Genomic DNA, 144,179 nt, shown 5'->3' with positions numbered 1-144,179 from the left:
TTCCATCTTCTGAAGACAGGAATAGGGCATTGACCGGGGGATAGATCCCAAAAGAGGTGATGCTCAAACTAAATCGCAAAGGAGCCAAGAAGCCACGCCAGGCGGAGCAATAGCTCACACCAAAGCAAAACACAGAGCGTGGCATATTCCAGGAATTACCAGGATCTGACTAGCGCAGAGGCTTAGGGTACTAGAGAGAGGAGAGGGGTGGGGTCCAAGAAGCAGTGCAATAATGACTCCCAGGACAGGAGACAGACCAGGCTCAAGGCAGGAGCAGGAGGAGAGAAGGGTGAATAGGTCATTTAAGGTCCTAAAGGCTGGAGCACAGCAAACAGACTTGTCATAAACAGGTTCCTGCTAGTCCTCCAGAACTGTGTTTGCTAAGCATTTTTGCACACTTGAAAGCAATCTGGGTACACTTAGGCCTTCTGACTATAGTTGGTATTACCTGGAATTATTATTAATTAAGGCAGAGACTCGCGTATATGAAAGGAGTGTGGAAATCTGCAGGGTTCATTTTTGTATTTGTCAACTTTTATTTGAAAACAGCAGGTGAAATTCTGATTTGAGCAATGTTTAGCCTCAAACTATCATGCAGATTGTTTTGGTATCTATGTAATTGCAAAAGGCTGCTTTGGTCGAAGCTCCTGAACACTTTTTATTGCTAATTTTGGCAATAAACCTGTTAATTAGTTAATTGTAAAACATTAGTGAATCAAGCAAAAAGAATCCATCTGTTTATAAAATTTCAAAGACCTCTTCTGGGCATAACATTTAAAAACAAGAGCTGGCTTGCACTCTCTTGCCTACCAACTACAAACCATCTCTTTGGAATATTGGTTCAGCCTCCACTTAGGACTAAGAGGTGATATTTGAATGCAATCATTTGCCATATCTGAAGGCGATTTTGTAGGCACATGGTGTTGCATACAAAGTTTTCCAGAAAGTGAAAAATTAGTGAGGGATATACAACATTTTCATCTATATATCCCAAGCTGAACCTAGAAATAATTAGCCAGGCAGGAAAAGAACCAGAAGGACATTCCACACAGAGCCGCACACTTACAAAAGCCAAGTCAGAAAAGCAACAACAACAACAGAGAACGCAAAAATTCCTAACAAAGAAAATCTGTAGTATACATAGGAAAAGTACAACAGAGAAGACCAGTGAGTGGGACAGGGACCAGACTATAAATGACTTAAATTTCCGTAAAGAAGAAACTTCCTGCAACTTTACCAACAAAGTTAGGGGAATCCATTGAAAATCTTCCATCTAGTGAGTGTGATGAAAAATTTGTTCTTAGGAAACTTTGCTAATCTTCCTTCTGGAAAACTGCGAAGAGTCCCAAGGTCTTCCTTGCCCCCGTTCCCGGAGGGAGGTGTAGTGGGAAGCCCAGGAAAACCCTGGGCACCCATGAATGAAGTAGGAGAAAGGGTCACCAACTAAAAGCCAGACTGACTAGCCACGGAGGAAAACCATGTAGTTCACCCTCTCCAGAGCTCTACTTTTCTTTATAAATGGAGAAGTTGTTTGAGGACACATTTAGCGTGGGTTTAAGGGGCTAGGTTGATATGGTTCACTTCACAGTCCCTTCTGTGTATAGCTACGTTATTGTGAGCCATCAGGATGTGGAGATGGCTTTATGGAATTCCTCCCACCCAAAATAACAATTAATCCGATCCCCTGACATGAAGCTGCAGGCCCAGAGGCCTTATGGCAATATAAGCAAAAGCACCCGTAGCTGGAAGTATGGAGGTTTAGGGGAGGAAACAAGGTTATGAGTCTAAGACTACCAGAAGCTAGTCTGTGGCCTAAAATCACATACAGATGATGTAGTTTTGATGGGAACCTATTCATAATGGAAGTTACTATATTTGTTATAATCCAAATTTTTATTATAACTTGCATCTCAATATCAGAATGATTTTCTTTGTTGTTTTTTTTAAATTGTTTGTCTTCATAGATTTTTTTGTATTCCATTAATTATCTGAATTTAATCTTGGATCTTTAATAAATAAAAGTAAAGATAACAAAGTACCCTACATGTATATAGTCATCTAAACCACTTGTTTTCTTTCTTTCAACATCCGAAAACATCTTAAATATCTTTCTAAAATGAGTATAAAGTAGGCTTCTGAAGAAGAGCATCAAAGGACCCCAAACTCTCAAACATTCTCCTTCATTTATGTTTTTCCCTTGCTGCGGACTTTATTCTGTCCTGATAGAACTAGTTATTTTGACATTATGAGGGTCCCAACCACCAATAATTCCCATGCTTATATTTTTGCCTTATCATAGATTACCTAGTTGTAAGTCGGAATTCCATTTATTTCCTTATTTTAAGATCTTCTGGCTTGACATTCCCAACTGGGGCAGGGTGGGGGGAAGTTCTAGTGGGTATCAGTTATTACGTACTCTGATTTATTCATGAAGTCCTCACTTTAATATTCAACAAAACGTGAAGAAGTTAAGTTATCATGATGCAATGAAGTAAAAGGAACACTGAGTTAGAATTCAGGAGGTGAGTACGTCTTGAAGGCTGGGTGGCCTTGAATAATGCATATAATCGTCTTCAGCCCGGTTTCCCCAACTATAAAAACAGGGATGGACCAGCTATCATTTTAGATTTCCTCCAGTTAAAACATTCTGAAATTTGATTTCCCAGGCTGCTTTTGGGATCCTCCATTTGCTTCCAGCCCGGCAAGCAGAGGCCAATGCTATTATAACCTGACAGCTGGAGAGATAGACAAAGAATAAAAGCTTCCCTAAGTGCTCCTGATCCTCCTTTTCTGTAAATAAATGAAAAGACTTCATTTCGCAGAGCAAATCCTGAGTCACAAATGCCATTTTTTTTCTTCATGGGGAAGTAAAAAAAAAAATAGCATTTAAAAATATGCCAGCATGTAACATTTCGTTTGTTTCCATAATGTCTGATTTAAGGATAAAGATCTTTTTTCAACACTGAAAGCAAAACCTCCTAATTCATCTGGCTTACAGGATCATTTACATATCCAATGGAACGTTTATTTTATCTGACCAGAATTGAAGATGATACAACATTCTCAGCTGAGATTAAAAATATATAAGGATGGAATATTGATGGCAATACACAATATAGAGAAGAACGGCCCAGATGATGCACTGTGGATGGTAAGAATGAAACAGTGCCTCGCTAAAGTAAGATGATAACCTCAAAAGATATAGATTAATGATAGTAGTTTCTCAGATTGAAAAAGAAGAGGCAAGGATAAAAGAGGAATAAATTTAAGCATTTCAACAAAGGATGGATAAATTTAAAGGATAATGTTAATTGAATTATGTGTTGTAACCAGATAATACTCTATTATACAGAGATGAAAGCCACAGTCATATCAAACCATCTAGTCACAAGACGCCAACTCGAATCTGCAAGGGTTATTTTTAAAGTGGCAGACTCTAATAGGAGTCTGAATTTCAGGAGTACAATTTTAGTTTAAGCTTCTTAATTTATAATGGTGATTGACTTAGCGTGATTGCTCAGGAACATATTTCCAGATTTATAACAACACCAGGGTAACTGAATGCCTTGTTACTTTTCATCTAGAATTCACGGATTCATTTTATGGCTATTTACTGAGTTCGCCTATGAATTTTCCATAATCCCAAATGGCCCAAAGGGCCCTGTTTTTTCAACCTTCATTCACGCAACTAACCTTTCCTAAGTACTTTCTGTGTAGAAAGCACTGCAGAAGATTCAGAGCCTAAAAGACATTGATATACTTTTTGAGGATAAAAGCTATATCATCTTTACATTTCCATGCCTAGCAAGAGGGGCTGACCTAATTTTTGTACCTGGTAAATATTAAGATGAGCTGAACATTTTAGGGAAGCAGATATACATGAAACTATGAACTAAGAAAACCAAATAATATTTTATGTGCTTAGAATCACAAACTAAGGAAGTTGGAAGAGATCGTATATGTTGTTGGATCTAATGTTTCCTAACTTTGTTTCATGGAATAAAAATAATGGATGTTACTAAAACAAAAAGGGGGTGAGAGAGATTCCTTGGTCGAATAAGTTTGGAAGGCAGCTATGCTCACCACTGAACCACCAGTGCTGCACAGCACAGGTCGAAAAAGTTTGGAAAAAACAGAATCAAGCAAGTTTCTTTATTTCTCAAAGACTTTAACATGCTAAAATTGTGTGTTTCTCTCAAAATCAGATACAGCACATATCATTTTCAACTTTATTCATCCAGGGGGCACTTTTACCAAGCCACATCTTGTGAACCAGTATTCTGACCTGGGAAGGGCTCAACTGGTCCATTTTCCTGGCTTTATCCTTCAATCCCAACCACCTTTCATCTAGCAAAAGAGAACTTTGTAACTCTGCTTAAATAATTCTATGAAGAAGTGATTTATCTTATTTTTTAATTTAAATTCCATTTAATTAACATATACTGTATTATTAATTTCAGAGGTAGATTTCAGTAATTCTTCAGTTGCATACAACATCCAGTGCTCATTACTTCATGTGCCCTTCCAATTGCCCATCACCAGTTACCTCATCCCCCCATCCCCTCCAGCACCCTCAGTTTGTTTCCTAGAGTTGAATCTTTTATGATTTGCCTCCCTTTCTACTTTCATCTTCTTTTATTTTTCCTTCCCTTCCCCTAAGCTCATCTGTTTTTGTTTCTTAAATTTCACATGTGAGTGAAATGATACAGTATTTGTCTTTCTTTGACAGACTTATTTCACTTAGCATAATACTAGTTCCATCCATGTCATTGCAAATGGCAAGATTTCATTCTTTTTAATGTCTGAGTAATATTCCATTGTGTATCTATCTATCTATTTATCTATCTATCTACACACCACCTTTTCTTTATCCATTCATCTGTCAATGGACATCTGAGCTCTTTCCATAGTTTAGTTATTGTGGACTATTTATTTATTTATTTATTTATTTATTTAACCAGGGAAGTCCAGAGGTGTTTATTGAGCATCTTCTAGGGCAGCACTCAACTAAGTGCTGCAAGGGGACATGTGTCCCTTCGAATCACTATATTTGTATCCTTTGGGTTTTTTTTTTCTTTGAAGATTTTATTTATTTATTTATTTAGTTGACACAGAGAGAGAAAGAGAGAGAGAGAGAGACAGCAAAAGAGGGAGAAGCAGGCTTCCTGCTGAGCAGAGAGCCCAAAGCAGGGCTTGATCCCAGGATCCTGGGATCATGACTTGAACTGAAGGCAGAAACTTAACAACTGAGCCACCCAGGTGCCCCTGTTTGTATCCTTTGGATACATATCTAGTAGAGATGTGGGAAAAGGGGAACCCTCTTACACTGTTGGTGGGAACGCAAACTGGTGCAGCCACTCTGGAAAACATTATGGAGGTTCCTCAAAAAGTTAAAATAGAACTATCCAGAACCCAGAAATTGCACTATTAGGTATTTATCCAAAGGATTCATCTCATTTTTTTAAGCAAACTGTTTCTATCATTGAATAACCATTGGAGATTTCTTGAATTTGAGCTGAAATCATCTCACAGTTCACTAAGAATAGGTGTTAGCAAACAATGGTCTGCAGGAAAAAAGCCCCATCACCTATTTTTGCATGGTGCTCAAGCTAAGAATGGTCTTTATATATATTTTTTAAAGACTGTAAAATAAAAAAAAAGAAGAATATGCAACAATAATCATATGTGGCCCACCCAGCATAAAATATTCACAATCTAGACCTTTACAAAAGAGTTTGCAGAACCTGTGCTCTAAAGAAATAGTCTCCAGAGTTTTTGAACATGAAACTCTGGGCTAAGCAACCTCAAAGGTAGTCCCAAAAGATCCCTGCATCTTGTGTTCAAGTCATTGTATAATCTCTTCCTCTTGAACATGGACTAGATTTAGCAACTCACTTCTATGCTATTCGATAACATTCCCTTCCATTCCACTCAATTCCGTTCCATTCTACTTTATTCAACAGACTTGCTTCTATTCTGTTGTTCTGAATAGAATATGGCAAAAATGGGGCGCCTGGGTGGCTCAGTGGGTTAAGCCGCTGCCTTCGGCTCAGGTCATGATCTCAGGGTCCTGGGATCGAGTCCCGCATTGGGCTCTCTGCTCAGCAGGGAGCCTGCTTCCCTCTCTCTCTCTGCCTGCCTCTCTGTCTACTCGTGATCTCTCTCTGTCAAATAAATAAATAAAATCTTTAAAAAAAAAAAAAAAGAATATGGCAAAAATGATGGAATGTCTCTTTTAAGATTAAGTATTAAAAAGACTGGCTTCTGACCTGGATGTTCTCTTGGCCTCTCTCACTCCCCCACTCTGAGGGAAGCCAGCTGCCCTTTTGTGAAATATGGCCATGTTTCTGACCCTTGAAAAGGGCAAGGAAAGCAGAAAGATCTCCAGTCAACAGCTAAGGAGGAACTATGGTTTTCAGTCCAAAAGTCTGCAAGGAACTGGATCTTGCTTACAACAAGATAAGTTAACTTGAAATGGATCCACCTTTAGCTGATCCTTCAAACAGGACTACAGCACTAACCAACAGCTTTATTTCAAGTTCATGACAGAATTCGAGCTAGAGGCAGACAACTAAATTACACCCAGATTCCTGATCCATAAACACTGTAAGATAATAAATGTTTGTTCTTTTAAGACATCATGTTTTGGGGTAATTATTGCCTAGCAAGAGATAACTAACACACATTCCTATTAGTAAATATTTTTAGAGTGTCTAGTCCAGTCCCAAGACATGTATATTTACTTATGAATTATAAACATGCACTCCTACACACTTTTACTTTAATTACTAGAAAAGTTTACATTCTTTAAAAAAAAAGTTTAGGTAAAAATAAATACAGAGGTAAGTTTTAATAACTTTTTATGGGTATGGACTTTACTGGATTGGTTTGTCCATCCCCTGATGTGTTCATGTCACTATGATAGAATAACATATAAGATCAACATAAACACTCCCCAAAGTTGTAAACATAAAATTTTATTTGTATGATCACTATATCCTTTCCAATAGAATCAGATTTTTCTGTCTAAAATATTTTATTTGTTCAGAAGTGTTAGTTCTTCATTCTTGTTAATCACTGGACAACTCATTACAGATGTCACCTTGGAAACCCATACTTAGGTCTGTAGAAAAATTTCAGATGTCTGAGAGGGTTTGTTCCTGTCTTAAGGGTTGCTTGGCCACCGAAGAGCAATGTTAACAGCTGTGGGAGAAGCAATTAGTGTCCATTCTATCCTGATTGACAATTCTGTAAAATGCCCAGTAGCATTTTCTATGGTTTTACAAAATGGCGACCTTCTGTTTCAGAGTGCGGGGTAGCTATTGAGTCCCGGGTATAGTTATCATCATGTGGATGCCCCATGTGGCTTCCAATTAGAGAATTGAGCCTAATTTCACTCCCAACCAGACTGAAATATAAAAGAGACAGATAAGACCTTCATAGTGAAGCATAGACAGAGATTTCAGGCAAGCAGAATACATGAATATCAACTTTTAGGAGCGTTCGATTAAAAATGCAAAGGCAGAGCTCTCTGAGAAACTGGGAGACTCTGGATGAAAGGAGAGAGATTAGGGAGGACGCTGCCATGAATGCACTGTTTTCATACAATGCCCTAATCAGGAGGACAAGTGGCAGTCGTTATGAAGCAGTGAGATTCAGAACAATGCCTTTCCCAAGGAAGTAGTCACTACAAAACAAGGCCTGCAGTAGGACAATACTGACTTATACACGTGAAAAAGAATAATTAGTTTAAGACATAAGGCCTGACATTTACTGAGCTTCCTTAGTCAAAAAACAAAAATACTAGAAACTGGAAAGTAGTGGGTTATTTTTCCCTGGCCTCCGAACTTCCTATTTTTCTCACTATGCATTTCATATTATCCCAATTATCTAAGTTAGTGCATTAATATAGAAATACTATGATCTTCCATTTTCCCTAATTAAGACTATTAGGAAGACATTTTATGCTCTTATTTTTTTAATGAAATTCAATTTAAAGTCACTGTATCAGATCTTATTAGCTGCTACATTGTAAAATATAATATTTCATTGGGGGCAAAATGCCTAAATCAAAAATTAGATCCAAACTTCAAAAATACAAACTATGATAGTAACATAGTCATGGCCCTTTGCATATATTTCATCCTGTATAAAATAAAACTTTCCTTGTGTCAAGTTTTAATCAAGAATGTCCCCAGGAAATACTATGGCATGGAAGATCTAGGAAGAAATTGTACCATTCCATCTTTTTAATAATAGGGTGTCCAAATTAAAGGTTGTGAATATTTTAAGTATGGTCTGAGAGGTGAATAAAGGAGTTGAGCTACCCCATACTGTTAGGGTCTGTGATCAAAGGAGCGAGATTGATACAAAGCAAAGGTCAAGCAAAGCTTTATTTTGCGCCAACATCGAGAATCAAACAGACTGGCCGGGGCTGCCTCTTACAGAAAGAGCGACCCCTCCCAGCCTCACAGACTAACTTTTATAGAGCAAAGGCCATGTGGTTGAGCCTGGCCACATACAGGTGGCCAATGAGATTGTAACACACAGAGAAAGTTGCATAGTCATGCTAGGTCACACACGGGTGGCCAATTGAATTACAATTTACCCTATAGTAGCTATTTGAACTAGCCTATCACCTTGGTCAGAATTGGCACCCAAAAGGCGCCCAAAAGGCGGGGCCCACATTCTTTGGTGATTAGGGAGGTGCTTTACTGATTGGGTGCTTCCACCTGGCCTGACTCGTCCTTGTATTCGGGCTCTGTTATCAGGGACAGGTCGACCATATTTTACTGGTTTCCCGGACTTGCTTCTAAGTAAGTTCCCCTGGGGGGGTGGGGTGGGGAGGCAGGGTCAGTTTAAGTTTTACTGCATAAACAACAAAATCACTGTTTAACTGAGATGGAATCACTCTGGCTAAATAGGCCCTTACAATACCATTTTTTTAAAAAGCAAAGTGGGAAAATTTCATTTGGTTAACACAGCAAGTATACTGAAATATTAAGTGCATGCCTAGCATGAAGCTAGTCACAGTGGGATAGGATAACATCCTAGGAAGATACCTCCTGTGTCCAGCACACAATAGTTGCTCCATACAAGATTTTTGAAAAAATGGATAAAGACCTTCCTCCCTTTTCCAAAGAAACATACCACCTAGTTGGAATTAACAGACATTCCTTCATGTAATCTTCGCCAGATGTCTGTGAGGAAAGAAATATCTTTAAGCTAATTTTTTTAAAGGAAGAGACTGAGGTTCTGCATCTCAAGGTCAGGGACCTAGAAGGTGGTAGAGCAGGAACTTTGACCCTCTCTGCCTGCCTCTGGAGTCCAGGGATTAACATGGACTTGCATCTTCAGCTACTGGTGTATGCTGTTCTAAGAGAAGGACTGCCCTCGGTGATCTCCTGCAAGTCCTTCAGTCCTGGACTCTTTCTCATGTTTTCTTCCCTTGTCTAGTACTCTCCCTTAGAAATGTTATAGAATAACAATTCAGTCTCCTGCGGGAAATCTTCCAGCTGTAATTATTAAAACACAAGTAAACATGTACCTCTGAAGCTGGAGGGAAAACCATATTTCAAGTCAAACCTTGGGAGCTACCTGAAAAGCCACTTGGCATGTACCCAGGGCACAGAACAACCACCACCAGGACAATTGATACTCAGGGATGTTTTCTTTGTCATTGCTGGACAGGAGGGACCTTTCTCAATGATTTTCTGTCACCACGTGGAAGTGATAAGTTCTATGAACAATATAATGGCCAAATAAAGGATTTCTGGATTCTCAATTTTGCTGTGCTCCCAGTACATCTCATAGATATGCTTCGAGGACACATCGATGTTCAAATTTCCACCAGGGCTCAGAATTGTCTATTTCTCTTGGAACATCTCAGCACTGGCAGGGCTCAGCTGAGACAGTTCAAAGCACCTTAGGAAGTTGACAGTCAATAAAATATGGAGCCTTGTTTCTCGCTGATGGGCACAAAAATATTCTCATATAAATTCTGATTTTTTTAAAGCCTTAGTAAATTTGAATAAAAGGAACTTTACATTGGGTAAATATGCCAGAAAATAAAAGGACCCCTGGGATTCTTCAGCTACCAGGAATGAGTGGCCTCACATAGCCACAGTAGCTTCTTGCTTTTTATTTTTATTTTTGTTTTTGCAACATTAACTACTCAAATTATACCTTTCCTTCTTAGCACTTTACCACTCTTGAAGGAGGACAAACCACTCTTGGCCAACAGGTTTCATTCATTCACCCAGAATTGAATCTGACTGAGAATATGGGCAACTCTGATTCCCAAAAAATTAACGGACTGCCAACTATAACAAAGATATGACCTTCTAGAAACACCACAGAATTGGCCATACCCACATTTCTATAATATCTGTTTGTAGCATATTGATAGTCTGTACTGAATTCTTCCAATAACCATAGTGGTTGGAGGTTACAGTTTTGCTCTTCACAGCCTCTGGGATGCATTATCCAATCTCTGGACCTCTGTTTTTCAGACATGTTTGATAGAGGGATATAATGATGACAAGAGTTAAGCAAAAGTTTTAAATCTCAGAAGTTATTTTCTCAATTTACAAAAGGTTTTCAGATGTACAATTTGGTTCTTGTAACAACTTTATTATGAGAAAATGCATTCTTCAATGAGGGAAAAAATCTGGAGACATTCAATGACAAGATTAAGATGAGTAAGGCATTGGAGCTCCTGGGTGGCTTAGTGGATTAAGCATCAGACCCTTTCTTTTGTTTTGTTTTTAAATATTTTATTTACTTACTGGACACAAAGAGTGAGTGTACACAATCAGAAGAAGCACTAGAGAGAGAGAGAGAAAAGCAGTCTCCCTGTTGAGCAGGGAACCCCGTGTGGGGCTCCATCCCAGGACCTGAGCCGAAAGCAGACGCTTAACCAACTGAGCCACCCAGGCATTCAAGCATCAGATTCTTGATTTCAGCTCATGTCATGATCTCAGAGTCATGAGATTGAGGCATGGAGACTGCTTGGGATTCTCTCTCTCCCTCTTTCTTCTGTGGCCCCTCCCTGCTTCCCCCTTGTGCACTCCCTCACTCTCTCTCTATCTCTCTCAAATAAATAAATAAATAAATAAATAAATAAATAAATAAATAAAAGATGACCAAGACATTTAAACAGTGGTGCTGGGAATCTACTTAGGTCTTCTGATTCTTAGACCAATACTGTTTCCACGTCCCTACGACTAAGGTCAGTTGACTCAACGACGTATACCAGGGGTTCTCAAAGTATGGAGCAACAGCAGCAGCATTTGGCAACTCGTGAGACATACAAATTCTCAGGTGCCTCCCCAGACCTGCTGAGTCAGAAACTCTCAGACAGAACCCAGCAATCCAGGTTTTTACAAACTCTCTGGGTGATACTGATGCCCACCAATGTTTGAGAACCACTGGTATACAATTCCTACATATGGTATCATAAAGTCATCCCAGAGACAGCTTTTCTATCAGTAGTCCTTCTAAGACCTTCCAGAAGACTTCAAAGCCATGAGGGAGCATAATGTTTAAAGCTCATCCATATTATGCAGGTGCTATGGCCTTTTCTTGCAGCTTTTCTTCCTGCTATCTCTATCATCTGGGAATAAAGGAAATGGTTTTCATTTTTTGAAGTAAAGATCGTCCAACTATTCAATTTTGTTGCAAAAAAAAACAAAAACAAAAAACAAAACAAACCTTTATTCTATGGAAGTCCTTTCTCAAGGGTCCTCATGTCCTTCTCAGTCTGCCCAGAATAGTGTTTTTATCCAATTCATGCGCAGCCAGAAGGAGTGACTTCTTCTCCCACCACTCACCTACTCCAGGCACACCGTAAACACCTTCTTTTTCAAGGGCTTATTCCACTAGTTGAAATGTGCATGTCTTGGATTTCATCGAGAAAATAGAAGGGAGGTTAGGCTCCCCTGTCATATGCTCCACAGCACTCTCTAGTTCTCCTTTACAGTGCTCATCACATTTCTAATTACTTGCTCAATGTCACTGTCTAATTACTTGTTTCCCACATGTTCTCTATTAAGACTTTTAGAGGCCCTAAGCTCTGACAAGATAATGGTGTCTCCTCCAACACCATATGGATTTTGAAATTAGGAAAAAAATCAAAACTTTCAAATAAGTTGAAGGTGTCCAACAGGTTTTGATATTGCCCATGATGACTATGTCAATGCTTTCCTCCAAATAACATAGACTGAGCATACTTTTTTTTTAAATGGGGAGGTGGGGGCTACTCCTCCTTTGCTGGTACCCTAAGCACAGGGGTCTTCCTGTTGGGTAAGCCAGCCCCATTTCCACATAAATTGTAAGTTTCATGAGGATCAAGCCACATCTGTCTTAGTCACAACATGGTCTCAATGCCTGAGCCAGGTTAGGTTCTTAGGAAATGTTCGATGAAAGAATAGAGTGAGTGAGTGGATGGATGGAGCAAGACGAAGAGAATGAGGTAGAAAAGTTAAAGTGACAGGAAGGAAAGGAGGAGAGAGAATTGGGGGTAGAGATGAGCAGGCAGGGAGCGAAGGCAGAAAGACAGGAGATAAATGCAGTTGGTTACTATCTTCATTTTGTGGTAGTTTAAGAGAGAGAGGTCCTAGTACTAAACTCCCTAGTCTATTGCTAGATCTCAAAGAGTCATCTGTTTCATTACTGTTTAATTCTAGAATAAATGTTGCCATCATCCTTTTATAGAATTATGAACTGTGTCTTTATTTACTTACACGGCACAATTTTCAAATACGTGACAGCCCATTGCTCATGTCTTTGTCATGGAATTAGGGAAATGTAGCATAAGCTTTAAATTTGCAGCTGCTGTCCAATGGATGAGGAGGGCCCACCCTTCAGATAACGCTGTGATGCTTGACGTTAGCTATTCAACAGTTGCAGTCCTTGGGACTTTTGATTTCTGTCACCCTGGAAAATGAACAGCATTTGTGCTGACAGGTTTTCTTTTCCCCAGTTCACCCCTTTCTAATGAATCTATTATAAACCATGTTACGCATTTAAATAAATTTTACACGCCATATCAAAACAGCAATATTAACAGTACTTGTCGCCACAAAATCCCACGCAAATTACAGAGAACTTCCCCATGCAATACATTTAGCCAAAATGGGACTTTCAGATGACAGCAATCTTATAAGGTGTCAACACACAGCAATGATATGCAGACCCTACTTTCTACTTTTTCCTGATGAGAACAAAAGTATGCTTTGGCACAGCATTCAAATTCATCAAATAAGCACCCAAGAACGGATTTATTGCCCGGGCTAAAGTTGAGTAAAGAAGGCCCATATGCTGTGTAAAAAAGCTTCTATATCTTTAGGTCCCCAGATCCTAATGTGACAAGGATATAATTATCCACTAGAGTCATAAAGCCTTTTATAGAGATACTTCCCCCCTTAGCCCTGTTATTTTAATTTGTGCACAGATTTTAGCACAGGCCATTTCCCCCTGCAAGGGCTTTTCACTAATAGAATTATACTGTCTTAGCTCAAAATGGCCTTTGGTTCTTAGTCCACCGGGCTCAAAAGATTATTTTCTTGTGTGGAGAGCTCTCCACACCACCCGGGAGCCCACCATTATCTGCACAGAACACCCCAATCCTCTACATCCTTCAAGAGGCTACACAGCTGGGCCCAGCATGAAAATGACAACCATTCAAAAGCTCCACGAGTTTATTTTCCTCTGGCTGGGCATCTCGGCTTCTGGACTCCCGTCAACACCATCACAACACATGCCTTTCAATAAAAAGTGATCCTAACAGGATTAAATGTAATTTAGAGTCAATAAGGAGAAGTTTGCCATCGGGCAGAATTATAATAGACAGTATGATCAGAAGGTAGAAAATCTGGAAGGTTTTCAGGGTTGCATTCTACTGTAAAAAAAAATGAAACAGAGAAGAGAAAAAAATTTATTCTCAGCCAAATCCTCTTGCTGGTTCCATCTCTCACGCACATCAATTCACAGTCTATTAAGGTAATAAGAACCATGTACTGTAATTTACAGAGAGGAAAAAAGAGAGAGAGATTTCTGGGAGAATGGAAAACATGATGGGATCTCTCCACCAGTTCTTTGTTGGGATGTGCGTGGTAAGTAAAATGCTTTCGGTTCTGTGTGACATGGAGGGCACAAAGGGCACATGGCACCCACAACAGCATTTACTTTGGCTGCAGGACAGTTCCCAAATCGTCACTCTGCAGGCAGCAGCACAGGGAAGGCCCTCACTCTTCTAGAAGGCAGTCCTCTATCTCCTATACAGGGTAGGCCTAGAAAAGTCATGGGAGAAGTGAGCACTGGAATGAACTGTACCCCAGGGAAGAAGGAGCCTCCACTGCAGGAAGGATTAGCTGCTTTCTGGGAGCTGCCAGTGGATGCCCTTTGCTGAACCACTGCTTTAGTACAGAGGGAAGAAATAAGGAAGGAAGATCGGCATGTAGCAAGAATGCATTGCCTGAAATAATTTCCCTGATTTACAGTCTTCACATTACTATTAACAGAAAATAATAGCTACCATTTATAAGACATTGTAATTACCACCTAGTGGAGAAGGCTTTAAGTTATCTTTCCTATATCATCTCACTTAATTTTCACAGCAGCCCTATAAAGGAGCTACTTTTATTCTTTTTTTTTTTAAAGATTTATTTATTTATTTGTGAGAGAGAGAGAGAGCATGCCAGGGGGATGTTGGAGGGGGGTTGACAGAGGGATAGAGAATCCTAAGCAGACTTTCCACTGAGTGAGAAGCCTGACACAGAGCTTGATCCCACCACCCTGAGATCATGACATTAGCTAAAACCACAGTCAGACACTTACCCAACTGCACCACCCAGATGCCCCCAAGCTAGTTTATTTTAGTTCTCATTTCAAAGATGAGGGAAACAAAAAACAGAGATATGAGTGAGTTGCTTGAGGTCCTGCAGTTCACAAATTCTAGAACTGCAATGAATCCTGGGGTTATCTGTCTCAACCCATATGCTTAACCCCCATATCTGTTGACTGAAAATGAGACACTCCCTCCCCCCGCCTTTTTTTTTTTTTTTTAAAGATTTTATTTATTTGACAGAGAGAAAGAAATCACAAATAGGCAGAGAGGCAGGCAGAGAGAGAGAGGGGAAGAAGTAGGCTCCCTGCGGAGCAGAGAGCCCGATGCGGGGCTCAATCCCAGCACCCTGGGATCATGACCTGAGCAAAAGGCAGAGGCTTTAACCCACTGAGCCACCCGGGCGCCCCTCCCCCCGCCTTTTTTTATGCTGAAGTATAGTTGACACACAATGTTCTATTAGTTTCAGGTGTACAACGTAGTGATTCAACAATTCTATATAATATGCTATACTCACCATAATGAGAATAGCTACCATCCGTCACCACACAACATTATTACAATACTATTAACTGTATTTCCAATGTTGTACTTTTCATCCTTGTGACTTACTTATTCTACAACTTTAAGTTTGTACCTCCTAATCTCCTTCAATTATTTGTCCATCCCCCCAATCCCCTTCCTTCTGATAACCACGAGTCTGTTCTCTGTATTTATGATACTGTTTCTAGTTTTTTGTTTGTTCCTTTGTTTTGTTTTTTAGATTCCACATACAAGTAAAACATATGGTATTTGTCTTTCTCTGGCTTGCTGAAATCACTAGGCATACTACCCTCTAGGTCCATCCAGGTTGGCACAAATGGCAGATCATTCTTTTTTTTCAGCTGAGTAATATTCCATTGTATATGTATACCACATCTTCTTTATTCATTCATCTATCAGTGGATAGATTGGGTTGCTTCCATATCTTGGCTATTATAAATAATGCTGCAATAAACATAGGGATGCATATATCTTTTTGAATTAGGCTTTTGACGTCTCATACTGAAATAAAGTTCTCAGATACTTATCTGAGCAGACATGCAGAACTGCCTCTGTGAGAGACAGCAGCAGCAGCTGGATTCTACATATAGCTTTTAATTTACTTTTTGTCGGAAAAGTAAGGAAAGATTCAGCAAAACATGGGAAAGGAGGGGCTCCTGGGTGCCTCAGTGGATTAAAGCCTCTGCCTTTGGCTCAGGTCATGATCCCAGGGTGCTGGGATTGAGCCCTGCATTGGGCTCTCTGCTCAGCAGGGAGCCTGCCTCCCCCCTCTCTCTGCCTGCCTCTCTGCCTACTTGTGATCTCTTTCTGTCAAATAAATAAATAAAATCTTTAAATTGAAAAAAATTTTTTTTATTAAAAAAAAAAAAAACATGGGAAAGGAGTACAAATGGATGACAACTATGTTGAAGCCATAAAGCAGGCCTCTACCCATACACTATACACTAGTATGCAGGGAGTCAGTTAGGGAGGAGAAGGATATTCGTGCTAGCAATCACCAGGTGCAGGAAGGAGGACTGAGGGTTACATTCTTTTATAGCTCTTCCCCTATGCCCTGCCCCAGATGATCATGGGATCCTGTCCATATCAGGCTATTATTTCAATAGCCTGAGACCAGGAACACTGCCGATACTTCAGCTGCTTCCAGGGCTTACAGTACATTTATAAGAATAACACCACAGGTTTTTGTTTTCTTTGGGTAAATACCCACTAGTGGAATTACTGGATCATATTGATGAGGGAACAGAAGGCAAACTGAGGACAAAGCATAAGCCCACACCCTGTAACCTCCCTGGACTCACTCTTGGATGGGACATGGGTGACATTCTTCCAGAGATCTCCCAACTCTCTTAATGTTAATACCTTGCTAGAGAGGAAAATAACCTTAACTTAACAATGGCAAGACCTTTGGTATCTCACAGGTAACTTGTAGGTCAGTCCTCTTTAGCACAGGAGAGTTCTTTTGAAACTTCCCTATCCTTACTTCCCCCAATTTCCAAGTATGTAATCAGCAATCCTCAAGATCCTGGTGCACCAGCTCTTTCTGCCCCTATGCTTTAATAAACCACCATTTTGCACCAAAGATGTCTCAATAATTCTTTTTTTTTTAAGATTTTATTTATTTATTGGACAGAGAGAGACACAGTGAGAGAGGGAACACAAGCAGGGGGAGTGGGAGAGGGAGAAGCAGGGTCCCTGCTGAGCAGGGAGCCCAATGTGGGGTTACATCCCAGGATCCTGAGATCATGACCTGAGCTGAAGGCAGACGCTTAACAAATGAGCCACCCAGGCACCACCGTCTCAAGAATTCTTTCTTGGTCATCAGCTCTGGACCTGACCCCACTCTGATAGCTGTAAGGCAATACCTCACTGTGGTTTTGATTGTAAATGCAGCACCTTTATCATGGAAGAAATTTTATTTTGGTAAGTGCCATTGCTGGGAAGAGTAACCAGTTTCTTAGAAGACAGGATTCAAAAACAACATGGCCTGGATGAGTGCAGAAGCAAAGAAAATGTTTGGTATGGACAACGGTAGTCTTAGGAAAGAAAGAAACTACACATCTATCACTTTGTGAAATGAGTAGGTATGGAAAATCAGCTTAACTTTTAGAGACACGGAGGATTTACACCAAAACATTTTAGTTTGGTTAAATTATGTGTCAGGGTGGCCTATTGAAAATAACCAGGGAACCAGGCCTGATTCTGCTACAAGGGTATCAGGAAAGAATATGAAGTAGCTTTTTGATGTTTGGAAACAGATACATGGGTTGCAATGCTGGCTCCACTGTTTACTAGCTCTGTGGCTTAGACGAGTTATTTAATGTTCTCTCTGCCTCAACTTACTCATCTATAAAACAGGGATATTAGCTATAGAATTTACCTCATATGGCTCTTGTAAGGATTAAGCAAGTCAATCCGTATCTTGGGTTTCCATTGCAAATAAGAATTTGACTACCTAGCATCCACGGATCAACTATTTAATACACATTTATAAATTGCAGAGAATTGCCAGATATCATGCAAGGAACTGGAAATATTAAGATACATAAGACCTCAAGTTGTGGTCACCTGGGTGGCTCAGTCAGTTAAGCGTCTCCCTTCTGCTCGGCGCGTGATCTCAGAGTCGTGGGATCAAGCCCTGTGTCGGGCTCTCCGCTCAGTAGTGAGTCTGCTTCTCCCTCTCCTTCCATGATCTCTCTCACTTTTACTCTCTCAAATAAATAAATAAAATCTTTAGGGAAAAAATTTTTTTTCTAATAATAAAAGAAAACAGAAGCTACCGAAAATTTAAGAGTAAATTATAGAGAAGAAAAAATTAACCATAATAGGACAACCCCGAGAGAGAAAAAAAGGACATATCAGGACATTAACAGTGGTTATAACAGTGGTTATAAAAGCAAGCTGTCATTTATCTTGGTATATGTAGGTTATAATATATTCTTATACCTAATATATTCTCTGAATATATTATTAACTCTTCCATGTACATTTTTCCAGGCTTTTGGGAGAAACAATTTTAGATTTGTTCTAAACTTGGAAGAGTTGCAAAAAGAGTACAGAGTATTTCATACATTCTTCACCCAGCTTTCTCTAACATTAATATCTTACTTGATCATGCTTTATTTATTCACCTAAAGAGTTAACAATGGCAAAGCACCATTAATTAAACTAGAGACTTTATGTGAATTTCCCAGTTTTTCCACTAATCTCTTTTTCTGTTCCAGGATCTGATCCAAGAGACCATGTTGCATTTAAGATCCTGTATACTTTCCTTACATTAATTAAAATTATATATTAACTTTTCATATATGCACTTCCTACCTTAAATATAGCCCTTAACACATCAACTATATTCTGCTACGAGCAGTTTTCTAACTGGTTCCTACACCTTAGTTTTTTTGCCATCTTTCAAAATATTGCTTTTAAGTATTCACCATCCTGCTCAGAAATCTTCATCTTGTTCCAAGAGAAAACCAAGACCAAGAACATCAGACTGTCCACATCCAACCTTCTCACTCCCTTCCCCAAGGTGAACTGGCCTGGGCACGGCCTTCCACACCCAGGGCTTTGTGTTTTCCATTTCCATATTTTAATTTACATTATTTATATCATCATATTGTTTTTAATATTTTTAATGTTTAAAATATTTATTTATTTTTAAGTAATCTATACCCAGCATGAGGCTTGAACTCAGGACCCTGAGATCAAGAGCCACATTCTTTTCCAACTGAGCCAGCCAGGCAACCCTGTTTTTAATATTATATTATTTCCCTTGTCCAAGAAGCCATATTTGCCCACCCTCATTTAGCAGAGAGTTCGTCCTACTCCTACCGTCTAGAAAATTCTCCTAGCATCATCTGTTATCATTTCATGTCTCCATTCTAGTCCTCCAACCCAACCGTGAAAGAAGCACTATCTTGCGTGCAGCTCTGTATCTCTACAGAGATATAGAGATACAACCTATTACACAGTTTAGTTTAATAAATACGTTCTGATTGGGCTGCTAGAAATCTTCAATTCTAATGATTACAAAAATAATGGCAATTTTCTGTTTCTGGCCCAATAGGTAAGGAGCTTGGAAGTTACTGCTCCTCTCCTAACAAGAAAAATGCCAAACAAACTGAAAATTAGCCATTCTTCTTAGATCAGTACAAGAATTGAGGTCACAAGGAAAACCACTGCCACAACAACTGGAGGGAGAGAAAATCGGAGTGACAGTGAATCTCAACTGACCAGAGCAGAAACGTCTGCAGGACACGGAGGTAGAACCAGAGTAAGAAAAACCTAAACTGTAATTGACAAATTGCTGGAGGATCCGTGTGAACGAGTCAGAAAGTGAAAAACAATGGCCCACACTAACTGTGCCCTTACTGTGTTCTGGGAACTGTCTAAGCATGTTACATTTATCAGATTACTTGTGTCTCCCAACAGCTTTAAGAGGAACCCATGTTACAGGTAGAAAAACTGAGGCACAGGGAAGTTCAGTAAGTAATGTCAGAGCCAGGATTTAAATCCAGGTGAACTAGCTCCAGAGCCCACATTGTTAATACCTACACTACATTTGTCTCATACCAGTTACCAATAGCCTCTTGGGCAAGGTCACATAAGCCAGTCATGTGTCAGGTGAGACTCTGGGAAAACCTAAGACAATAGACATTTACTCTCTACAAGAAGCACTCATTAACTCTCACCATTAGGGACCACTCTTTCCAATGACCCTAACCCAGTGCTTCTACAACATCTCCCCATCTCACCGCTGCCACAATTAATAAGGTGTATTCTCACTTCATGAAGGCCACCATAAAGTGTCTCTATGTCAAATTTTCTTCTAATTTCATTCTTTAAGGCTCATCATGCTTTGTGCTAAGTACTATATCCCTCCCAGGACAACTAGAGCCTAAAATATTGTCATCAGTGATGAATATGTGTTCTCCAGGTAAGGTGTATTGCTAGTAATTAAACAGTATTAATTCCATCAGCTTTGATTTATTCTGCTCTCTCAGTAATGAAGCTCAGTATTCTATTTTCTCTCTGCCTAGCACTGAGCAATAGAATTGGTGTTTAAGGATTATCATATAAATCTACTTTTTGGTCAGTCAGTGTTGGGGAATTTTTTCAATATATTACAAATGTATTCATTATTCCCTCGTTCATAAAAATAATTAAAAGCTACGGCCGAACACAAATTCCCAGAGCACAAAAGCCTGACTGGCAGGCCACTGCCAAATACCAAGGTTACCAGCTTCTTAGTTTACGGGTTTCTTAATGAGAACTCGTACCTACTCATTCAGTAAAGGGCTTAGGTGGACATTTCCTGCTGGTGTTCACAGGAGTTATAAAACTAAAACCCTACACATCAAAATGAAAATGTGCTTCTGTTATTTTCTGTATGTTCTTAGCAATTCAGAAATAACTTACCCTAAAATAAAAACTACCCCCCTCCAAAATAAAATCCCAGAATTCTTTAGAAGCTATGCCCAGGATGCTAATAACATGTGTTCACATTCTCTTAAAATAAAACTAAATAAAGAAAGAAAGAATAAAGCAAGGAAGGAAGGTAGAAGGAAATACAAGTAGATCCAGTCCATCATTGTGATAGCCAAGTTTCTCCTTAGATAAAACAGACATAAAACATGTACTTTACAAGCCTCAGATGACCTTCAAGACATCTGAGTACAGTTATCTATGGATTTTTAAGTATAATTAACGACTTCTGTTTTTCCATTTAAAGAATCGGAGTTCTGTTTCCTTGACAGGCAAAAGCCAATCAATCTTGTTTTCAAATGCTAATACAAGCAATTACAAATAACATTAATTAAAATACTACAGGAGCTGTTAGAGCTTGGGTGGTAGAGCTTTTTTTCTTCACTGAAACTCATGAGGATTCTAATTTGCAGGTCGAATTGAAGAAGAACCCTTGGTTTGATCCATTTCTGGGAGGAAGAGCTGGCCCTTGAAACCCAGCTGAGAGCTGCAGAAATCCCCTGGTCTGTGAGGAATCCCGGGCCTGCAGAAGCCACAATGCTTATTGCACACCTGGTAGACCAAATATGACAGATCATTTTATTTACAGCGCGAATATTAATTTTCTGGTTTTGGTAACGAAAATACAGTGTTCATTTGTATTGTTGTAAAACTTGTAAATATGCCCAGTAGGATAAATAATATCCAAACAACATCCTAATTAAAAGGAAAACTCAGTTGTCTTGCAAGATAGTGTACATAAGGAGGGTACATAAATTGTAAGTAAGATACATGGTAAAAATGAAAAAGACAGACTGGATAGGAGAGGAATGAAATAAGATTTGGAAATGTGCTTTTTAAATGAACACAAATTGTGAGATAATGTCTCACTGAACAATAAAAATAACAAAACAGTGGCAAAGATGTAATAGAATTTCCTGTGTACACCATTTTAATCTTAATATAATTTTCCCTAGTGCCTCCACGATTACTGAACTACCAAGACCATTTCTTTCTCACTCTGTCCAAAGGTACCAAGACAGTGTTCTTTGCTGCAAATAATTCCCTGATTATAAACACGAAAATGATCTAGAATTTGACCACAGTGCTTTTTTAAAAATGACATAGTATCTGCTCAGGGCCAAAGGCCTTAGGGAATGGCAAAGTATGGGTAATTTCCTCAGGGAAACAGAATGAGAACACGGAAAAATACTTCCCCACTTCCTCCTGAATAAGGCAACTGTTTGTTGTTGCAACAAACTGTTTGTTGTTGCAGCAAAGGCAACCTTTGCTGTTGTTGTTCTTTTGCTCCTGTATTCAAAAGAAGGAGAAAAGATTTCTACACAGATCTGGACCTACAGAATGTTAGAGCACAGAGCTGATGCCAAAGAAATTCTAGGTTTGGGAAACAAGTACCAACAATATGACCTGAGGAAAATTCACATCAGTGCATCCTCAGTTTCTCAGTCTGCAAAATGGAGGTGATAATATTTATCTCTTAGCTTCACACATGATACACAAATGAATGTTGAGTAAATGCTACTCCAATATGGAGGTAAGGGTCCAAATATGATTGTGAAAGGTTTTCTGGTGTAGACACATTACGTCCAGAGGAAACCCTACATCTATTACTGACCCCAACTGAGGAAGCTCAATAAAATATTCAACTCCAATCCAACCCCATTTACATCTCAGATATGTGCAGACATCTCACACTCATGTAGGTCTTTCAAGTTATGTATATATTTCCCGGGTGTCATCAATGTTGTTATAGATCTTAAACTTTAAAAAAATACCCAAAAGTAGAGACCATGCCCTACTTACTATTTTGCCTTTCATTTGGTGTCACTCTGGAGTAGGAATTCTGTTTTTGCTAAACATCCACTCAAATACTTTTTCTTTCATTCAGAGTCTAATTTGTTTTATTAATATATTATTTTTCAAAAATAATTTATCAGGCAAGAGAAAGATATACTTGCTCATGCATAGAGAAAATATGTGCCAAATACATCAACAAATCCATTTTATTAAATGTGCCATCAATTAATCCCTTTGTTGAATAGAATGCATAACTATATAATGTGACTAACTTTTAATTTTGATTTTTTATACTAGATTAAACAGTAGAAGAATTTTGGGCCACATGAAAATGTATCTACAAAACAAACAAAGCTGACTTAACCAGAAAAGCTAGGCTCATAAACAAGTATTCTTATAATATGTGATCTTGCTATAAGAGCTGCAAATCATGAGCACACTATATTTATGAATTTTGCATTATTTTTTTCTAGAAAAATTCTAAGGATTTAAATTGAAGTTTTCAAGTCTATCTGATTTCTTAATATAAAAATCAATTTCAGTGGTTTTTTATTTATTTTTTTTAAAGCCTCATTGATCCAAATGCAAATAGAGTAAAGGCTATCATTAAATACATCCCCAGGCATTCCGTATTCAGACTTCATAATCACGGATCAGCTGGTAGGAGATGATTACAAAGGCAATTTGAGATTGTCTAAAAGATCACTAAAGTGGACTTCTTTTCCAAAACCAGAGTCCTCTTCTCCAGGAGATGTGGGTCAGCCATCTTTTATGGATGTTCCTCCAGTCCATTGTTTTGGATGATCTTGGCATACTCCTTGGCAGATGTAAGGCGCTTGAGGTCTAGCAGGATCCTCAAAATCAACATGGAAGAGACCAAACTGGCTGCTATACCCTTGGATCCACTCAAAATTATCCAGAAGAGACCATACACAATATATTTTGCAATTGACTTTATCAAGGTGGATAGCTAATTAAAAAGAGAGAGAGAGAGAGAGAGAAAAGGAAAGAAAAAAAAGAGAAAAATTATATCTCTGGGAAGTTTTTTCGTGAACATACAAAATCACTGACAACTAGTGTGGGTATCTTTCTCTTGCAGAGGATCACAGGAAAAAAAAAACTCTCAATGCTCTTTTCCAATTTTCTCTTTTAACCAAGTAGGGTTTCCATTCAAGAAGTTAAATTACATATCATTCTAATTATTTGATTATTCATTCATTTTGATGAATGTTTTATTCATCCATTCATTTACTCAATAAATGTCTTTTTCAATATCTACTACTTTTCATACACAAAGAAACACATACACACACAGAGTTTTTCCCTATTACCTAGAATTATATTCATTAAAGACACTGCTTGGCTCTCACTCTCCACAGATGACGTGATATGCTGTGTGGAAAACGCAAAAGGCTCCACCCAAAAATTGTCGGATCTCATACAGGAATTCAGCAATGTGACAGGATATAAAATCAAAGCACAGAAATCAGTTGCATTACATACACTAACAATGAAACAGAAGAAAGAAAAACTAAGGTATCTATCCCATTTACAATTGCAGCAAAAACCATGAGATACCTAGGAAATAAACCTCACCAAAGAGGAAAAGGATTTGTACTCTGAAAATTATAGAACACTCGTGAAAAAAATTGAGGAAGACACAAAGAGATAGAAAAACACTCCACAGGGGCGCCTGGGTGGCTCAGTGGGTTAAGCCACTGCCTTCGGCTCGGGTCGTGATCTCAGGGTCCTGAGATCGAGTCCCACATCAGGCTCTCTGCGCAGCGGGGAGCCTGCTTCCCTCTCTCTCTCTCTCTCTGCCTGCCTCTCCGTCTACTTGTGATCTCTCTCTGTCAGATAAATAAAATCTTAAAAAAAAAAAAAAAAAGAAAAGAAAAACACTCCACATTCATGGATTGGGAAAACAAATATTGTGAAAATGTTATGTTACCTAGAGCAATCTATATATTCAAAGCAATCCCTCTCAAAATACCATCAACTTTTTTCACAGATCTAGAACAATTAATCCTAAAATTTATATGAAAAGATCCCAAATAGCCAGAGGAATGTTGAAAAAGAAAACCAAAGTTGGTGGCATCACAGTTCTGGCTTCAAGCTATATTACAAAGCTGTAATCATCAAGACAGTATGGTACCAGCACAAAAACAGACACATAGATCAATGGAACAGCCTAGAGAACCTAGAAATGGACACTCAACTCTATAGTCAACTAATCTTTGACAACACAGGAAAGAATATCCAATGGGAAAAAAACAGCCTCTTTAACAAATGGTGTTGGAAAAATTGGACAGCCACATGCAGAAGAATAAAACTGGACCATTTTTTGAACCATACAAAAAAAGACGCTCAAAATAGATGAAAGACCTAAATGTGAGACAGGAATCCATCAAAATCCTAGGGGAGAACATAGACAGCAGCCTCTGTGACCTCAGCTGTAGCACCTTCTTGCTAAACAGGTCTCCAAAGGCAAGGGAGACAAAAGCAATAATGAAGTTTTGGGACTTCATCTAGATAAAAAGCTTTTGCACATCAAAGGAAATAGGCCACAAAACCAAAAGACAACCTACAGAAATGGAGAAGTTATTTGTAAATGTCTTATCAGGCTAGTATCCAAGATCTACAAAGAACTTATCAAACTCCACACCCATAAAACAAATAATCCAGTCAAGAAATGGGCAGAAAACATGAACAGATATTTCTCCAAAGAAGTCATACAAATGGCCAACAGAAGCATATAAAAATGCTCAACATCACTAGGCATCAGGGAAATACAAATCAAAACTACAAAACTATCACACTACACCAGTCAAAATGGCTAAAATTAACAAGACAGGAAACAACAAATGCTGACCAGGATGCAGAGAAAGGGGAACCCTCTTACACTGCTGGTGGTAATGTAAGCTTGTTCAGCCACTCTGGAAAACAGTATGGAGGTTCCTCGAAAAGTGAAAAACAGACTTTCCCCATGACCTGGCAATTGCACTACTGGGTATTTACCCCGAAGATACAGATGTAGTGAAAAGAAGGGGCACATGTACCCCAATATTCATAGCTGCAACGTCCACAATAGCCTAACTATGGAAAGAGCCCAGATGTCCACCAACAGATGAATGGATTTAAAAAAATGGTGTATACACATACACACACACACACACACAATGGAATATTACACAGCCACCAAAAAAATGCAATCTTAACCATTTAATGACATGGATGGAACTAGAGGGTATTACGCTAAGTGAAATAAATCAATGAGGAAAAGACAATTACATGATATCACTCATATGTGGAATTTAAGAAACAAAACAGAAGATCATAGGGGAAGGGAGGGAAAAATAAAATAAGACAAAAACATAGAAGGAGACAAACCATGAGACTCTTAACTATAGAAAACAAACTGAGGGTTGCTAGAGGGGGAGTGGGTAGGGGCTGGGGTAACTGAGTGATGGGCATCAAGGACAGCACATGATGTAATGAGCACTGGGTATTATATGCTACTGATGAATCACTGAACTGTACCTCTGAAATTAGTAATACACTGTAAGTTAAGTAACTGAATTTAAATAAAATAAAAAATTTAAGTAAATAAATAATAAAATATTCTTTAAAAAAAAAAAAAGGAGAGAAGACACTGCTCAACTTCCGAGTGCAACCTCCAGAGAATCCAGAAAGTCCACTAATAAGTTAAAAGAGGTGATAACAATAGGGCTGAGATAGCCCCAGGTATTACCTTGTGTCCCTATGACAAACTGAGACATGTATTATAATTCTGGAAATAGGACCCTAAAGTTAAAAGGATCGACATACAGCTCTGGTTGTACATATATCTTAGACTGAGTAGGCGCAAAAATGTTATGGCATCCCCTCTGCCCAACATCTAAACTCAGAGTGGTGTTTAAACCCTCTAAGAACCCTCTAAGAGCCAAAGCAATGGGTCATCTCTCCCTCACATACACATATGCTCATACACAATATTCTATATAATTTCATTTGTGGATATCCTAAATCCCATCCAGGGACTCCTATAGTAATATGTCAAAATGTGGAGATTTTCTAAGTAGTTTTACACTGATTTCTATCATGGTAGGAAATTTAACTCATTTTTTAGTATTTCAAGCATTTTACTATTACTTTTGCATTAATATTTATTAATTAGTATTTTAATTTAATATTTCAAGTTGGAGGGGAAGAAAGAAAAATCTCTGGGGTTGCATGAATTGTTGCATTGAACATTTCTTTTAAAACCAGAATAAGTAAACTCTATATATGGGATGCAATAAAATCTATTTCCCAATACAGAAATTAAATAAAAAGACAAATTTCCTTTATAAGATAGACATATTCCTAAATAAGTTGGGTGAAAATGAGCCTTCATATGATATACTAAATTTTAAAAGTATTAGGGGTCACTCTCAACCACAATGACTCCTCTAGCATTAGCAAAGCAAGATTCACTCTACCTTTTTCTTTATACATCTGTACTTTTGGGATTTCTTAGAGGAACTATATCTATAAACCATGACACATGTGTACATTCTGAATCATTTTGGAATTTTTTTTATTTATTTATTTATTTATTTATTTATTTATTTATTTATTTATTTTACAACTGATACTCCATAGACAAAAGTTTCCTGAGCAGTTAATTGATGCCTAATTCCTCTACCTTTGCGCATGGAGGCATGCAAAGTGCCTCAAGGCAGGAATTCAGCCAAACCAGATTGGCTCTTTTTAAGTAAAGTATGATTGGAAAATGAAACACATAACATTCAAGCACATCAAGCTTTGTAGGAATTAAAACATGTATAGATATTCCTTCTTCTACTTGTCCACATTGCCATTTGTGTCTCCTCCCCTCTCTGTCAACCACAATGGCAAAATACCAATTCTTAAAAATAATTTTATAACTAATTTAAGTTTGACATGGCATGTATCTAAGAATTAAAATAACCAAAACCAAGTACCAGGTCAGAAAACCACTATCGGGGCGCCTGGGTGGCTCAGTGGGTTAAGCCGCTGCCTTCGGCTCAGGTCATGATCCCAGGTCCTCGGTTCGAGCCCCACATCGGGCTTTCTGCTTGGCGGGGAGCCTGCTTCCTCCTCTCTCTCTGCCTGCCTCTCTGCTTACTTGTGATTTCTCTCTGTCAAATAAATTTTAAAAAAAAAAGAAAAAAAAAAAGAAAACCACTATCTTCTTTGACTGCCTTAGAATTCAGTGTGGAGACATGGGAGAATCTTGCATAGTTCTTTTCCCATTTGCAGAACTACTGCCCAACACAAAAGCCTGCCAGGGAGAAAGCCAGACAGCTTCTGCAAACACACACAGTACCACGGAACACGCACAAAGGATTGATCCATATGCTCAACCAGGGGATAAAAATGATGTGGAGCCTGCTTGCAAGGGAACAAAAGGGAGATGCTGACAAGTTCATTGTTAACTGCCAGGAGTTCAGAGGCAAGTACTAAACTGCCCCAGTGACACTGTGGGTGTCTCTGCGTTTTCATTGCAGGAACATTCAAATAGAGAATTACGTGGTTAGGGCTGAGGAGCTGGTCTGCTGGAATCCTTCTTGTTGTGCTACCACAGGGAAAAATGACAAAACCGTGCTAGAGCCTATATGCCTCTCCTCATCCGATCTCCTCAAGACCAGAAAGAGACCATCATCACATTTCTTGTCAATGTGATTTACGAGGTCCCCCATCTGAGAAGGGAAAAATCACTTCTGCATGTTCACTTTCTTTCTTGAACCAGAGTTGCAGGCAAAGTATACACAGACTGGCAGGGACTATGGGTGGGTACAAAACACACTGGGATAAAAATTACAAACATACAGAGCCAGAGTTTGGTTTGGGACACAAAGTCCAGTGGAAAAAGCCTCACAGTCGGCATGTTGCAGAAAAGATGCAAGGCAAAAATGTCTAAGACTTGCTAATATATTAAAGTCTGTTCTAATTAGAAGAACCCTGTGCCAGAGTTGTTCTACACACACGCGCATGCGCGCGCACACACACACACACACACACACTGCCCAGTTTTAGCCAAACTGAGAAGGTTGAGGAAATAGCCTTTCATCAGACCACCCTCATTTCTGGCAAAACTACAAGGTCATGGGGGTCCCCAAACCATCTTCAGTTTCAATAATTATCTAGAACTCGCAGACCTCTCTGAAACCCACTATACTCACAGTTGTGGCTTATTATGGCGAGGGTTACAAGTTAACATCAGCCAAAGGAAGAGATGCTAGGTCAGAGATGGTGGGGGGTGGGGAGGGGCACTCCAAACATGAAGCTTCCATCATCCCCTCGCCGAGGAGTCCTGGGATGGACATGTGACAATATGCACAGAGCACTGCCAAGCAGAGAAGTTTACCTGAGCTTTAGTGTCCAGAGTTTTTATGGTGACTTCCTTACACTGGCATGATGGATTAATTGGTTGTCCATGTGGATGAACTCAGACTCCAGGTCAAGTGATACCATGTTACCTCAAACCCCACCTTCAATCATATTGTTGGTCTTTCTAATGTTAATAGCCCCCACCCTTAACAAGAACATTCCTTCAGGTATGACATAGATTTTCTCCCCAAAAGCTGAGGACAAAGACCAAGTTGTTATTTGGGCAAAACCCAATTCTTTACTACACACACATACACAGAGATACAGACACATACACAGAGATATACACCTATTTTAGAAGCTCATTATTTCATGATGCTGAGCAGAATCTTCTCATATTATTGCTTTATAAAGTGCCATGTTTTGCCTGTGTTTGTCACATTACAAAAGGCTAAAAATTGGGCACTTGGCTTCAGTGGGATTTATTTCCCAAAAGTTTATAAACAGAGATAGCCTTTGTTTTCAGGATTACCTAGGACTATATAAGACATCCATGACTATGGCAAAATAGTTCAACTATCAAACAAATGACTCATCTACAGACCTAAGCTGCTGTGGTGAGAACCAGTGGAAAGGTTCCAAACGGTGTTCTAGGCAGCAGTCCCACAGTAGAAAAATGACAGAGAGAAAACCCCAGGAAGGAGTGAGAAGAAAAAATAGAAGCACCTAGATTCCTGTGTTCTGGTAATGGCAGATGACATTATTTGAGCAAGCCCTCGTAATGAAAACAAGTAAGCATGATGCATAGAATTTTAAAAGCAGACCTTCAAAACAATGAAAAGCTGACAATTTCATAGGGAATTACCAGGCCAAAGCAGAATGAAGAAATGAAGATTGCTAGGCATGGCAGCTACTTTCACTTCATGGAGTGCTCCCACCTTAGGAAATCCAAATCTTTTCCTATTTCCCGGGGTGTGAGGCTAAGTGTCAAAGCCCAGAGATACATGGCAGGAAATCTGAGACCCCACACAGACAAAACTAAGATCTCCAAAGACTAATCCCTCAGGGGAAGGGTGAGCCAGAAGAAAAGAAGTCACTGAAAGTCTCAAGCCATCTGGTGGTTCAGAAAATGTAAAGTCCAGAAGTTGGATAGAGGTGGTCTGGGATCACCCAGGTGCCTGGAAGACACACATTTAAATACTTTCTGAAAGGAAATACCCATATTCTAAACCTTCAACCATTAGCACAAATATTTTTAAGTATAATCATCAGCTCATTATCCAATATAACCAGAAAGACATGGGAAAACAGTGATAACTGGAAAACCAACAAAATCAACAGACAACAGAAACAGGGATACCTGGGTGGCTCAGTCAGTTAAGAGTCTGACTTCAGCTCAGGTCATGATCTCACTGTCCAAGGAATGAGCCTGATCGGGCTCCACACTCAGTGGGGAGTCTACTTCTCCTTCGTCTTCTCCCTTTGCCTCCCCCACTACCCTACTCTTTCTCTCTCTCTCTCTCTCTCTCTCCTTCTCTCTCTCTCTTTCTCTCAAAAAAATAAATAAATAAATAAATAAAATCTTTAAAAAACAAAACAAAACAAAAATAACCAGAAAGGCATGGGAAAACAATGACAATTAGGAAATCAGCAAAATCAACAGACAACAGAAACAGACCCACAAAGAAATCAGTTATTAGAACTGTCAGACTATAAAATATCCATGTTACTATGTTTATATTGTAGAGATGAAATATCTTCAAGGTTTAGGAACCCATAAAAAATGATGTAGCAAATTTGAGTAAGGAAACTAACACTTGGGTTTGAATCTGAGATGCAGAGGGGGCCTCCAGTTTCTCATGAGTACAATGTAGACACTAATATCTACTCCTAGGGCTGCTATAAAGATTAAATAGCATGGACCCCAGCACAATACCTCGCCCATGTCCTTTTCTTCTCTGGCCAGCCCTTAGGAGAATACAGAACCCAAAGTAAAAATATATTTTGATGTGCCCTCTCTCCACCAATCCAGATACTTTAATGAAGTCAAAACTGGGTTTAAATGAGCATCTGGGATAATGTAAAAGGGGAAAAGGAGGCAGAAGGACAAACTTAAGTCTAAGAAAGTGTAAGGACAAAGGGAGAGGCATAGATCGACTGTATAAATCTGAGAACAGGGCTCCTTACATTAGTTAAGAAACTCCTTTCTTTCTCCAGGGTGACATCCCAAAGTCACTGCCTGGCTTCCTGCTTTCCTGCATCCCAGGAAGCAGTTCAGAGACCCCTACAACCCTGAATTTCAGGTTTCCAAGCTCTTTAACTTTTAAGATGTTAGTTGAACAGGTACATCCTGGGATTTACTTTGTGGGCAGCAAATCTGACCCCAGATATGGAAAACAGTAATAGCATGGTCTGAGTCAAAATCCTTAAGTAGTATGTGGCTAAGTCAAAATTATAACAAGTCCAAAAGGCAGGATGCAAAACAAGCTCAGATTTGAAGTCACTGACATAGAATGGGAACAGATCAAAGACAAAGACAGAAGCTGCAGAGCAGTCTTGAGGAGTGTCTGCAAAGGGTCATGGAGTATTTTCTATTTGCATTAACTTATTGCTGAATATGTAGCACATAGAAGAACTGGGCTGATGAAAAAAACATGGAACCAAAGCAATCATCAGTATAATTACTAATCCAGCAGGGCATTGTTTCTCAGTGTTGACTCTGACCACCTGAACCACTTGGAATTACCTAGGGCGTAGCTAAAAAAAAAAAGTTTGTTAACCCCACAACAGACCTACTAAAATCAGATCTCTTGGGTAGTATTATGAGCTAATTATAGCTCATATAGCCTCAATAAATACAGCTAATTATAGCCCCAACATCCATATTGTTGAAGCCCCAGCCCCTAGTACCTCAGCATATGACCTTATGTGGACATAAAGATTTTAAGAAGGTGATTAAGTTAAATTGGAGAGGGAAACAAACCATGAGAGACAGTGGTCTCTGAGAAACAAAGAGTTTTGGAGGGGAGAGGGTGGGAGATGGGGTGAGCCTGGTGGTGGGTATTAAGAAGGGCACGCACTGCATGGTACACTGGGTGTGGTGCATAAACAATGAATATTGGAACACTGAAAAAATATAAGTAAATAAATAGGTGATTATGTTAAAATGAAGTTGTTAGGATGGGCCCTAATCCAATGGGACTGTTGTCCTTCTAAGAAGAGAGAAGTCACCAGAGGTATGTATGAACAGAGAAAGACCAATGAGGACACAGTGAGAAACTGGTTATCTGAAAGCCAAAAGGAGAAAGCTCAGGAGAAATCAAACTTGCTGACACCTCAATCTTACACTTCCAGCTTCTAGCGACCTGCAAGAAAATAAATCACTGTTGTTTAAGCCACTTGGTTGGTGGCATTTTCTTATGGCAGCTCTTAGCAAACTAGGTTGAGATCTGAGAATTTCTGTTTTTAATAAACAACCTGAGTGATTGTTACACTTTCTCAAACAGTCCAGTTTGAGACTACTAAGCCTAGAATAAGCTCTAATAGTCCACTACAGTTTTTTGAACAGAGGCATCCCTCTCGAGGTTATAAATGTAGATGACTCCCTTAGCCCCTCAACACTCATAGCCGGAGATGCCCTATGCCAAAAGATACCACAAAGTGCAGGCCAGGCCACCCCACCTTTCAGAAATAGGAGACCACAGAGAGATCAAGGTGGGAATTCTGCAAGTTCAAGAGCACCAAATGCCTGGCATCACCACTTAATCAAAGCCTCACTTTACTCCAGTGGATCATGAGACACCTTCCCAATTCACCATGTATAACTGGTTGAATGGTGTCTCCCCGTGAAGATCTATCCATACAAAACCTGTGAATGTGGCCTTATTTGGAAAAAGGGACTTTGTAAATGCAGTTAAAAATGATCTCGAGATGAAAGGGGCGCCTGGCTGCCTCAGTCAGAAAAGCATGCAACTCTTGATCTCCAGGTCATGAGTTGGAGCCCCACATTGAATGTGGAGATTAATTAAATAAATAAAACTTTAAAAAAAAGAAAAGGATCTCATGATGAGATCATCCTAGATAATGTTGAGTCCAAAATGCAATGACCAATGTCCTTAGAAGAGAAGAGGAGGGGAGAAGACACACAGGGAAGAAGGTAATGTGAAGAAACAGACAGAGATTAGAGTGATTAAGTCTGGAAACCAAGGAATGCCAAGACAGCCACCAGAAGTTGGTGGACAAGCATGGCACAGATTCTCTCTCAGAGCCTCCAGAAAGAACCAATCCTACTGGCACCTTAATTTTAGATTTCTGTTCTCCAGGACTGTGAGAGAATAAATGTTGTTTTAAGGCACCACGTTTATAGTAATTTGTTACAGCAGCACCAGATCATGTACCATACTCTTTGTAGAGTAGTTGCCAACGGGGCTCCAAGTCCCAAACCACCCACCTGATCTTGCTGAGAGCTTGTGAGAACCTTTTCTCAAGGCCAAAGAGAGAGAAATCCTTCCCAGGACACAGTTTGAAGCAGATTTTCTGGCAATTGCCCCCCACCAACCTTGCAAATGGGTTTCTCTGAGCTTGGTTGAATTGCACAGAGCCCTATAACTGGAGGACAGCTTTAGCACGATAAGAGTGCCTGCAAGGGAACTGGCTCACTGTCTTTCCCTTTCTTCAGAAAAAAAATAAATAAAATAAGGTAAAACAACATCAGGAAGTTCTAAACATAGAAAATGCACACTAAGCCCCCCACCCTAACTCCAGGTGAGTATCACTGGCTAGACAGCATCTGTGAAAAGGCCCAAATAATCCCAACACAGGAGGTCCCACCTGCACATAGGAACTCCTAGTAACAAAACCTATGACTCTCTGAAAAAAGAACCTGAAAACCAAAGGCTAAGTTTTAAATATTTTATAGGAAAATGCCAATTAACCAGAAATACACTGTAAGGATTTCTTAATTATCTGTATTGTTCCTGTTACTTATATTAGATTTGGGAGAAAAAAGCCCACAAACAGCAAGCAGATGAAAGGTATTAAAAAATATATTTTTATTTAGCTATAAAGCTGATCTGAGGATAGGTATACACTCAGCGTCACCTTCTATAATGTCTCCATCAGTATTACTTTCACAGTTACCTCTGTGAAATAGATAAGTTCTTATGAAACCCAAAGTTCTGAGCAAGTGAAACTCTCTTCTAGGGATGCCTGGTGGCTCAATCAGTTAGGCATCTGCCTTCAGCTCAGGTCATGATCCCAGGGTCCTGGGACTGGAATTGAGCCCTGTGTCTGGCTCCCTGCTCAGTAGGAGCCTGCTTCTCCCTCTGCCCCTCCTCCATTCAGTCTCTCTCAAATAAAATCTTTAAAAAAGAAAAAAAAAAGAAAGAAAGAAACTCTCTTCTACCAGAAAAACTTCCTTCCTTCCCCCTTTCCCTCTTCCCTCCTCCTCTTCTTACTTTCCTTCCAGGACTTTCCCCTTCTGTAAAATGGGGCCAACAGAATCTTTTTATGAGGATTACGGTATTAAATAAATTAATACATATAAACCTGTGAATAATACTAAGTTTATAGTAAACACTCAACACATTCTACTTGTTGGTATGGTATTGTTTCTTCTCTCTGGAAGGGCGATGACTGAAACCTGTTTTATCTCTGCCTCCCATCTGGCTTCAAACAGCTCTCAGAGGGTGTAGAGTCAGCAAAAAATGTTCAGTGCTGAGAACCAGAGAAATCAGGGCATCAAGGGAAAGAGCAGCATCTGGGCCAGGGTTTGTGCTCTGTGGGAAAGGGTCAGTTGTGGGTCACAAAAAATAAATCACTAAAGACAAGGACCTTGGGGGAGGGGGGCAGACTGCCTGGAACACCGGATGCTGCAAAAGCCTCCTGGCCTCAGTGTGCTGGGAGGTGGGGACCACATCACTCAGTGTTTCCAGGATCCTACAACAGCCACCCCACAGTTATTAAATAAATATATATTGTGCTAGCAATTGGGAATATAATGGAGAGCAAAATAAACAACCCCTCTTTTTATAGAGCTTAACAGCGCATGTGGAAGACATATCTTAATCCAATTACCACCCTGTGAGCCTTTAATTACAATCTGTGAAGAGTATTAAGGAAGGAAAGACATGGGAACTGTGAGAAAGAACAACGTATCAGCTCACATTTATTGAGCATTTAGGTACTGATCCCAGCATTTTGTGTACGCTTAACTCATTTCCTCTTTACCATAAACCTATGAGATAGATACTATTATTGTCCCCATTTTACAGATAAGGGAATTGATACACGGAGAGGTGAGGTAAGATTTACAAGATTCATACAGCAAGTAAGGGAGAGAGTTGGGGTTGGAATCCAAGAGAGATAACCACAGAGGCTGCACGCTGAGCCACAATACTCCATTGAGTCCTGACCCCTGTGGTGGGAAGATCTAGCTCAGTCAGCAAGGGTGGGAGAAGAAGGGGAATGGAGCCATCTCCTGGAGCAAACTAGAGCTGAGAGCTCAGCATTCATTGGGGTTATCTACTGCCATCAGCCAGGGTTCTCTCATAACTCTAAGTGACAGAAACTGACCTTGCCTGATGAAGCATAGAAGGGTCAAGTTGGAAAAGCAGACTCAAACAAAGCTTTCAGGACCAGCCAAAAACACAACATAGAACTGGTGGAAGGAAGAAACTTCTTTAACTGCTACTGACGCAATGGGCACTAAGTCCTGCAGTGCATTGCTGCCAAGACCTAACTTCCTGCAAGCAGACCAGCCACTTCTGTACCAGAAGCTGCACCTTATAAACCAGTCATTCTCAAAAGGGGGATACCGATGCTGCTTTGCTCACCAGCACAATAGGTTCTGCCTGCCTCAAGCTGTTCACTTTCATATTATCTTCTCACGTGGATAAGTCTGATGGGCAGAGACTAGATCACATGTGTGTGCCCTGCCCTGACAAAACCTGGAGAATATCATTCTTTACCTGGGCCAGACAAAACTCTCAGATGTAGCCAGGGTGTTCAACAGGTGCTAGGCAGCCAGAAAACATGACAGGTGTCCACTTCACGAGATGAACAAGGACAAGAGAAACCCAAGAAAAATGAACCACGTATGTGTAAGATCAGACATGGGAAAGTTCATAGCATATTTAAAGAACTCCCGGAAGGTGGTTCAATGGATCATAGAGACTTATCAAGAATTCATAGAAATAGAGAGTAGAATGGTGGTTACTAACCAAGGGCTGGGGAGAGATTACTCAAAGGGTACAAACTTTCAGTTATAAGATGAATAATTTGGGAGATCTAATGTACTATGTGGTATTTATAGTTAGACAATTATACTGTATTATGGACTTGAAAGTTGCTAAGAGAGTAGATTTTAAATCGTCTCACCACAAAAAAATAAACAGCTATGTGAGGTGACGGAGGGTGTTAGCTAATGTTACAAGGGGAATCATTTCACAATATATAAATGTATCAAATCAACACACTGTTTACCTTAAACTTACACCATATTATATTTTAATTATATCTCAAAAAAGCTGAAGGGGAAAAAAAATAATGGAGAGAGAGGAGCGAGAGCCATAAGGCAGGGGAAATGTAGTTCCTTATAAAGATTTCAAGGATTTTGATCCTTATCCCAACCACATTAAAAGTCATTGAGGGAGTTTAAGCAAGGAAGTAACTTTAGCTAATTTGCATTTTTAGAAGACTGTGACCTCTGTGGAGAATAAATTTGAGTGTAGCAAGAATGGAATCCAAGAGAGTATTTAGGAGTAATTGCGGTAAAGCATGAGGGAGATGATGGGAGCTTGGTCTGAGGTGGTGTGAGTGAAGACAAGAGAGAATTATATGGATTAAATAGATATTCAGATAAAATCAACTGGATTGAACAATTCACTGGAGCTCAGTGGGGAAGGAGATAAGGTAGCAAAGATAACACGATTTAATGGATATCATTATCACTCTCTGAGTTCAGGTATACTGGGCATAGACAAGTTTTGGAGGAAAGGCAGAGAAGATAATGAATCAAGCTTTGGTTATGATAACTTTAGGTTTCTTTTTTTTTTTTTTTTTTTTAATCTCCAAATGAAAAATTGAAAAAGTCAGAGTAGAGTCTGAAATGGAAATGTGAATTTTGGAGTCATCAAGTAAAAGAGGTAATTGAAATCATGGTTGTCAAACACAATTTAGAAACTAAGAAAACAAGATATTGGCACAAGCCTTATGGTAGTCAAATATTTAAAAATAAGCTGGAAAGGGAAATTGAACAGGAGGACCAGAAATATTCTATATCCTTGACCTGATACAACCATAGATGACACTTTCTGTGGACATAATTTGACCAAAATCAGACAGCTGAAGAGGGAGAATTTGGAAACGAACACTAAGGCAGTCTGACTCCAAAGTCCACAATCCTTCTATCAGAATGGAATGGAAAGATTATAAACCAAGACTGTGGGTGACATGCAAGGGTCACAGCCACAATGGGAACATAACCAGACCATGGAGAGCATAAACTGGATAAGCACCTATAACATCAATACCCTAACAGCAAAAATCTAGTGATTACAGTGTAGGGAAATTTCTCAAGTCCTCTCCACCCCTTTCAAAATCCCCTTCTATTACTACAGGAAAGATTCAGGATCAAAACCAAAAACCTTGTCCCCAGTGAGAAACACTAGTACTCAATTTAGAGGACAGTAATTGGCCCAGGTTTTGCTGGGGGATCAGGTTATGAAGCTATGACCTACACAGGTAGGGGTCTCTCTTTCATGCACTCCTGAAGTTAGAGTGATTAAGATAGCATGGATTCTTTCCCTTTGGAACACACTTTGCCAAAGCACGTACTTTGTTCTCAATCTCTCTTTTTCCTATTTGACAACAGGCCCAGAGCTTCTTGACTTACTTAGACCCAGGACAGAAGCAGGTGGCATTGGTGGGGAAGGATGCACCCTCTCCTGTTACCTGCTGCTCTGGTCCTATTTCCTAGGGTATGATATAGTGGTGCTGGTTTTTATACTATTAGGAGGATAAATTCAGAGATCCTAAGATTATTTTAAGAAAAATTGTGGGTTTTTAGCCTGTTTTAACTCTGGGCTTTAGACTAACCTATACTACCTAGGGAAAAAATAAAATAAAATAAAAAACTACGCCACATGATTCAGCCTCACTCACTAAACTTCTGAAGAGAATGGAGGGCCATGACCCAATTTAGGTCACGGGTCCTCTTGTCAAATATCATATGGTGACTCCAAAATTTATATCTCCAGCTCTTGCATCTCCCTTACCTGCAAAATCTCTATATAATTGACTAATTGACTTCTCCCCTTTCATTCAAAATGACATTTTAACCTTAACATACATATTTGTACATTAATGTTCAAATCATCATTATTCACAATAGCCAAAAGATGGAAATAACCCAAACCTCCATCACTGGATGAATGGTTAAACAAAATGTGCTATACTCCTACAATGGAATATTATTCGGTGTTAAAAAAAAGAATAAAGTTTGATACATTCTACAATATTGATGAACCTTGAAGGCATTACACTAAGTGAAATAAACTAAACATGGAAGACACATATTGTATGATCCCATTTATATGAGGCACGTACAATGTCAAATTCACAGGGACAAAGTAGAATAGTTGTTTCTAGGGATGGAGGGGAGGAGGCAATGGGGACTTATTGTTTAATGGACCCAGTTTTAGTTTGGGAAAGATTAAAAAGTTCTAAAGATCGATTGCAGGTGATGGTTACACAACATGAATGTACTTAGTGCCTCTCACCTATACACCTGAAAATAGTTAAAATGGTATATTTTATTTTTATATGTTTTAATTTTGAAATTTTAAAAACTGATTTTAAATCAATTTAAATAAATACACAATTTAATACATATAAAATAGAAGTCTTGATTTTTAACTCATTCCTCAAAACTGTGCCCTCCCCCCTTCCCAACCAGATTTTCTTTTTTTTTTTTTTTTAACATATAAAGTATTTTTAGCCCCAGGGGTATAGGTCTGTGAATTTCCAGGTTTACACCTCACAGCACTCATCATAGCACATACCTTCCCCAATGTCCATAACCCAACCACCCTTTCCCTACCCCCTTCCCCCCAGCAACCCTCAGTTTGTTTTGTGAGATTAAGAGTCTCATGGTTTGTCTCCCCGCCGATCCCATCTTGTTTCATTTATTCCTATGCTACCCCCCAAATCCCCCATGTTGCCTCTCAACTTCCTCATATCAGGGAGATCATATGATAATTGTCTTTCTCTGATTGACTTATTTCGCTAAGCATAATACCCTCTAGTTCCATCCACATCATTGCAAATGGCAAGATTTCATTTCTTTTGATGGCTGCATAGTGTTCCATTGTGTTTGTGTGTTGGGGGGGAGGTGTGTGTCCATTCATCTGTTGATGGACATCTAGGTTCTTTCCATAGTTTGGCTATTGTGGACATTGCTGCTATAAACATTCGGGTGCACGTGCCCCTTTGGATCCCTACATTTGGATCCTTAGGGTAAATACCCAGTAGTACAATTACTGCCAACCCAGATTTTCTAATCCTAGCAAATGGCACCATCTATCTAATTCTTGACACCAGGCACCTAGAGGTCACCCTTGATTCTCCCTTTGCTGTATGCTGTCCAGCTGCCAATCTCTAACTGACTATGCCTCCATCCACCTCTCTATCCCTCTACACTACCACAGTAGCTTCCTTACCAGTCACCTGCCACAACTCCTACATACAATGTAGCCAGAAAGTGTAAATTTTTAAAAACCAATTTAACTGATGTCCTTCCCTGCTTAACTTCTCCACTCAATGGTTTCCTATCTTACTTAGTGCAAAATTTGACATCTTTATATGATCTTTAAGGCTGTTTATGATCTGGCCTCTGCCTGGCTCCCTTCTGCCTTCTCCTTTCTGTCTTCTACCTCCACTGTCCAGACACACTGGGCTTCTTTCTCCTCTTGAAACTTGCTGAGCTCTTTTCCATTCCATGATCTTTACCCTTACTTTCATTCTGCTTGGATCACTCCTCTAGGTCCTCACTTTATGGCTCTTTATTGCCAATAGGTCTTAATTTAAATTCCTCTCCATAAGCTATCTTGTCTGATGCCCCAACTTAAAGTTTTATTCCCAACCAACCCATTGTCTCTCATATCATCCTGTACTATTTTCTCCGTGTCCCTTACCATTAAGTGAAAATGTCTTATTCATGTATTTACTTATTTTTTATTGTCTATCTTACCCAGAAGACTGAAAATCCCATGAGAAAGGGACATCTGTCTATTACTTTCAATATCCCCAATCCTGAGAAAAGTACTTAGCACATAGTAGATGCTAAATAAACACTTGTTGAAGGAATGAAGGGGGGGACAATAAATGGAAGGAAGAGAGGAAAGAAGGAAGGAATGAATGAACAAATGAACAAATGAAGGGGGGGAAAGGAGTCATCTTAATAGGATCTTAATAAGACTCTGGTCTCACTATTATCATCTGGATATTTGAATCATAGCATCTTCAGGTTGAACAACCAAGATTCAATGGGCATTGATTCTAAATCCACACCTAACATCTGAATCTCTGTTACTACACTGCTGGCTGTCCCTATCCAGCCTTTGCTTCCAGTCCCAAACTGTTGATTCCAAGTCTCCATCCACTCAGACCTGAGATTCCTCATCACTTTCCATTATCCTCTTACTCTCTGACATTCCCCCAAAAGCTTCTCCACTATCTCAGCTGCTGCTACCCACACTTCACCTCTAATTCCTAATATTTCTCAAAGAACTCTTTATTTGGCCCTTAGCTGCATGTCTGGCATAGTCCCCTGGAGTGTTTTCCCTTCTTGAGAACTCTGGAGCTCTCAACCTTCTTGAGCAACGTCACTCCACTCTCCTGGACATAGTAGGAGTTTGAATGATGGCTCTTGGTCCCAGAAATCCCCTAGGGTACCAGAGCGGAGCCCTAGGAGAAAACATCTCCCACCTCATGACCTTATCTGTAGGCCCGAGGCATGTACTTTAGAATAACATAATTTTTCTTTTAGTCCATAAGAATATTGATCTATTGGGGCACCTGGGTGGCTCAGTAGGTTAAAGCCTCTGCCTTTGGCTCCAGTCATGATCCCAGGGTCCTGGGATGGAGCCCCACATTGGGCTCTCTGCTCAGTAGGGAACCTGCTTCCTCCTCTCTCTCTCTCTCTCTGCCTGCCTTTCTGCCTACTTGTGATCTCTATCTGTCAAATAAATAAATAAAATCTTAAAAAAAAGAATATTGATCTATTTGTATATAGAAATAGTCCATCTCTAATAACTATAGCCACCTAAGAATAGCCCTCAAAGAAAGTGACTGGTGCTCCAGATAGAATTATCAGAGTTCCAGTTTTCCATACACAGGTGATAGGCTAAGTTCTAGGTTCTATGGTTTTAAAAGTGAAAAAATAGGGGGAGGAGTCAAGATGGCGGAGAAGTAGCAGGCTGAGACTACTTTGGGTAGCGGGAGATCAGCTAAATAGCTTATCTAAAGATTGCAAACACCTACAAATCCAACGGGAGATTGAAGAGAAGAAGAACAGCAATTCTAGAAACAGAAAATCAACCACTATCTGAAAGGTAGGACTGGCGGAGAAGTGAATCCAAAGTGACTGGAAGATAGACCGCGGGGGGAAGGGCTGGCTCCCGGCGAGCGGCGGAGCAACGGAGCAAAATCAGGACTTTTAAAAGTCTGTTCCGCTGAGGGACATCGCTCCAGAGGCTTAACTGGGGTGAAGCCCAGGCGGGGTCAGCACGGCCTCAGGTCCCGCAGGGTCGCAGAAGGATCGGGGGTGTCTGAGTGTCGCAGAGCTTACCGGTATTAGAACGGGGAAGCCGGCTGCAGAGACAGAGCCGAGGAGTGACTCTCAGCTCGGGGTTGCCTTGAACCGGTCGCAGGCTCGGTCAGCTCAGAGCGCGGCCGGAGGCCAGGGTGATGGGAGTCATTGGGCGCTGTTCTCTGAGGGCGCACTGAGGAGTGGGGCCCCGGGCTATCGGCTCCTCCGGGCCGGAGACCAGGAGGCCGCCATCTTCATTCCCATCTTCCGGAACTCTACGGAAAGCGCTCAGGGAACAAAAGCTCCCGAAAACAAACCCGAGCGGATTACTCAGCTACTCAGTGCGGCCCCGGGTAAGGGCGGTGCAACTCCACCTGGGGCAAAGACGCTTGAGAATCACTACAACAGGCCTCTCCCCAAGAAGATCAACGGGAAACCCAGCCAGGACCAAGTTCACCTACCCAAGAGTGCTGTATCAATACCAAGGAGAGCGGAAGAATTCCAGAGAAGAAGAAAGCAAAGCACGGAACTCATGGCTTTCTCCCCATGATTTTTTAGCCTTGCAGTTAATTTAATTTTTTTTTCTTTTTCATTTTTTTTTCTTTTTCTCTTCTTCTGCTAAATTTTTTTTAACTTTTACCGTTTTCTTTTTTAACGTTTTTTTAAATAGTTTATCTAATATATATATATATTTTCCTCTTTTTATATTTTTTCTTTATCGGCTTTCTTTTTTTAAATAGATTCTTTTTTTTTTTTTCTTTTTGAACCCATTTTTATCCCCTTTCTCCCCCCTCACGATTTGGGATCTCTTCTGATTTGGCTAAAGCATATTTTCCTGGGGTTGTTGCCACCCCTTTTAGTATTTTACTTGCTCCTTCATAAACTCTTATCTGGACAAAATGACAAGGCGGAAAAATTCACAACAAAAAAAAAGAACAAGAGGCAGTACCAAAGGCTAGGGACCTAATCAATACAGACATTGGTAATATGTCAGATCCAGAGTTCAGAATGACGATTCTCAAGGTTCTAGCCGGGCTTGAAAAAGGCATGGAAGATATTAAAGCAACCCTCTCGGGAGATATAAAAGCCCTTTCTGGAGAAATAAAAGAACTAAAATCTAACCAAGTTGAAATCAAAAAAGCTATTAATGAGGTGCAATCAAAAATGGAGGCTCTGACGGCTAGGATAAATGAGGCAGAAGAAAGAATTAGCGATATAGAAGACCAAATGACAGAGAATAAAGAAGCTGAGCAAAAGAGGGACAAACAGCTACTGGACCACGAGGGGAGAATTCAAGAGATAAGTGACACCATAAGACGAAACAACATTAGAATAATTGGGATTCCAGAAGAAGAGGAAACAGAGAGGGGAGCAGAAGGTATATTGGAGAGAATCATTGGAGAGAATTTCCCCAATATGGCAAAGGGAACAAGCATCAAAATTCAAGAGGTTCAGAGAACCCCCCTCAAAATCAATAAGAATAGGTCCACACCCCGTCACCTAATAGTAAAATTTACAAGTCTTAGTGACAAAGAAAAGATCCTGAAAGCAGCCCGGGAAAAGAAGTCTGTAACGTACAATGGTAAAAATATTCGATTGGCAGCAGACTTATCCACAGAGACCTGGCAGGCCAGAAAGAGCTGGCATGATATATTCAGAGTACTAAATGAGAAAAACATGCAGCCAAGAATACTATATCCAGCTAGGCTATCAATGAAAATAGAAGGAGAGATTAAAAGCTTCCAGGACAAACAAAAACTGAAAGAATTTGCAAATACCAAACCAGCTCTACAGGAAATATTGAAAGGGGTCCTCTAAGCAAAGAGAGACCCTCAAAGTAGTAGATCAGAAAGAAACAGAGACAATATACAATAACAGTCACCTTACAGGCAATACAATGGCACTAAATTCATATCTCTCAATACTTACCCTGAATGTTAATGGGCTAAATGCCCCAATCAAAAGACACAGGGTATCAGAATGGATCAAAAAACAAAACCCATCTATATGTTGCCTACAAGAAACTCATCTTAAACCCGAAGACACCTCCAGGTTTAAAGTGAGGGGGTGGAAAAGAATTTACCATGCTAATGGACATCAGAAGAAAGCAGGAGTGGCAATCCTTATATCAGATCAATTAGATTTGAAGCCAAAGACTATAATAAGAGATGAGGAAGGACACTATATCATACTCAAAGGAACTGTCCAACAAGAAGATCTAACAATTTTAAATATCTATGCCCCTAACGTGGGAGCAGCCAACTATATAAACCAATTAATAACAAAATCAAAGAAACACATCGACAAGAATACAATAATAGTAGGGGATTTTAACACTCCCCTCACTGAAATGGACAGATCATCCAAGCAAAAGATCAACAAGGAAATCAAGGCCTTAAATGACACACTGGACCAGATGGACATCACAGATATATTCAGAACATTTCATCCCAAAGCAACAGAATACACATTCTTCTCTAGTGCACATGGAACATTCTCCAGAATAGATCACATTCTTGGTCCTAAATCAAGTCTCAACCAGTATCAAAAGATTGGGATCATTCCCTGCATATTTTCAGACCACAATGCTCTAAAGCTAGAACTCAATAACAAGAGGAAATTTGGAAAGAACACAAATATATGGAGACTAAACAGCATCCTTCTAAAGAATGAATGGGTCAACCAGGAAATTAAAGAAGAATTGAAAAAATTTATGGAAACAAATGATAATGAAAACACAACGGTTCAGAACCTGTGGGACACAACAAAGGCAGTCCTGAGAGGAAAATATATAGCGGTACAAGCCTTTCTCAAGAAACAAGAAAGGTCTCAGGTACACAACCTAACCCTACACCTAAAGGAGCTGGAGAAAGAACAAGAAAGAAACCCTAAACCCAGCAGGAGAAGAGAAATCATAAAGATTAGAGCAGAAATCAATGAAATAGAAACCAAAAAAACAATAGAACAAATCAACGAAACTAGGAGCTGGTTCTTTGAAAGAATTAATAAGATTGATAAACCCCTGGCCAGACTTATCAAAAAGAAAAGAGAAAGGACCCAAATAAATAAAATCATGAATGAAAGAGGAGAGATCACAACCAACACCAAAGAAATACAGACAGTTATAAGAACATACTATGAGCAACTCTACGCCAACAAATTTGACAATCTGGAAGAAATGGATGCATTCCTAGAGACATATAAACTACCACAACTGAACCAGGAAGAAATAGAAAGCCTGAACAGACCCATAAGCAGTAAGGAGATTGAAACAGTCATCAAAAATCTCCAAACAAAAGCCCAGGGCCAGACGGCTTCCTGGGGGAATTCTACCAAACATTTAAAGAAGAACTAATTCCTATTCTCCTGAAACTGTTCCAAAAAATAGAAATAGAAGGAAAACTTCCAAACTCATTTTATGAGGCCAGCATCACCTTGATCCCAAAACCAGACAAGGATCCCAACAAAAAAGAGAACTACAGACCAATATCCTTGATGAACAAAGATGCAAAAATTCTCACCAAAATACTAGCCAATAGGATTCAACAGTACATTAAAAGGATTATTCACCACGACCAAGTGGGATTTATTCCAGGGCTGCAAGGTTGGTTCAACATCCGCAAATCAATCAATGTGATACAACACATTAATAAAAGAAAGAACAAGAACCATATGATACTCTCCATAGATGCTGAAAAAGCATTTGACAAAGTACAGCATCCCTTCCTGATCAAAACTCTTCAAAGTGTAGGGATAGACGGTACATACCTCAATATTATCAAAGCCATCTATGAAAAACCCACCGCAAATATCATTCTCAATGGAGAAAAACTGAAAGCTTTTCCGCTAAGGTCAGGAACATGGCAGGGATGTCCGTTATCACCACTGCTATTCAACATAGTACTAGAAGTCCTAGCCTCAGCAATCAGACAACAAAAGGAAATTAAAGGCATCCAAATCAGCAAAGAAGAAGTCAAACTATCACTCTTCACAGATGATATGATACTATATGTGGAAAACCCAAAAGACTCCACTCCAAAACTGCTAGAACTTGTACAGGAATTCAGTAAAGTGTCAGGATATAAAATCAATGCACAGAAATCAGTTGCATTTCTCTACACCAACAACAAGACAGAAGAAAGAGAAATTAAGGAGTCCATCCCATTTACAATTGCACCCAAAACTATAAGATACCTAGGAATAAACCTAACCAAAGAGACTAAGAATCTATACTCAGAAAACTATAAAGTACTCATGAAAGAAATTGAGGAAGACACAAAGAAATGGAAAAATGTTCCATGCTCCTGGATTGGAAGAATAAATATTGTGAAAATGTCTATGCTACCTAAAGCAATCTACACATTTAATGCAATTCCTATCAAAATACCATCCATTTTTTTCAAAGAAATGGAACAAATAATCCTAAAATTTATATGGAACCAGAAAAGACCTCGAATAGCCAAAGGAATATTGAAAAAGAAAGCCAAAGTTGGTGGCATCACAATTCCGGACTTTAAGCTCTATTACAAAGCTGTCATCATCAAGACAGCATGGTACTGGCACAAAAACAGACACATAGATCAATGGAACAGAATAGAGAGCCCAGAAATAGACCCTCAACTCTATGGTCAAGTAATCTTCGACAAAGCAGGAAAGAATGTCCAATGGAAAAAAGACAGCCTCTTCAATAAATGGTGTTGGGAAAATTGGACAGCCACATGCAGAAAAATGAAATTGGATCATTTCCTTACACCACACACGAAAATAGACTCCAAATGGATGAAGGAACTCAATGTGAGAAAGGAATCCATCAAAATCCTTGAGGAGAACACAGGCAGCAACCTCTTCGACGTCAGCCGCAGCAACATCTTCCTAGGAACATCACCAAAGGCAAGGGAAGCAAGGGCAAAAATGAACTTTTGGGATTTTATCAAGATCAAAATCTTTTGCACAGCAAAGGAAACAGTGAACAAAACCAAAAGACAACTGACAGAATGGGAGAAGATATTTGCAAATGACATATCAGATAAAGGGCTAGTGTCCAAAATCTATAAAGAACTTAGCAAACTCAACACCCAAAGAACAAATAATCCAATCAAGAAATGGGCAGAGGACCTGAACAGACATTTCTGCAAAGAAGACATCCAGATGGCCAACAGACACATGAAAAAGTGCTCCATATCACTTGGCATCAGGGAAATACAAATCAAAACCACCATGAGATATCACCTCACACCAGTCAGAATGGCTAAAATTAACAAGTCAGGAAATGACAGATGCTGGCGAGGATGCGGAGAAAGGGGAACCCTCCTACACTGTTGGTGGGAATGCAAGCTGGTGCAACCACTCTGGAAAACAGCATGGAGGTTCCTCAAAATGTTGAAAATAGAACTACCCTATGACCCTGCAATTGCACTGCTGGGTATTTACCCTAAAGATACAAACGTAGTGATCCGAAGGGGCACATGCACCCGAATGTTTATAGCAGCAATGTCTACAATAGCCAAACTATGGAAAGAACCTAGATGTCCATCAAGAGACGAATGGATAAAGAAGATGTGGTATATATACACAATGGAATACTATGCAGCCATCAAAAGAAATGAAATCTTGCCATTTGCGACGACGTGGATGGAACTAGAGGGTATCATGCTTAGCGAAATAAGTCAATCGGAGAAAGACAACTATCATATGATCTCCCTGATATGAGGGAGAGGAGATGCAACATGGGGGGTTGAGGGGGTAGGAGAAGAGTAAATGAAACAAGATGGGATTGGGAGGGAGACAAACCATAAGTGACTCTTAATCTCACAAAACAAACTGAGGGTTGATGGGGGGAGGGGGTTGGGAGAGGGCGGTGGTGTTATGGATATTGGGGAGGGTATGTGCTATGGTGAGTGCTGTGAAGTGTGTAAACCTGGCGATTCGCAGACCTGTACCACTGGGGATAAAAATATATGTTTATAAAGCTGTAAAAAAAAAAAAAATGAAGAAGAAAAAAGAAAGGATGAATACCCAAGTTTTGTAGCAACATGGACGGGACTGGAAGAGATGATGCTGAGTGAAATAAGTCAAGCAGAGAGAGTCAATTATCATATGGTTTCACTTATTTGTGGAGCATAACAAATAGCATGGAGGACAAGGGGAGATGGAGAGGAGAAGGGAGTTGAGGGAAATTGGAAGGGGAGGTGAACCATGAGAGACTATGGACTCTGAAAAACGATCTGAGAATTTTGAAGGGGTGGGGGGTGGGAGGTTGGGGGCACCAGGTGGTGGGTATTGTAGAGGGCACGGATTGCATGGTGCACTGGGTGTGGTGCAAAAATAATGAATACTGTTATGCTGAAAAAATAAAAAATTAATTAAAAAAATTAAAAAAAAAGAAAGTACCAAAAAAAAAAAAGTGAAAAAATAAGCATTATGGCTGATTAAAAGTAGTATAACTGCCTGTGAGGACACAAATAAATAAATCATGTGTACTTTGCTCTGAAACTGATTTAGGGCTTTAGAACTATAATTTTTTAAACCAAATCTTGAACATATAGACTAATATTAACACCTTCTTCTTAGTTCTTTCTTTAATTCCTCCCTTACAGCCACAAAATATTTTATTAAGCATCTACTAAATGCAAGTTATTGTTTTTGGCAGAATCATTCTCATAGAGGAGAGGAAAATCTGATGTAAAGTTATTGTTTTAGGCAGAGTCATTCTTGTAGAGGAGAGGAAAATCTGATGTAGACCTTACCCTCAAGGTCAAGTAGTCAAGTAGAAGAGAAAAACCCCACATATATTCTCTGATTTGCTTCTCACTCAACATTCTTAACTTCCCTGTTGTAACATCAATAAGACATGGAACTAACTATTTGTTCATTTTCTGTCTTCTACTCCAGACTCTAACCTCCATGAGGGCATTAAGTACATGGATCTTATCCTGGCGAAGGGTAGATGTTTAATAGAATATTGTTTAAATGTATGAATGCTACAAATGAATATAGAATACTGAATATAACGTCACCAGTATAAGAACAGATAAAGGGTAGTTCTCAAGAAGGCGAGATTATTTTCTTGGTCACAGTAACAAAATTCAACTCTAAATTCATCTTATCCAAATAAAAAGAAAGTAAGATCTTCTTCCACTCTGATCAAATCACTACTCATTTTGTACTCTAGAATATTTTTGTGTGATCACAAGGACCATCTCTCATCAGTTACTGGAATTCTTATACATATATAATAAATGTTGAATAAATTATATTAAATGCCCCTCAAAAAAGCCATCTTCAGGGGCGCCTGGGTGGCTCAGTGGTTAAAGCCTCTGCCTTCGGCTCGGGTCATGATCCCAGGGTCCTGGGATCGAGCCTCACGTCGGGCTCTCTGCTCAGCGGGGAGCCTGCCTCCTCCTCCTCTCTCTCTCTGCCTGCCTCTCTGCCTACTTGTGATCTGTCTGTCAAATAAATAAAAATCTTAAAAAAAAAAAAAGCCATCTTCAGAGGAGTCAATGCCACCTTTTGCTAATGACAAAACAAGCGGAAGCAAGCCTTAGCATTATCCTCACCACAACAACACCACAAAAACACTTCAAGTGTTTGCATACAGTGGCCACTAAAATGGCCTAAAGTCAGGAGATACAGGAAAGTGAGTAATAGAGAAGAAAGAACAATGGCATCTCTTTAAAATGCTACTGTGTAAGTGTTCATATTGCTGGCACCAAGTTCAAGCCCAGGTGGGTACACCTCACCCAGACTGCCTGTCCTGGCCTATTGTACAAGTCTTGCTAGTCTGCTTTTTAAGGACAAGGAAGGACATTGCTTGGTGATGTGGCCACAAGCTGTTCAGGGAAGAGTCTTTGCTCAGCACATTTCAGCTACTGAGCGAGGCTGGGCTCATTTCAGGGACCCACATAAAATAAATAATCATGCAAAAGCAGATTCGTTCTGATAGGGCTCTGACAGCTGCTCTGAGAGGTGGATCCTTGCAAGCCCATCTTTCAACAATGAACTGACCCAAAGATCCAGGAAAGCTCCAGACAGGACCATATGGCCTGGAATAAAAACATATTTCAAACTCTGTTTATTATGCATATCTTTCAAAGGTCCACTACTCTGTGATGAAACATTGCACCTGCAAAGCTTTAATAAGCTTCCCAAGCAAGTACAATTATAAAATCGCAGGCACCTGAAGAATTTGTCTTCTCTTACACTTAGCTATGCACTGACCGCTAATGACTGGTCTCATTCTTTTTAATTCTATAGGTTTGCAGTATTTTGTAAGCTGCGATCAATACTTATTCAGAAAATAAAACTCCTTATAGACCTCAGCATGAGGGCCATGAAATATCTCTCCTCCTAAATTTTAGGGACTCCAACATTATTGCATAAAGAACCTTCCAATATGCCTGAAAGGAATAGCAGCAGCTCAATCATGCAGCCCTGCAAAGACAGGAGAGCATTTGACATGAATTTTGGCTGGGCTTTATTCATCAGCAGTGGCAGGGGTAGGAGGGAACATGAACAGTTTCCCCTCATAATTAAGCTCTGTGACTCTACATCCGGTCCAAATATTTGAGATGCACAGTCTGTTCACTATTCACTCAACAAATATTCACTGAGCAGAAATTATGTAGACTCTGTATAGACTCCCCAAGCTAGGTGTGGTGATTCAGCAACAAACAACACATAATTTCTGTCTTCAGGAGTTGATGGTCTCATTGGGAAGACAAACTCAAAACGAACTGATTTGGAAATACAAAAAGACATTAGAGGGACAAAAAAATGGGGTTACTTAACTCCCCTGGAACTTCAGGTACAGCTTTCCAGGGAAATAGGCATTTGAGTCAAAACTTGAAAGGTAATAATTCACTAGCTAGTTAAGTAAGAGAAAGTATGAGCCATATCAGTGTGGGAACTCTAACCACACATCAATTTTAATGGCCTGTCCCAAGGCTACAAGCACTGTGGTACCATTTGGGGCCGTGAGTTCTGTTTCTATCCTTGCCTCTAATCCGCTTAAGCATTAACAAGACATGTGTCTCTGAGATTGTTCGAGTGATCCAATGATGGGTTGAGAACCGAAGATCTTTACAGATCTATTGGCACTAGAATCCTTCTAAGGTTCTCTCCGAACTAAGAGTCTACATAAAATTTGGACCTTTTCTATTTCTCTACCCCGAAACAGTGCACAGTGATATATCTTGGGATTTAGAAGTAGATTTTACACAAGATAGCTTAGCCTAATCATTATGCAGTGTGATGGAGTGGCTGAGTCTTACTGCCAAGATCCTCTTATTCCCCTTAAACCTATGGTCTTGCATCAAAAGAGACTTTGGATCATATAAGAGGATTACATCAGACTCGGCCTTCAGGAATACAGGACCAATAATGATAGATGAAATAAAGACTTTGACTATGAAATTACATGTATACTAGAGACAGATGAAAAAAAGTAACTGCTGCTTCCTAGAGGTGCTGATGATGCCATCAGTAATATGCAAGAAGATGAGTTTTTTGTGTTTGTTTGTTTGTTTTTGACCACAGGTCGTTATTTGACAGCTGCATTGAGATAATAAAAGAGAGAAACAGAAAAGAGACAGTGAGGGAGGGGAGGGGGAATAAAGGAAAGAGGAAGCAAAGAGGGAAAGAGGAGTTCGGAAGAAGTTGGGGCGGGGAGAGGGTAAGGGAGGGAGGAAGGCAGAGAAACATTCACTTACTATAACAATAGTGTCCCTAAACTGTTTTTATCTCCAGGCTCTCAACAATGAATCATGGTATGTAGCCAGGGCATTATCTCTCAAGGCTTTTTAGATTCAAGGAGAGCAACAGAGGAGTACAAAGATGGTACCTGATACTGCCAGGCACACAGAAAAAGGGACAGCTATGATATATTGCTAAACACCATGTTGTTCATAGCAACCCTGCAAGACTGATGTTATTATGTCCATTATATGGATAAAGAAAATAAAGTTCAAAGTTAAATGTGTTCAAGGTGAGCAAGAGAACAGTCGACAGAGAAAGGATGAAGACCCAGCAATCTGCCTCCAAAGTCCATGCTCTTTCCAAGACCCTATTTTGCCCTCTTCCTAAGTCATCTTCCTGAAACCCCTGCACAGGAGGTAGAGATTAGCCATTTTTGTCCCTGTCCTACCTATGCTTTGAAAGACTGTTGATCATAGCCATGTAGGTGGCCATAGCCGATGAAGTGTCAAAGGAATTCTGAACAAGTATCCTGACACTGAGCATGTCACTGACAGGTGCAGGTCCAACGAGTTGTCTCTCTTTATTTGACTTCACTCTGTCATATATCAGTTAGCCTTTTCTGGTTTGAGAATTAAAAAGACAAAAATATTCCTAACAGGTGTCAGAGAAAGGGAGAGAGAGTAGAGAACTGGAAAGTTTTTTTTTTCTATGAACTACAGACAGAAAAAAAACCATCATTCAAAGAGAGAATGGAATCAACAGATTTTTTGGTTTTCCTCTGGCTTATGGTAGAACTCTACCTATGTTCCTTGAACTCCATTATTTTTCTTGATAAATATTGACTTTGTTAGAATTTTAATAAATCTATTTATGAGTCACTTCATTGAGGTTCAGAAAAGCTACAGACCACCTCCCTCACACAATTTTTCATTGACCACCTTGAAGAACAACTTTCTTGAATGAAAGATGGGGTAAATTTACTCCTGCTTTGAAGCTAATGAGACAGTAGTAATTCACATTTACTGCATGTTTACTGGCTACCAAGCACTGTTTTAAGAGCGTTATATGCATATCTCATTTGCCCTTTTCAACAACAGGGTAGATACTCTTATTATACTCATCTTAAAGCAGAGGGAAAATGAGACTTAGGGAGGCTGTGTCATTTGCCCAAGGTCACGCATGTGATAATACATCTCAGGTATGGTCTCCTTTGTAAACTTCTTGTGGAGCAGAGTGGTTTAGTAACTTGGAAATTATTCTGGAAGGATAACTACATCATCTTATTTCTATTGGATTTTTTATAGTTTTATATTGAATATAATATTTAGTCTTTCAGTCACTCAAGTTTTTTTTTCCAAGACACCAAAAATATGGAAATAAGTAGGATGAGATCAAAATCTCAAAGGGTTCCTCTGTCTTATAAAGAAAAAAAGATACATAAAGGAGTAGTTATAAAACAATGCAATCAGAATAAATACTGCATGTCATGGGGCACAGAAGAGAAACTCCTGACTCAGCAAGGGTATTGGGGAAAGGAAACTTCAGACCTTCTTTAGTGTAGATAATGCTAGAACAATCTTAAAGGGCAGATAGAAGATAATGAGGAAGAAAGGGCCAGAAAGTACAAGAAAAAGACAAGGACATGTTCTGAGAACTATATCTAATTTGGTATGACACAAGCATTGATAAAGGCAAAAGGGCAAGGGTAACCCTGAGGAAGTGTGTAAAAAGTGTGTAAAAAGCCATGTCATGGGAGACTTTCCTTGCCATGTGCTAATAAATTGCAATTTGATGCTGAAGGTAATGAGAAACCACTAGGAAGTTTTAAGAAAGGGAATAAGAAGACTGAGTTTGCATTTTAGAACAGTCTTCCAGAAGACTGGAGACTAGAGTCAGGGAGGACAGTTAGGAGGCTTCTAGAGCCTTCTATTCAAGAAAATTGCAGTGGGATAAGGAGGGACCAAATACCAGAGATATTAAGGATCAAATCTTACAGTCAACTAATTGGAAGAGTTTAATATGACTTCCACATTTATAGCTATGTCTACTGTGTTAATAAGAGAGAGAATTCAATAGAAGGATCAGGTTTGGGGCATTAATAAGAATAATGAACAAGGGACTTTACAGTTTACAAATGAAATTGACAGATACGATTTTATTAGTGCTTTAAACATCCCACTGAGGGTTATCCTCATCTCAGATGGGAGCCCTGAGCAGAGAGGCCAAGTGACTTGTTCAAGCTCCTACAAGTAGTAGAGGGAAGAACTAGAACTTAAACCCTTTCTAAATCCCATTTTCTTTCCACTATATAATCCAACACACATAACAATAGTAGCAGAATAGTAATGATGATAGCAAATGTATGCGGAGCCCAGGTTCTATTCCAAGAACTTTATATTTATCAGCCCAGTGATTCCTCACCACAACCATGCTCAGTGGGCACTGTTGTCTCCATTTCACAGCGAAAGCAAATAGGGCACAAGGAGATGATACAGCAGTGAGCTGTATCAGCTGGGTTATACCTACCACCACTTTTCCTGTGTGGCAGATCAAAGTGCCATGGCAAGCAGAACCACAGAGCCATAAGTCAAAAACTTGATCCCATGCATTCTTCATCAGACATCAGGTTTCTTTCTGAGCCTATGGTCTAGGGGAACCCAGACCCAGGACCTCATTGTTTTAACCCATATATGAAAGAGAACCATTTTCTCCCCAATCCCAATTCCGTGAGTTTATAGGCAAGGATATCCAGCACTTCTTAGATGGGCTGCTAGTGTTGTTTTTTTGGAAGCTAGAACCAGTCTCTGTTGATCCAGTTTGAGTTTTCAATAGGGAACCATTTTCCAGCAGCATTAGTGTTCTGGGCTGTGCTGTCCTGGAGCAGGATAAACAACCTTAGGCTTGACTGCCCAATGCATCAGGCTGTGGAAACAGCCCTCTGGAGGACACTACTCACCGAAAGCCCATTAGCCAATTACTCAGAGCCCGTTTAGTAAATGAGCTCTTTCTGTGTACTAATTGGAGCCCTGTAAAAGTAAATTTGCAGTGAGAAGCTAGCTCTCTGTGGCCAGATTCCTCTCTGGTGCACCTCAGAATGAGGGTCCTGGAGAGGCAGAATGGATCAGTGAGTGGTACAGCCATTGGTGGTACAGCTGGTACTTACCAGCTATGTGGACATCAGCAAGTTATTCTGGCCTCAGTTTCCTCATCTGTGAAATGAGGATTATAGAGCCTAGTTCATGGGATTTGGGGGGCTCAGATGAAGTAATACACCCGTGCCCAGCACATAGGAACTATTCAATAAATGTTATCTGGAATTGTTTACTGCCCTTGCTTATTTATGTAGAACAACCCACCTTATTCCAAAGAATGTAATGTAAAAAGCTGAAAGGAATATATATAAATTCACTCAGGTTTGATTATTCAAGTTTTAGTAATATATTTACTCAGGGTATCTATGATGTCTGCTATCCTCCTCATTTGGCAATTAAGACATAATGTATTGTTAGTTTGCATTACTGTGTCACTAAGTGACTTTTCATACACCTAAGCATTAATTACCTCATCAGTTCAATTTCATGCTCCTTGAAGACAGATTCCAGGTACCTACATGCCTCCCAGTACCATCCAAACATTAAGTAGATATTCGTTTATTATTGGTATCCTTGAGTAAATTGTCATTCCTGATGAAAGTCAGCTGGAGTGAATATTGGTGTGTTACTACCTACTACAAATATTTAATTCTTCAAGACTGAAAGTTTCCAATGAATTTAATCTCTATTCATGATTTGGCATCAAATTAGACATACATATAGTCAAACCCATAGGGCAAAATAGTAATAAAATAAGCTAAGGCAAAAACTTACTCTACTCATGAATCATAGTTGTTTAATTTAAGAAGACTTCTTAAAGTTAAAGTAGATGAATACTAAAGCTTTCGTGGTCTTAACTCCCCTGGAGCTGGGTAACAATTAGCCTAAGAAGTAGAATAGACTCTGGAAACTAAATTAAAGTTCTGCCTAAATTAACTGTTACTGTCATTGAAGTTGTGCAAACTCAGTCAAACAATCTTATTGTCTGATAAATGTCAAGACCATTTTAGTATTCGTGAAAATAATGTGCTTGCGTATTATTGAAACTACATTAAGCCAAGAGCCATGGTATAGGTTTGAGTACTTGATGATGATTTATTAGAAATTATAGTTTTCAAGGTAAATATCAGAAATAATAACTTCGTAATGTGGTAAAATCCAACTATATCTAATCTTTTTAAATTTCATCCTTAAAGGTATAAAAATAATATATTAATTTGTTTAAAAGAAAAATAAGAAAAAACGTGTCACATCTTTCATTAAGCATAGGAAACAGCTGAATGGAAAAGTCAGAACCATATACCAGCAGACCTATCATTCAAATAGACTTAGGTAAAGAATTAAGTTACTCTTCAACATCAGGCTTCTACGGAAATAATTTTGTACTTAAAAAAAAAAGGAAAGAAAAGAAAACCCTAGAATAGCTTCCTTTCTTTAGCATGGTCATTTTCCTGATTTCACAAGCAGAAGCAAATACAATGTGACTAGCTAATTCCCAGCTGCATAAAGATTTAAATTCATGTCTGAACACTGGACAATCAAATTATGTAGTACTACAGTAACCAGAAATAAACTCAACACATAAATGCAGTTTATTCAGTATTATTAACACAAATGAAATTTACACCTATAGTCCTATGCATTAAAAGTAACTTTTCCTATATCAAATAGCAATATTTTGCTATGCCAATCAAATTAAACCACCAGAACCATATGGAAAGAAATCAATCCTATAACAAACCTTTGAAAAGTATGGCATTTATCATGTTCAAGACAGGTTAATTCCAGCTCTAAACAAACTTTATTCCAAACAAGGGCTTTTGTTTTTATTCTATTCTTCATTGGAAATGTACTTAACACAAACATTCTGTCAGTCTAACCACAAAATCCTTTTTCTTCCACCCTATGTGAATTAAAAAGAGAGAGGAAAACAGAAACAAAAAACAAATACACACACACACACACACACACACACACACACACACACACACACAATCTTACCAGACCCAGACAAATTTAACCGTATTGATTTTAGGCAAAAGTGGGACTAAAATCCTATACCCAGAATGAGAGGCTAGAAAAATTCTGGTGAGAAATGTTTATAGAAAAAGCTGTGTCCCCTTGTTCCTTGTCAACAGTGCTTTGGAAACTAATTGTAAAATCACCTTAGGAAATGTACTTGACTAGTGGGAGAGAAGCCATCTTTAATGGTTTCAGAAGCCCTAAACTACACAGAGCTCTGCAGATGAAAACTGATAGCCTCAAGTAGGGCCCTAACCTGAACAATAACTGCATCATCCACACTACCTGAATCGTGTTCCTAAATTAGCAGCCTCTGCAGCCTCCATTAGTTCGTATTTGAAAGACATAGTCAAGACCAGTCTTCCAAATCAAGTACCACAATAGCCTCATCTACAAGTTATGAGCAGATGAACAATACAGATGAGGCAAAAGGAACAATGTCTGCTCTAAAGCGCATACAAAGTGGAATGGAAGGAAAAGAAATGCATAGGGTGCACATTTTAGAGCAAAAAGAGACCTTAGCAGTAACCTAGTCTGGTCTTAGAGCTTCCATCACATGGGAGTGTGCGAGTGGAAATGCAGGAGGCAAAAAGATTTCCCTCTGGCAAAGAAGAAATGAACACATGGTGCCAAATGCCTGTGGGGCTTCTCAGGGTTTGTGCAGGTACCTTGTTATTCTCCTCAGCTTTTCAGCTGGAGATGTGAAATTTGCGTTTAGTTAAAACCAGTCCACTGAAACATCAAAGTGAGTTTCTTTGTTTTGCCTTAATTTTACCATATGCATCCTAATGAATTCATCACACATTCACTTATTAAGTCAATAAATATTTACGGAGAGCTACCAAGTATCAGGCATGGCCCTCGCTGCTGGGGTATAGCAATGAACCAAGCTGAGAAAAGTCTCTGGGAGGGGATGATCAATAAACAAGAGCAGACACGTATATATCAGGTATTTGTGAATGATATGAGAAAAGAAATCAGGGTGAGAGTCAAGATTGTCAGAAGATGCTATTTTATGTAGAATGGTCAAGGCAGGCCTCACTGATAAAGTGTCACTCGAGACAAGATTTACAAGAGAAAGGGAACAAATCTTGAAAATATACAAGCTAAGCATTCCAGGCAGGGGAAGCAGCAGGTAAAACCATTTTTGACATGTGCAGGGAACAACAAGGAGGCCAGGCTGGATCTGAATGAGAGAAGAGAGTAGTAGAGCAGGAGTAAGTGGGATGTTTAGAAGAGATCAGGTAGGATCTTCTTGGGCCACAGTAAGGACTGTGCACTGCATGCAGAGTGAGATGGAAAGTCATTAGAATGCTCTGGGCAAAGAAGTGGCATAGTCTGATCTGGCTGATGTGGAAAGAGTGGGGCACCAGGGAGCAAGCAAAGGGTACTTCAGGGAATTGCCATTAATTGGTAGCAGCCACTGCCCAACAGAACTTGTTCCTTTCAAGACCTCAGCTCATCACCTGCTACCACAGCCACTACAAACACCTACACCCAACCCAGTAGATCTAAGCAAAACCAGGAGAGAGGGGTCACCTTATGAGTGTGTAGAGCAGCAAGCATCCTCTCTTCTTAGACCACTCCATCATCTCTTTCTGTAATATTGAAGGGACCCAAATGTCCTCCCCACCTCTGCAAAGTCAGGGACTGTGATCATTTCTTGCCTGAAGTCCTGAGCAATGGGATCCTCAGAGTTCCCAGTGTGGCAGTGGGACGAAGGGCAAGAACAGGATGACCAAGGAATGATAGGCAGTGTTGTGGGGCAGCCTGTATGCATACGGATTTATGGTTTACCAGAGCAAAGATTGAGAAAACCCCTCTTCATGAACAAGTGCCAGAAAACAGAAGGATTTAAGCACTTCCAGAAGGGTCAGTCAATGAAGGAGAGGATCCTAAAGCAAGGGGCCACAGAGTGAGTGGCCTGCCCATGGTGTGGGCTGAAGCTGCCAGGAAGACATTGACACTGAGCCAGGTCTCCTGGACCAGTATACTGGGTAGGGTAGGTATGAAGAGAGCATTCCCATGAGCACCCATAAGAGGTCACTCTTTGGTGCCCTGTCCCACAGAAGGGTGACAACCAGTCGATAAACAAAGGTAGACTAAAGGGCTCCGAGAAATCCTGAAAAGCCCCTTACCGTACTATTGCTTCTTATGTGATAACAGCATTCTAGAGATATCTCACTGAGGAATTCACAAATACAGCTTTCTCTGCCTACAGTTTAAATTGTAAAAACACTCCAGTGAATATCTTCTACATTAAAAAAAAAAAAAAAATGCCAGGGCACCTGGGTGGCTCAATGGGTTAAAGCCTCTGCCTTCGGCTCGGGTCATGATCCCGGGGTCCTGGGATCGAGCCCCGCATCGGGCTCCTGCTCAGCGGGGAGCCTGCTTCCTCCTCTCTCTCTCTGCCTGCCTCTCTGCCTGCTTGTGATCTCTGTCTGTCAAATAAATAAATAAAATCTTTAAAAAAAAATGCCATAGTGAGGGAATGATTAAACAGAGCTTACATTATTCACCTTTTACAGAATTAAATTGAAAACAGTTCAACACAGAAAGTTTGAACAGTTTTCTCACAGAGTCATATTCACTTGTTCTTGGGGGTTCTCCAAATTTTTAAAAAGGCAAAAATAACAGTTTCAAAAATGGACTATTTTTAAAATAATATATGATTAACCTAAGAAATATTCTCATCTATAGGAAAAGCATTGGAATGGTTCTAGGCTGCCTCTTCCTTTTTAACTATGATTTGATGAGTAAGTCACTTCACTTGTAGTGATTATGTCCTCACGGAGGAGCTGCAAGGTAGAAAGTGTTCCTAATCTGCAGCCCTACAGTCCTCTGGGGAGGGGTTCCTCTTAATATCACCTATCATCCTTTTATTACCGCACCATATCCTGGAGCCCACTTATGAAGTTCTCATGGGCATCTCTCAGTTTTGCCTACCTTGCATTTACCTCCCACCAACCACTAATAAGAACACCCCAATTTTTATGGTGAAATCATACTGCCCACACTCACTTTACAAAGTCTGGATGGGACTGGACACATCCCGTGAATCCAGTTGTTAACACAAAAACTATTTCTGTTCAATCAATATTTTCCGAAACTAAAGTCACACTGATTGGTTCAAGGACGAACTCCTGATTCAAGCTGTCTAATCAAGCTAAGTCAAGCATTGCCCAGAGAAGTAAGAGGAACTTATTCTCTTCTGGTCTCTTCGAGATCAGAATCTCCATCCTAGAAGAGAAAAGCCTAAATCTGCCAGCAACAATCACAAAGAAAGAGTCTGAGGGTTGAAGAAAATCCACGTAAAAGCAGAATCAGAATATGGAGAAGAAATAGATTTCTTTAAACTATTAAGTCCAATTAAGAAGAACTATCCTTGGATCTGTCACTTGAGCAAATAAAATTCCTTATTTCTTTTTTGTAACTAAAACCAGTTTCTGTTACATTTTTTTGTACCTGAAAGACATGTGTCTGATACACATGGTCCTCAAATTTAAAAATTTATTCAGATTAATAGAGATATACAAATATTTCTATAAAATATGTAAATAATATGCCAAATAAAATATAAATCAGTGTAAAAGTTTTCTAATTTTTATTAGAAATCTATAGCAATCTCTAGCAAACGTACAGTCAGAAAATTTCAACAGTCCTTTAGGTTTTAAGATCTTATGATGTTTAAAAGTCTTTGTATTACATAAATCAAGGTATACACCTGTGCGCAAAATGGTACAGGGGACGTTTGTCTACAGATTACAAAATTAATCAATAAGCAGCTGTGTACCTTTGCCTGATATTGTGAAATGTGGTAACTTTGAGACAATGATGTTACATTGTGGGTTTTGCAGATTAGAGACATGGAAATAAGGTTGTGAATTCTGAGTAAGACCAAAAAAAAAAAATAAATAAATCCAAAAGATGCCTTTTGTTTTGATCCTTCCTTTGGTGCCAGTAGAGATTTCACACTGGGTAATATAAATCAGCAACGTGCTAATTAAGCTGTGTTTCTCACTGTAAGGTCTTTCTGTGCTTCCCTCAAAGTGATAACAAATGGAACATCATCATTTTCCTTAGATCTGAGATCACAAAATGTCCACAAGCAATATACAGTTGTAGTGATACAATAGCCAGCAAAAAAAAAAATAGGCTTTAAATATCATCCGCCACAAAACTTGGAATATAAAATGTGAAATTTGCAGAGGTATGACTAATGGGGTGATTTCTATTTTTCCAGCAACTGAACACCCAGTCCATGAACTGAGCACATATAATACTTAGAAAACAGTCTTAGAGAAAACTGACAGATATATAGGGCATTTTATCTTGCATTATGTGATTTGTAGAAGTAATCTCAACTGGAAGTACTTCAAAGGAAGGCATTAAACAAGTGTAAAATAACTAATCTACAAGTATTTATTAAGTGTTTGCTATGTAGGCAGCCAAATCCAAGGTGATTGAGGAGGAAATAAGAAAGTGCAGTCTGAGGACCCTGTTGAGAGTGACTTGCTAACTATGTCCCCCTCTCTCAGCCTCATCCCCTCCACATGTTCCTGAGACTAATTGATTCAAAACACAGTATGACTCACTTCATTGTCCAGTTCAAGCATCTCCAGGGTTCCTCTGCTGCCTCCTCAATACATACTGGATCTCTTCAGTTGGCATAAACTAATCCCAACCTAATCTCCTCGCCTTAACCCCCAGTATTCCCCTTTGGGTGACATCAATCCAGGTTAGCATTTTTATCTGAGAAGGAATTTATTCTAGAATGGCTATGAGAATGCTCACAACAATGATGACAAAGAGGAAAAAGATGAAGAGGAGGAGGAGGAAGAAGAGAATGGCATTCTTTGACAGGTTGCCCTGTGCTAAGTCTTAGCCACTGTGTTAGGCATTTAATGGCCGTAAGTCTCCTTATAACCCTATGAGGTGGATACTGTTTTCATCCCCACTTCTTTCTGTTGAGGTGAACTTGGCATAACATAGACCTAACCATTTTAAAGTGAATAAACATTTAGTACTTACAATATTGTGTAATCACTATCTCTATCTGGTTTCAAAATGTTTTCATCAACCTAAGGAAACCCCATACTCATTATTCAATTGTTCCTCATTCTCCCCTCCTCTCAGTCCCTGGCAAGGACCAATCAGTATTCTGTCTCTATCTACATTTTAAAAGATTATTTATTTATTTATTTATTTGAGAGAGAGAGAGAGAGAAAGAGAATGAGCAGTGGGTAGGGGCAGAGAGATAGAGAGAGGGAGAGAGAGAAGCACGCTCCCCACAGAAACGCAGGGCTTAACCCCAGGACCCGGGGATCATGACCTGAACCGAAGGCAGACCTTTAACCAACTGAGCCACCCAGGCACCCCTCATCTACATTTTTAAAATGAAAAATTCAGTCTTAGAGAGGAGAGGCTATTGATCCAAATTCTCATTGGAAGGAATAATGGACCTGGAATTCTGTCTCCTTCTTTAAAACAGCTAAGTGATAAAGCTTTTGCAACACAATTACTTGAAGAATAAAGTTATCCTGAATACAGGGACTAGAGATTGAATGATATATGTTGGGGAACTCATAACTTTAAAATAAATTAGATCCCCTGCTACCTGGGAGAAACAACATGTCAGCTGTCCTTACCCTGAGAGTCCCCTGAAATTTCTTTCTAGTCAGTGTTTGCTCCCACCATTTATGTTTTTATAATATGAATTGAACACCTACTATGAGCTCACTGTGTAATTCTAAGCTATAAGTACAATCCACTAAATTTTTTATGCTTTTAAAGCTTCCCAAAAGGGACAAAGTTCAAGACAAAATATCGATAAGCCCATATATGCCACACTTGGCAAAATGGGCCATTTTGTTTCTTTCATGTTGGTTTCCAAGTTCCTTTGTAGAATATAGTATGAATATTACGTAATATCTTATAGAGAAGATCTAAATAACCCAAACTATAATATGATATGCACACCGCAATATTATAATTGCATAATACTATAAGTTATGGTAATTTAATACAAATCTAGATATAATATTATTATACATAGGAAATCATACAAATTAACTCTAAGAGCCTGATATTCTAAGACATCACACCTGACTCTGAGATGAACCCCTACAATGGCTGTCTGATTTATGTTCTTTTTTTTTTTCAGTATTTTATTTGTTTATTTCACAGAGATCACAAGCAGGCAGACAGGCAGCAGAGAGAGAGGAAGGGAAGCCGGTTCCCTCCTGAGCAGAGAGCTGGACTTGGGGCTTGATCCCAGGACCCTGGGATCATGACCTGAGCCGAAGGCCCAGTGAGCCCCCCAGGTTTATGTTCTTAATTCCACCCCTGCTACTGCTTTTAGTCAGGCTATGCCTGAGACAGACATGCAGAACCAATGGAGGAAGCTGCAAAAAGACAATTAAGAAATCAGCTTGCATGATTGTGAAAACCAGAAGTACAAAGTCAACGGGGCAGGCTAGGAACCCAGGAAGGAGTTAATATTGCAACTCAAGTACAAAGACAGTCTGAAGGCACATTTCTTCTTTTTTAAAGAACCTCAATCTTTTTCTCTTAACGCTTTCAACAGATTGGATTGGCCCCATCCACATTATAGAAGGTAATATGCTTTACTCAAAGTCTACTTATGATCATCACAACTAAAAGATATCTTCACAGTAACACCTCGATTGGTGTTTGATCAAATTTCTGGCCACTGCAGCCTACCAAGTTAACACATAAAATTAACCATCATAGGGTAGTTATGGACTAAATTTTGTTCCCCCCAAATTCTTGTGTTGAAGCCCTAACCTATGACTATATTTGGAAATAGAACCTTCAAGGAAGTAATTAAGGTTACATGAGGTCATAAGGGTGGGGCCCTAATCCTATAAGACTGCTATCCCAATAAGAGGAGGAAGAGAGACCAGGGTCTTCTCTCTTTTTCTCTCCCCCATGCACACAGAGGAAAGGCTATGTGAGCACATAGCAAGAAGGCAGCTATCGAAAAGCCAAAGTGAAATGCCCCACAAGAAATTATCCCTGCTAACACTTTGATCTTGGATGCTAGCCTACAGACATGTAAAATAAATAAATAAATAAATTTCTGCTGTTTAAGTCACCCAGTCTGTGGAGTGATAGTCCTGACAGACTAAAGCACACCCTAAATCTCTTCCCAGTGGAATATCCAGGTGTTCACTGAGAACACACATCTGACACTGCTGTCCTCTGCACAAAACTTTCCAATGACTCCTACTGCAGTCAAGGTAGAAGCCAATATCATTAAAGGCCTGCCCTGACCTATGGGATCTGTTCACAGAGGTTCCCTTTCTTTCTCAATGACTCCTTTTCCCTCACCCATGCCTTTCCAGCTATGCTGCCCCTCCCTGTTATCTCTGGGCCATATCAGATCAGATCCCAATTCGTAGATTCTGTCCTGGTGCTTCCCTCCACCTAAGAGCACTGTTCCACTCTCATTTCCTCTGAGTCAATCCTCAAACAATCCCTCCTGAGTGAGACTTACGTTGCAACCAGCCTTTACCACCACTCCCAGTGTCACTCTGCTCCCAGTGTCTCTGGCCCCCATGTTCTCACTCCACTTTATCTATCCTCTCAGTAGCCCCAGGAAGAAAGTGTTGTTATTACCCCCATTATAGATGAAGAAACTGAGGAATAAATGGTGTAATTATCTTGCCCTTGCCCATTAATCCCCAAAACAGAGTGACCAGGGTATGAAGCTAGGCAATCCTACTCTAACACTACACCCTTCATCACTCAACTGGACTCTCACTATTTTGGGGAGAAGGGGTGTGTGTGTGTGTGTGTGTGTGTGTGTGTGTGTGTGTGCCAGCACACACTTTTTGCCCATTTTTTCATTTAATTGCCTAACAATTTTGCGAATTTGATATGGTTCCCTTTATACAAATGTGATACAGCTTTTTAGAAGAGATTAGGCAACACAGCAAATGAGAGAATTCACATCTTCTTCCAAAATCTAGGTCTCCACTACTCCATGCTATCGCTGATCATCTATTGTGAAGCTGGGCCCCACCCATTAATAAGGTTGAAACTCACAGAGAGTTTAAAGCTTGTTTTTCAGAGAACTGATTCCCCCCTAATCAGCTACTGTGCCTTTTTCAGACCCCTCCTCACAAATCCACTAGCTGTCTCTGCAGAAGCCTGGACTCAAGGTCAACTGATGTGGTTCCAGCCTAGAAACAAGCAAGGCCCTGCAATCCTTACCAGAGTTAACAAGCCCAAGACCCCATTCATTCTGTTCCAGCTCTTGGAGCATGCCCATAGCCCCTTCTCCTTGTCCTAAAATAGCCTTCTGATGTCAGGGACTGAATTTTGCCTCATTCTGATGTTAAGTCTCCACCCTAATGTGAACATGAGATGCATGGTACATACATGCTTGCTCGATACTAGCCTTTTATCAAGATGTATGTAATCTCAACCCTTATGGTTATAAAAACTTATTCTCCCCCCTTGAGGATGCAGATTTGAGGCTTGCCCTCCCATCTTCTCATTTGGTTGCCTGTCAAACAGTTTCCTTGCTGTGTGTCTTATGTCTCTGTGGTTTGTTTGCTGTGTATTGGACTGATGGACTTGGGTTCAGTTACAGCTATGGATAATATGGATATTACATAAATATGAATCTGGAATGAGTTTAGAGGTAAGACTCCCACATGAGTTAGAGCCTTCTCAAAGACAGAAATTAGTAGTTTTGGTGTATTCTTGTTGTATATAGGGGCTAATGGACATATGCTTTATAGGATTCATTCCTTCTGATCAGAGCTAACCTTTATATAATCTACATATTATGAGCTGAGGGATCCTAGAAAGTCTGTTATAATGCATGTAATTCCAATATTAAAAATGAAATCTATGAGTTATGGCATTACTATATTCCACTAAACCTTTTAAAATTACAACAGAGTATTTTCTAGAACTCTTTCTTTTGTAACTAACAAAGACCCAGACCTAGAAAATGAAGGGAATTTATAGACCTAAGTTGAGAAACAAGTCAGCCTAAGGTAAGGTTTGATCTAGCAGCTCAGATGGTCTCACCAGGAATCCAGGTTCTCTCCATCTATCTGTTCTAACTTATTTGATACCTGCTTCAGTCTCAGGATTCCCTCAGAGCCCCTGAAGCTCCAGGCTCTCCCTAAGTGAAGGTAACATAGTGGCCAGAGGCTCAGACTTCTCTTTCCCATACCACATGAGGAAGACCAAGCATCTCCTTTCATAGCTCTAACGGAAGGGAGAAAAATAATCTTTGTGGAAATGCCAACAAATGTTTTCTTGCATCTCTTTATCTCTAATTAAGTTATACCTATTTTCTATGCTCCAATCACAGTGTCTCAGGAATGGGATTCTCTGATTGACTTGAAAAAATTAAGTTTCCTCTTTGAAACTAATAATGGAGCCATTCTCGCTGAAATTAGGTGGCTGAAATGGGGACCAAATGAATTGCTTGGAGGAAATGTGCAACAATGTTAGAAAAGCTACCACATGGTCCACTGGAAAAGAGTAAGGTATAAAAACCATTTGGGGTTTTTAATACCTTATCGGGATATTGGTCTCTCCACTGATTGCTAAGTGTGGCACCTCGCCTGATACAAGACAATGAGAAGAGTGTGCAGAGGATGTTAATGTGGGTGGGCGTTGGGGGGTGGCCTTTCATCTTCTGAAGTGAGAATTAGTAGAGCAGGCATATGCAAGAATTGGGACAACCTGAGGGGACTCGGTGCCTTAGGTCACCCCAGAGTATCAAAAGTTATGAGGCGGAGAAATCGGAAGAAAGCAGAGAAGCTCAAGAAAGAGGACGAGGTTTTGCCTACTTGACAACTTTGCCTTCTCTGGTTGGAATGAGCTGTAGGATGGGCAGGCTACAGAATGAAAAGAGATAGTTTCTGCAAAAACAAGCATACATTATAGAAATTCTCAGATGGGATGATCCTCCAGAGAATTTTGTTATATCCTAGCTAATTAGCCAAGGAGATAATTCATTTTACTCTTGAGAATCCAGTTTTCCCTGGGGGAAGGGGGGAAATATTCAAGGTCTGCAAAAAAGAGAGTTCCAGACTACTGTGAGTGTTGCTAAATACCAAACATTCCTTCTCCCCGGCTGGAGCTCAGCAAGGACGAAGCAAAGACAAAAGATCTGGCTTTGGGAGTAGCCACTCCCCTCACACTTTGCTCCACCTCCATCCTTCTAATCCTCCTCTACCCTCCCACAGCATTTAGCCCAGAGTTAGCTCACAACCTGGGAATGCAGATCCTGGAGAGAATTCCTTTTGTTACTGCCAAAATGCACAGGAGGGAGAATCATGCTGTACAATGTGGGTGGAACACAATGGAACAAAAGGCATGCCCAGTGCTCAGTGAATCGGAAGAGCCTTGCTGTATTAAAATGGGTGATAGCAGACAACTGCAGAGATGGTCTTAAGCAACAGAGTCCCCCCAGTACAGAATAAAGCTGACCACAGTCAAAATGAAGGTGTGGTTATACCTAAAGAGGAGATACAGCAAGAGAAAGTTCAGCCATGAAAACATAGGAATTAGGCAGAATTTTGGATCAAATGTGTGCTCAGCACATTCAGGGACTAGAAGCCCTAGACAAATAGTACAGTTTTTTGTGTCTCCCCCCCCCTACCTTGGAGGAATATCATCACTGGTGCATCAGGCTACAAGATGATTTTAGTCCTTGCTATACCTTGATCACCTAGCCAGCTTTTAAGCTTTTCTTCATTTCACTTACAGCTTTCTTCCTGAAAGAGAATGTGTTGATTAATTGCTACAAATATCTTATGTCGTTGACAGTTGTATTTCAAGTCATAAATTAATAAATTGGCATTTGGTTTTATCTATCAGTGTTTTGCAAGTTGCTAAATATGTGTCTATTACATTAAAAACTGATATACTCTGGGAATACTGACAACAAACACTTAATTTTCTGAACAAGTACTACTGTGGAAGAGTAGAGCCATCTCTGGCTAAGATAATGTCCTCTGAAGGGTCTTTCCCAGCTGTCTGGATGGACCCTCTAGGTGTTGTCCCTTTTGCTCATGCCTTCAAACCACAACAACAATGCAGGGTAGTCAGGAAAGTCAACTTCATTGTAAAGGATTAGCCTCCACTCCAATTAGAAGCTTGAGAGAGGTGTTTGTGTGTTGAAATTTGAGGGCCACTTCTTTCAAAGTAGTCAACACTCAAAACGTCATTCAGGACTTAAGAGCTGTAGTGAGTCCTCATTGTACAAGTGATGACAAAGAATCTCAAAGAAGTCAAGTGACTCATTTATGGTCACATGTTTTTGACAAAAACAGGACCCAGGATTCTTGGTTTAAATATCAGTTTCTTTCTACTGTACCACAATGGTCCCAAAAGGCCATCAATATATCCACAAAAAGTCATCTTTTGCCTCCACAGTTGTTATTAAGTGAACTAAATTTGTAAATATAGCCAATTCCAGCTGATGTCCTCCCTCCACCATAAAGTGTAGACATTTTTCATTACATTTCAAAGGTAAAATGCTCTAATTTGTAATCAAATTATAGTTACCCTGATGGGTCTTCCATTTCCTTATTATAATGATCCTAAGACTTCACATAGAATTTCAATATAGAGAAAGTGAAATACTAATTTAATAAATTGTCAACTTAACTTGAGTTCTCATTTTTACATGACACACAGTAAGTTGCTGATAATGTCACAGACAGTCAAGTGTTAATTTTGGTATGAGGAGATTATACTGTTTGGGTTCTTGAAGAACTGGCATGTATGCTTTTGTTGAGTAAAGAAAATTATACAGCCCATGGTATTTTCCTTTTTCGTCCTGGCTGATGGGTGACTCAACAGTAAATGTAATGCTCAGTCACAGGAATTATTCTAGGCATGTTTTGGGATATTTGCATGCTTCATTCTGAGCCAGCCATGCGGGGCTCAAGCCACCCTCAGGCAGAGCTGCCCAAGAAGAAACTATGCAGAGATGATCGAGAGTCCGGTAATAGGTAACCTATGCTACATCTGGGATGAACTAACTAAAATCTCAGCAAGATAAACAGCCAGGAAAGTAGAACAAATAGTGTATTGGGCTAAGAAAAAATCCACAGACAATAAAATAGGAGGGAAACATGTTAGCTAAAGACTGAAATCTAAAGAAGAAAAGGGCTAACCAGGACAAAAGTCCTATGAATTCAGTTAAGTAATCTTACATCTACATTGTGAGTGTCTTAATTGGTTTCCCAGCTCAGATGCCTAAAGAGTCAACTTCCTTTAGTGTGACACCTTTGTTACTAATCCATCTAATTGACTATGTTAACTTTGTTTTAAGCCACATCTATTCCTATATGAAAGCAAGTAGAGTCTAAAATATGTGGATGGACTTCAATGACCTTTCTTTAAAAAATCTTCACTCGAGGCAGTCATGTGCTTAGAGTGTTGAGGAACAGCTAGCAAGAAGACAAGTATTGCTGGAGTGGAATGAGGCAGAGAGAATAATAGCAGAGAAGATTCAAGAGTTTGAAAAAGAAAGGTTTTCACTATTATGCTGTGTGAAATGGAAAACCATTAAAGAGCTCTAAGCAGGATATTTATATGATCTGACTTATGTTTTAGAGAATAACTTTGGCTGCTGTAAGACAGAAAAATGGGGAACCAGTTAAGAACCTATGTCATTAGTCCAGGAAAATATGACGGCACCTCATCCCTAGGTATTTCTAGATAAAAGAGAAGGGAGAGACAAAAGAAAGAGAAAAGACAAATAACTCCAAGATTTCAGCCTAAAGTCATTATTAGTAAGGAGTTGCTATGGAATAAGATACTGTGCCAATTTAAAGGACATACATACAGAGGATGAACAGGACATGGTGATGAACAGGTCTAAGAACTCACAGTCTAGACAAAGAGATGGACAAAAAGCAGGATATTAATAAAAGCAAGTTCCATTTCTTATATGCTCACTTTGTACCAGGCACTGAATTAAATAGTCTACACACACCACATAATTCTGTCCGCATAATGACTTGATGTGGTTGATACAATTAGCCTTAGTTTACTGAAAGAAAACTAAAGCTCAGCGAAGTAAAATGACTTGTCCAAGATCTAGGAGCTGAGAGATAGAGAACTGGTTTGAACTCATGTCTGTCTAACCTCAAACTTACACTCTTAACTAATATATTTTAGACTACCTCTGGCTCAACTTAATCTGAGAAAGGTGGGCAGGATATATGAAGCATGCCCGTGAGTACAGGGAGCAGTTTACCTATGACAGAATGATTGCATGATCACTTTTAATCCATAAAACAAGAAGGATGGACTCAATGATTTCCATGGTTCCTCTCAGCCCTAAAAGCCTATAATTTTAAAACATGGTGATGCTTCTTTTCACTAAAGTGAAAGTCATTTTTACTCCTTAAGATTGAATAGCATAAAACACAATTCTCTTATTTATACAAAGCTATTCCAAGCCAGGCTGAATTGAGCCTCAAGCCTTATACTTTGCCCATTTTGAAATAGAAAGGGCATTAAGGTTAAAAAGAAAAAATAGCAGTGAACATAGAAGAGTAAATGAAGAAAAGGAAAAGACACATCAAGGAAGTAAAGGCATCATCATAAAATAAGCAAGGGAAATAAAAAGGAGGTTTGGAAAATTGTCATGTTGCAGAATACTGAAGCATTTTTACATCTTTTATACAGAGACACCTTGATTATTGACCAAAAAATTCAGTGACAACTAAAAATGGATACTGTATGTAAACAGAAACTTTAATTTTCATAGTCTTTCTTGTTCCAAATCCTAGTTTGTAATATCACACCTTCAATTTATCACAATAGCAAAATCATAGGAACATATTTTCACCCAGAGAGGACATAAATCATATATAGCCAGAAAAAGATAATGCCATATAGTTATGTTTGCCTCTGATTTGGGATATGTCTGTGAGATTAAAACAAAATTTGGCCTACATTTAAGGAATCATAAAAACAACTTTGGGCTTAATTAGGATGTAACAAGCAGTGTGTTTTTCTTCATCATCATCACTAAATTTATAATGGGCTTCCATAATGTATGTATCTCTGCAGCAGTAGGCAGCTATGGGCCACTTGATTTGCTAATGTTGGAGGCAAATAAAGTTACAGTGAAATGGTAACAAAGTATTCCATTAGCATGAAGAGGGAAGGAAAAGCTCTAAACTTTGGATTTTAAACCATGCTTCATGGAACCAGAGCATCCCAGTTCCTTTCTCTCTCTCTCACTTCATCCTCCTTTAGGAGGCTCCATATGAGGTCATTCACTTAATGACACCTCAAATTTTCATTTTAGCTTTTAAAAACCTGTAAAACTGCATCTAAGATTATAATAAATAAGTCAGATGTTTATTTTTATTTTTTTTAAGATTTTATTTATTTATTTGATAGAGAGACAGAGAGGCAGGCAGAGAGAAAGGAGGAAGCAGGCTCCCCGCTGTGCAGAGAGCCCGATGCGGGGCTCGATGCGGGGCTCGATCCCAGGACACTGAGACCATGACCTGAGCTGAAGGCAGAGGCTTTAACCCACTGAACCACCCAGGCGCCCCAATAAGTCCGATGTTTAAAGATATAAATAGAATTGAAGACTTTACCCCATATATTGGAATCAGCATTGTTTCTAAGTACTTTCTGGGGATGGACAGGGGAAATGACATTCACTTATTATAATGGCTAGTATTTTCTTAAAACACATGCTAAACATGAAAACCACAACAGGATGCTCAAGTAACATGAACAGACACCTCAGACAAGAAATTCAAATAACTGATAATAAAACATTTGGTCTTCTTTGAAATTAAATATAAATGAAAACCTACATGCAAATAGATAGAATGTCAAATTAGCAAAGTGTGTGCTGCATGTTATGTGTCTGTTTTAAAGACAGCACTCAGTATTGGTGAAGACATGGCTAAATAGGTATCTTAACAAGAATTAAGGAAAAAAAGTTATTTTCTACAAATCAATTTGAAAATATATATCTAAACACATTAAAAGGCAAAATTTTGACCCAGTAATTTTCCATCTCGAACTGCATCCTAAGGACGTAAACAGAAGCTGCATCTAAAAGATATTCTCCAATAAATAAATAAACTAAATTAAATTAAAATTAGAGGTATTCTCCAAAGATTTATCATGATTTTAGATAAACTGTCAGTGTGAGCACATGCATCTAATTCTCCCAATTCTCATATTCCTATAGAATATTTCAAAATATACATATCAGTGATTCTCAGCATTCTCTGTACATTATAATCTCCTGGGGAACTTGTAAAGTCCAGAATGCCCAGGTAACAACCCAGAAACTAAATTAGAATTTCTGTTTTTCATTTTCTTGTCCATTGCAGCATTATTCATAATAGCCAAGACATGGAACCAACCTAAATGCCCATCTATAGATGAATGGATAAAGATGTGGTATACATATACAATAATATATCATTCAGCTCTGAGAAAAAATGAAATCCTGCCAACTACAACAACATGGACGCACTTCAGGGAATTATGCTAAGTGAGATAAGTCAGACAGAGAAAAACAAATACTGTATGATCTCATTTATATGTGGAAACTAAAAAAAAAAAAAAAAAGCCAAATTCATAGAAACAATAAACAATGTTTCTATGAATTTGGCTTTTTTTTTTTTTTTTTTTTTTTTAGTTTCCACATGTCGGGTGAAGGGAATGGGTAGATGTTGGTCAGAGGGCACAAACCTGTAGTTACAAGATGAGTAGGTTCTAGGGATCTAATGTACAGCATGATGACCACAGTAAACAATACCATATTACATAATTGAAAGTTCCAAAGAGTAGAACCTAAATGTTCTCACCTCAAAAAAAAAAAAAAAAAAAGTAATTACATGAGTTAATGGAGGTGTTAATTAACTCTACTCTGGTGATCATTTCATAATACATACATACTCTAACCATCACCTTGTATACCTTACAATTATACAATGTTATACATCAATTACATCTCAATAAAGTCTGAACAACTAAATTAGAATCACTACATGAGGGGTGCCTGGGGGGCTCAGTGGGTTAGAGCCTCTGCCTTCGGCTCAGGTCGTGGTCCCAGGGTCCTGGGATCCAGCCCCACATCAGGTTCTCTGCTCAGCAGGGAGTCTGCTTCCTCCTTTCTCTCTTTGCTGCCTCTCTGCCTACTTGTGATCTCGGTCAAATAAATCAATTAAAAGAAAAAAAAGAATCACTACATGAGATGAGGATGTTAATTAATATATATATATACATATATATATTCATTCATATTTATTCATATATATATATATATTCATTCCCCACCCCCGACTGGGGGTGGAATTCAAGTGTATTTGTTAGATCTCCCCAGTGTTATTGCCAAGATTAAGAAGAAGTGCTCTAAAACTTTGCTCTAAAGTGAGCAAAAACTAGACGATTAAAAAGGAGTAATATAGGGGTTCCTGGGTGGCTCAGTCAGTTAAGCATCTGCCTTCAGCTCAGGTCCTGTTCTCAGGGTCCTGGGATGGAGCTCCCCACTCAGTGGTGTCTCCTGCTCCCTCTCCCTCTTTCCTCCTCCCCCTCCCACCAACAACCTGTGCTCTCTTTCTCTCTCTCAAATAAATAAATACAATCTTTTTTTACAAAAAGGGGGGTAGCAATGTAGGAGCAATGTTTTCTTCCTGGTGAGAATATACAAACTTCTTTTTTTAATATTTTTAATTTCCTAATTTTTTTTGCTTTTCCAGCTAAGATCCTTTAAAAGTCTTTGTATAAACACTAAATGGACACTCTAGGCCCTTCTGGCAAATCACTCTTAGAGACTTCAAAGCAATGGCTTGGGAAGGCTGTCTCCCTCATGAGCTCCTTCTGTACTCTATCCTTTACTCAGAATACATTAATCTGAACTACATTTGGAGAATGTAATTTTAATCTGGATTAACTTCAAGGTCAACAAATGAAAAGTAAGCACAGACAAAGAGACTTTGGCCAATGGAGGAAATAACTAAGTCTCCAGACTATATAGCAAAGGAATATTTTTTAAGGACTGTTCAAGAATGCCTTGTATATAAACCTGGCGATTCACAGACCTGTACCCCTGGGGATAAAAATATATGTTTATAAAATAAAATAATAATAATAATAATAATAATAATAATAAAAAAGAAAGAAAAAAAGAAAAAAAAAGAATGCCTTGTATATTTACTAACATAGTATGAAATCAAACATTAAGTATCTGGGGCTATGAATCTACTCAGGGTCAAGGTTCTGTTAAATAGCCAGAGGAAGCATATTAATCCCTCAGATCAGTGTGATGACATGTGGATCAGTAACTACAGCAGATATTACCTACATTAATGAGGTTCCAACACACTTGTTTCTGAAGTGTGTAAAAGAGAGAGAGGCCACAACCATGTGACAGCTGATGTAGGAGAAGACGTTAGGGTTCAAACCTGACGGCCAAGAAAGAATTTTTTGGTTCAAAAAGCTGGTTTTAGTAAAGCACACGTACAGGAGCTGTGGGCAGAAAGAGCTGCACTGGGGTCATGAGGACTGGCCCATTACATACTTGCAAGTTGGGAAGGGGTTAAGAATACTATAAGACCCCCCACCCCGCCTAGGCATATTGGAAACAAGGTTTCCAGGATCCTGAGGGGGCTAGCTATTGTTAGGAAAGGCCATTTATTACCGCTTAATAAAAACTCAGTCATGAGATCCTTCAGCTGTATATTGTTGGGTCATATGCTTGGGGGATGATTGCCAACATGTATCTTAGGGGGTAGAAATAAAGGAAGTTCCCAAAGGAATTTTTATATGTTAAATTTTTTTTAATTTTTAAAAAGATTTTTATTTATTTATTTGACACACACACACACACACAGAGAGAGAGAGAGAGAGACAAAGCACACAAGCAGAGGGAGCTGCAGGCAGAAGGAGAGGGAGAAGCAGGCTCCCTGCTGAGCAGGAAGCCCAATGCGGGGCTCTGTTCCAGGACCCAAGCCGAAGGCAGATGCTTAACTGACTGAGCCACTCAGGCGCCCCAGGAATTTTTATATGTTAAGGTAGGCTTACAGGATCCTGGGGGTTGGGCCGGAATTGCTTTGTGCCCTTAGCAAAGTATTAACACTGAGACAGCTAAGTCCCTAGAGTGATGTCACTCTGCCTGTTTCAAAGACTTGTCAGTGGGCTGTAGATAGTAAGGAAATTTAATAATTTTTCTTCTGCCTTTGTTTCCCACATCAACAGCCAACTTCATGTCATTGACAGAGGCCAAAGAATTCAAACCAAAATGTTAGGTCATTACCATATCCGGATCTAACCCCCCAAACTGTTCCATCCAGACGTTTATTTATTAATGTTCTCTACTGTGCAGAAGGAAGTTTCCAAGTCAAACACTTTGTGATTGATTGAGGCAGATCTGACTTTAAAGAATTAAGTGTGCTTACTTATAATTCCGTAAAGTCTCTACTTTATAATTCATGTTTTTGTCATTGGTGAGAATCACAGAGATCCAATTCTAATGCAAAAATATTTATCTTGACAAAGTTTGATTAAATAAAGCCAACACATGTCATCCTGTGCTCTGAACTCATATTAAACTTTCAAAACCAGAAGAGAAGTGAACCAAAGAAAAGAAACTAACTTATATTTGCCAGAATCTTTTCTGTCACAAAAGCAAAGCCAGGGCTTCAGCTGGGGCACAAAGGCAGGACTTGGCTATGAAGTGGTATTCTGCACCATGTTCGTCCTGCTGGGCATAAGGTTAAGTGTGACCAGTAGGTTAGCGATGTTTTGGGACTTCATAACTTCGGACTGCTCTAATGGGGAGGATGTGAAAATTCCATTAGGTCCTTGGCCAAAACTGCCTGAAATTCACAGAATTTAGGATTGGAAGGTGATCATGTCCAGACAGCAGCTGTGCCTTATATATTTCTGTATCCTCTATGGAAGCAAGAGCACTGTGGGTACCCAATAAATATGAGGCGATTGCACACACTTGTGGAATGACCCTCCCACATGGGGCAGACGTCCTCTCAACAGCGTTTTTGACAGATGGGCATCTGGCATCTGCTTCCATGCCATTTATTGACAAGTATCTAATGATCTCCTGAGGACATGCATTCCCTTATTCAGCCCCACTAATTGTTAGAAAGCTGTGTCTTATGTTAAACTGAAACTTGCTTTCATGTAATGGGCCCCCACTGGCCTGAGTTCTGCCCTCCCCAACAACAGAAAATGAATCTTTTTAGTCTCGTACCTGATAGTTCTTTAAGAATTTTAACAAAAATAAAAGCCCTTGCCCTATTAGGAGATCATCTTAGACAATATCTTCTGGGTATGACTTGGGTTGTTAATATTAATGTTAATGTTCAACGGTGCCAAGGATGGAAGATAATATTCCAGGCAAAATTAAGAGCGATGTTATTATACCTTATAATCAGGAGATCTGACACTGTGAATACAAGTAGAGTAAATTTTTTTTAATTAATTTTTTATTTTTTCAGCGTAACAGTATTCATTATTTTTGCACCACACCCAGTGCTCCATGCAATCCTTGCCCTCCAAGTAGAGTAAATTTTTTAAAAATTACAACACACATGTTTTCTTCCATAAAGCATTCTCAATAATGCATACTAGGCTTCCACTCTTCCAAATTTCATTTCTGAACCAGGAATATGATCATGACACTTCCTTGCCTAATATTCTTCAATGATTCCCATGACTTTCATTCAATGAACAAAAATTGATTAAGTTCCTATTATGTGCCAGGAACTATACTATGTCCTAGGCGTTGGGGGGCCAGAAATGATCAGGGAAGCATGGTCCCTTCTCTCATCAAGCTTATAGTCTATGGAGATGTGTCAGGAAACCATTAAGCAACTAAGAAATACAATTCTGGATAAAGAAAACAGGTAGAAACTGATTGGAAATGAAGGTCATACATTAGTTGGATCCTCAGGGAAAGCCTCTGTGAAGAGGTGAAATTTAAGCTAAGACCTGTTTGATGAAAATGAACAAACCACCATAAAAGTAGCAGCCAGCTTATTTTTGCTCTCTCCCCTAATGAACTTTTTGTCATCTGCAAACTGGAAATGCATTCCCGCAACTCGTTACCCAAATCATTGATGAAAACGTTGCCTGGGACAGGGTCAAGACGAAGGGAACTTCAGGCAGATAAGAGAGTTTCCTGCTAGACTGTTATGCAACGTCTAGTCGCAAGGACCTTGCAAAGCAAATACGCTTTTAAGATTTCAAAAGCAGGGCAGAGTCTGTTCCTCCTAAACTCCCATAAACAATAGAGGGCACACTGCACTGCCTCTTGTGGGGCTATTTTCCCCTCCAGCAAAGCCAGCTAGTGAGTAACTTTCCATGAATGCATTTCAATGTACTGGCACTTATACCACCAGCCTCAGTGGGAGTCTCACATTATGGCACCTCAGTCCAATACAATTCAAACTTCTTTCCCAGAGCAAAGACATCTAAGCCTTCCCTGGAGAGCTTGCCTTCTCTTATAGCATAGTGTTGAGTTAGCAGATGAAGCCTGGTAGGAGCCTGTGCTATGTGTCTACATAGGAGGGGCCTGAGGGCAGTGTTCTGGACAGTAACACCTCTATACAATATCACTTGACCCTGCTGCTGGTCCTCTGTGACCTGGAAAAGAGAGGAAGCCTATATATGTTCCCTGGTTTCCTCATTTGCAACATATTATCTCTGAGGAAGATACAATTTTCCCCAGCCCCTGACTTCAGCTGGAAAGATCTCATGTAAATACTAAGCACAAATCTTTGATTTAGATCACAGTTGCCAATGTGTTAAGCACACTCGTTCACCCAAACTCTTTATATCCTGCGGGTTTCCTTAGTATGGGTTCCCCTGCATACAGGGTGACTGCTATGATCATGCAAGTTCTACTTTGCGAAAGTATGGAGGACATCCTCGAAATGAAGTGATTATAGATTTGCTTTGTCTTTGAGACCATTTCCCAGGAAATGTAAAGTGTTTTAAGGAAAGGGAACCTCATTCTATATGGTACAAAGACACCAGGTGGGCTAGCAGAAGGCCTGTTTCATAATCTTCCATGTAAGAAATGCCTTTCAAACATGATATACTCAAGGATATTCAGTGCAGTACTGTTTGTAAAACAAAAAACAAAACAAAACAAAAATGTCCATCATTTAGACTCCAAATATCCGCCAGCCGGAGATGAATAAATAAATGTGGTATGTTCATAGATCAGAATACCATAGATCCATTAAAAATAATGAGTTAAAGCTAAAATTATAAACATGGTAAGTCTTCAGGAATGTACTGTTGAAAACAGATATGTATAGTGTGAAGCTATTGTGTAAATGACATAACGCACAAAATAATATACAAATGGGTTACGGAAACATACATTTGTAGGCAGATGTGTATCTTGTGCCCACAAAGACACTCATCAGCCTCAGGATCTGGGTTATCCAAGGTCAGGGAGGGAGCAAAGGAGATCTGGACAAGAGGGGTACAAAGGGGTTTCATCAGGGTCAATTTTATTTATTTTATTTTTTTTTTAATGTAAAATACATGTGGCAAAATATGAACACTTGTTAAATCTGGGTCACAGTTACATGGGTACCTGTATTTTTCTGTATGTTTGAAATAATTTTTTTTAAGTGAAAGAGAAAAGCAGTTAAGCTTCATTTCCCCAAAGGAGCTACTATGTTGCTTCCCCTCTGATAATGAGCTCCCTATTATTCAGCGGCTTTCCAATTTTTCTTTTTTTAGCAACAGAGTCTTCCTTTCAAATTAAAATTTTTATGGATTCCTAATATATACAACCGATAAAAGCTGCGGTGCCCTGGAGCCCCATTTTCTCACCCTCCCTCTATGCAAACTAACAGTCCCCAAAGATATCTCCATGGAACCCAAGACTCCACAGAGCACAACTTGAAATTAAGGTAACTAATGCTAAGTCCCCTTTGACCTGGCTGTCAGGACACTATAAGCTAGTTTCAACCTTTATGTCAACAATCTACGGTCAGAATGTTTGCATTCCCTTCTCTTTGCCCTCCTTCACCTTTATGAGCTGGTATTTCTTTTTATCTAGAGCCCAAATATAATAAAATGGCCAATCTTCAATAATTGACCAAAATTGGGGCGCCTGGGTGGCTCAGTGGGTTGAGCCGCTGCCTTCGGCTCAGGTCATGATCTCGGGGTCCTGGGATCAAGCCCCGCATCGGGCTCTCTGCTCTCTCGGGGAGCCTGCTTCCTCCTCTCTCTCTGCCTGCCTCTCTGCCTGCTTGTGATCTCTCTGTCAAATTAAAAAAAAAAAAAAAAAAAAAGAATGCACACAGATTGCAAAGGCCTTTCCCCAGCACTTGGACATCCCTGGGGGGTGACCCTAGACAAAGGCTTTTAAAAAAAAATAAATAAATAATTGACCAAAATTAATACTTCTCAACACGTATAAACTGGCATTACTTAACTGTTCTTCCCACCATTATTCTCAACAACATATTTAACAGTGCTTGTGTTAACAAAAAAATATTTTAAAAAATAGAAACATAAAAAGATAATTTTTTCAAGAAGCCATCTCCCTTAAATAAAAGGAAAGTAATAAAAGACTTCAGGTGAATACAATTACACATATTTATAAGACCATTAGGAATGTCAAAAGTCAAAAAAATAAGATACAGCATATAAACACCTTTCAACTACTGACCAACACAAATATTTAATATGACATTTTTGTGACTAAAGATTTATTGGTGTGGAAAACTAGTAAAGATATTTAAACTTCAATGTCGTGAATGTCCTTAAGTTTTAGCATTACATTTACATTAACATATATTCATTTGTTCTGCCAAATGGTCTACATTATACTTAGGAAAATGTCACATTTTGTTACAAAAGCCTATTTAATAAAACATTGCAATTGGCCACTCTGATATACCAAAGTTCAAACCCATGGTTCCCAAAAGATTCAAAATAGCCCTATAATGCGAATATGGTCTGTCAAACAGGAAACATGTTTGTGGTAGCTAAAGAGATATAAATAAGTTCGGTATAGCTAAAGAAGCCGTGATAGTGATACCGTTGAGTTGTTGGCTTTTAATATATGTCTATATAATGAGGAAAAAATCACTTTGGGGTGAAATTACACACAATAATATGAAACTTACCTTATCAACTGAAGGACAGCTACCTAGTGAGTTGAGTCTCCGAGAAATCACAGGATTACAGTAGAATGCTAATTGTTGCTTTCTGGCTACGGATCCAGGCTTCCTATCCTTACTAGTGCTCGCCCTGACATTACCAAGGGAGACATCTACATTTTGGAAGGAGTACCCTAGCTAATCCTGCCTTTACTCTAGGGCCAAGAGTTGTCTGGTCTTGGAAAGAAAAATGAAATCTTCACCAGCTATTTTTCCGTTAGCTTTGCTCTCCCTTTAAGGCAGACAATCAGCCTCCTTCTACTGCCACTGTTGAACTCATGTAAATAAGTACTGAGGATGTGAAAGACATTATGGAAGAAAAGACTGGTTGTGTTGGAAGAGGGATTTCAGGGCAAGGAAGGAATTTAAAGGCAGGTAGAATGAGGACAGAGAGAAACCAATGAATACTATGTCCTATGGTGATCAATTAAACAACTAAAATCAATCTGCTTGCCTGAAAATGAACCTTATTAACTGAGATCACCACAAAGGGACAATAATAGTGATAATTTTTTGAGGAGACTATTTTTTAACTCAAGTCAGTTGTTAAGCCATATTTTAAAGTAGCATATGACCTTATGTGGGGTGGTTGGGGGGGTGTGGAGATGAGGGGGAGAGAATGTGGGAAGTTCAAAAGACCACAGAAATGATAAAATGCCTGGTGAAGTTTTCATCAGGAAGGTTATATCGCCTAAAAAGCCCAATAAAAATAAGTCTAAAACATGATTGGATAAGAGTAAAGGTTGATGAAACACCAAGCTAGATTGATTACTAATGTCAGTTGTGATGTTCATCTCTAGAAATCTGTAGGGAAAGAAGAGACAATCCTCAAGGCTAGATTTAGTTACTCATGTGCACAAAATCAGACTGGATGACCGGCATTATGACCTTGTGATTAAAAAAAAAAAATGAAAACAGGGTGTTCTATAGAGTATTGTTTAAGGATATTGGAGGACTAATTCCAGAACTTCTCAACAGACAAGAAGTCAACACATTGGGTCTGAGAATGGATATCAGACCCGTGTGAAGCGAATCTATCCAGCAAATGCCCAGTTTAATCTGTAGGGCAGAGTTTGAGTTCCAACAATATACAATAAACTCTTCATTAGTCTGACAGTCAGGAAGCGGAGTGCTCCAGCTAATCAAATATTTTTTGTTAATTGTTACCACATGCAGTAGGATTACAAATTTTTTAAAGAATGAGAATAAATTAAAATACACTTAACACTGAAACTAAACTGATTATAATTTAATCTTTCTCTAATTATTCAGAATGCATTTCAGGGTCATCAAGAGAAGCATAAATTATCAGTGCTTGATGACTGTGCAGGAAGTCACAGTTTTTCTAAAATCCTGGTTAATAGATGCTGGGTAACAAAGAATTCACTGCAATCGTTATCATTTGGGGGATTTATGCACTAGGCATTTTTCTAGGATCTGAAGTATGTCATCAATCCTCACCAAAAATAAAATTTCACAAATGACGAACTGATATTCATAGAGTCAGGATAACACGTCCAAGGTCACACAGCACAAAAGGGTGTCAGAGCCAGGTTTTGAATGCAGAACCATTTGTCTTTAAAGAATATGTTCTTTTTGTGTCATATACACTAATCCTTGTTGTGTAGAAGTATTCATACAAAGTGCTGCCTGTCTGTACAACACTTACTCACAATGGGTCATGCTGTTTGTTCTTCCAGAAATGCTGAAAGATATTTCTGAGTCACTCTTGACATTATTATCATACATTCATGAGGACAGCAAACTTTGGCCATGAAATATTTTTGAAGTTTCTTTGTAAATGGAAGGCCAACTGTTCATTCAAAGGATCAACAACACGGTCTGAACATTCTCGGAAGAAAAATATTTTAAGAAGATTAAGCCAGCATGGCCTCAGTCACGGAACAAAATGATCTACCAATAAAGGTATACACACTTCATACACACTCACGTGCCCCCATTTCATGCAGTGATCTGATTTTTGTGTTATTTTGCTTATTTTTAACTATAAAATCTGTTTGACTCAGTTATTAGTCATGAAAAATGTGGCCATTTACATTTTTCAAAGATTTTAGGCTGGGTTTAAATCTACTAAAGAAATGAATTCCACTTGTTAGGGGAGAAAAAAGCTACTGCATCAACAGATGTGAGGCATACCTCCTCCCATCATCTACATTTAGCCCCAAGCTCATTAATGTTTTCACTTGAAACATTTATGGCTTCTTGTTCACCTTCACTCACCAGCACCAATTACAATTCTTCAAGGTTCAAATGCCTTTTCTTCCTCCACCCATAATGGTTTCACTTATCTCTAAAGCAGGCAGTGATTCCTATAATGGAATTTCACAAACAAGGGGGGAAATGTGGCTGAACTTTAGAGAGGTACAAAGTAATCTCAGGCCATGATACTGTTTCATTAGCTAATCTCATTCACACACAGGAGACTTTGCTGTTGCTGAGATGACCCTATTCAGGGAGACAGGCCTCTCTCCCCCTCCTCTTCACATAGCATTTCCAGATAAGCCTTAAGAATTTCTTTCAATTCTGAAAGAAACTATTTTCATCTCCAGCACCAGGCTGATATTTTCATTATATTGAAGAAAATTCCACCTAAACAGTAACTTGGGGTAAAAGGAACCCTGACCGGAGTAAACTCTGTGCTTAAAAGTTCCAAATAGAAGAGATTTCCCAGCTCTGAAGTCTCCACAGAATCATGGTGGGAAGGTAATTTTGAAAATGGCTGCAGCCTTATTCTCTTTCTAATTCAGGATCTTGCCCAGACACAAAAGTTTCATGCTCAAGCCAAATTTGAGGAAAGCGAAAATCACTGCACTGCCTAACTGAATTACATTATGCAGTTATGGCAAAGCTTGGAAATCATACTGAACTGTCTTAAAACTTGATAGATTAGGTGGGGCTTGGCATGATCATGTTTTGAAAGGTGATTCTACTACTTGTGATTGTAACTGCCATGCACTTGTTCAGCTGGGGATTTTATTCTAATGCTCTGGACTGATTTGTTCATTCTACTTCCTCCCTGAGATTTTATGTTCTCTACAATAACTTTGTTAAACTTGAATCTGAGGTGACCCTTCTAACTCTGAACTCCAATGGATAACTTTCTCAGGGGAGGAAAAGTAAGGTTCATTTTCAATATGACTGAAGAGAAGAAGAAACTCCCAGATTGAAGGTCAAGAAAATTTACCTGTAACCTGAATCAATATCAATAGAAACAGTTCATTGAAGAGCAAGGTCTTACTTTATGTTCAGCTAAGAAAGGTGTTCACATTTCAAATTAAGGAGCTAAATGAGAAGAATGAAGAAAGTTTTAAAAAAAAAGATGTTAATTATAATTCCTTAGACTTAATTTTATAGCCTAAGAAATTATTGAGAGTTCTAATAAAATATGATCTTTGACATACCTGAGTTGAAAGGATATTTAGAAGGTCACAAAATTCTTAAACTGGAAGGATCCCAAAAGAAAAACTAGTTCAACCCTTTTCTTTTTCTAATGAAGGACTTGAGGCTCAGAGGAGTTAAGTGTATTTATATAAAGAGTTTAAAAACCTTCAGCATAGATTTCAATTATTGTCACAGCAAAAGCAAATTTGGTATCAAAAGGGTATAATTAGCACCTATGCATAATCCCAAAGCATGAAAATTATTCTCATAATAGCAAAAACAATCCTCTATTTCTTTAAAGAAGCAAAATGGTGGTATAAATCTAGTATTTTGTTCAAATTCCCAGGAATGATTCTGTTTTTCTGCTTATTTAGACTCAAATTCCTAATCGGCCATTAGGAAATTTACTGACTGGCCACTGAATGCTAAGTATATAGCTCAAAAAATTTAATTCTGGTCAAATTTTGTCATTTAAAAAATGGTAAATAAAATCTTTATACACACTGATCCTGCCTATGAGCACTTGTACCTTTTAATAATTTCCATTTCTTCTATGGCTTACTTCCTTACTTCCATGGATTATAATGGGTCTTCAAGACTCAAAGTGTCTCTCAACTCCCATCTATTCAACTGTGTTATTCAACATGTGCTTAATTGCAACAAGGCTGCAATTGCACAAGGAGCCCATGAATCAGTTATGGCACCAATTTTTTTAATGTCCTTATTCATAACATTGCTGATTTTCTTCTACATGGTGGCAGGCCTGCTATTGAAAAACTAATATAGGATGCAGTTAACCAGTTACTCACCCAATTACGAATCTGGAAGAGCTGACAGACACAACATTTATGTCACTATAGAGCAACTGACCAGCATAAGTCATATCAAAGTTATAAATAGGTAAGATAAGAACAAGAAAGGAAGGCTATAAAACTGCGAGATTAGCACTGCTTATAATCTAATTACTAACACTGCAAATGCAGACACTCATTTCTTTTGTGCACCTAGAGTTAATTCCCACTGATGAACTCACAAGACCTATATTTACAAAACATAATGTCCATGTAGTAGTTTATAATGGAGAATATTCCTTTCCAGGCACTGGGAAACTCATGTTAAGCTTCCTGAGTAGGAATGGCTAACACCGGGGCATCCACTTCTCTCTATTCTTTCCACAAACCCACAGGTATCCGACAGAATCTTTATTAACACCATTATTAACTTTATTAACACCCCTGCCAATCACACTAAGATAAATTTTACTAGCTTTATTCCAAAGCAGTGCCTTTTCATTCTCAAGATAACTAAAGGTGGGTAATAATCAGGTACTAATCAAGTTATTTTGGAGATTTGGAAATAAGAGCTAATGTAAGCAGATGCTTGAGGACCACTTCACCTTGGCCCAGGGGAAGACCTGAGACGTTCACCTTCTCTCAATTCCAACAGCTATCTTACCACATGAATATTCCATCATTGTGCTCTCCTGAAACAAGTTAAAAAAAATCATTATCTCTTTAGACTCATGTTTTTATTTCCTTTAGATATATACCCAGAAATGGAATTGCTTGATCATATGTTAGTTCTGTTTGTAATTTTTTGAGGAAACTCGCTACTGTTTTCCATAATGCCTGAACCAACTTACGTTGCTGCCAACAGTGGGTAAGAGTTCCCTTATCTCTACATCTTTGCCAAGATGATAGCCTAGAGATATGCACTCCTATGTTTATTGCAGCATTACTCCCAATAACCTAAGATATAGACACAATCTAAGTGTCCTGCAACAGAAGAATGGATAAAGGGGTTGTGGTGTGTGTGTGTGTGTGTGTGTGTGTATGTACAATGAAATACTATTCTGCCATAAGTAAAAGGCAAATCTTGTCATCTGCAACAACAGGGATGGAACTCGAGGGCATTATGCTAAGTGAAATACATCAGACAGAGAAAGAGAACTACTGTATGATATCACTTATACGTGGAATCAAAAAAGGCCAAACTTATAAAAACAGAACAGAATGGTGGTCATCAGTGGCTGAGGGATGAGGGAATTGGGGATATGTTGTTTAAAGGTACAAACTGGGAACTAATAATAAATAAGTTCTGGAGAGCTAATGCACATTGTAGTGATTATAGCCAATAATACTGTATTATAAACTTCAGAGTTGCTAAGAAACGAAATCTCAATTATCCCCAGCAAAAAAAAAAAAAAAAAAGAAAAAAAAGAAATAATAATTATGTAACATAATAGCTAACACCAGGGTGGTAACCATACTATAATATATAAATATATCAAATTAACATGTTGTAATGTCAAACTTACAAAATGTTATATGTCAAATACATCTCATTTAAAAATCATTACCAGATACTTCCTCTTTTTTCACCTTGTTCAAGATTCCACTGAGTCTACTCTTCATATAGGAAAAGTAGATTTTCTCCAGATAAATTATGCCTCAATTATTTTACAGGTCTCTTTTACAGTTATAAAAATGAAACTGAGCTTCTGTTTGCTGCCACATCACACAAAAACTACTGGACAGATTGTCATAAAAAGTGGAGAGGATAAGTTTGAGATAATCTAAATTTTTTTTTAGAAGGCTTTAGAGTAGTCTTAAAATTCACCAGGCCTGAGGTAGTAGAGAACCTTGAGTAATTATCCCTCAGAGCTGGTGGAGCTGAATTAAAAAGAAGCTCAAAGGAATGTCCATCTGTAGGGGTACAGCATAAGTATTAGAATGTTACTGAAGGAGAAGATGAAGAGTGGTTTTCAGTCAAAAAACACAAGGGCAGATTCTCTGAGGTGTGGTTGAGCTGCTGCTCACTTGGGCAGCCTCATGAAGCCTATCCCCATGAAGCAGGTGCACCAGGTTCTATTTCTAAGAGGGTGTGTCTGCTAAATGGTCTATGTCCCTAATCATATCAACACGTGCTTCACCCAGGTAAGCCTGGCCAAGGAGCTTAGCAACCACCACCCGTGCATGTGTTTGTGTACATGTGTGTGTTTCTGAGTGTTACCAAGCTCTACACAAGTCATTTGGTCATAGCACATGTTTTCCAAAACCCCTACAGAGATCAAACCATCACAGCAGTTTAGCAATTTGCAGGAAAATAAAACCATAGAATCTGGGAATTGCAGATTTTGGAAGCAACTGGATAATGAGCACCAATCCCTTCTCTGTACAATGAAGAATACTGAGGTCCAGATTGTGGATTTTGGCCAGAGTGACAGATGTCCTTACAAGTGTAAAGTAAATGTGTCAATTTGAATATAATAGCTAATATTTTAAGGTATTTGAGTACATAGGGATATAAATCATCTCATTTTATTTCACAACTGACTTTGGGTTAGGCAGAATAGTAATTAGCATTAGTCCCATTTAACAGGTGAGGAAGATGACATTCAGAGTCCTAATGATAACTGCCCCAAAGGCACATCACTCAAACAGAGGACTTAGTCTGTCTTTACTCTCCAAGCCCTGCAGACGCTTTACTCTGTCATGCTTTATATGAACAGAAGGTAAGTGTGCCACTGAATGGAAGTTGGGGAGAAAAAAATCAGGGAAGGTCATCGGCCAACACTCTGTTTAAGGTGAACTCTGTAATCTCTGACTGTCTGAGTTTGTGGTCTCTGTGTGCAGGTTGGTGGACCACAAATATATTGGAAATTGTTTTCTTCATGACTTTTCAAATTCCACAAGTCTATACACTAGCACACACTAACAATTCTTGTGCACAGCCTTCTAATCTTGTTCTTTCTTCTCTACTCCGACCTTGACGAGCTGTCATCCAGTTCATCCAGGAGCAACAGTACCCAGTGGACCTGATATCCCACCACACAAATATCCAAAACTGTGGGCTATCAGTGAGCTCTGAGATGAACTGCTTCATTGGGGCTAAGTTGACAAATGTTTACTTTAAGAAGCAATAAAGCAATAGATAGGGAGTGGAAATCTATATGCAGGTACTTGGGTCTCTATTCTGAGCTTGCAATGGATTTTTAATTGGTTAGTTTTTCTAAAAGGTCAATGTATTAACCTTTGAGATCTTTCCTTAATTCTTAGGATTTTTTAAATGCACATTTAGAAAAACACAGGTGCTTAACACATTTTGTCCAGTTAAATGGGCCTCTGTGATCTGAAATTGACATAGGCAGGTGGCTGCCAGGTCTGCTCTACTTCGGGAAATGGATGTATTTCTCCTTTACTGGCTCTCCATGGGAAGGAGAAGAGGGAAGGGGAGGGAGGATGCTGACAGACAACAGCAGGGTGATTCTGTGCTCAGCATCTTGTCTTGGTGGTAAACCCAAACTGCAAGATTTATAACCTTCTTGTTACAATGCATCAGCTTCAACACTTTCAGTGAAGTCTTCAATAACTTCGATGACATCTTGCTGAGGGGTTTTGTCATTAAAAGCCTAAAGCTGGTCATTAACAAACCTTCTCTGCAATCATCTACTGCTGTGCTAAGTCAGGCATGGATCTGACTGGAAAGTTGGGCTGGCTCAGAAACTTTCCAGAAGTCTGCTGCTTTCTTTCTTTCTTTCTTTTTTTCCCTCCCCTCTATGGGGTATATTTCTTTAGGGAAAGAAAATACAGTTCCCAATTATTTAATCATTTATTTCTCATTATGCATTGGCTAACTCTTCTCTGATAGACACAACCAAATTCAACAAATGTGTAGAACACTACTACATGCCAGAAGGGGAGTCAGGGCTGATGATATAATCATAAAAAGACACAGCTCCAGAACGGAGTGTCCACAACCCCCTTCAAAAATTAGCCACTGTCTACAGATGCTTTATAATGTGCCAGACTCTGTATTTAGGCTTTATAAGGATTACCTTGATCACTTTTCACCACTCTTTAGAAGACAGATGTCTTATTATCCCCATCCTGAAGATTAGATGGCTGGAAATTACTGAGCTTGTGAGTGGCAGAACCAGGTTTGAAACCCATGTCTTGTCTGACTTCCAGCAAGTTCACATACTCCAAACAACAGGATTTGGGCAGAACACAGGCTCAAATCCCCTTTCAGGAGAATTTAGGTCATGGCTGGGGTATTACACATTGGGAGTAACCTCCCCTATTTCACACACTTCCTCACCTCCCTGGCAACATTCAGATTATTGAAGCATCCATTTGTGTATATTTACAGATGAACTTAAACTTGCCTGCCGGTTCTGGAGCAGCAAGGACTGGTGAAAATTTTATGAATATAATAGAGATTCATATGAAATGAGAAAGGCTTAACTGTTTGAAGATCAGTGCTTTCTGAACTTATGCAAAAAATTCATGTGGTCGAGCAATTCCAGCTACCCAGTTGCATATGGTTATTTCTGCTGCCAATGATTTAATTTTTCACCTAATCTGGCAACCTCTCTGATGGAAACAATGAATGGAGGGAGACGGTTGTTGCTTTCTACTCCGCAGGAGTCAACTGTAGATAGCCAGAGGGCCAAAGTTCATTCATTCACCCCAAAAAGAAAATAGAGAAACCTGCACACATGTAGGAAAATTCTGCTATAACTTGAAAACTTGGTGGAAAATTAAAAAGAAAAAAAATCTTGGGATGACATTTGTAAAACAACAAGTTAAATAACTGGGGTGATAAATTAAGAGTACACATTTAGTAATAATAATTATTATTACCATTGATTGAGGGCCTACTGTGTGCCAGGCAATTGCTGGTCAGGGGTAATTACATCTTAGCTCATTAAATGGAATATTTATAACAACCCTGTCAGGGGAAAGTGTTAATCCATTTTACAGATGAACAAACTAAGAGTTTGGGAGGTTGAACAATTTGCCAAAGGCCCCTCATTGAATAATTTGCAGAGCTGAAATGTAAGCCAGTTATATGTTATTGCAAGTTTTTTGTGTCTCTCCTGTGTTGCTTTTCTCTTATCTATATCTACATTAATTAAAATACAACCTATTTAAAGGCATTTAAATAATGCAATGATTAAAAAGGCATTAGCTAATTTCTCTTTTTTTTTTCTTGAAATGACATTTTTCTTTTTTTTTTTCCTTTCCCAATAGGAAACAGAAACATTAGCTTACTTTTTACTGCTCAATTAATTGCTGTGGGATTTTACCTGAAGAGATCAGTGAGACCTCCAGGCAGATGCCATTGATCCAACTATAGTGTCATTCCGTGCCTGTCCATATGTGTGATGTTAGAGAGGAAGCTTTGTTTATGGGGACCACAAAGCCATCATCCATCTGACTCCCTGGGTTCTGACCAGCTCTCACCTGCAGCACTTCCCACGAAAGTCTTCCTTGGCCAGTTATTATTTTTAATTGCTCATGGGGTGCTTCTTACTAGTAGAGTTCTTGCCAATCAAGATCATCAGCACTACCTCAAAGGAGTCTCAGGAAATCGATTATAAATTAAGCTCCACTCCCCTGATGAGATGCAAGGTAGGGTGGGTGTCTGAGTGGTGTTCAAGGTCATAGGACCTATTGGCTCCTGCAGGGACAGCATGGAGCCCTTTCGAAGAAACTATGCAAGTTCTGAGTACCAAAGATGAGGAAAATGTTCTGTGTGGTATGGGCAAGCAACCACCCTGGATCAGAAAGCCCTAAATTCACAGACCTCATCAAACACCAAAATAGTAGTAGCAGCAGTAATAATAATGCATGCACTCTGCTAACGTTCCAGGAAATAGTACTTAGTCACTTAGTGATCTTAAACAAATGACTTAGCTAGCCTCTTTGAAGCTTAGTATTCTCATCTGTGTAATAGGAGCAATGACCTCCTCTCACTGTTTTAAAAATGAAATGATATGATGGTATCAGTTAACAGTCTTTTTGTTCCAAGTGATAGAAAACCAATCAGGTTCAGGTAAGCAGAAAAAGCATTTCATTGTAAGTAAAAGTAATGTCTCTCAAGATCATACATGCAGCTGAGGAGAACTGGAATTAGAGGCTTAAGAATCACTCTAAACTCTCCCTGTTTCTTGTTTCCCCTTCCCTCCATGCACGGACAGCTCCCCTTTGTACTACTCCTTAGCTTCTGAGGCAGGACATAGTCACCAAAGGCTCACAAAGCTACATTCCCCTGCCCAATCTAGGCTAACAGACAAAGTGATTGGCCCAAATTCTAAATCTCAGGGAAGAACTGGGATTGTCCCTATGGTAACCCTGAGGATAAGAAGAGGTGGATATTTCATAGAAGAAAAGGGAGTAATTACTAGAAGAGTTTCACTGAGATTAAATGATTGGTATCTACTACAACAATATATAAGAAATAGCTATCACTATATCCACTCCAGAAAAGATAACATGTCTTTTTTTGTCAATAAGTAGATTTCTACACATTTGAAAGACTACATTTTTTAAAGATTTTATTTATTCATTTGACAGAGAGAGAGAACACAAGTAAGCAGAGCAGCAGGTGGGGCGAAGGGAGGGGAAGCGGGCTCCCTGCTGAGCAGAGAGGGCTCCATCCCAGGACCCTGATATCATGACCTTAGCCAAAGGCAGAGGCTCAACCCACAGAGCTACCCAGGTGCCCCGAGGCTACATTTTTTAAATGTAAAACAAATATATTTCATGTTAATTACAATAAGCATAGATCCTCTAATATTAAAAATCAGAAGAGAACACACATACTGTGAACAATTAATGTTTTAAGTGCCTGGTATCTTTTCCATCTGTTGGGGTGCCTGGGTTGAGCCCCACATCAGGCTCTCTGCTCAGCAGGGAGCCTGATTCCCCCTTCCTCTCTGCCTATTTGTGATCTCTCTGTGTCAAATAAATAAATAAAATCTTTAAAAAAAAATACAATTGAAATTCAACAAGTAGAAAAACAGAATTTTGTTTCTAATCCTATCTCCTCCCCTGCCCCTCAGAAACCCAAATCTTCTCACATTTTCCACTTTAACCTTCAGTTACTTTACTACTCATTTAAGTTGTCTTAGTTTTGGGGTCTACTATCAAGTTTTTAGTGTTAAAGATCTAAGGGACTGTATTAAAGTACTTGAAACTATTTCAAAGAACAATGAAATTCCCTTACATGTTAGAACTAAACAGAGTACCAAGCTAGAAATGAACAAAGTCAATTTCTATTTTTCTCTCTTTTCCCAAAAATACACAGACAATTTTGGAGAAGTCATTTGTGGTCCTCAAACCATCCATAAATCTGCCTCTTGGTAACCAGCTTACTTTCCTCTCAGAATGAAGCTGGGAACATCAATGGATTAACTATGAATAGGGCCATTTACGGAGAGAAAGGGGAGTGGAATCTCGGAAAACTAGACATTTTCTTTTTTTTTTTTTTTAAATCAGAAAGTGAATCCTTACCTAGAGAAAGAACCTGTTTTGCATGTGATACAAAAGAATTATTTCACTGGGCTCAAATCATGGGAATCAAGTTGCCTTATGCCGACAAACTCCAAACCAGAGTGAAGGATTAAGTACAATATATTTTAGGTTTGGGAAAGAGACCATCTTGTGTCACTTTCCAGAATTCCTTCTGGCTGATTTCAGCATATTGCTGATTAATTTTGGGTAGAATAATTCTAGGACCTTTCAAATAGAATGATGAGAGAGAAGTGTGCCTATCCTGGTAAAAAAGGAAATTGAAAGTCTCATTTTTGCATTGGATTTTTTGTTTCTGTGATATGATTCCTTTATATGGAGGAGAAATTAAATTTACAAAGCAACAGTGTTCCATGTAGATGCTGAAATGGGGAAATTAACTGGTGTCGAAATGTGTGTTACCCATTAAAGATTATTCTTTCACATTTGTTTTCAAATATGAAAAGAATTTCATGGGGAAAGAGCAGTTTCCAGAATAATAATCTTGTCTAGAAATAAAATTCACAGATCCTATATGACAAAAACATGTTCCAACATGGGGCTGTTTGGTTACAGTTTAAATGAAACATATAGTGATGCAAGACTCATTTTAGGCCAAAACTCATCGAAGCCCATTTTAATGTTCATTGCATAAATGCTTGATTTTGATCCTTCAAAAATTCTGTCAGTTCATGTCTTGGTAACTGGGATATTAAAATATGCAAATAGGCATGATGTAGTTGGTCAGTGCTAACCTTTCTGTAACAACTAAAGTTCTCTTTCACCAGCCACCACCCTTCTGTTCATGTCACCTTCATCCAAGAGTCACACAAAATGCAGAAGACAGTCACTTTTACTTGATTAAATTTTGGGAGGTTGAAGCTAGGCCAAAATCCTCACCTTTCTCTTTCCTAAATACCTTTTCTCCTCTCTCTTAATTACATGGCTTTACACTGATTTACATGAATTTCAGCTTTCAAAATCATTGGTCTTTGCTGAATGAAAACAGGCACATGGGAAAATTATATTAAGTTTGCACAATTGATCTTTCATCATTTCAAATGGTACCTTTGAACAGTTCCTGAAATGTCTGTCTGAAATACTCCCAGCTCTGAGTGTCATCAAGAGATGCAGGGTCACCCTGGGGAAACCCATTCTCAGTGATGTAAATTACAGGGTTATTATACATATCCTAGAACAAGAGAGCAGAAGTTTTATTCCAAAGAGATGTAACAAGAAAAAAAAAAAAAAAGACTCATAAAATCAGGTGTTTTACCCTCTATCTTCTCTAAGCTACAACCCAAAACTAGTTTTCATCAAATTGCACTGACCCTATTAACTTAATTTTCCACACACTGACCTTTTATGACTAACAATGGAAAAGCAAAACTGTGCAAATGTCTATGAAGACAGTCAAATGACTCTTATCATAATGAGAAGACAGAAGTATCTTTCTTTTATCAGCATCTGCCAATTGTCACTACACTTTAACCCTTTAGTCCCACCAATGGCTACACTCTCTATCCCCCCAGAGCAAGGGTCCTAAAAATCATTAACTTAAAATTTTAATTTCAGCTACCTGGACTCCATCCAGATAACAGATGCCCAAAAAAGGATCCAGCTATTTCAGCCCTTAATATGCCTTTTAGTAATTACAGTTGTGACATCAGCCTGGAAAATATGTCCAAGCTACTCCTATGCCCACAACTGACTTTAACAGAGAAGTCCAACTTTAACCAGTGTATCGAAGCTCCTTATCAGCTAGTTACTCCTTACAAGCTGAACACCTAATCTCTCTTTCCAAGCCAACAAATGTGTAACCTACTGCCTAAAATCATCCTTTTTCCAAGTTCACATATACATCTGTCTTCCCACTTCTACATATTTGGGTATACATGAATAGAAACACTGTGTTTTACCTTAATGTATTTCAGTACTTTACGTATTCTCCATGGCACCACATAGATCCAATCCAAACTTTTTATCCAAGATGGGTCTGGAAAAACTTGAATCTCCACATCCTGGAAAAAACCCAGTTCTCCTTTCTTATTCTCCTGGTACTTTACTAAGCGAGTTGTATAATAATGCACAGCAAAGAAATCAGCAGTGCTTTTAATCATTCTCTTCTCTTCTTCTGTAAATTCTGGAAGCCTTGATGATGGATAGCCTTGCTTTTTACTCATGAAGGCAATCTGGGACTTGACAACTTCCGGATAATCACCATCAGTAAATATGGGCTTAGCAAAGAAATCCAAGCAGAAAGCAATGGCTCTTTTAGCAGCTTCCCTGTCGGACACTGAATTGGGATCTGCCGGTTCCACCCAGGTAGCAAAAATTGCTAGGGACACCATGCCCTTCTGCTCTTTTTGGAATAAGGAATCGTAGCTGTGCCAGGATCTGGCGTGAGCTTTAATCAAATTATGAGCTGCCTGATAACCTCCAGTTCCAAAGTGAGGTACACCAGGAGGATATATTCCAAAATCATAGGCCAGCAGGGCAAAAACATTAGGCTCATTTATGGTGATCCAATGCTTGACTCGATCTCCAAAAGTACTGAAGCAAAACTGGGCATATTTATCAAAGGATTCAATGATTGCCTCTGACAACCAGCCTCTTCTGTCTTCTAAGGCCTGAGGCAAATCATAGTGGTAAAGGGTCACTATGGGTGTAACCCCACTAGTTAACAAATCATCAATAATCTTGTTGTAATAGTCAATTCTTAGGAGAAAAACAAAAAGGAAGCATGAGAAGAAAAGTTATTTTTAGAATACTGACAATAAGTAAAGATCAGGAAAGAATCAGGAATAATTTCCTAAATAACTTTTAGCCCAAATAAGATTTGTTAGTTCCTACATATCATCAATTAAAGTTTTGGAGGAACCATTAAAAATTCCGAGGAAGAATGGCTGATTGGGAAGTTGGGGGTATTATGGAAGACATGGAGCACAGATGCTCTGGGCAAGTTGCTACCACATAACTTTGTGTTATGGCCACACTTACTGAAATTATTTTATTTGTTTGTATGTTTGATTTGTCTCTTAACCCCACTAAAATTCAAGCTTCATAATAGCTGGGGTCTTATCTAATTCACTTCTGGTTCCCCAAATCCTGGAACAATACCAGGAATTCAGTAGATACTCAATAATATTCGTTGAATGAATGAATGGTTCTCAGTGGTATCAAATATTAAGTAAACGAATTGATGGCTGCCTCAGTGCTTCTCCAGATATATCAGTCTTATAAGTCTGAAAAGGAGACCCATTGAGCATGAATAAGAGCTCCCAGAACATGGGTTACAAAGGCAGTTGGCCAGAGGCTTGACATGTTAAGGAACATAGTCGGGGACTTTGCTCTAGGATCCTGACATAGTCCTGTGAGAATGCATAGCCACCCCTTGCTTTCAGCTAATTCTCCAGCACTGCAAGTGTGGGGGAGAATTTTTAGGATTGAGGCAGAGTTCAGAAGAATGTTATTAACTTAGAGATACTCTGCCTCAGAAACCAATGCCAAGAAGATGTTGGGTCCAATCTAATAATGACTCCTAATAGGAAGAGACTTACTGGGGAGAGACCAGTATTAGTGCTTCATGTGATTTTATGTCTAAGATTATAGAAGAAACCTAAGCTCAGGAGAGAGAAGCTATCTTAGTTTGTGGTTGTTTCCTGGATAATAATTATAAATTCATATGTAGAATTGTGTTGCTTTCAAAGTTTGGCTAGAAGTAGGGTCCTTTTCTCTTTCTTTTTTTAAACTTAGTGTTCTCCAATTAAATAATAATTCAGATTTTTTAATTTGTTTCATTCAATTATTAATTTATTCATCCCTCAAATGCACATGTATGGAGAAGCTACTATATGCTGGACTTCCAGACATATGTAGGATAAATACTGTCCTTGGTCTAAGGGAGCTTCTATTTTAGTAGGGATTACAGATAAATTCATAAGCAATTATAATACAGTATCATTGGTGAAGATAAAGTACAGAATTCCATTTAAGCATATGATAAGGAGTACCCACTACAAACTGAGAACTTACGAAAATCTGTTTGGAAAACAGTATAGCATTATGATTTCAAAAGCAAACTACAGCAACAGGCTACATAAATTCTACCCCAATTTGTTCACCTATTTCCGTGACATTAGGCAAGTTACTTTATCTCTCTGAATTATCGTTCCCTGTCTGTAAAATAATATGGACAAAATAAAATGTGGACAATAATAGAAAACTACTTCAATAATTTATTGCAAGAATTTTAAGAGTTGATAAATTGAACATGGTTAGAACAGCTCTTGGCATAAGGTAAGGGCTCAGTACAGGTTAGCTATCATTTTCGTAATTATTGTTATTGTTGTCATCAGTGGCATCTAAGCTGACAGTCAAATGCTGAATATGAATTACTCATATAAGGCAAGGAAGAACAGGTGATCCAAGAAGAGAAAAAAGGGAAACAAATATGTGAAAGAGTAAAGGAGGTGTGAAGATAAACAAAGACCACCTAAATGTGAGCAGTCTATTCAGAGCTTGCTGTAGCAAGGGAGTCAGTCATCATCACTTGCTTTTGACAGATACTCAAAGGCTGTCAGAGAAGAGGGAAATTTTTATAGTAGCGGAAAAGAAAGGAAGGAGAAGGCTTCAGTTACCTTCTGATTGGAAGTTGTTGGCACAGGGAGGTTGTAGGTGGGCTAATTAGAAGTGGGGCATCCCAAGAGATTGATTTGGGTGGCTTATTTGGCTATCTCTGGTTGGTCCTAAGTTGGAAGCAGGGAGCAGGGAAACAAACCAACAATAACAAAAACAAAAACAAAAAAAAAAAAAACAAAGAACAAAAAAACCAGAAAAGTTGGCAGATTTTGATCAAATTCTGACTATTGTGGACCAATTGCTATAGCGGTTGTGGTTTGGCTCCCTGAGTTTCTTTTGTAGATCAGAGTCTCATTATCATATGGACTGGCCATTATTTTGCTTGTCTATTGTAATTTAGCCAAGTATGGCTATGTCTGAGAACTCTAAGTTAAGCATAATGAGAATGTATAGCTGAGCAGAGAAAGCATAAGAATGGTGAGAGAGAAGTAGGGTAAGCAGAAGCCAAATTATGCAAGGTCATGTGTTGTCTACCTATCTGGAAGAGTGGATATTTTTAACAACAGCTCACTTGTTTTGCAAACCAGAACATAATGTGAATCATACATAACAACTCCATTCTTGGAAGAACCATTTGTATGCCATTTTCACTTGATAGACAGAATATCCCAGCCCCAAGAAGATAGCCATGCCCTAATCCATGCAACCTGCGAATATGTTACTTTACATAGCAAAAAGGATTTCCAGATGTAATTAAGTTTAAGGATCTTGAGACGGGAAGATTCCTCTAGATGGTTCAAATCAGCCCAGTGTAACTACCAAAGTCCTTAGAAGTGAAACAGTAGAGCAGAGGAGTGGATCAAAAATATGCAACATAGAAGAAGAGGTAGGAGAAGTAGCAGCATAAGAAGGACTCAACCCACTATTGCCAGCTGTGAGGGTGGAAGGAGGGGGCCACCTGCCAAGGAATCTGATGGTTTCTAGAAACTGAAAATGGCCCTCAGTTGATAACCATCAAGGAAATGAGGACTTCAGTTCTACAACCATAAGAAACTGAATTCTTCCAGCAATCTGAATGAGCCAAGAAAGACTGTCCTCTAGATCCTTTGGAAACAAATGCGACACTGGAGGCATCTTAGTTTTAGCCTAGAGAGACCCATCTCAGACTTCTGATATCCATATCTCTAAGGTAATAAATTTGTGAGGTTTTATTGAGATATAATCGATATAAAAAGTTATATTATTTTCAGGTGTAAATTCTGTGCTTTTTTAAGCACCTAAGCTTATGATAATTTGTTGCAGCAGCAACAGAAAACTAATACATTCACCAACATTTATAAAGCTTTTCTTATCTCTTGCAATGAAAGAACATTCCACCATCCCATCTCTGAGCCTTGGCAAGCCCACATGTCCTCACTTGTAAAATGTAATACCCAAAAATGGTATGATGGAATCATTCTGGAGTTTTCATAGCCAATTCCTTCCATTGGCTCTGAATATAAAAATAATATCAGCTTCCATTTATTGCATTCATACTGTATGTACCAAATGCCACACATTTTGTTTAATCCTAGCCCTAAGCCCAAGAAGTGGGCATTTTTATCCTCACTAAGCATCTAAGAAAACCAAGATTCAGAGGGAGTGAATACCAGACTTAAATGATAATGTTGTCATGTGGCACTCCCAACATTTAAGCCCAATAACCCACTCTATCTCACTACAAAGCCTGAACCTGTCCTACCATGACATTCAACTTCCCATGAATGTTTCAGAATCAGAAACATGGTGACTCTGTTTTACTAGTCTTCACAATCACTTATTTTGGAGCTGAATCAGAATATCAGATCCTTTTTTTAAAAAAAATTTTAGAGGAATCAGTGATTTATCTCTTGTAAACATCATTAGATATGGCACAATCATTAATGATGGCAATCAATGTAATTCCAACAACATGATAATCTTTAGTTGAATTGAAGATTTAAAAAATTTTAAATAAGACTTTTTTCTCACTCATCAGCTTGGCAGAGCAACAAAGCATTGCATAATTAATATTTAACATCCCCAAATCGAGTACTTCTGGTTTGTACAGAGCAATTCTGGTTTTGTGCTCTAATGCAATTCTGCCATGAAGAAGTGAAGTTGGGTTTTTAAGAGCAGCGCTCCAGAGTCAAACAGTTCCACCAAAGAATCATGGAATCATGGACAAAAAACTTGACATTTGAAAGAGAAAGGCCTGTCTATGCCTAATCTGCCACCTCATGAGTGTTTTAAGTATCAAATGAGAACAAATCATGAAAGAGTTCTTTAGCTTTATCAGCACAATTCAGTGGTAACTAATTCTCTGAACAAATGTATATTTTTAAATGATCATTTGTTACAAATCTAGGGATCTTGAAACTGACAGGATATTTGAACTCTGTTTTGCTTCTGGATATTTAGGATGTAACTGATTACTTTAAGTATTAAAACTTCAATTGCCTTCTTCCATAGTTACTACCACTTTCTCTGATTTAATTAAGCCCATTTCTTCTTGTTTGATCTTTAGAATTATAAAGCAATTTGAGTTAAAGCTCTTTTAGGTATAGAGAAAAGTTAACCCACTCAGATTAACTCAAATATAAAGGTAGCATGAAGGGCAAGTGGGTGGATGGTGTGGGATATACGGGCATTATTTGAAATGATAGACAGCTATCAGATACTCAGTGGAAAATTACAACTAAAACTCAAGGGAATTGGGGATTGGGACTAAGAAAGTCTTTGCCTCTCAAGAAAAACTAGTCTCATCCTTTCAATTTCACTCAACACATCTACTCCATTCCTCTCCTTCTCCCAGAACCTATTTTCTTAGCACCCAGTTTGCTGTGGTCTCAAAATGGCCATCCCATCTGCCAAAAAGCTACCTTATAGTCCTGTTTCCAAACCAACCAACTCTAGACTCTCAACTCCTGAATTCCAAACATCCCTGAGAGGTGAAGACAATTGGGCAAGATTCTCTTTTTCCATGAGGTTAACAATAATACATCACAAGGAAAGAGGTCTTTCTCTTGTTCGGTCAGCTATGGCCAGAAGCAGAGCAGGTTTATGTAGAACAAAGAAATGAGAAATTCCCTTAGAAGAGGACATGACTAGGCCTTGCAAAGATGATGTTTCAGTACAGAAAATAACTGAACTGGAATCTCACTAATCAAACTATAAATGTCTTCACATAGAATTGACTTTGGTCAAGTGCCTATCATGTATCATACATGATAATGAGGTCACTCCCCTCTAGACTCATACCACCAGTTAATTTCTTTAATTACCCTACATTCTTTTAGCACAATGCCTGTATTAGCCTCCTCTTGCTGCTGTAACAAATTACCACAAACTTAATGGCCTAAACCAAAATAAGTTTATTATCTTATAGTTCTGGGCATCAGATATCCAAAATGATACTCATTGAACTAAAATCAACATGGCAGCATGGCTAACTTCCTTCTGGAGGCTCTCGAAGAGAACCCATTGCTTTGCCTCTTGCAGCTTCCAGAGGCTGCCTGCATTCCTTAGCTCATCACCCCTTTCCTTTATCTTCAAAGCCAATAGTGTCACATCTTCTCTCATTTCTGACCTCTGTTTCAGTTCCTCTATCTTCTCTCTGACTCCAATCGTCTTGCCTCCCTCTTGTAGGGCTCCTGTAATTATAAGGGGACCATCCAGATAATCCAGGTTAATCTCCCCATCTCAAGATTTTTAGTGTAATAGTTTTAAGAATTAGGAGGAACATCTTTGGGGAGCTATTATTCAGCCTAATACACTGCCCCATATGGAGTAGGAGGTTAATAAATGTTTCTTTAGTTATTTACTTTACCATTCCTGCTAACTGGGCTCATATTTTAAATACTAAAGTGAATAAGAAATTCTGCATAAACTTTCCTTTTTTTTTTTTTAATTTCCAATACTTGGGTTCCCTATTAATCATCTGAAACTTGCATTTGTGGCAGATAGGAAAATTCAGTTGAACAGTTGAGAACTACAGAAAAATGTGATTTCAGTTGCCAGTTCAATCTCTTCTTGTTAAACCTTGAAAACCTGACATTTGAAAGAGAAAGGCTGTGTAACAATTCCACTTCATAAAGTATTCTTCCAGTTTGGGAACACAGGATTTTACAAGTTTCCAAACAACCTCTAATCAAGCTTTTAAAATAGAGTGTTGAACACACACACACAAAAAATGGGGGTACCTTGTAAAGGATTGTGACAAGTGTTTTCTAATTCTTCACATGCTCTTTGAGAAAATGTTTAGACAGAAAAAACAAATGATGGCCTTTCTGAGTTAAAACAGTTCCAGTTGCTTCAACAGATCACTGCACAAGAGTGAGCAACTGCTTATTGAAATTCTGCCTCCTGGAAGCACCTCCAGTGCCCTCTCATTAATGGAAAAGTCTGTAATATTAATCAGCTATGACTTTACAAAAGTTGGGACCAAACATGAAAAGCTCAGTGCTGAGGCACATGATCCCCACGTGTGCATGAGTGATCTTCCCACATTGTTCATGTGGCCCCAGTATCTCCCCACCACCACCCTTCAGCTTTTCTGCTGCTCTGCTCCTAGGTTGCTGATCTACAGTATGCTATAGTGATCTCGGGTTCATTTTAAATAGCTTGATATATTGACATAGTGGTATAGTAATTCCCTGTCTGAAAATCTTGGGGGCAGATGTGTTCAGAATTTTTGAATTTTTAGAGAGGAAATACAAAGCAAATACCATATATTCAGTTAACACTCCCAGTGGGTCTGGGTCAGCCTCCCTTAATATTTCTGCAGTAAAATATGTAAATATTCTTTACCAGTGAAATCACCTGAGATTATAAAAAAATTTTCACAAGGGTTTAACATCCAAAATATATAAAGAACCCATAAGGCTTAATATCAAAACACAATCTAAGGAGCCGATAAAGTTCAATATCAAAACACAGCCTGATTAAAAAATAGTCAAGGAACCTGAATGGACACTTTTCCAAAAAAGACATACAGATGGCCAACAGGCACATGAAAAAAATGCTCAATGTCACTAACCATCAGGGAGATGCAAATCAAAACCACAATGAGATATCACCTCACACCTGTCAGAATGGCTATTATCAAGAAATAACAAGTGTTAGTGAGGATGGGAACCCTCACACAATGTTAATGGGAATACAAACTGGTGTAGCCACTAAGGAAAACATTATGGATATTCCTCAAAAAAATAAAAATAGAACTACTGTATAATCCAACAATTCCACTTCTAGGTATTTACCTGATGAAAACAAAAACACTAATTTGAAAAGACATATAAACCACTGAGTTCATTGCTACATTATTAACAACAGCCAAGATATGAAAGCAACCTAAATATCTATTGATGGATGAAGGGATAAAGAAGATATGGTGTGTGTGTGTGTGTGTGTGTGTGTGTGCACGCACGTGTGTCTGTGTGACGGAATATTACTCAGCCACAAAAAGGAATCAAATCTTGCCATTTGCAACATCATGGGTGGACATAGAGCATATTAATGCTAAATGAAATAAGTCAAAGACAATTTCCATATGACTTCTCTTACAAGTGGAATCTAAAAAACAAACAAACAAAACTAAATGGAAACTGTCTCGTAGATACAGAGAACAGACTGCTGGTTGCTAGAGAGAATGGAGGAGAGAGGATGAGCAAAACAGGTGGAGAGAATTAAGAGGTACAGTCTTCCAGTTATAAAATAAATAAGTCGTGGGGATGTGATGTGCAGTTTAGGGAACAGTATTGATAATATAGTAACAACTTTGTATGATTATAATACCTAATTAGTATGGTAACCAGACTTATTGTGGTGGTCATCAAGTAATAAATATAAAAAGCAAATCACTATGTTCTATACCTGAAATTAATACAATATTGTATGTCAATTGTTCTTCAATTAAAAAAAACCTGTCCCATCAATTGAGGTTAGCTTTTGTTGCCAAATTAGTTTTAGACCTAAACTTGCTAAAAAGGATTCAGTATTCAAAGCTTTTTGGATTTTAGAATTTCAGATAAGAAGTTATGAACCTATATTACAAGTTGGCAAGGGGGTGGTTGTTTTGTGTTGTTTTTTCAAACTTTTTCATTGTGTACCATCCAAATGGAAACTCAGTGAAAACTCCACACTCCTAGAATCAGGAGGGTAGCTATTCAGTGAATACACCTAAGGAAAGGCCATTCCAGGCAGAATAAAGAGCTTAAGAAAAGTCTTACAGATGTGGGAAATTGCATAGTATGTTTAGTATGTAGTGGGTTATGTGTTTAGGGAATTAAATGGAGGAATTGCATGGGGGAATTTCATCCTGTGATGCTTCAGAGATGAATTAAGACTAAATCAAATAAAACCTGGAATGATATATGAAGGAGTGTACACTATATATTGAGTCTTGGGATGACTAAATAAATTTTTTATAGGGGTGCTTGGGTGGCTCAGTCAGTTAAGTGACCAACTCTTGGTTTTGGCTCAGGTCATGATCTTGGGGTCGTGAAATCAAGCCCCACTTCAGGCTCTATGCTCAGCAGGGAGTCTGCTTGGGATATTTTTTTCTCTCTCCCTCTCCCTCGCCCCTCGCTTTTCAAATAAATAGATCATAAAAAAAATTTTTTTTTTAATCTTGCTTTGTTTTTAACAGGAGATGATGCAAGCCAACAGAACTGAGACAAAGCTTTAGACAAATTGCTGGGGTGGCATTTTGTACAAGGAATTAATGGACAGAGAATGAGTGAAAATAGGTAGACCCAGCAAGGGTATATCAAAAAGTCCTTGATGAGGGGCGCCTGGGTGGCTCAGTGGGTTAAGCCGCTGCCTTCAGCTCAGGTCATGATCTCAGGGTCCTGGGATCGAGTCCTGCATCGGGCTTTCTGCTCAGCAGGGAGCCTGCTTCCTCCTCTCTCTCTGACTGCCTCTCTGCCTGCTTGTGATCTCTCTCTGTCAAATAAATAAATAAAATCTTAAAAAAAAAAAAAAGTCCTTGATGAGAATGATAAAACTCTAAAGCAGGGCAGAGGCAGAGAAAATGGCCTGAGGGAGAAGTGAAAGAGACCTAAGTGGAACGGATCATAGTTAGCAACCAATTAGATGTAGGAAACAAAGAAAAGAGGAGATTCAAAGATTACTCTTAGTTTTTAGTCCTTGGAGGTGTGATGGCACTGGAGAAAAGAGAAGGTATAGATTATGGATGAGGAAGGTGGGAAATTATTAATTCACTTTTACACTAAACAACAAATGAACTTCTGTCCAAAGTCAGAAAAAAAAAAAAAAAACTGGCCAGTAATATATCAAGAAAATAGACATTCAACCAGCAGCAGTTAGTCAGAGGAGCTAATTCCTTTAGAAACAAGCAATGGAGCTGCTAATCTTGTGTTGTCCCCATCTGGGGGACACATAAGTTGCAACTGCATTCCACAATGTCCAGCTTACCCCACCTCACAGAAAATGAGCATTGCAAGGATACAAGCTCACCTAAGCAGTTGTTATCACTGGTTGTTCTTACTATGTAGGAAATCAGATAATTTACTCAAATGGAATCCCTGAGGATCAGTGAAGTCACCGCCCCTGAAAGTACGGTGAGCAAGCAGGTACCCTCCCTCAGGATTCTGCAAGTGTCCATCTTGCATTTCCAAGACCCTGAGAGTCAACGTCTCCTTAAATTTTGCATCTTAGTCACATCGTTTGCCTTACCAAGTCCCAACCGTAGGAGGAGTGTGAAATATTTTCCAGAACAAAGTAGCTATAGAGGTTCTTTATTAAGAAACCTTTATGTTGTAGTAGAGGGGTCACAGAACTTCTCTCACAAAGTACCAGGTAGTGAGTATTTTAGGCTCTGCAGGTTCTCTGGTCTCTGCCCCAACAACTCAATTCTGCCATGGTAGTGGAAAAGCAACCACAGACTAAATGTAATGAATGGGTATGACTGCACTGCAATAAAACTTTATTTACAAAAATAACCATCAGATTTGGCCCTTGAGTCATAGTTTGCCAGCTCTGGTGTATGGAAGGAACTAGCCAGACCCTAGGTTTACATTCTAGATCCACCATTTACAAAATATCTGGATTTGGACATGCACCACTGTAAAATGTGACTAATTACACCTCCCTCACTGATTGTGGGGATTAGAGAAAATGTATGTAAAAATGCCTCATAAATAACAGGCATTCAAATAGGACAGTAGTCTTTTTAATTACAAAACTTAATACGAATAATAGCTAACACTTTTTGAATGCCTTTATGATATACCAGCTACTGCGTAAAGCACTTTGCAAAGATTATTTCATTTAATTTTCCAATAGCTCTCGAACTAGGAACTATTTGAGTATATTCCTTTCTACTTGTGGAGAAACTGAGGCATGAAAAAATGCCCAAGAGATGCTTCTCCAGATAGTAAGTGATACAGCTGGCCTTTCATCCCAAATAAAGCAGATTCCAGATGCCTTGGTGCTAATCTCTGCCCTAGTTAATTCGCTCTACTAATTCAGCTCCAATTGAAATGCTCAAAATCTTCTCAAGTTCTATAGGACTTTTCATCACTTTTCACAGCATAACACAACTGAAAATAGTTTAATACATAACTTTTGGAAACTCAGCTTCAGGCTAACACTCAATAATATCTTCCATAAGTAAAACTCTATTCCCACCCCTTTCCTGCCCATCTATTGTCCCCTTCCAACACATATCTCCAATTCAGGGAAAACAGAATATTATTAAGAAAGCTAATGCAAACCCATTTCAAAAAATTTATCCTATAATCACCCTAAAATCTTGCAATTTCAAAGCTCCACTGCAGAATAGCATACTGGATTAATTATGCCAGACTGCAGCAGTAACCTTGAATTAAAGCTGCAACCTTCTATTTTTAAGAAACACTTGCCTTTCTGGTTGATGAAACCTGTCGTCCCATCAGGTAACAGACGTGACCAGGAAAGAGAGAAGCAGTAATGAGTCAATCCAAGCTGTTTGATACATTTCAAATCTTCCTCCCACAGAGTGTAGCTGCCACAAGCTACATCGCCAGTCTGGTTCTTGAAAACTCTCTCTCCTCCCTGATGGGTGAATGTGTCCCAGACACTAGGGCCTTTTCCATCTGCATCCCAGCCTCCTGAGAAAAAAGAAGAAAATGAAACAGTTACACTCTTGACATCAAGAGGCATATGTGGAATGTAAATATTTGTCGCCAAAAGAACATACCTCATTAACTCAATGTACCATATTTATAACTTTAAAATATGCCTTTAAAATAGCATGCATGAGTGAATTATGTGTTTAGCTGTTCTTGATCCCTGAAGCTGACTGGTGACAAATGAAAAATTATTTCTTAGTGCTGCCGCATAGCAGGCTTTCATGGTTCATTTTCTGAAGATTTCCCAGCTGGTAAACAGAGGCAGGCCCCAGCTTATGAATGTCTGAGTTGCAGATACCTCCTCCTGGCCATGACTGACAAGCCTTGTCCTTATTGTGCCTGACGGAGTCTCAGGACCTTGTCTTTGGCCCTCTACACTTGAACTCTATTCACCTGCTAACTGACAACAGAGCCTGCAATGGTCCAGTCAATTATTGTGGGGAGGGTACTAGTCTCTGCTACTGTTGACATATTAGTATCCTACCTTCATTCATTCATGCCTCCATTAATTCCACAAATGTTACATGTCAGGATCTATGCTGAGCACAGGAGTTAACAGGGCGCACTCTGCTGTGCTTCCTGTCTTTGGAGAACTTAGATATGGTTAACTGTAAAACAGCCAAGGTAAAAGACTTGTCAGAAAACCAAGAAGGGGCATTTATCCAGATGTGGGCTAGAGTTGTAGGTCTCTTAGAGAAATGACTTTTAGACAAACACCTCAAGGAAAAATTGGGTCATCAAGGTGAATTGCTGGGAGGTGGGAGTGGGGATAAAATAGAAAAAAAAAGGAAGCTAGGATCCAAATACGCCCACAAGAAAGAGAGAGTGTTGCACATTAGAAGAACAGAGAGTAAAAGTTACATTACAGTTGGAATATCTGTACACATAGAGATCTTGTTTAAAACGTAATTAGAATCCATTTTATGGTAAAAGGAGTAATTTTAAAAATCTCGTGACTTCCTAATTTCACTTCTAGATACACACCCTGGGGAAATGCTCATGTAGTTTCACAAAGAGATTATAGGAGATCATCGAGACAGAAACATCTATAATAACAAACTCTTGGAAACAACTCACATTCTACCAATAATAGAACAGATAATTTGAGGTAGAAACATACAGACGAAACACAAATCAACCGTTAAAGGGAATGAATCAGAGCATCAGTAACCCTCTGCTACAGTGTCCCCCCAAATTTATGTTGAAATCTTAATGCCAATGTCATGGTATGATGAAGTAGGGTCTTTGGCAGGTATTAAGTCATGAGGGTGGAGCCCCCAGGAATGAGTTACTGCCCTTATAAAAGACCCTCCCCCCAGAGTTCCCCAGTCCCTTGGGCCATGTGAAAATGCAGATGTTTGTGATGCCCAAGAGGGCCCTCAACCAGCCATGCCAGTGCTCTCATCTCAGACTTGCAGCCTTCAGAATTGTGAGAAATAAATATTTGTTGTTTATAAGCCATCCAGTTTATGGGTATTTTGTTACAAGCCTCCAAATGGACTTAGCCTCCAAACAATAAAGCTATACAATCAAAAAAACAAACAAACAAACAAACAAAACAAAAAAAAAAACAAAACAAAAACCACTTGAGATTAAAAAGAATGTATCCAGGGACAAAGGGGTGGAATTTAGATTTTTAGGGCAGTAAAAATGTTCTACATGATATTGTAATGGTAGATATATTATCAAAACCTATAAACTTATAAACTATGAACTTCATTTAATAGTTTTATATTGATATTCATTCATCAATTGTAATAATTGTCTCACAGTAATGCAAGCTGTTACTTGTAGTGGAAACTGGGGAATTGGGTATTTGGAAACTCTTAATAGGTTCTGCTCAATTTTTCTGTAAACCTAAAATTATTCTAAAATATAAAGTCTACCAATTTTTAAAGAATACATACAATATGTTTATCATGTTTTGTATATTTTAAATATGTAAAATAATCCATGTATATTCTGAACGTGTACATATGAGATAAAAATACAACATGCCTGGAAATGATCCATTCAGGCTAGTGGTTACCTTCAGGGAGAAAAAAAGGGTAATAGAACAAGAAAGGAGTTTGACTGCATCTCTTATGTTTTATTCCTTAAAAGGGGCTAGGGGTATTTGGGGAGCTGTTCATTACACTAGTCACAGCCCTTTTTATGTGCCTAAAATATTTCATAATGATTTTTATATAAGAAAGAAGGTCACAGATAGAGTAAACTAAAACAATTACAGGAAGGTCTTTTAGGTCCTCATTTAGCATCTACTTACTCGTATTTTACACAATTTAAACTGAATTAGGTACTAGTTTTTAGAACAAGAGGACAGCATAGGCTATAAATTATAGGAGGGGATCATGGGAAGACAGGAGAGACAGGTAAAAGGAGGAGCTCCAACAAAAGTAAAAATGACAGTTGAAATCAGGGTAGGATATTAAGTATCCATACAAAGAAATCATGAACGTGTACTCTGGAGTCATTAATTTAGAGGCAAAAGGTTTTATACATCCTAATGGCTTTCAGTTTATGTCTGTATATGGGATTTAGAAGGATGGGGGAAAAAGAATACTGATATTCAATCTTAGAACGAAAAAGGTATGAATATTAAAATAGAATTTTAGTCAAGTATGGAGCTCATAGTATCAGAAAATTTATTTAATAGATGAAGAAGCTTAACCTCAGAGATTTTAAGCAATGGTGTTCTAGAAAATATTGACAACTGACTATATGTTTAAAAACCTGGGGGCACTGGGCTGGCTCAGTTAGTAAAGTATACAAGTCTTGATGTCATGAGTTCAAGCCCCACGTTGGGCATAGAGCTTACTTAAACAAATAAAAATAAATAAATAAATAAATAAATAAATAAATAAATGTATACATATGTTTATTAGGAATTTTATTGACATAACAGTTGTATAGTATACAATTTCCAAATAATATGCAATATTCTTTACTGTAAATTCTCAGAGAATGCTATTTTAGATTTTTGTCAAATCCTTATATTGGTAACCAAACTATAGTTGCAATCTAACAGTTTTCATGTGAATGTTAACCAGTATTTTTGCTTAAATTAATGGACAAAATAAAAGAAAAACTTAACAATGTACCAGGATTTCACTTGTTCATCAGTGACATGAGCTACACCTTCACTGAACTAGAAGAATATTTCCTCAAATGTTTGTCCTACTCACAATGTGACACTATGGACATGAGACACTTTTAATTTTACCCTGCATTATTAACATTTTCTCTATCACTTTCTTAGGTCCTAACAACAGAACAAGGAATCAAATACTGATTTGCAGCAGTTGCCAATTTCTCCAGTGTAAATACTTCCACCATGACCAATTTCAAGCAACCAATAGGATGGTACTAAAGGCAGAGTGGGGAAAAGATGAGCAGTAACACAACATTATATAGTATACAGACAAAAGAATAACCTCAATGACTTTTGGTTATACATAAGAGCATAGGGAATAATAAAATTTAGTAAAATAATGAGGAAGTAATGATTTTGAGCCTTAATTACCTTTCATTTTAATATAAATTACATCCTTATAAGTTTCTATCATTTAATTTTTAGTAATGGTTATGTTTAAGAATCAGCTCACAAGGGGCACTGGGTGATTCAGTAGGTTAAGAGTCCAACTCTTGATTTTGGCTCAGGTCAGGGTCATAACATTGAACCCAGGTCAGTTCCTCACTTAGTGCAGAGTCTGCTTGAGATTCTCTGTCTCCCTCACCCTCTGCCCCTCCCCCCAACAATGCATGCTCTAAATAAATAAATAGATAAATAAATAAAATCATTTTTTAAAAATAGAATCAGGCCACAAAATTACTGAAAGCTTAACAATAGGTACTGGTGAACAGTACAAGCTGGCTTCCCAAATCACTGATAAGTGACTTGTCTAAGACCACACTGCTAGTAAGTAGGGAAGTGAAGGTATATTTCCAGATCTATGTGACATTGAAGTTCAAGTCCATTCAATGAACTATGCTACCTTTAGTAATAATGAGTGATGAAGGAAGAGTCAGCTAGTGCCCATGCTACTCAATTTATGAAGCCTAAGATGTACATAACACATTTATGATACCTTTTGGAAAATGCTCCATTAAAAGTGCCTAAAACAAGCAATGACAATTTTAAGAGGGGTATGTCAGTTATCAGGAAGATATATATATATATATATTTTTTTTTTTTTTTTGGAAGATATACTTATGTGGAGCACTTCATTCTACATGTATACCAGCTAGACAAAGCAAGTCTAAGCAACACCATTTCCAAAAGACACTAAAATTTAAATTAAAATCAACCATTATAATTGGAATTTTGATAACAAAACATATAGTGGCTGGTACTCACTAGTATTTTAATGTAATTAAATTTTAAATGTAATTAAATTTTAATGTAAATTTGGTGAAATCAATAATTCACTTGTTCATTAGGTATATTCTCTAAATGCAATTATGTCCATATTCTGAAAATATGATTGTCCTTTATGGGGAGTAAGACTAGCATTTCCAGATGGAAGACATACCCTAAGCTATCCTTCAAACAACTACAATTGCTGGATGAAATATAGGAACTACATTTTTAAATGTGTCCTATCTGGTGGGATGGCAGGTAACTCAAAAACAAAGTGAAAGAGGTGATTCAGAGGCACAAATGAGTAGTGATGCTGGCTTCTGTCTTGAGAGCGTCTGCCAAACCCAGATGATGTGAGCTGCCATTTTAATGGCCTTATGGGACAAGGCAGAAAGGAGCTTACCAAGGATGGGAAGCCTCCATGAACATGCTTACAACAGGCTGGCAACACAAGGACTCTACACCCTGTACAAGAATAAACAAGAAACAAACCCTACCTGAAAAGAGAAAACAAAGCAACCAGCTTGACACAAAGTTAGGTGGAAGGGGGAAATGACTCCTCGATGTCTGCAACAACAATCTAGCCCTCCAGCCATTAACTGTGAGAATGAAAAAAAAATGTTTCAGACATATGAGCTCTCATTGGATACTGAGAGAAAAAAATCTGGTCTCACTGGACATTAAAGGAGAGTAAGTTTCACCAGAACAATTAGGTAGACCAAGAAAGATAAAAATCTAGGATCCAGGAAACAGGAATTCAGCAGAAAAAAAATCAAGAAAGAGAAATCTCCAGCTAATGGTAGAAGAAGACCTCCAAGGATACAACTGTGCAGCAAACGTAGGGACTAACCAGTCCATGCAAGCACATCACAGGCTGTAGGAAATAGTTCTTCAAGAAGATTAAACTAATAGAATATATAGTATTTTTTTAAGATTTATTTATTTATTTGAGATAGAGAGAGTGTGAGTGAGAGAGCATGAGTGGCAGGGGTTGGGGGACAAAGGGAGAGAGACACAGGCTCTCCACGAAGCAGGGGGCCCAAGGCAGGGCTTGATCCCAGAACCCTGGCATCATGACCTGAGCCAAAGGGAAGCTTAACCAACTGAGCCACTCAGGGTCCCCTAGTACGATTTTTTGTAATTATAAAAATTTATTATGGGGGGCGCGCCTGAGTGGCTAGGATGGTTAAGCAGCCAACTCTTGATTTCTGCTCAGGTCATGATCTCAGGGTCACGACAGGAGCCCTGCAGGCTCTTTGTGCTCAGTGGGGAGTCTGCTAGACAGTCTATCTCTCCCTCCCCGCTCCACTCCCCACCCCATGTTTGCGCACTCTCTCTCTCTCTCTCTCTCGCTCTCTCTCAAATAAATTTTAAATTTTAAAAAATTATTATGGAATTGACAGAATGCACAAAAGTAGACAGAATAATACAGCAAAGCTGTATATACATGGCTCAGCTTTAGCAGTTTTTAACATGATACCAATCTTGTTTCATTTGTATCTACCCAAGCTCCTTCATTCAATCTATAAACATTGCAGTATGTGCTCTGACAAGAGTAGTTGTTAATTGTGGTAAAATACACACAACATAACCAGCTTAACTACTTCCAAGTGTACAGCTCAGTAACATCAAATACATTCATGTTGCGAGACTGTCACCACATCCATCTCCAGAACTCTTTTCATCTTGCAAAACTGAAACTCTTTACCAAGTTAGCAGTAACTCCCCACTTTTTATGGTATTGGAATCGCGCATGGGGTCAGTGAAAGGAGGAAGGTAAAGGGAGAAAAAGTGGACAAATGGGTAAATCCTCACTTTTCACAGTGAGAAGTCAATAGATTATGCCTGTAACAGGACTAAAATCAAGAACTAGTAATATAAGCATGCTTAAAATACATAGTCAATGCCAAAAGGATGAACTAAAACAGTTAAAGGGGTTCCTCTAGGGAGAGGAACATGGAAGGGGACCAGGGATTGATGGTTTCTGAAACAATCTCATTTTGGTTCTTTAAAATGTTTTAGTATATAAACTTGAGTTAGCATGAAACTTAATTTAAGAAATAATATTAAGTGAAACACTACGAGAGAGGATGGTAAATAAAGACATTAATAAATATATGGATAATCTAAACAAGCTCTTAACATATAAAAGGATAATGTAATGTCTATTTTGTGAGAATTAAGAATAAATAAAACTAAAATACTAGACGAAAACAACATATAAGCACGGAAGGGAGAAATCAGAGTTAAAGTGTCCTCAGGTCCAAAGTGGAATTTATTGTTTTAAAGAAGAGTCCAGGGCGCCTGGGTGACTCAGTTGGTTAAGCGACTGCCTTAGGCTCAGGTCATGATCCTGGAGTCCCAGAATTGAGTCCCACATCCGGCTCCCTGCTTGGCAGGAAGTCCGCTTGTCCCTCTGACCCTCCCCCTTCTCATGCTCTTTCTCTCTCTCTCTCTCTTTCAAATAAATAAATAAAATCTTAAAAAAAAAAAAAAAAAGAGTCCAGGGCATCTTTAGCAAAAGTTTTGTACCAGGCTCAGTTCTACACATTTTATATATATTAACCCTTCACAAAAATATTATGAACAACAGCCGTTATCACTCCCATTTTCAGATAAGGAAACTAAGTGAAGAAGGTAAGTAACTTGCTCAGATTAGCATGTACCAGAGCTGAGATTCTAACCCAGAATTCCAGAGCCTAATCTCTCTCTCTCTCTCTCTTTTTTTTAAGATTTTATTTATTTATTTGACAGAGAGAGATCACAAGTTGTCAGAGGCAGGCAGAGAGAAAAAGGAGGAAGCAGGCTGCCTGCCAAGCAGAGAGCAAGATGTGGGACTTGATCCCAGGACCCTGAGATCATGACCTGAGCCAAAGGCAGAGGCTTAATCCACTAAGCCACCCAGGCACCCCAGAGCCTAATCTCTTAACTGGCAGGCTAGAGGGGGGAAACTAAATAAATGAACTAAAAGAAGGGTAAGAAAATCAGAAAAAATAAGCATAGGCACTGTAAGAAAAATAAAAGCATAAAGCATAAAATAAGATGGTATGACAAGATATAAATTACCACTTATAACAATAAAGTCAATGCACTCTATTCCTCAGATAAAAGACAAAGATTACCAGATCAGATTTTTTTTTTAAATATAGAAAAATTTGAAAGCCAAAATACGGAAAAAGATATCCCTGCCCTCTTACCCCACCATCAAAAAGCAAAGGACTTCAGTGGGAAACTGAGCATTCCTGGAGATAACGTGGACACTACACAACAGCACTATTTTAAACATGTATGTACCCAGGAATCTGGTTTTCAAACATGTGAAGCAAAAATTAAGAAACTGAAAAACTAAATTGACAAATCCACTTCCATGATGGGAGATTTTGATAAATCTAAGTTCTATCGAACATCTAAAAAGCAAAACAAGCGAACAAAAAAAAAAAACAAACAAACAAAACAAAAAAAAAAACCTCTACTCTTGCCAAAATTATTCCAGAAAATAAGAAAAAATTACTCAATTCGTTTTATGTGATTAGAATAACCTTGATACCAAAAACTTTTTCAGAACTGAAAAAACAGAGAATAAGGACAGCAGACATCAGCGATCTTGATCTAAAGTATATATAGGACATTGCACAACAATGAATACTACAACTGAAGAATACATATTTTGTCAAGAAGACAAAATCTATGAAAATTGAGCACAAATTAGTCCATAGATAAAGTCTCCATAAGCTTCAAAAGTTTGGAGAAACAGAGATGACAAACTTTCACCAGTTATATTAGAATTCAAACACTAAAGAACATTAGAAACCTCCAAAAGTTGGGGGATGCCTAAGTGGCTCAGACAGTTAAGCATCTGCCTTCGGCTCAGGTCATGATTTCAGGGACCTGGGATGGGGTCTCATGTCAGGCTCCGTGCTCAGTGGGGAGGCTACTTTTCCCTCTCAGTCTGCCCCATGCCTACTGTACTCTCTCTGTGTGTGTTTCTCTCTCAAATAAATAAAATCTTAAAAAAAAAAAAGAAAGAAAGAAAAAAGAAACTTCCAAATGTTGAGGAATCTAAAAAGGTACATCTGAATAACTTAAGGCTTAAAGAAGGCATAATGGTGGTCACCAGAAAATATTAAAAACTACATAACAGAAAGATAAATATGAAAACATTATGATATCTAAGTGGTATTTAGAGAGAAAGCCTTAATTCATGCGTTAGAAAAGATGCAAGCCTCAGAGTCAATGTGCTAAGTATCTCACTTTAACGCATAAAAGAGAGAGAAAGAGGAAGAAGAGAAGGAGGAGGAAGAGAACAAAGACAAATAAATAAGAAAAAATAAGGTAATATCAGAAATAAGAAAATAGAAAACAAACCAGGATAGAGAGTATTAATAGAGGCAAAAGGTCGTTTTTAGAAAAGTCTAATAAGCTAGAAGAACCCCTGCAAAATATTTTTTTTTAAATTGGAGAAGATAAAAGTATTAGTAATGCAAAGGGGAATAGATCTATAGAAACTGTAGAGATTATAGTGATGAAAATAGTGTATTACTTTTAAAACTTTATTAAAACATGTTTGAAAATTATTTGGAAATGACAAATTTTAGGAATTTGAACCTTAGCAAAATTGATTCAAGGAAAAGTGAAAAACCTGAAAGATCTTAACTATTTCAAAATTTAATCAGTAGTGGGGCACCTAGGTGGCTCGGTGGTTACGCATCTGCCTTTGGCTTAGGTCATGATCCCTGGGTCCTGGAATGGAGCCCCACATCTGGCTCCCTGCTCAATAGGGAGCCTGCTTCTCCCTTTCCCACTTCCCCAGCTTATGTCCCCTCTTTCAAATAAATAAATAAAATCTTTAAAAAAAAAAATCTCAAGTCAGTAGTTAAAATGTTCCCCAAAGAAAATGCCATGCCAGTTGGTTTTAATATTGAGTTCTATCAAACATTTAAAAATAAACAAAAAAGTCCACTGTTGTATAAATTATTCCAAAAAAAATTTTTTTAAGAATTTCTCAGTTTATATGGCTAGAGTATCCTGGTTCCAAAACCAGAAAATAACACTACATGAAAGGAAAAATTAGAAGCCAATTTCACTCATAAACATAGTTGTAAATGTACAGACATGGAAATTTAAAAAAAAAATCTAAATTGAACTTCAAGAGATAAAAATTACAATGTCTGAGACAAAAAATACACCAGATGGCATTAACAGCAGATGAAACATTGCATAAGAAATGATTAGTGTATTTGAAGACATAGCAACAGAAACTCTCTAAAATGAAACATGAAAAAAAAAAAAAGGACTCAAAATGTAAACAAAGGATCATGACCTCTGGGACAACTTCAATCAGCTTAATATACATGTAATCAGAATCTCCAAAGAAGCGGGGGGGGGGGGGGGGGGGGGGGGGGGGGGGGGAGAAGGAGGTGACAAACAAATTTTTTGAAGAAATAATGACTGAAAAAAAATTTTTGATGTAATGAAAACTATAAACCTAGAGATCCCAGATCAATGAAACCCAAGCCCAAGACAAATGAAGAAAACTATGCCAAATCGTAACCAAATTGCTCAAAACCAGTCATGAAGAGAAAAATCTTAAAAGCTGCCAGAAGAAAAAGATATATAATGTCTAGAGGAACAAAGATAACAAAACAGTGGATTTGTTGTCAAAAAACAATGCAAGCAAGAAGACATCTTTTTTTTAATATATAATTTTTTTTTAATATTTTATTTTGACAGAGAGAGACACAGTGAGAGAGGGAATACAAGCAGAGAGAGTGGGAGAAGCAGGCTTCTCGCTAAGCAGGGAGCCTGATACAGGGCTCAAACCCAGGACTCTGGGATCATGACCTGAGCTGAAAGCAGATGCTTGACGATCGAGCCACCCAGGCACCCCTGGAGTAACATCTTTAAAAAATGAAAGGGACAAAAACCTGTGTGACTAAAATTTTATACCAACAAAATATGTTTCAAAAATGAAGGCTAAATACTTTTCCAGACTTGCCAAAGCTCAAAGAATTCATCACCAGCAAACCCTCAATACCTTAAAGAAAGTCCTTCAGGCAGTCAGCAATGGATGCCAGATGAAAGTATGGATCTACACAATGGAATGAAAAGCACCAAAAATGGTAATTACATGGATAAATACATAAGATTCCTTTTTATTATTCAAATCTCTTTAATAGGTAATTTATTGGGTAAATAAAAATAATGATAATGTAGTATAAATTTTATAACATACATAGGCATGAAATGTTTGGTGATAATAACACAAAGACCGGGGAGGAAGAAACAAGTATGTTGTTGTAAGAGTCTTTAGATATGCATGAAGTAGTATAATACCACTTGATTCAGGTAGACTGTAGCAAGGTAAAGATGTATACTATAAATCCTACAGGAAACACTAAAATAATAAAACAGAGAGTTATGGTTAGTAAGCCAGCAAAGAATATGTAATAGAGTCATTAAAAATAAGTTCTGAGAGAGAAAAAGAGGGAAATGAGAATAAAAGACAGACTGAAGAAATAGAAAATAAATAGCAAGACAGTAGATTTAAACCCAGCCATATCAATATCATTAAATGTAAATGAATCTAAACAATTGAAAGGCAGAGATAATCAGATTGAATAAGAACATCAAACTCAACTATATACTGCCTATAAGAAACCCACTTTAACTATAAAGACAAAAGAAGGTTACAAGTATCAAGAGGAAAAAAAGACATACCACGCTAATTCTAATCAAACAAAACTAGAGTGGCTGTATTAATACCCATGTAGATTTCAGGGTAAGAATATTACTAGGTATATGAAAAATCATTTCACAAAATTAAAGGGGTCAATTTATCAAGAAGATTTACAATCCTAAGTGTTTATGCACCTAATAACAGAGATCCAAAATACATGAAGCAGAACCTAATAGAACTGTCAAAAATAAGAAAATCCACGATTGTATTTGGCTATTTCAATTAAAAAGACCAACAAGACTATAGAAAAATGGACAAAAGATATAAACAGTTCCTTCACAGAAGGAGAAACACATGGCTAGTAAACATTTAAAAAAATGTAAGAGAACATTAAAAATCTGGAAAATGCAAATGAAAACCACAGTGAGATACCATTCTACACCCACACAGTTGGCACAAATTTAAAAATTGGGCAATATCCAGCATTAGAGAGATTGTTGCATGGCAGCAATGTTTATATGCTGCTGGTAAGAGAGCAATATGGAAATATTTAGTAAAGTTGAAGAAGCACATAAACCAAAACCCGATAATTCACATAGCACCATATACCCCGTTTCTACAAAGGTAAATCAGGAAACGCGTATATCCATGACTGCAACAAACAACAGCAAAAACCCCCACTGGAAACAGCCCAAATTTCCTTTGTCAGGACAATTAATCAATAGAGGAATAAGTAAACTAGAGAATAATCATACAGTAAAGACTATACAGGACTAAGAGTGGATGAACTACATCTATTCAGATCCACATGCATAAATTTCCCAAATGTAATATGGGAAGGGAGAAAGCAAATGGCAAAAAACATACATGATCTATTTTCATTTACATAATATCCAAATCATGTAAAACTCACAATCCAGTTGACATCAGACTAGTAAATTCTAAGACCGCATCAAGATAAAAGTTGCATTAAGATCACGTAAAAACAGTATGGGGAAATCAAGAAAAGCATCTGAGTTACTTTTGTCATTGCTAGTCAGAGAGACTAGCCCAAGAGAAACATTTTAAGGCAAGCGTTGAAAAAATGAGTAGGAGTTCTCACAGTGGACCTGATAAGGGAAAAGCAAATGCATAATTCAGTGGCAATGCTCAGGGTGAATTGTAAAAAGAAGGCACTAGGGACCCAAAGACCCCCAGTCAGCAGGTTATTGCAATATTTTTGGTAAGAAATGATAGGCTTCTATATTTTTTTAATAATTTGGAGGAATATAAAATAGTCCCTGAAGTCCTTACCATGTTAGGACATGGAAGGGATTCCTACAAAAACGTAAATTACTGGTATTACCTACCAACTTAAAATAAAAAAATATCCAAGACTGCAAAGTATGATGGAAAACAGCACAAGCTCTAGATTCAGTAATAGGGGAGCTTAAATTTTGTCTCTACCCCTCACTTCACATCTCTATACATAGAAAGTGGGAGGATAAGACCTGCTTCTTGGGGTTCTAGTAAAAATCAACTGAGCCAAAGCAAAGATGCTAGCAAGGTACACAGTAGAAAGTGTGTGCTCAATAAATGTGCTGTTTCTTCTCTGCCAGACTCAACACAACAAATACTAACTATACAAAAAGTGACCAGTTGCTCTTTTTTTTTCCTTCTCTCGGTGGCCTGCTCTTGATGCCATAGTGCATCTGTAGGAATTACTCTAACTAAAAATACTCGCAGACTTGCCTGTGATGAAGATCTGGTGTCCAGGCTTGCGTGACTTGGTCTACAGAGCCCTCAGCTTCCTGATTTGGAAGTCATCAACACAAACAGGGCTATGTCATTTTCACTTTTGCCACAATAATGCCCTTTGAGAGGACATAGATCTATGTAGACCTCAGTCCTCTGCCTAAGGAAATCATGTCAAATAGAAAGTAAGTGTGTGAGCCTGTGTGTATGTACGTGTGTGTGTCCTCTTCCTTCAAAACCCAAAAGTGGCATTATCACGACACCCCTTTTTAGAAGTATTCTCTGACTCCGCATCAGAATGACGCCCTCCTGGGTGCACCCTCAGTACAATTAACACAGAGGGTTGAGTCATCTTTAAAAATATCTTTGCCTCCTTTACACTTGGAGCTCTGTCAAGGCAGGGGCTAGATTTCGCTCTTATCTGTGTCTCTCCAGGACCATGAATAATGTTTGGAAATAAGGTTTCTCAGCTATCTAAAAGTAGAGCATTCCTAGGAAACCTTTCATAACCTGAAATGGCATAAAGCAAAGAGTACCCCCTGCTCTCCTAAGGTCAGCATTATGCTACTTTGCTTTCATGAAAAAAGCCATTACCATACTAATGCAGGTTGAGTGGCATACCATGAACTTTAGGAAAGTGGAGGTTACCTGTAGTAGGTGTTGAGTAAAAGAGTTTCTGTGAGGTGAGTTTAGCATAAAACATAAATATTGATGTTTGCTATCTCCTTGCTTCACAGATATATACAGAAGTTATTTTAATGCTTATACGTTATTGCAAATTATTTGAGAAATTAAATGTGGCTAAAAATTCAAGTAGTTGCTATTATAAGTTATGACCTGGTGTACTTTCAGACAAAAAATATTTGTTTATTTTTGCAAATAACATTCAAGTGTATTAGATATAACTAACTATTCTATGTGGAACTTTGAGGTTATGATGAGCAAAGATTCCCTGATCTACTAACAACACTCTGTGTCCAAAGCTAATTCAGAAGGGACAGAGCCTCCAAAGTGACAAGAAAAACCTCTAGATTCTACGGAAACACATTTCAATATCGTGTCACAGGAGGATGGAGTTTCCAGAAAAGATGTCTCCAAGAAAAAAAAAACAAAAATAGAGAGAGAGAAACTGATAAAGCATCTGATGTGTTTGAACATGTCAAGAAACAATTTACATTTCTGGCCGATAGGATAGGGATGAAATAGTGAAAGAATCCTAGAAGAGGAAGTCACCAACAACAGACAATTATTAGCTCTCAAGCAAAACAAAAACTACAAGAAAAGAAATTCAATCACAGGACATTAAGGTGGTTCAGTTGTGCACCATTTCTACATAAAACAGTGATGTAAAAACTGAATGAAGATTTAAACAAAATTCGCTAAATAACCAAATGGGGAAAAAATGGAGACGAAAAAGTTTGTTTTGTGAGGATGGTGCTAGAGCAGGCTGAAAAAAAAAACCTCACCTTACCAAGTCGGAAGTTGATATGTTGTATTTTCAACTAGAATACCAAATAATGACTGTATCTGCATGCTATTTAGAAACACAGAAGTAAGTACTAGAAAAAAAATGATGAAAAGGCTCAAATATGTTGGCTTTAGGGAACTAAGAATTTTTGAGAGATGTGACATAAAAGATCTTTGTTGTTGGGTGTTATAATTCTCACAATATTATTTGAGTTTTTAAACCATGTTCATGTTACCAAGATAAAATTGAAAATTAAGTTAGAAAAATCAAGATAACCACAAGGGAAAAGAAATGACAGACCTAAGTTGACCCTGTTTAGAGTGAGGAGTGGAGTAACAGAGGCATGTGAGACTATGCAAATATGCTTCCCATTGTCCCGGAGACTGGGCTGCTCTGATATTTAGTGGCAAGGCCAATAACGAGGGCCTCCCAAGTGCAGGACGACCACACACAAAACCAAGAAATGACCAGGCCAAATGCCAACAGCACCTCCAGTGGGAAACACCATACTCAATGGGAAAAAGAGTAAAGAAAAATATAATGGGGGAGGGGGAGGTAGAAGAGAAGAGGGGGAAGCAAAAGGAAACTATTAGAAAACATAAAATAATAATGGCAGAAAGAAGCTGAAACCTTGGTAATCACAAACCCACTAAATAGTTCTGTTTGAACAAAGTAAAGGTGAAGAGGAAAAGATATTTACCATGTAAATGCTGATAAAAATAAAGTAGACTTAGGGATATTGATATTATGTGAAAAGGCATCTGGCTGGCTCAGTCAGAAAATCATGCAACTCGATCTCAGGGTCATGGGTTCGAGCCCCACAAGGGGTGTAGAGATTATTTAAATAAATAAAATTTTAAAAATTATATAAAAATGAATATAAAGAAAAAGCATTAAATGGGACAGAGTAATACTCTCATATTAATAAAAGTTAAAGCCCACCAAAACCATATAGCAATCATGAACTCTCATGCATCTAACAATAGAGCTTTGACAAATACAAGAGAAAAACCTGTGATAAATGGCAGGGATATAATGAAAACTCCACTAACACAGGACAGACTTTCTCAGAAAATGACAGAGAAAGAGAGAATTTAATTAACATAGTTTATAAACTTATTCTCTTATGGGCAGATATCTCTGTATGACTTTATGCATATAGGTACATGTGCATGTATGTGTATATAACATATGATACACACAGACATACAAGAGACATAGATTGCTACTCAACAGCAGAAAATTATTTTCAAACACCTTGAAGTATTCACAAATATTAGAATTCATACAAGTACATTCTTTAACAAATAAACATAAAAAGAAGAAAAAAAATGGAAGAGAAAATGAAGGGAGGGAGAGGAAGATTAACAAGAAAAGAATAAGTCCGTCTATCCACTTGTTTTTTTTTTAATTCTAACTAAATCTTATAATAAAGAGAAAATAAAAGCAGAATGATTTTTGAGAAGAAAAAAAAGTGACACAATTTTAATAATTGGGTCAAGAAAAGATTTCAGAAACCTTCTGAAAAGGTTTCAGAAACCTGAAAATAAACATCTTCAGTGCAGCGAAACTTTAAAACAGACGTCCCCTCAACAGGTGGAGGCTGAGGTACATGGCTGGAGAGAGCCAGTGGTGAGCCGGGGCGGACAGCTTCTTGTGCGTCCGGGACACTGGATGCTCCACGGCAACGGGCAGGACTCTGAGCATGTCCATGAGAAAAAGACTTTATTCTAAATATCTGCTAAAATCAGAAGTCGTGAAACGCCTTCCGAATTTTATTTTTTTATTCCCTTGCCTTCACCCGGGTCAACCAGATTCGACCAGGTCAGAAGCTGAGTAAACAAGCAGTAATAAGAGAAGCAAGGGAGGAAAGACGACTGGCCACACCCTCTCCTCCAATAAGCTAAGACCGAGACAGCCCTAAATCAAATTTGAAGTTTTAACTATTTCACAGACTGATAATTCTAAATACAAGATGAGCCTGTGTTTCATAACCGAGAGTGGCCATATGTATCAGCCAGGGTCCCAGCAGGAAACAGATGGCACTCACACTGGGTAATTGAGGGGGGTTTCATAAAGGACTATTTACCATGGTGTGAGCAGGGCTTGGGGAAAGCAACAAGGGACCCTGCAGAACCTCGGGGCTTGCAGCAGCATGAAATCATTAGCACCCCGGAAGGGGCTGGGGTAGAATCCGTTTCCAAAACCTTAGAGAGTAGTTACTGGCCAAGGGCTGCCTGGCAGAAGAGGAGGCCTTTATAGGGCAGGGACACAGCCAACCCACCGCAATCCGGCAGGAAGGGAACCAGAACAGTAAACATTCTGGCTTCTCTCCTCCCCTACCTGACTCTACGACCTCCTGCTGATACTTCCCATTGATCAAATCCGAACTGAAGTCCAAGGACTGTGACATCAATATGGATTGGCTGCCCAGGGCCAAGAGCAGAGGAGGTGGAGAGTAGATCTAACAGGCAAAGAAAAGATCCAGCATACAGTAAACCTTAAGATCACTGAGCCCACCTGTGTTGATTTCTGAGGGGAAGAGAAGAGACACCCCCATTAAGTCTGAAGGCAAAGCGTTTTTTAAGAGTGTGCCCCGAGTGTCCTCCTTGTGGACAGCACGGTGTAATGTATAACAGAATGTGGATATAATTTAACTACTGATTTAGTAATCGAGGGAAGTGACAAATTCCCCTGGAAATAAATAGTGAGAAGAAATATTTCAGTGCTGGTTCTGGGACTCGACCCTTTGGGCTCCAGCCCTGCACTTGTCGTGTTGTTGTTTTCTGACGATCCTAATGTGCTCAGTTGCAGAGGCTTCTCAGACCCTTTTTCATTACTTTAGTCCTGTTTAACATATGCGGCTTTTTGTCTTCACTGCCTTCGCCTCTGCTATTCGGCTATAATTATTCTTATATCTTTCAATTAAGTCTCTTCGTGTTCAGCCATGTATGCATCGAAACATGCTATCTAGAGAAAGACACTTTTCTCTGTCTTTGAAGAAAAATCTCTGCTCTCCTCTTCATCCATCAGAGCACTGTAGTAATCTAAACTGGCTTCAGTTTCTGATTGCCACTATGCTAATCTGAGCCCCATTTGGAAGGATGGAACAGTACACTGGAAAAAGCATCATGATAATAATAATAGCTATCATTTATTAAGCCTTACGATGGGACGGGCACTTTGCCAAGCACTCTACATGTGTAGAGAAGGAAAAATCATTTCCTCGACCCTCTTAGGGGTCCCTGGCTGGGGCTGAAAATTAAACTGACAAAGACAGATTAAGAGGCAAAAAGCATACAGATTTATTTAAGTTTTATTTGCCCTGGGAGCCTTCATAAGCAAATGAAGATCCAAAGAAGTGGTTAAACCTAGTATTTTCATGCTAAGTTTGATGATGAGTGGAGGGTTGTAGAGGAATATGGTAGGTCACAGAGCATAAGGTAAGGGGAGGAAAATGGGGGAAACTTGGCAAGGCCTGTTTACTCAGATTCTGCTCAGCGTCCCTCTGTCTTCAGAGATAAGGATGCTCCTTTCCTCCAGGGATAGGCACCTCTCCCATGAGTGTTTTATGACCTGTTTCAGGGGAGAAGGGCGGGGGAGGTTAGAGTAACCTTCTCACTTGTGCTGTTTTCTCAAACTCCTTCAGCTTCCAAAGTATTGTACCATACCCCAAAACCCATCCCATAATTTGTATCACCGATATCACCCCCAGTTAAACTGGAAGAATCTGGGGTTTCCTTGAGGAGGAGAGCATAGGTAACAGATAAAAGTAAAACTGTAAGCCAACTGTCACTGAATAGAGACCGTACTCTTACTCATATTCTCTATATGTGTGTCAGTTTATCTCTCTAGCCTTACTATCTCTGTGACCTCAAGCAACTCGCCCAACCTCTCTGTACCCTCAGTTTCCTCATCTGCAAAAGGACAGTGATAATAACACCTGAGTCTTCCTACTTGATAGTGGTGTTGAGGAAATGTATTGGAAGTATTATTGGAGTGGATGCATTTGGAAATGACTCTCTGGGAGGCAGCGTAGGATTGCTGTTAATAAATGGTTTTTGTATCCACTGCTCCAACCTACACTGGCTCTCCTAAGAAGTGACCCCAGAGTAACTAGTCTTTTACGGAGCCCACCCTGTCTTGCTGGCCTCTTCGAGATTCCCTCTTCTGGACTGCCTGGCTGCATTTGCTCTTTGCACCAGGGACCATCCAAGCCTGTTGGGCATGCAGTGAATCCTGTCCACGCAGTTCCTCTGACGCCTGCACTCGGTCGTCACTCTGGACTCTCAGCACCTTGAGAAGGGCATTCATCCTATTCCAGAAGCCTGGGGCAGGAGGAACTAGCTCCTGAACAACACGTACTATAAAAGTTGTCCCCCAGGGACAAGTATTTTTCCCAGTGGCCTTTTTTCTGTTTCCCTTTAAAAATAATAATAAAGTTCTTTTATTACATAACTGTGGGACAAGGGATCAAACATCTGTGCTTAAAATGCAAAAGGTACCCTACATTCAAGCCTCTCCTGCCCAGAAGTAACACCCTTTGCAACGTTTAAATCCATTAACTCTTTCCTCCCTCTACTACATGAAAATTATAAAAAGCACCATGCTATTAATCTGTAACTTCCTAGTGACCTCACGCTAGGCATGAAATAGCCCTAGAAATCTCAACCCTTACTGGTTTGCCTGACCGGGTTCTAGTAGCAAATCAACTCAAAAATTTTATGAACACGAATTTGCTTTTCATGGTTTTCCTATCAATCACCAATGAGATTTTCATTGTACAATGAAACTGAGCAAAAAGGAAGGGGTGGAGGGCAGCTTCCCAAACCTACTCTATGAATTGCATCAGGTAAATTGATTCTGTTTGCCAGTTAAATACAAATGTCTTATTTTAACTAATTCCATTTTAATGTGTTTTCTAGAACACCTCTATAAATCTGGCGTTTGTGAAAATGAGCTAATGGCATCCTTTTTTTGACTAATGAAAATCACAGGCTTGAGTGTTTGTGGGATATTTGAGATCATACCAACAAGTATGGATGGATCTCACAATGCTGCAGATACTGAGGCAGGACTCTGGACTTTCAGTCCTGGTTGCCATTTCCTAAGACAAGTGAGAAGACCTGGGGGTGAGCAGACGTGGAGATGCTGACCTGAAGAAAGGTGGGTCGTGTCCAGATATTAGCACCCTAAAGATTTCTAAGCTCACCAACTAACAGGACAAGAATTCCTAACAACTGGCCTCAGCAGGAATTTGGGGTTGTTGGGTTTTAGAGGGTGTTTTCTGTATTAAAAAAATTTCCAGAAATCCCACACGCTAATTCACCCTGGATAACTTCACTTCTTTGAGTCTGTGTCCTCATCTATAAAAAGGGAATAATTATCAGGGTTTCGTACGTAGCAGAGCAGCTCCCTCGCTGCGATCTATTGAAAGTCAGCCCTCGACACAAGGGTTTGTAATTTTAAAATATTAAAATTTTTTTTAAAAAATTAAATAAATAAATAAATAAATAAATATAAATTTAAAAAAAAGAAAAAAAAGGGAATAATTATATAGGAAGTGTGTAAAATGTCTGCCATGATGGCAAGTAGTAGTTGTTTAAAAAGGCAGCTATTAGGGAACTTGGGTGGCTCAGTCAGCAAGGCATCCAACTCTTGGTTTCTGCTCAGATCATGATATCAGGGTCATGAGATCGAGGCCCTCCACCCCTGTGGGACTCTGCACTCGGTGTGGTGTCTGCTTGGGATTCTCTCCCTCTCCCACTGCCCCTCCCCCTAATTTGCACACATACAATCTGTCTCTAAAATAATAAATAAAATATTTTAAACAGAAACTATTATTGTTACTGTTATTATTCTTGTTGTTCCTGTGATAGCAGTTTTTTTCTATATGTGGTTTTCATATTTTCAAGTATCTCATTAGACTTGCTAAGGTATATTTAGACTCATGCTATATACCCAAATGCATCTGATGACAGGATAGGTCATACAGCAGCTCTGCTACAGTTTTTGTCTTTTGGACAGGTGCTCTTCAGAACCAATGTATCTCAGAAATTAAAAGCCCAGCTTGAGGTATTACTGAGTCATAGTCCATTGCCTAGGAGAGCAGAACCATCCATCCCCCCCAGACAGGGCTGCACTTGGTACCAGCAGGTCTTACTAAATGTGTATGTGATCTAGGTTTTGTTATGTACTTGAAATGGTTAATTAGAAGAGGTAGGGGAATCTGAAATGTCACAGCAAGCTCCTCCTGGCCCACTGTCACGTTTCATGAATCTTTGTGCTGAACGCATTTGGATTAAGCAGTGACCCCCTCCAAACACATTGCTTCTGTGTCTCTTCTCTTTTAACACCTATTTATGTCCCAATACATCTGCATTGTGTGGCTCAGTGAGATCCATTAAGTCCTCCTGTTTTTATTATAATTTCTTTGTGGCTCAGATTTCTCACATAAAGTGATAGAAAACTACTGTACAGACAGTGAGTAAAACACTTTTTAAAAGAAAAGGAAAAAAAAAAAGAAGTTTGTATAAGATTCGCAATTTCAGTCTGCGAATTCTCAGAGCAACCCTGTGGGTGAGAGAAAATAATTTCTTGTAGGTTTTAGGTAAAGATATAATTTAGCTTTATTTGCAGACACAAAACTCTAAGAAAACATTACTTGCCATCAATGCCTCAGGCTTTAAAAATATTTATGAGATCGACATAGTTACCAGGAGGCAGACACTTCCTTTCAATGTCAGAGGTCAGGCATGTTGGCTAACACCCCAGATAATATTGATGTACCTTCAAAATTTAAAATAATGTTTATACCATTTATTTATTCATTCATATATAGAGCACCCATCCTGAAGTATCTGGGACACTGAACAAGGTTTACATAAATCTGACTGGTTTTTCCTCTGGGCCATTTGGCTCAGTCTGGTAGACCATAAATATTCAATAACACTTTACAATGACAAAGCATCTTTTATGCAAACATCTCTAAGCACATTATTCACCAATATTACAATCTCCTCTTTAACCTACTGGTAAAGTCACAGAAGTTAATTGACTTTCTTCAAGGTCCCACCACAAATTGTTTATTTTGTAGATTAGAGTCCAGGTGTCCCGATCCTAGCTATAACTAAGGGGAGAAAAAAAAACAATCAAACACATTTTTTAGGTGCTTAAGCTGATGACCTACACTAAATATTTCTAAATTGAATCTATTAGGCAAAACGTCCTCCTTAAAGATGTTAAATGTTGTGATGCATCCAATTGAATTTTATAACTTTTGTTCTAATTTGCCCAAAGCCAGTTACCATTTTCAGAGCCCCAAGTATGACCTATTTTAATTGAATTCTGTTACAAACATTTAAACTTTCACTCTTTAATCAAATCAGGTTTCTAAATAGAAATTAAAGTTGGAGCAGAACACCAAAACTTTTCACAGAAAGGTCCAGTTGCAGTAACAGCACGGCCTTACCAAAATACTGGAGCAAAGTGAAAAGCTTTTGTGAAGTGAAATGGAATTACTGTGAGATTTGGGCAAGTCTCAAACACTTTCAGATTATGCAAGCAAAAGAAAATACTTTAAATTCGTTATTTTATAGCTCCTTTATGTTAAAGTAAGGCAGTTTAATATAGACAATAAAATAAAAAAAAGGAAAGATTTTTAGAATCACTCACAACTGGGGCACCTGGGTGGCTCAGGTGGTTAAGGTTAAGTATCTATCTTAGGCTCAGGTCATGACCCTAGGGTCCCGGGGAGCCCCATGTCAAGATCCCTGCCAGGTGGAAGCCTACTTCTCCTTCTCCTTCTGCTCCTCCCCCTGCTTATGCTCTCTCCTGTTCTCTCTAACAAATAAATTTAAAAATCTTAAAAAATAAAATAAATCACTCACAACTATGACAGTTGTTAACGCTTTTGCAAATGCCCAACCTCAGGGAGCATAGCTGACCAGCTGACAAAGGGCCATCACAGGTGCAGTTGGCACCGAGGCCATACCTCCCCCAGCTGATCCCAGGCGGTGCTGAATATGTCGAGGCTACTACGACAATCCTGTCAATGGAAGATGTGGGACTTTCCGACAGGAGACTTACCACTTCCCTGAAGACCTGGTAGAGCTCTCCCTTGCACTGTCCTGCAGTCTAAATGCTTCACTCAAACCGCCTTCTTCCTTCCTTCTCTCCTTCACTCATCAGACCTGCATCCAAACCTCTCTCAGCTCTCACTCGTTTCTGTCATGAAGAATAAACTTCTTGCATGTTTAACACCATCCTGGCCTCTGCTTCCTGGAGGACCCAGTCTCATGTGCCATCTGATGGCAATGATGATGATGGTGATGATAAAGATGTTGATGATGGCGGTGGTGTTGATGGTAGTCAAGGTAATGATAAGGATTACCTTCTACTGAGTTCTTTTTAAATGCCAGACCTGGATGGCTCGGTTAAGCACCATATTCTTGGTTTTGGCTCAGGTCATGATCTCAGGGCCTTGAGATCAAGCCCCACGCCAAGCTCTGTGCTCAGTGCAGAGTCTGTTTAGGTTTCTCTCTCTCTCTCCCTCTCCCTCTGCCCACCTCACCTCAGAAAAAAATAAATCGATCTTAAAAATAAATGCCAGGCCACGTGCTAAGAGGTTGCCTAAATTATTTTATGTACTATTCCCAAAAACCTCCAAAAGATAGATATTACCCACCTGAAGGACATAAGTCTTAAAAAGGTTAAGAAACAAAAACAAGATCACATTGCTCGTGAAAGCCAAATATGAACTCATGTTCTTCCTCAACCAGTAGAGCAAAGAAGCACTGGTGCTAGCAACAGCTATATTATATCACTTCTCTGAAGTAATATTTTGTAGTATAATCTTCCGGCCCTTTTTCTGGCTAGGTATTACAGTTACAATTACACTCAAAATAATAATGCATTAAGTTAAACCTTTTTTGGTAAGAAATTGAATTTTTATTTAAATTTTTTGATTCCTTAAAAATTTGCAGTTATTTACTTCACTTTGGTTGTGTAGACCTGACCCAATCATTCCAATACTGTTAACTTATTCAAACATTTTTCATATTTGTATCCCATATATGAAGAGCCAGTACATCAACTCTGAGTAGTTGGGAGTTTTCCCAAACCCTTAAAACAAACAAAGGTCAAGCAAATGAGTCAAAGCCAAGAATTTAAACAATTGGGACCATTAAAACATCCAAAATAACAATACCCAGTCTCCAATTTTAGAATTTATTGACACTATTAAATAGATCACTTAATAACAAACTAATGGGCTTTTTCTAAATGAAACAATTGGTACCAAAAAAATGCACTTAAAAAGATTTATACCCCATAAGCATCTTTCTAAGAAAGAAAACCAGCTTGGAACTCATAGCAGCTTGCTAATTCAAGAACAGAACTTTCTGATGGCAGCAAATGCCTTTTAGAATAATTTGAGGTTTCTTTGACTCATATACTAATTGACTTTTCTCAAGGTCCTCCAGGAATCACTGGGTCAGTCTTCAGCCTTGACAGATTTCTGCCGATGTCTCAAAACAACTCCCTGAGGGCTGCCTGGGTGGCTCAGTGGGTTAAGCCTCTGCCTTCATTCAGGTCATGATCTCAGGGTCTTGGGATCGAGTTCCGCATTGGGCTCTCTGCTGGGCAGGGAGCCTGCTTCCTCCTCCCTCTCTCTCTCTCTCTCTCTGTTTGCCTCTCTGCCTACTTGTGATCTCTCTGTGTCAAATAAATAAAATCTTAAAAAAAAAAAAAAAAAACTCCCTGAATACAGTTTTCCAGACTTTTCTTTTTAAGGACTGATTGTAGCTTCCACATTTCCACAGTATGTCAATTGGCAGTGTAAAGGGATATTCCATTGGTAACTCCCCCGAAATAGCCTTCAGAAGTCAATATGCCTTCTACTAAGAAGAGCATGCTTGCCTTGCAAATACAACTTCAAATTAAGTTACCAAGACATTGCCTTCCAAACAAGCTGCCCCTCCCGAAGTCCCTTCTACAGAGAAAGGAAAGCTACTGTTGCCCTTTGCTCTGACTCTTCAGCTTGTCCCATCATTGAATTTCCATTTCTGTTGGAACTGGGAAGGGGTCTGAGCAATAATTATGATGTCAGATGCATGACAATTGCCTTGATTTTATAGAAGCTGGAAAGACTCACATTTTAACTTTCTCCAACCTAATACAACCCTTAAGCTCTGACTTTTAAATGGGCAAGAAACTAAATTCCTAAATACTTTCTTAGCCTCTAAAAATCTACTACCTCTGCAACTCCTTCCCTGACTATCACAACGCAGAACATTAACCCTCTGCCTTGTACTCATATTGTCTGCACCACTCATTTTGGCCATGAGTTCCGCGTAGCCTCTGTTGCTTTGTTTCTTGTGGGCCTTATCCCATCATATTCCTCGCCTGTCACTAAGGTGTTGTGCGACATTGATCATATCAATCCATCTCTGGCTTCTGTAACATGTTTTAAAAACCACATTCCCCAGAGTGGAGTCAAGAGTTGCCATTTGGAGAAGAAACACTCAAGAAGGAAATGCTGGGGGGACAGTTAACCCACCTTCCCTTCAACCAGAGAAGCTCCATCACTATCTCTTTTGTTAGAGTTCTGAGTTAGGTTTTCCTAGTTTTGCTGCATGAAAATATGTTTTAAAACCACTGGATTAGAAGGTTTCTAGAATTCTTTCTAGTCAGTCTGACTTCCTTAAAGAATGTCAGTTCCATGTGGGCTCCTTCTGAGCTTATGAGTTTCTCTATAGCACTTGATCCAGACATTGCAAACTTTGCTCCTCTTTGCACGTCCCTCTCTAACTCTATTTCAAGTACTCTCATCCATTATGACTTCAACCATCAGCTAGATGCCAGTGATTACCAGCAAATCTAACTGAAAAGGAGATATGAATTTCCAGTCACCTTCCAGGATTTCCATTTAAATACTCTGGGAAGGAGGGGATCACCTGGGTGGCTCAGTCCGTTAAGCATCTGCCTTTGGCTCAGGTTGTGATCCCAAGGTCCTGGGATCAAGCCCCAGCACGGGCTCCCTGCTTAGGGGGGAATCTGTTCCTCCCTCTCCGTTTGCCCCTCCCCCCTCTATCACTGTGTGTGCTTGTTCTCTCTCTCTCTCTCTGAAATAAATAAAATATTTAATTAATAAATAAATAACCTAAGGGAATCTCAAGCCCACATTGAACCCATCTGACCGCTACCACACCAAGTCCAAACCTGCCCTTCCTCCACTGTACTGTGTTTCTATTCATAGTGCCACGAGGCAACTGGTCACCTAAAGTACAATGACAAGGATCACCTTAGTTGTTCTCCTACATCTTTCCTGCCCTGCATTATATTCATGAACATATCCTTCCAGTTCTCCCTCATTGTTGTCTCTTTATGCTTTCTCCTCCATTCGGCTCCCTCCACCCAAATTCAGGCCTTCATTATCCCCTGCCTCATCTACTGCCAGAGCCTAATGGCTGCTCCCTAGCACCCATGTCTCCTTCCTCCAGTTCAGCCTCCACACGACAGTCAAAACTCCTTCTAACATACAGACTTAATCACATTTTTCCTGTTGCTTAAGAATACTTTATGGCTACCAAGAACCTATTGTCCATGATCCTAACACTAACGTCTTAGCCTGGTACCTTATATACATCACAACATGGACCTATCCTACCTTTCTAGCTTCAGGTCCTGCCATTTACCTATCATCAGAAAACAGACTGTTGCAGGTTTTCTCAAAACATGAGCCATCATATGGAACACTTATAAAAAAAAATGTAAATTCCTGGGCCCTATTTATAAATAGTGGTGTTGTATAGGCCCCCCAAATCTACATTTTAACAAGAACTCTCGGTGATTCTAATACATTCCAAAATGTTAGAATCCTAAACCACTTACCTACTTTATCAGATGTGACTATACTATTCCTCAAAAACTACATATTCATAATTTCATGCCTTTGCTCAAAATGTTTCCTCTGCTGATATGCCCATCCTGAAAACAAAACAAAGCAAAACAAAACAGAATAAAACAAGCTTCTTATTAAAAGCCCAATGTAAATGCCCATAAAGTGCTTCCCATTTTACTCTTGTATCCCCACCCCTCCCACCGATGCTCCACTAGCATCTGGTTTGTTCTGCCACTAGGATCATCACATCACATCACGGTTCTGCATATGCTTCTCTCCCTCACTAAAATGTAGGATTCGAATGATTTTATTTACTTTTTACAGTACTTTTACAGTGGAAGCTCTAATACAGTGAGTCAATGTCTAACTGGGAGGAACTACGTAGCAGGGATTCAAATAAATGTTCATTAAATTTAATTTAATTATTAACTCACGTGAGGCACCTGGGTCCTCCAATACCTCATGGAAACAGATCTTTTCTGACTCTTCTGGCACATTTTCTCTCTCAAGTCATCATCCAACATCAAGCCAACTACATCACAGTTTCAGAATGGCTGTACCTTATCTTTATTTGAACCACAGAGAGTGTACTGGGGTCACCCTGGCAGATGTCTGGCCTCAGCTGTACAATATCTATGCTGAGAAGCCTTCAGCTCTTCCTTCAGCAAGTCAGTTGAACAACAAGAATTTGTTGTGTACCAATATTTGCCAAGTTCTCAGCATTGCAGGGAACCAAAAGACACATTAGGGTCTCCATCACCTCCACCCCCATACCCTGTTCTTCACACTAAAAAAGAAATTAGGCAATGACCAAAGTCCCTTGCAATATTTCACCCTGTGAAAGAGCCTTCATCTCCCACACTCTGTTACAGAGTGGTTGATGTGCATCTCTAACCTGTGCCTGCAGTCTAGACCTGGATAGTAATTTATAAAACATATGAAGTAATGGACCATCAAGAGAAAATGTTGCTCTTTCAAAGATTCCCAAGTATGCATCTGTATGATAGACTACAATGACTCCAAAGGAAGATTATTGTCTTTAGAGTAAATAAGGCTCTTTTCCCCCCAAGTCTCAAAGCCTGTATTTAAATGATTATTCATGGGTGTTGTGGGAGACTTTAAGCCTTAGCTTGGCAATTCCCAACATAAAAATGGGTAATGTTTCAAAAACCTTGTTTATGAGTCACCTGCCCAGAAACTCACTATTGCCTCTTACATTATGTCCCAAATTCCCAGGCCAACCCCCAAAATCTATTTATCTCATTATACACCTGAAGGGTATTCAGTGACACCTACCCCTATTTACAACATTGTTCCTTTGAGAAAATGTCCTCTAAATTCCCAGTCAAGTGACATGTAAATACATTTCTGCCTGCATTCAGAGGCACATGGGGAAAGACAAGAGGATGAAAATGAGAAGTGAATGAACACAGACATTCAGACAGGGATCAAAACCCTGTTAATCTTATATATACATTCAAAAAATGCCCTTCTCTACATGATTATTGCTCATTAGGGGCAAAGAATTATAGCCTCCATTATCAAGAGAGAGATTTTCAGAATTTGAAGTGACTACTACCCTCTCCTAGCTACCTGGTTGAAACATAAACATAGTTATAAAAAGATTTGACATTGACTCTGGAACTGTCCAACCTCTTCTCAATATTTTCAATCTTCCCCTAAATCCATTAAGAGCCTCTTATAATTAGCATACGTTTGAAATGGGTTTTAAATGGGTACACCATAGAAAGTATTTTCTTATTTTGTGTCAACATAAAAGCAAAGAAATTTACAGTTTCAAAATATAAAATAGGCCCTTTTAGATTAAAAAAGAAAAGAAAACCTAGCTTGTTTTTTTTTTATTATTAAAATGTAAAGGATTTTTAAAATCTCATTTATTTTGTCAATTGGTTCTGATTAACATTCTTCAGCCCAGTCCACTCTCAATTATCCATGCTAAGGAAGGGGGATCAGTGGCCTGGATAATCTAAAACAGCAGACAATTTTAAAAGCCCTTGTATTTGGCCTGGACATACTTTACAATCAAACTCTGATTATCCACACTAATGAAAGGAAGAACAGGCACCTTGAGAAAGATCCAAAGCCAATATAGATGTGCTTAGCCAGTTCAGGGCATCTCAAGGCAGAGGCCCATGGAGCATAGCAGAAGGAAAACAGAGCCCCAGCTACTACCTACGATGACCACCCACACCATCCAAAATACCAACACACAGCTACAGTGTCTATATCAACCTCTCTCATGAGAGAAGTCATCTTTAGAAGCATGGAGTTATGGGACCCCTGGGTTGCTCAGTCGGATAAGCAACTGCCTTCAGCTCAGGTCACGTTCCCGAGGTCCTGGGATTGAGCTCCCCACATCAGCCTCCCTGCTCAATGCCAAGTCTGCTTCTCCCTCTGCCTATGTTCCCTCCCCACCCCCCGCTCCTGTTTGCTTTCTCAAATAAATAAGTAAAATCTTTAAAAAAAGAAGATGAAGAAGAATCATGGAGTTATGTCCAAATGCCCCTAGGTAAAAAGGCATGCTGCTTCAAACAGTTAATGTAAGAATGCACTTTTCACGTGTACTAAAACCTCTTTTAGGTGTTCCCTTTGCCCCATGCCACTCCCTCGCCTCTTACTCTACCAAGTTCATGGGTGACATACTCAGAAGAGGGGTATAAAGGCTAGAGATGAAGGAAACAGTGTGTGGGAGTAGGAAATACTCCAGCTTGGAAGGTAAGAGGCCTGGATCTTTGTCCCCTGTTGGTTTCTGCTCATGCCAGCCGTCAGGTGTGCACCCAAGCAGAGGGAACACAGCATTCGGCAGGACATGAAGGTCATGGCACATTTAAAGAATGGCATGTGCTTTATCTTGGCCCAAGAAGAAGATACAAATGAAGAAAGGAACAAGAGGTGAAGCTGGGAATGTAGTCAGAGGTGAAAGTACAAAGAGTTTTTTTGTGCCATGCCAGAAGTTCAGAAATTACTTCGTGGAAGGTAGGAGGACAATAAAAGTGTTTTTAATCATTGTTAAAACTTACTGAACACAGTTTGCCCAGGACTGCTGTAAGCATTTGATGTTAATAAACACAGTAAATGTTTGCAACAACTATTATTGTTGTTCCCATTTTACAGATGAGGAAACCATAGATGGCAAAGCTCAGGAGTCTCCGAAGATCGCAGAGCTGATAATTGCTGGAGTCAGGATTCCAACCTGGCCCTTTTGCTTTCAGAGCTCTTGCCGTCTCTCAAGAAATGGAAGGACGTCATCAGAATTTTAACAGACCACACTGTAAACAATGTGCTGGCGGGACTGGAGGAGTAGAGAGGAGGGTAAGGTATTTCAAGAAGACAAGAGCCAGTAAGTCCCAGAGCTAACGGAAAGGTAATAGTAATGGAGAAGAGGGGGTAACCAAGAGGTTGAGAGGGGCTGGGATTAAAAGTAATAATAATAATTGGTTAAATAAAGGAAAGAGGAGAGTCTAGCATGAGTTCCAGAGTGCTGACCTGGGCACTGTGTAATGGCCTAATAATTTTTCAAGACTTTGCGCACTGGAAAGCAATCCTTACCAGATGGGCAGGCCCAAGAAGGAATGGCACAAGTAATGCTTTTTGTTTCCCAGTGCAATGCTGGCACATACTCATCCAAATAAACAAATGTCCCATCTTAATTAATGAATTAATTGATGAATTAACAAAAACAAAAGAACTTATGTATAAATATTTAGGCTAATATATGGAACCCATATTCCAAACAAATGGGGTGATTGAGGTACAGCAGATTTTTTTCTTGTTTTTCCAGGTTAAATATATTAACTCACATCTCACTTTTCATGTAACATCCATAAGCAACTATAGAAAGACAGATAAGAGGGTGCCTGGGTGACTTAGTGGGTTAAAGCCTCTGCCTTCGGCTCAGGTCATGATCCCAGGGTCCTGGGGTCGAGCCCCGCATTAGGCTCTCTGCCCAGCAGGGAGCCTGCTTCCCCACCCCCCATCCCTCTCTGCCTGCCTCTCTGCCTACTTGTGATCTCTGTCTGTCAAATAAATAAATAAAATCTTAAAAAAAAAAGAAAGACAGAAAGAAAGAGAGAAAAAGCTCAGGATGAGGAGGAAAGGAGCAGACATGTTATAGTTTATCAAGATAGTTGTAGGTGTCATTAAGAAAGCCAAAACCATTTATAGAACATTCCTATTAGGATGAAAAATATAAAAGGGTATGTGTGCATGAAAATCTGTGGATATATAAAAAAGACTAGAAGCATATACTCAAAATTGAAAATAGTTCTCTGAATGACTCTTTTATTTCTTGCTTATTTGCACGTTTTTTTAAGTGTTCTGCAATTATCTTGTATTACTTTCATAACACACAAAAAATTTTTCTAAGCATATGTGATAGGCATCTCTATTTAGAACAATGCTGATACAAAAGAATACACAGGTAAGCAGGTACTTACCCATACATAACCTACATATGTCAATAGTGATGCCAGTGGGTACCTTTCAACACTGTCCATGAAGCCAATGGAGGTAGTGGAAAATTTTGTACGTGGAGTGTCTGTGTGTTGAGAATAAAAGGAGGTAAGAGGGGGCGCCTGGGTAGCTCAGTGGGTTAAAGCATCTGCCTTCCGCTCAGGTCATGATCCTAGGGTCCTGGGATCGAGCCCCACATTGGGCTCTCTGCTCAGCGGGGAGCTGGCTTCCTCCTCTCTCTCTCTCTCTCTCTGCCTGCCTCTCTGCCTACTTGTGATCTCTGTCAAATAAATAAATAAAATCTTTAAAAAAAAAAAAAAAGGAGGTAAGAAATGATGAAAAGTGCAAATGGCTTAGAGCAGCTGACCTCAGAAGCAGATGCCTGGACATGGGGCCCATGTAGGTCATAGTATTCCTCATCCACCGTGCCTTTTTCACATTGTCTGAATATTTCACTTTCTCCCATTACATTGTCTGAAATTCTACCAATTCTATGTTATCTCATCTTCTTTCTAAAAAGCGTAAGACTAGACAACGTCTGGAGGTTGGAAGTGTTAGTGATGAGGAGGAAAATGATAATGATAAGAAGAAGAAGAGAGAAATTCACTTGCTAACTTGGAACAGTGCTTCATAGTTTACGAGGCACTTCCATATATTAACTCATATTAACAGACTTCAACTTCCGGGTGGGGATGGAGTATACATATTTAATTTCTCTCCCTTACAACCTCACTGAAATGATAGTAAATAAGAAAATTCACAACTGAGCTGAAAACAAAAGAAAAAAAAAAAACCTGTCCCAATAGAATACCACATATAAAAAGTATTTCCAGGTAATAGAAAGAAAACAGAATTGTCTAAATGGTCTGAGAAACTAAAGCAAACATTAAAACACAAACTTACACTGAAGACTGGTGGTAAAGATTAAGAGGAGATCCTCTGGGGAATCTCCATTTTAACCAAGCGGAGAGCAGAGCAGGTCTCAGAGAGATCATGAAGATAATTAATTAAAGAGTTATCTATCATACTGCTGGCTTGGTTGGTTCTTCTCCCGCATAAACAGAGCAGTTGGTACTCCCTTCGCCTATGTTGAAATCCTAAGAAATGCTTAATGAAAGTGAGAGATGTGCTAGGAAGGATCCTTATCAACAGTACTGAAATGGTCAAGAGAAGTTGAACAAACTCAAGCCAAATAAGAACTCGAAAAGGAGTAGGGACAAGAGACCTAAAAGTAACAAGCAGTTAGGCAGGGAAAGACAAACACTGTATGAACTCACGTGGAATCTTAAAACAAACAAAGCTCATAGAAAAAGAGACCAGATTTGTGGTTACCAGAGGCAGGAGGTGGGGAGGGGTTGGAGGAAGGAGCTCACTAGGCACAAACTTCCAGTTATGAGATAAGTAAGTACTGGGAACACAATGGGCGACATGATGACTATAGCTAACTCTGCTGTATGGTGCACTGGCAAGTTGCTAAGGAAGGAGATCCTAAAATTTCTCATCGTAAGGAAAAGACCTTTTTTTTAGGGGATGGTGGATACCTATACGAGATGATGCTAACTGGCCTTGCTGTAGTGATCATTTCCCAATATGTGTAAGTCAAATCATTATGCTACACACCTTGAATTTATACTGTATGTCAACGACATTTCAATAAAATTGAAAAAAATTGACCTAATAAAAATGTAAAATCCTAAAAAAAAAAGCAAACAAAAATATTCTTCCTTAAAATCCTTGAAATCTGGCAGTTATTGAGCTCTAAATCTTGGCTCTTTCCCCTCATATATAGTCTTTTATGAAAAGATTGACTGTCAATATAGGTCCCATTCACTTATACAGAACACTGCTTCTTACAAAGTCAGCCCTGTTTCAGTTAAATAGAACTATTTAACTTTAAAAAAACAACCTAACTCAGATGCTGAATTTTTGTTTGTATATTTTATTTAAATGCAATTAGCCAACATATAGCACATCATTAATTTCCGATACAGAGTTCAATAATTCATCAGTCTTACATAAGACCCAGTGGCCCATCACATTATGTGCCCTCCTTAATGCTCCCCACCAAGGTATTCTATCCCCTCACCCATTTCCCCTCCAGCAGCCCTCAGTTTGTTTCCTATAGTTAAGAGTTTTTCACGGTTTGTCTCCCTCTCTGATGACTTCCCATTCAGTTTTCCTGCCCTTCCCTGATGAGCCTCTGCACTGTTTCTTATATTCCAGATATGAGTGAAACCGTATGAAAATTGTCAACCTACTCTTTCATTCATAAACATGAACAGACTCTCAAGGGTCACCAGACTTTGGGCAAAAACAAATAGCATGAAAGATAAAATCCCAAATAAGCAAATAACCCCTAAATCTCAAAGTGGTATAGAAAGCAAGAGAGAGAGAGAGAGACAGAAAGCAAGAAAGAGAACTCCCTTTTTTAAACTAGCATTCTTAAAAACATTTGAAAACAAAAACAAAACACAGCTTCCTAAAAGTGAAACAAAGAATAATTTGAAAACCTAAAAATGTAATTGCCGCAATTAAATATCCAACATTGGAGTTGAAAAATAGAATGAAAGAAGCTAAAGTCTAAATTAGTAATCTGGAAGAAAAAGTTGAGAAATCATCCCAGATCCAAAGAAGCATAAAAGTTAGAAAAATTCCTCCCATATTCATCCAGTGAACGTTCAAAAAAAGAGATAAGCATTAGAAATTCTACAGGTGAAGTGTGCCTGAGTGGCTCAGTCAGTTAAGTGACCAAATCCTGGTTTTGTTCCACTTCGTCATTCTCATGTGTCATGAGCTCCAGCCCTGCATTAAGCTCAGAGCTCACAGGGGAGTCTGCTTGAAGATTCTTTCCGTCTACCCCTTCCCCAACTTGTGTGTATGCACACACACATGTGCTCGCTCGCTCTCTCAAGTAAATAAATAAATCTTAAAAAAAAAAAAAAGAAATTCTTTAGGTGAGAAGTCTAAGGCTTAGAGACATTAACTGATGTAATTCTTCAGTAGTTCACAAATAGAGTCTCGATATACTCCAGATGTGTCCCACTCATAAGCCTGAAATTCAATCCGTACATGTCAGTGTGGTCCCCATGCTTGTTTATAGCTGGTATCCATTCTGATTGGTTCATGTGGATGCCATCCTAGTCAATATCAGTTTTCTACAGCTCTATTCTTCATGGTCTCAACGGTCCCATACTGGTTGTTTATGGCTGGTATCCACTCTCACTAGTCAACGCAAGTGCCAGTCTAGCCTATACCCGTTGTTTACAGTTGGTATCTCCTTGGGTGTTGAATGAGTTGATGAATATTTGAATATCATTCCTTCCTAAGCCCATACTCTTTCCATGATGCCTACAAAATTTCATGGTGCAATCAAAAAAGGGGGATAGATTAAATTAGGGATGAAGATTAAGGAGTGTGCTTGCTTGTGATGAGCACTAGATACAGTATTGAAGTGTTTAATCACTATATTGTACACCTGAAACTAGTATTACACTGTATGTTAGCTAGTTGGAATTTAAATAAAAGTTAAAGGCGGGGGCAATAATTAAGACTATTGTAGACAACAAATTTGAACCTGGAGGAAAGAAAGGTAGTTTCTGTCATATCAACCTTTAAGCTATGAAAAATTTCATGAATACATGATTCCCTCTGTTTTTCCTTTCTCCTTACGTATCAAGAAATTAATAACCATGCTTCAATGTCTATTTTCTCTCCTTCTTTTCTAGGTGTTCCAGACAAAGCATAGATATCCGTGGTGAGCCGTTTTCTAGAAAATTTCTACAGGCAGTCATCCCAAACTTGGATGTTTAATGGACGGGGTTTAGCAGAAAGCAGAAACAAGATAAACAGGCCATATTTGTTGAGTGGAGAAAGCAAACAGGAAGTGACCTAATGAGTCTACAGGCACACCACCCTGAAGGCACCCCAGCCTGTCTGATCTTGGAAGTTAGGCAGGGCCGGGCCTGGTTAGTACTGGGATGGGAGGAAGTGAGCTAATGAAATATAGGGCCTGTGCTGACATCTAAAGCAGGTAGATGAAATGCGCCTCTAGCTCAGGTGTGTATATTAGATGAGTTTTTAAAAGGGACTAGAGAAGATTAAGCCTGAAAAGAAATCACCAGAAATGGGATCTAAAACCAACTAATGCAACTACGCTGTTTACTCTCCTACTTTTTAAATGCAAAAATAAGGGGCGGCTGGGTGGCTCAGTGGGTTGAAGCCTCTGCCTTCACCTCAGGTCATGATCCCAAGGTCTTGGGATTGAGCCCCGCATCGGGCTCTCTGCTCAGTAGGGAGCCTGCTTCCCTTCCTCTCTTTCCGCCTGCCTCTTTGCCTGCTTGTGATCTCTGTCAAATAAATAAATAAAATCTTTAAAAAAATAAAATAAAATAAATGCAAAAATAACTCCACATTTCTTAGCTATAGGATTCCATCTTTGACATCCAAAGGGAAACAGAAGGCCAAAGTTTGAGCCCAGCCCTACTTTCTCCCAACACAAAGCCAAAGTCAAAGTTAAATCAAAATCCAAATATTATATGGGTACCCAGTGCAGCATCAAAGGTTGAAAATGGCATTCATAAAACTGAGGCCTTTGCTTCTCTAAGAACCATAGACTCAGATCCCACCAGGAAGTGTTAATGGAGTAGTTTAGACTTTGCTTAGGATTTGTGGGATTTTGCAGAACATGTTCATCCCTTAAGAGCCTTCCCTGAAATCACTGGGAGTTATAAGCTCATAAGAGCTGTAGAATTGGGTCCTAAATGTCATTTTCATAGCTCCTCCGTGGCCGACCGAGGAAATAAACAAAATGCTACTGAGCTACCTGCTGTTTTCTGTTTCATATCCCCTCCAGCGGAAAACAGAGGCAGAGGTGGCTCCACAAAGGGTTAAAACTCATGAGAATTGTTTTTGTAGTTTAAAATATTGTATAAGACTCACTCCTGTACAAGCGATGATTATCTGCATTTTTTTCCCTGCCTCTTCATCTAACAAATACATTTTACAGTTTTTACAACGTTCTTTACAACTCACCTAAAACACATAATTTTCCTCCTGCTTATATCACTTGTTTATTATTTATTTATTAGATTTATATTGTGCTTTCCTCCAAAAGGCTCGAAGCACCACACAGCCAACTCTTATATAATAAACATTTCATTAAACTCTTCTTAAAAACCATAAACGGGGAAGTAGCCGGAGTGGAGGCAAAAGGGATATAAACAAGGACAGGAAGAAGAACGAACCTTGGGGTCTGGTGAAACTGGCAACCAAGTAATCAATATATTAGCAAGCCCAGTGATCAGAAAGTCCTGCCCTGCCCCATTCCATCAGCCCCACCTGCAGAGACCCTAAGGAGCCTTCTATTCCAAGTAACAGAGCCAAAATATCTCCATTTCTGTGGGTGGGGGGGGTGAGGCATAGGTATGCAGGGCAGTGGGGAGGTGGGAGATGAGCTAGTTATCTATCAGGATTCTCAGGATATGTGAAAACAAAGATACCTACACAGACAACTGTGCTTTGAAAACCAGGGGAAAGATATACATGGTAATGCTTCATAACAAATCACCAAACTGTTAGATGTTTTTTTTTTCCAAATACAATTCATGTTTAGTCCTCAGTTCTGAATGTATGTGATTTCCAGTGGTTCTGTAGACTTTCAGGACCAGGGCAAACTTAAAGTTCAAAGATTCTCAAAATCACAAAGTGACAGGGCAACCTCAGCTTTTAAATCCCAGTCCACACTGACTTGACAAAGCCATAGGACAAAGCCATTGACATCCCCCGTATGTGATCTCCACAACAGTGGAGGGGTAGCTAAATGGGAACTCTCAGAAGCTGCTGGTAGAACCAGTCCAGAAGGAGTGAAGAGGGAATATATTCCAATATGCAGAACAAAGAAGAAATGACCATTCCCACTATGTGCTGCAGACAATGTCACTCAGTAGAAGAGAATACAGCCAGGAGAAAGAACAACAATAATAGTATTATCATTGCTGTTACTTTGTGTCAGGCACTCACCCACTCTGGTTACACATGTTAACTTCTGTCATCCCCAGAACAAACCTACAAAGTGAGCAGCATCATTTTCCTAATTTTAGAAATAAGGGAACTGTGGCTTAAGTTATTAGCCCGCGGTCACTCAGTAAGTGCGTGACCTAGGATTCAAACCCAGAGCAAAAAGGTAGGTAAGGGCTCTTAGGTGGAAAACAGCAAACATAAAAAAATTCTGAGTTGACAAAGAGAGAAGTCGTGTTGGATCAAGTCTCCCTACTTCAAAGCTGCTGATATAGAGTTAACAGCACAATAGCAGGTTAGAGGCCGCAAATAAAAATCTTAAAATAAGGCTGCAGCAAGCCTGGTGCAGAAAAGCATGAAACAAACTGACAGAAGAAGTACGGCAATCTGGAGACCCCATGAAGACAGGAGCTCAGAATGGACCAATGAGGTCATTCCTAAGTCCAGAGAGAACAGGACCTGGAAACGGGTATCTGAAATCCACAATATTGTCTTATATAACTGACTGCAGATTTATGCCAAGTTAACCGCTGAGTCCTACAGAGTCATCCTCAGAAATCTTTTGTGACCATCCCTATATAAAGACCATGCATTGAGCACTTGCTAAGCACCAAGCATTTGATACACATCATCTTATTTAAGCCTCACGGCAACTATAATATAAATACCATAATTATCCCCATCTTGCAGATAAGGAAGTACAGAGAGGTTGAATAACTTGCTCAAAGTCACACAGAACTAGTAAAGAGTTTAGATGGACCCCAAGTCTAGGGAGTCCAGTGACTTGTTCTGGCCCCCAGAAGAGTGAGGAAAGGAACCTCTCAGTTCTTGATGATTTGCCACAGCTGCTCTAGGAAACTACCGCAAGAAACCCTCTAAGCTTTGTTTAAGCCAGGGTTTCCCACATGTATTTGACCAAATACATATTGTTCCCATGATAGGCACGAACAACCCTTAATTCCTTAAGTGGAAAATACATAGGTTTTGGGAAAACTAGCCTAATCTTCCTATTTTGCAGAAGAGGAAGCTGAGACTCGGGAAAGATGATGCACTCACATGCTCATGCTCGTGTGTGGTAGGATGGAGACCAGACTCAGCCCTCCAGCTCCATTCTCTCCCATCTTGCAGCTGTTCCTTGTACTCCTCAGCTGCCCAGGAGATGGGGCAGCACATGAGATTAGGCTCTGCTTTGTGGCCACCAGAAATAGAACAGGACACTGTGCCCGAGAGAGGAACATCCTCCAGTCAAGTCTCCTGGATTCTTTGAAGAAATTTACCCAATATTTTTCCAGCCAGTAGGGGAAATTATCTTTTTTGTTGGGGGAATTGGGACGAATGTGTTCAAGAAACCAACAACAACAACAAAAAAAAAAAAAAAAAAGAAACCAACAACAAAGGCAGCTAGTCCAATGTAAACTGATGTCTCAGATGAACTTGAACAAACTGAAATTATAGGTGCAGCTTGGTGGTCCACCCCTCACTACCACCACCCCTGCGTAAGGAAAGGGACAAAGGAAGGTGAGCTGCTTCTGTGTGAAAAGTGACAGTTTCACTGATACAGTTATGGGCTCATTTATCCCTTTCCTTCTTTCCCTCTGGCTTCCTCACCCTCACCCTCTTTCTTGGCACAGAGGACCCAAAAAGGTCATTTCAATCCCAGCCCTAGCAAAGGTGAAGGAGCTTCTCCTACCTTCCACTTGATAAGCTGCAGTGGACGCCCCCCATCCAAATCCTTCTGGGAAAGCCATGCTTTCAGAAGATGGCCAGCTAGACCATTCAGCCAAACAGGAGCTGTGTGCCCTTTAGTTAGTGGAGTCCAAGAAATTGTGCAAACAGTCAGTGGACTCACCCTGACCAAAGTCTGGAATACAAATGTGCATGCAAACAAGAAGGGAGCCAGATTAAATGATCACACTTGACTGGCCATGGCCTTGATATGAATCCAAGACACTTTGTAAAGGCAAGCATTTCCGCTTTCTTCTCTGGGCATTTGCAGATTCTTAACAGAGCTGGACCAGCCTGGATGCTTTGACAGGACACCCATTCATCTAATCTTATCCATTTTAATAAAATATGTGGACATTGTTTTTAAAAGACACATAATCTTACTAGAATTTTCCCTTAATCAATTCCTCCCAATTCTTAATCCCCACTCCTTAGAGATAACCATTTGCAACTGTTTCTTCTGGAATTTTCTCCCACGTTATTTAAAAAATAACCTGAGATTACCGCTTCTTAATTTGCTTTCAGTTTTAGGTAATAACTATTAAATTCTGGATATAG

General features: G+C 39.0%; 1 protein-coding gene across 1 annotated transcript; it reads right to left on the bottom strand.

Annotated features, from left to right (window-relative positions):
* Window positions 1–22,857: 22,857 nt before the first annotated feature.
* On the bottom strand, window positions 22,858–143,754 carry LOC125093589 (cytosolic beta-glucosidase-like). The gene is given in 7 exon segments (XM_047719013.1): window positions 22,858–23,453; window positions 23,456–23,496; window positions 23,498–23,639; window positions 92,604–92,727; window positions 93,455–94,253; window positions 105,019–105,247; window positions 143,587–143,754. Coding segments are annotated over 7 exon segments (1,419 nt in total). The 5' UTR covers window positions 143,645–143,754; the 3' UTR covers window positions 22,858–23,427.
* Between the last annotated feature and the right edge of the window lie 425 nt (window positions 143,755–144,179).

The sequence above is a fragment of the Lutra lutra genome, chromosome 2 (genome assembly GCF_902655055.1).
Source record: "Lutra lutra chromosome 2, mLutLut1.2, whole genome shotgun sequence".
NCBI classification, from domain to species: domain Eukaryota; kingdom Metazoa; phylum Chordata; class Mammalia; order Carnivora; family Mustelidae; genus Lutra; species Lutra lutra.
The sequence above is the reverse complement of the archived record's forward strand: the minus strand, read 5'-3'. Positions and strand labels throughout refer to the sequence as shown.